This window comes from Lithobates pipiens, unplaced genomic scaffold, assembly GCF_037356315.1.
Source record: "Lithobates pipiens isolate NorthernLeopardFrog02 unplaced genomic scaffold, aLitPip1_a1.2 Scaffold_13, whole genome shotgun sequence".
In the NCBI taxonomy this organism is placed as follows: Eukaryota; Metazoa; Chordata; class Amphibia; order Anura; family Ranidae; genus Lithobates; species Lithobates pipiens.
Genome location: NW_027507718.1, coordinates 121,439,291 through 121,583,469, shown reverse-complemented (window position 1 = coordinate 121,583,469; position 144,179 = coordinate 121,439,291). Strand labels below are relative to the sequence as shown.

At 43.9% G+C, this 144,179-nt stretch overlaps 1 protein-coding gene across 1 annotated transcript; it reads right to left on the bottom strand.

The window, feature by feature from the left end:
* Positions 1–43,843: 43,843 nt before the first annotated feature.
* On the bottom strand, positions 43,844–143,965 carry CERS1 (ceramide synthase 1). The gene is made up of 7 exons (XM_077475478.1): positions 143,130–143,965; positions 89,341–89,500; positions 84,668–84,848; positions 69,000–69,161; positions 68,741–68,888; positions 47,048–47,193; positions 43,844–44,173 (listed from the first exon to the last, which is right to left on the bottom strand). The coding sequence occupies exons 1-7, from the start codon at positions 143,373–143,375 to the stop codon at positions 44,131–44,133; spliced, it is 1,086 nt and encodes a 361-aa protein (XP_077331604.1). The 5' UTR covers positions 143,376–143,965; the 3' UTR covers positions 43,844–44,130.
* Between the last annotated feature and the right edge of the window lie 214 nt (positions 143,966–144,179).

Genomic DNA, 144,179 nt, shown 5'->3' with positions numbered 1-144,179 from the left:
TTCTGAAATTGCATAACAAGGGGATCGTGAGCCCATTTAACCCCTGTCAGGGTGGATAGAGCTGACACCTGAACTTTCAGAGTACTAGAGCTAAGACCTTTGTCTAAGCCTGATTGCAGGAACTCTAGGATCAGAGGAGCCGAAAGGGAGGACAGATCCCGGCCAAGGTCCTGAGAGAAGGCAACAAATTTCTCCCAGACCCTGCGGTAGGTGCAGTTGGTGGTAGGTTTTCTGGCCTGGAGCAGGGTATCAGCTACCTTCTGGGAGCAGCCCTGACATAGATACCTTGCCCTCTCAGCCCCCAAGCCATCAAGTGCAGCTTCCCCGAATCTGGATGTAGTAGCTGGCCCTGGGAGAGCAAGTCGGCTGACAGGGAAAGAGCAAGAGGGTCTGAACCATGGCCTCCTGGGCCAAAAAGGAATCACCACTATCACCAATGCCATTGATCTCTTGAGCCTTAAGAGAAATCTCGCTATCAGGGGAGTCGGAGGGAAGATATACCCGAGATGGAAGTTCCAGGGATGCTGGAGGCAATCTGTCCCCTCTGGTAAGTGAAAGGGAAACCTCGACATGAACCTTAGGCATTTGGAGTTTGCCGGAGTCGCAGCAAGGTCTATGTCTGGTTGACCCCAGGTCTGGCAGATGAGGGAGAAGCGTCGGCTAAGATGTTCTCGACCCCCTGGATGTAAGTCGCCCTCAGGTCTGACAGGTTCAACTGTGCCCATTCAATCACAGGGAGAACTTCCCGCATCATGGAGGGACTCCTGGTCCCCCCCTGTCTGTTTATGTAGGTGACAGCAACCATGTTGTCCATCCTTAAGAGGACCCACTTCCCCCTTAAAAGGGAGCTGAAGGCCAGGAGAGCCTGGAGGGCCGCCCTCATCTCCAGCACGTTCGATACCGAGTCCCATACTTCGAAAGGCCAACGGCCCTACGCTGCATGGGACTGGTAGTGGGCTCCCAAACCTTCTAGACTGGCGTCCATGGTCACTACCTCCTGAGGAGGGATGACTATGTGTTTGCAATTGTTTAAGTTGTGGGGACGAGTCCACCAACGCAATGAGCGCCTGACTGTCTCAGAGATCCGGATCGTCTGGGTCATGGATGAACCATCCCACTGGTGTAGGAAGGAGTTCTGCAGAGGTCTGGTGTGCCACTGAGCCCAACGGACCATAGGAATGGTTGCTGATAGGGAGCCTAGAAGGCTGAGGCATACTCTGGCCAACAGGGATCTTGCTAGAATGGCCTTCTTCACCTTCCGGACCAACAGGGAAGACTTCTCCGGAGGCAGCTGCACTGTATTCAACTGGGCTCCTAAGAAGATCATTCTCTGGGTGGGCCGAGTCTGGCTCTTTCCCCAGTTTATGAGCCATCCCAGATTCTGCAGAGTGGAGACGAGGATCTTTCGATGCTGTAACAGCGACTCCCAGCTGTCTGAGAGGAGGAGAATATCGTCCAGATAATGGTGGACTCGCAGCCCCCTCTCCCTCAGATGCGCGATAACGGGAAGAAGGACCTTTGTAAAGGTCCTGGGAGCCGTAGAAATTCCAAACGGAATACTTCAGAACTGAAAGTGTCTGTGGTTTAGCGAAAAACTGAGGAACTTTTGGAGTTCTGAATGGATAGGGATATGGAGGTAGGCGTCCTGTAGATCTATGAAGAGCATCCAGTCCCCCAGATTTATGGCCTGGAGGATAGATAGGAGGCTCTCCATTTTGAATGCTTCTACCTGGATAGAGCGGTTTAAGTTTAGATCCAGGACCGGACGTAGGTCCCCTGATTTATTTTTTACTAGAAATAGAGGGGAATAGAACCCCGACCTCTTTGGGATAGGGGCAACTCGGTAATTGCTTCCTTTTGGAGCAGATGCTGAACGTATCGGGTCAAGGCTAACCTCTTTTGCCGGGATGACGGGAGGTTTGTTGGGCAAAAATGGTCCCCCGGGGGAAGTCACCTGAATGACCATCTGTGCCCGACGCGAACGGTGGTTAACATCCAGGGGTCGCTTATTGTTTCCGCCCAGACCAGCGTGAACTTTGAGAGTCTGGCCCCCACCACTGCTGGCTGGGCGGACGCACCTTCAAAAGGACTTCTGGTCAGTAGATGCCAGGGTCCTGGGCTTCTGGAACTTAAGGAAGGACATTTGAGGGGCCTTCCAGTTCCTTCTGTACTCCCTACCAGGCCTGTAGGACTTGGCATCCCTGTACCTGTCTGGGAGGTTACGCTTAAAGGGAGGAGGCCTCTGAAGCTTTGGCTTTCTATCCGAGGGGATAAGCCCTGATTTTCCGCCAGTGACCTTAGAAATAGCAGAGTCCAATTTTGCGCCGAAAAGGTTCTCGCCATCATACGGGATGCGGCACCAATTGGACTTGGAAGCAGGATCTTCCACCCAGGGTTTGAGCCAGAGAGCCCGTCTGGCCATTACCGAGGACAATATAGCCCTGGATGCAGACTTAATAGCATCCACAGATGCCTCTGCCACAAAATCCCCTGCAAGGCTTAGTTCTTGCAGAGCCCTAACTATCTGGTCCTGATCAGCGCCTTGGATACAAGCTTTTCTGTGCTTGCTGACCAACTGGCAATAGCCTTACCCACAGCTGCAAGAACCACTGCTGGCCTGCATACGCCTCCTGATGCTAGGTAAGCTCTTTTGAGATCAGTATCGATCTTCCTATCCAGGACGTCCTTGAATGACACAGCGTCCTCGATAGGGAGCGTAACGTGTCTGGCCAGGCGCATGAGGGATGCATCCACCACTGGCGGGGACACGAGAGATTTAATTTTAGCCTCCTTTAGAGGATATAGTTTGGCAAGCCGATTGTTGAGACTTGCTTTCTTCTGGGGTCTCTGCCACTCGTCTCTGATAAGTTCCTCCAACTCATCAATGAAGGGGAAGGCTTTTGGGTTCTCTCTTCAGGTTCGGGAAATATTTTCTCCTTTTGGGTTGGGCCTCCTGGGGTTCCTCCCAGCTAATGGCCCCCTTCACTGACCTCACAAAAGGCTCTATTAGGGAGAAGTCAAAGCCCGCTGAAGCCTATAGTTCTTCCTCATCTGAAGGAGAATCATGCTCTCTGGAAGTACTTGGGGGAGCCGGCGAAGCACCCCATGGAGATAACTCCGTGTCGGGAGCGACACATGGGGCAGAAGACTCTGTGAGCTCTCTGTGTTCTTCCCCTTTCTCTCTGGTGGGTTCTTCAAAGCACCTGCGGCATGCCAACATATCTGGAAGGGCTATGGCCCCGCATTCCAAGCAGGTATTTTCAGAAGGATGGGAGTGGCGTGCTGGTGAATGGTGCCTCCGGTCAGGGGATCTTCTTCGGCGGGAATGGCTGCGCCTTGAACGAGACCTGGAGCGACTCCTTCTGCGACTCCCTTTCCCTGAGCGACTTCCTCCACCCGAATGGCTCCGCCTATGGCCAGAGCGGCTTCTTCTATGCGAGGAATCTCTGCGAGATGATCTTGCGGACCTGATGGGGCTAACCATTTAGGTAGCGCTAGTGCGTCCTGCTCTCTTTTTCGATCTTCTCTACTTACCAAACTCCTCCCCTCTTACCTATTATGCTGGTGGTGATCTGCTGTAGCAGTGGTCTCCATGGATAGGGAACAGAGGAAGCCTGAAGACACAGGAAACACAAAAAGGGTAAGGAAGATAAAGCCATAACAGAAACAAGAGGGGAATAGAGAGAAGAAAAATAGGGGAGATACTTACCAAACAGAGAGGCAACACTGGGGCAGAAAAAACAGAAATGCAGCAGTCATGAAATTCAGCTGAGCACAAAAAACAGGCAAAAAAGACATCTGCGTTAAAAAAAGGCATCTTCCCCTTTTAAAATTGAAGCCGGGGTCATGTCCCGCCCGCACATGCTCAGTAGCGCCGTGCGGCCGCCGGCACCATCTTGGAAAAGGGAAAAGACATAGATAGACATACACAGGCTGCCCAAAGTGCACAGTGAGCATGTGCAAAGCGGCAGAGTGAACAGGAAGAGTGCTGAAGCTGCTGTGGGACACAGAGCTCAGCAAAAGGAAGTAAAATATGGCAGAGAGGCAACACTGGGGGAAAGGCACCAGACAACCTAAGGTGACAAGAGATACTGAAGGTAGAGAGTATGCTGTCAAACTGTCGACAGAGTGGCACCAGGGAGGAAGAGGAAAGCAGAGACCACCGCAAGTACTAAGCCTGTTTAAGGCTTAAAGACCGATCTTTTTATTATATGCCTTCAGCCTGTTTAAGGCTTACTTCCAACGGCTATAGAGGCAATGCTCTGTTTGCAGAGAAAAAGTATTCACACCCCTGAGATCACCAGAGTGGGGTTCCTTCCATTTAGCTTCCTTTAGAGGCTGTACCGGTAAGGACTTCCATCCAGGAGAGGCTAGAACCTGGCTGGGGCGAAGCGGTAAGAGGGTGATGATCCGTGCGATCCCAACAGGTGAGGAAAAAATAAGAGAATACCGGGGCGAGGGCGTATCTTCATCTTATAGCTATGTGGTCCTATCAGGTTGTGGGGGCGGAGTCACAACCCAGAGTGTATGCTGCCATGATGCGACAGCAAATACTTGTGTAATGTATTTTTCAAAAATACAAAGTGAAATGAATAACAAGGGGTACCAACACTAAACAACCTCCTGTAGATTAAAAAGAAAAACCAAAGATAAAAAATAAAATAATGTTGTTGTGGTAAGTTTACACACAAAAAACACCCCAAAAAAAAGAGAAATTAGCAAACTGTCTTTAAAGGAGATTTTTAGGATTTAAAAATAAAAAAACATCCAAAAAAGAATAAACCAAATCTAAAATTGTGTAGATGTGACGCAAACTAAAATTGTATTGCTGAAATGGTTAAAAAAGATTAATGAAATACGTTCGGGAGAAGTGTGTGTGACTATGAGCATCAAAAGAAGTTCGTTCTTGCAGCATTGTAAAGAACAAGAGAATGCGCTTGATGAAATAATTTTTAACATTGCAGCGTGATGGATGTGCTATATCGCTTACGAGCAGTAGTTTTACCTGAACGAGCGCTTCCGTGTCGGAATTTGAATGTGAGCATGTGTGGCACCTTGTCCGTCGGAGTAGGCTACACATGATCGGAGTATGTCCGATCGGACCAGTTGGTCGGAAAATATTTCCAACATGTTGGAAAACTTGGTCTGACGGATATTCCGACGGAATCAGTCTGATGCATACCACACACAGTCGGATTATCTGACAACGCGGTCTGATAGGACACATTCCGACGGATTCTCCGACCGTGTGTACAAGGACTAATAGCCCTAGTGGAGTGTGCCTTGATCTGAAAAGGTGGACTCTTTTGCTTCAAACCATAAGCTTGAATAATTACTTGTCAAATCCATTTAGCAATGGTAGATTTCGATGCTGCCTGTCCTCTCTTAGGACCCTCTGGCAATATGAACAAAACATTAGTTTTGCGAACCTGAGCAGTCGCTTCCAGATAGACTTTGACTGCTCTCACTACATCCAAAGAATGTAGTGACTTTTCTTCCGTAGAACAGGGATTTGGAAAAAAGGAAGGCAGAACAATATCTTGGTTTAGATGGAAACCTGAGACCACCTTCGGTAGAAAACTAGGATGAGGGCATAACACCACTCTATCCTTGTGCATTATCAGATACTTTACAAGAGAGGGCCGCTAATTCTGATACTCTTCTGGCAGAAGAAATGGCCACCAGAAAAATTAATTTCCTTGTCAACAGAACTATAGGAATTTGATGTATCGGTTCAAAAGGCTGCTTCTGTAAAGCTGACAGAACCAAATTCAAATCCCAGGGGTTCAGAGGCACCCTAACTGGAGGATTAAGGCACGTTACCTCTTGTATAAAGCTTCAGACCAAAAAATGCGAAGGAAGTGGACGTTGAAACAGAACCGATAAGGCCGAGACATGGCCCTTGATGGTACTCAAGGCCAGTTTCAACTCTAACCCATTTCGCAGAAATTCGAGGATTCTGCTTATGACATATTTTCTGGGGTGCCAACCCCTGGATTCACACCAGGAGACATATGCTTTCCAGACTCTATGATAAATCATTCTGGAAGCTGGCTTTCTTGCATTAATCAAGGGAGATATCACAGGGCCCAAAAGCCCACGATTCTTCAGAATGTGGGTTTCAATAGCCAAACTGTTAAATTTAGCGTTTGTAAGGTAGGATGGAATACCGGTCCCTGGGATAGCAGGTCTGGATGGGACAGTAGGGTCCAAGGAGAGCCTACCGCCATCTTCACTATTTCTGCATACCAAGCTCTTCCTGGCCACGCTGGGGCCACCAGAAGCACCTATTTCTTTTCCTGCCTGATCCTGCAAAGAAGACTTGGCAGTAGCAGAATAGGAAGGAACGCATAAATCAGAGAGAACTGATGCCATGGAGTTACCAACGCATCTGTCCCGCATGCAAGAGGATCCCTCATTCTTGATACAAAGTTGTGGACCTTGTTGTTGAACCTGGATGCAAAGAGATCTACATCCGGAACCCCCCATCTTTGGCATATGGCTAAGAAGACGTCGGGGTGAAGAGACCATTCCCCTGGGACTAACTGCAAGTAGTCCGCCTGCTAGTTCTCTACCCCCGGAATGAAGACTGCCGATATGCATGGCACATGTCTTTCTGCTCAGATTAAGATCTGGTTTATTTCTTCCTGAGCTGCACGACTCTTGGTACCCCCTTGGTGATTGATATAAGCCACTGCTGTGGCATTGTCGGACTGGATCCTGACAGGGCAACACTGCAACTTGATTGTCCAGGCTTTTAGGGCTAGATACGCCGCACAGATCTCCAGAATGTTGATGGGTAAGGCCCTCTCGGTCTTGGACCATCTACCTTGGACAGTCGACTGTTCCAGGACTGCCCCCAACCTGAAAGACTGGCATCTGTTATTACCACTGTCCAGGTAACTGGTAAAAAGGATTTTCCTTTCCGCAGATTTTCGGGTATCAACCACTTGCTGAGGCTCCAATGCATTGTAGGGGACAGAAGCATCAGAAAATCTAACGCCTGAACCTTCTTGTTCCAGGCCGATAGGATATTGTTTTGCAGTAGCCTTGAATGAGACTGAGCGTAGGGAACTGCTTCGAATGAAGCCACCATCTTCAACCTCATACAAAGATGAATAGAAGGACCCTTCTTTGCCCTGACTACCTGAATCAGTTCTCTTATAGCACTGATCTTTGCTTGGGGAAGGAATACCCTCTGCTGGGCTGTATCTATGAGCAGACCCAAATACTGGTTTTAAAGAAGACTTCTCTAAGTTGAGGACCCAACCTAGGCATTCCAGGTAGTTGATTGTGGTGACCAAATTTTGGTCCAGACGGGCTACCGACTGGTCTATCAAGAGCAAGTCGTCTAGGTATGCTATTATCGTTATACCTTGGGCCCTTAATCTGGCCAGAGAACGGGCCAAGATCTTTGTAAACACCCGAGGTGCAGTAGCTAGCCCGAAAGGCACAGCTACGAACTGAAAGTGGTGTTTTTCTACTTCGAAACACAGGAACTTTTGATGAGCAGGGAAAATAGGTACATGCAGGTATGCATCCTTGATGTCTTTTGATGCCAGAAGTTCTCCTCCTTGTAGGATGGAGACTACCAATCGGATCAATTCAATGCGAAAGGACTGTATCTCTAGAAATCGGTTTAGATCATTGAGATCTAGAATGGGGCTTTGGTACCGTGAAAAGGTTTGAATAAAACCGCATTCCCCGCTCTTGCATGGGAACTACTATGATAACTTTTTGCGACAATAGTCGCTCCAACGCTAGAAGGAGAGACTTCTTTTTCTCTGGGTCTCTGGGTACATTTGATCTGAGGAAACTAGAAGGGAATTCTCGGAAATTCTAGTTTGTAACCTAGAGTTATTGTGGAGACCCCCCATTTGTCCTGAAATTCCTCCTGCCGGAGCCCTGAGAACTTTAGTAGTCTTCCCCCCACTCGAGTGAGTGGGGGCGCCCCTTCATAAGGAGGTCTTAGCGTTTTGTCTTTAAGATCTTCTCCCCAGGACTTCTTTTGTCCCTGGGGTTGACTCTGAGTTTTAACCTTAGAGCCTGACGGAGGAGGCCATCATGACTGCCTGGAGGCTGATGACCCTGGCACTGGAGAAAGCAATCGTTTAAAGGAGGGACGTTTACTCCTTTTCTTGACTGGTAAAAGGGTGCTTTTCCCACTAGAGATCCTTTGGATATAATTGTCCAAATCCTCCCCAAACAGTTTTGCACCACGAAAGGGAAATCCCGCCAGGAGTTTCTTACATGGTGATTCGGCTGACCAATTTTTCAGCCACAAGATTCTACGCATATGTACTAATCCAAGCGTAAGGCAAGAGGTCTGAAGGACAGAATCTCTGATAGCATCAACAGCAAAACATAAAGCCGCCGGTAGGTTAGCTAACCCCCGGGCTTGCTGTTCAGGTAAAGCTTTAATCACCTGTTTAACATGGTCTCTCAAATATTTTTTATTTAATTCTTTCCTTTCTTAAAAAAAAAACAAAAAAAACAGTTAAACTCCGCTGTGTGCAGGGAATCTCAAATATTGACAGACTCCAATTGCTGCCACTGCAGGTTGAGCTACTGAACCTGCCAAGGAGAAAACATTTTTTAATAGGAATTCCATTTTCTTATCAGTTGGATCCCTAAGCATCTGAGCGTTGTCAACAGGACAAGTCAGGCTTTTGTTTACGGAGGAAATGGCGGTGTCAACTGCCAGTATACCCCACATCTTAGTAAATTTTTCCTCCATAGGATAAAGTGTAGAAAACGTTTTAGGAGGAAAAAAATGTTTATCTGGGTGATCCCACTCAGAATAGATAAGCCTTTCCAGCAAACCATGAACAGGAAAGGCATGTGCAGTTTGAGGAGGTTTCAGTGAACCCAGAGAAGAAGTGGGTTCTTTAACTGACTCAGGTACGGGTAACTTAAACGTGGAATGAACCAATCCAGCAAGAATTTGCACCAACGTCCTCTCATCCTGAGAGGCTGAAGAGGGCCCTTTTTCACTAGATTCCTCAGAAGTGGAATCATCAGTCTCCTCCCGATCTTTGTTAGGGCCTTCAGGTAGTGAGTCTGACTTGGTGGAAGGGGACCTCTCTTACGGCTCTGGTTCTAGTCTCTCTGGAATGGAAACAGGGAGACCGGAGCGCAGCGGGGTAGGAGGATCCAGCCAGGTGCAGCAGCAGATGCTAGGTAGATGAGGATCCTCTGGTGCAGGAGCTCTCTGTAGCAAGAAGGCAGCTGGTGGAGAAGGCCACGGACCGTGGGACCAGGATGGGTGGATCTCTGGATGAGGAGGTAGCAGACACAGAAGCAAGCAGGAGCCAGCAGAAGAATCAGGTAACAAGCAGGAGGTTCGGCAACAGGAATCAGTCCAAGAAGGGTCAAACAAGCCGGGGTCGGGAGCAGGAGAGATCAGCAGAGTCAGACGGAGCCGGGTCAGGTATCAGATAGGGTTCAGGCAGAATAGCAGGTCACTTCGGGTACAAGCTGCAGACGAAACAGCACAGAACCCCTGCAGCTGTGCCTTTAAAAAGGGCCACTGGCGCCAATCGTACTAACGCTCGCCCGTGCGTGCGTGTACCGCGCGCACATACGAACGACGTGCACCCGCACGCGTCTGAAGACGCTCATCCCCATGACGATCCGCGGCACGAACGCGCGTGCGCGTACAGAGAGCCGATCGCACGGAACGGGCGGATTCCTGACATTGCCCTACCACAAGGGGCAACCTCCGGGTGCCCCTAGTGGCTCTTTTCTCCGGGTGTGCAGCAAAAAAGGCCTAGATTAGTCTATTAGCATGTAAGTTAGTAGCAGGTTCCCATGAATTATTCTCCAGGCCATAGCCCTTCCATTTAATCAGAAACTGACCTTGTTCCCGTCGTCTTCTGAAATCCAGGATGGCCTCCACTTCAAATTCCTCGCTGCCATCAATCAGCACAGGGTCAGGTGGCCTTGTTCCTCTACCAGGGAAGGGATCAGGTACAGCAGGCTTAAGCAGAGCTACATGAAAGACTGGGTGTATTCTCATGGAATCAGGTAAGGACAATTCATATGACACCTCGTTAATCCTCCTCTTAACAGGAAACGGGCCCAGAAACTTGGGTGCCAACTTCCTGGAGGGGCAGGCTAATTTTAAATTAGAAGAAGACAGCCATACCTGGTCCCCGACTTGAAGGATCAATTCTCCCCTTCTCCCTCGATCGAAGCTCCTCTAGCTGTCAGCCTGAGCCTTGGTTATGGCCTCCTGCAGGGTCCGGTTATTCCGCTGAAGAAAGGATACTGTGTCCTGTACTGCTGGAACATGGGATTCTGTAAGGATATCGGGAAGAAAAGACAGGTTAAAACCGTAATTGGCAAAGAACGGGGACTGCCCTGTGGTAGCATGGCTGGCATTGTTGTAGGCGAATTCCGCCAGAGGTAACAGGGAAACCCAATCGTCCTGAACAAAGGAAGAGAAACATCTGATGTATTGCTCGAGGGTTTGGTTGGTGCGTTCCGTTTGCCCATTGGTCTGTGGGTGGTAGGCGGAGGACAGGGCCAACTCTATTTTCAAAGCCTCACATAGGGCTCTCCAGAAACGGGAGGTGAACTTAACCCCTCTATCAGATACGATGTTGGTGGGTACCCCGTGAAGCCTGATTATCTCCTTGATGAAAATGTGGGCAGTCTCGGTCGCGGAGGGAGTTCCCTTTAAGGGTAGGAAGTGGGCCATCTTAGACAAACGGTCACAAACTACAAAGATGGCAGTACAGTTCTCAGAAGGGGGAAGTTCCACAATGAAATCCATAGTAATCATCCGCCAGGGGCGGTCGGGTGCGGGAAGAGGTTTAAGCAGCCCCCAGGCCCGATTTCTGGGGACCTTATTCCGGCTACATACGGGGCAAGAATTCACGTACTGCTTGCAGAACTCCCTCATGCCTGGCCACCAGAAGGAGCGTTGTACAAGCTCCAAAGTCTTGCGGACACCAAAGTGCCCAGCGAGCGGATGGTCATGGAGGAGACCCAAGACCTTTACTCTCACGTCTTCAGGGACGAAGATCAGGTTGTCCTTCCAAAGCAGGCCCTCCCTGGATGCTAATGAAATTCCTGGGGGACAGGAGGATGTGGAGGAAGCACTTCTTAGCAGAGACACTAGGTCTGATTGGATGAGTAGAAAGGTGTTAGCAGGGAGGATGGTATCCGGGGGTGCGGTATCCTTGGAGCTGTCAAACATGCGGGAGAGTGCATCCGGCTTCACATTTCTTGATCCAGGGCGATAGGTTATGTGAAAGCAGAACCGAGAGAAAAAAAGGGCCCAGCGGGCCTGCCGAGGTTTTAGACGTTTAGCGGTACGGAGGTACTCGAGATTTTTGTGATCCGTGTAGATGAGCACGGGGTGTACCGCCCCCTCAAGTAAGTATCTCCACTCCTCCAAAGCAGACTTAATGGCAAGTAATTCCCGGTCACCCACATCATAATTTCTCTCCGCCGGAGAGAGTTTTTGGGAAAAGAACCCCACGGGGTGCATCAGGTCGTCTTTACCTAAGCGCTGGGAGACCACCGCCCCTACTGCTATCTCAGAGGCATCTACCTCCAAAATATAGGGTCTAGACGGATCCGGGTGACTGAGGATGGGAGCAGAGGTAAACAAGTCCTTGAGTTTCTTGAAGGCGGCCTGGGCTTCAGGACCCCAATGAAAACGCATATTTTGCTTAGTGAGCTGGGTGATGGGGGAGATAATGGCTGAGAACCCCTTAATAAATTTCCTATAGAAATTGGCGAAGCCCACAAAGCGTTGGATGCCCCTCTTGTCGGTGGGGGCTGGCCATTCGAGGACAGCAGCAACTTTTTGCGGGTCCATCCTGATGCCTGCTGGGGAGATTTCAAGGCCGAGGAATTGGATATCCTGTTGCTCGAATTTAAATTTTTCGGCTTTAGCGTAAAGTCCATGTTGCCGGAGCCGAAGCAGTACTCTGCCGACGTGTCCCCGGTGCTGTTCCAGGGACCTGGAGAAGATCAGGATGTCATCAAGATATACGATAACGAAAATATCCAAAAAGTCACGGAAAACATCGTTAATCAAGTGCTGGAAGGTGGCTGGGGCGTTACACAACCCGAAAGGCATCACTAGGTACTCGTAGTGCCCAAAGCGAGTTCGGAACGCAGTCTTCCACTCGTCACCTGCTCGTATACGGACCAAGTTATAGGCTCCCCTCAAATCCAATTTGGTGAAGATAGTAGCCGACCTCAGTTTTTGAAAGAGTTCTGGAATCAGGGGTAGGGGATAGCGGTTTTTAATCGTGATTCTGTTCAGCTCTCGATAGTCCACACAAGGTCGAAGGGTCTGGTCTTTTTTAGTAACGAAAAATATCCCAGCACCGGCAGGAGACGTGGAGTGACGGATGAACCCCTTCTTGAGGTTCTCGGAGATGTAGGCCTTCAGAGCCTCTTGCTCCTTCTCGGACAAAGGGTAGACACGTCCAAACGGGATCTCTGCCCCAGGAAGGAGCTCAATGGGACAATCGTAGGGGCGATGCGGGGGAAGGGAATCAGCCCCCCGTTTACTGAAGACATCCAGAAACTCGTGGTAAGGCTCTGGGACTGATTGACATAAGTCCAGATCTGGGTCTAGGCAGAGGAGCGTTCCGGACTGTACAGAAGCCCCAGGAAGACAGTGGTCCTGGCAGTAAGGGGAGAGGAACCTCACCTCCCCAGAAGACCAGTCAATGGAGGGATTGTGTGCCTGCAGCCATGGTATGCCCAGGATCACAGGAAAAAGTGGGGACGAAATTACATCAAGAGTTAACAGTTCCGTATGTCGGCAGGAGGTGGAGGTGGGTAGTGGAAGGGTCTCCTGGGTGACTTGGCCAGATTTAATCTGGGAACCATCGGCCAGGAAGATAGAGAGTCCACGAGGTTTTTTCTGGAGTGGAATGGAGTGTAGGTTGGTGAAGGCAGCGTCAATGAAGCAACCGCAGGCCCCGGAGTCAAGGATGGCGTTGACGTGGATCGTTCTTCCCTGTAGCTGAAATGAGAGCAGAAGGGCAACATGGAAAGAGTTGGAAGGCAGGTTAAAGGAACTGTGAGACACTGAAGAGAGGCACTTACGTGACTTAACGGGACAGTTGGCCACATAATGTCCGGAGCCGCCACAGTATAGGCACAAGTTCATCTGTCGGCGGCGGGCTCGCTCTTCAGGAGACAGGGTAGGTCGGAGTAATCCAAGCTGCATAGGTTCCTCAGGAGCGGGAGAAACCCTGGGAGGCCCCCTTTGGGGGGGAGGAGAGAAGAAAGGTGTGGAAGACGGGGTTCTGGCGGTCATCCAGGCAGGTCTCAAAGGTTGGGAGGAGCGTTCGGCCCTACGCTCGCGAAGCCTTCGATCGATCTGAATGGCCAGAGCAATTAAGTCCTCTAAGGCGTCAGGGGTACCAACACGGGCTAATTCGTCCTTGAGGCCCTCAGACAGGCCCATGCGAAATTGGTGTCTTAGGGCCGACTCGTTCCACTGGGTATCTGCGCTCCAGCGTCTAAAGTCCGAGACATAGTCCTCAGCCGTCCTACGGCCCTGCTGGAGCGCAGTTAATGTGGATTCTGCGGTGGCAGCCCGCTGGGGGTCGTCGTAAAGTTGAGCCATCCCTTCGAAGAAGGTAGAGAGAGTCTGAGTAAGGGGACTGTCATTCTCCAGAAGGTGGTGGGCCCAGGACTGAGGTTCTCCTTGCAGAAGAGAGATAACAAACCCCACCTTAGTTGCCTCCAGGGAGAAGGTCCTGGGCTGGAGGGCAAAGTATAGCTGGCAGGCGTTGCGAAAAGCCCGGAATTTGGAGCGGTCCCCTGCAAACCTCTCCGGAATGGGAACCCTAGGCTCAGGTGGAAGCATCATGATTGCCGAATGGGCGGCTGGCTGAACCGGAGGAGGCTGAGGTGTGATGTCTGATGAACCCGGGGTAGAGAGATGCTGAACACGCTCCTCCAACCTGGTGTAGCCATCCTGAAGAGACTTCACGGCCTGAGTGAGAGCCGCAAGGTGGGAGCAGATCTCCTTCATGGCGGAGGCCCCTTCCGCAGACTCAGACATGGCTGTTTCGTACTGTTAGGGCCTTCAGGTAGTGAGTCTGACTTGATGGAAGGGGACCTCTCTTACGGCTCTGGTTCTAGTCTCTCTAGAATGGAAACAGGGAGACCGGAGCGCAGCGGGGTAGGAGGATCCAGCCAGGTGCAGCAGCAGATGCTAGGTAGATGAGGATCCTCTGGTGCAGGAGCTCTCTGTAGCAAGAAGGCAGCTGGTGGAGAAGGCCACGGACCGTGGGACCAGGATGGGTGGATCTCTGGATGAGGAGGTAGCAGACACAGAAGCAAGCAGGAGCCAGCAGAAGAATCAGGTAACAAGCAGAGGTTCGGCAACAGGAATCAGTCCAAGAAGGGTCAAACAAGCCGGGGTCGGAGCAGGAGAGATCAGCAGAGTCAGACGGAGCCGGGTCAGGTATCAGATAGGGTTCAGGCAGAATAGCAGGTCACTTCGGGTACAAGCTGCAGACGAAACAGCACAGAACCCCCGCAGCTGTGCCTTTAAAAAGGGCCACTGGCGCCAATCGTACTAACGCTCACCCGTGCGTGCGTGTACCGCACGCACATACGAACGACGTGCACCCGCGCGCGTCTGAAGACGCTCGTGCCCACGACGACCCGCGGCACGAACGCGCGTGCGCGTACTAGAGCCGATCGCACGGAACGGGCGGATTCCTGACATCTTTATCCCAGAGTTCCTCACTCTGAGGGTCCTGGGTGACAGAGGGGGGCCTAGTGCGTTTTCTTCCACCGAGTGAAGATGTGATTAAGGCCACTAATCTTTCCTGTAAACCGTTTATGGTTAAGGAAAAAACCTCCTGTGTAATGTACACAGGGGCTGAAGTGCCAGACGGCTCTCCTTGGCCAGCCTCCCCAGATCCTGTAGGGGGGAAGGTGCTGCAGAGGGGGGTCCTCAGAGCCTGAAGTGGACCCCTTAGAGCCCCTATTCTTCGGGGTACTTATACCTCTTCTACCCATAGTGCAAAGCAACAAAAGGTAGAGGTACCACAATAAAATTCACTGACTGCTGAGCACTGTAGTTCAGCAACTGCTGCTGCTACTAAGACTCAGTCTGGTGCCTAAGTAAATGCTGCCTGGGAATGCCTGCATCTTCCACACTCACATGTGCCTGTCAGCTCTGTGTCCCTCCATAGGCTGTGTGCATCTGAAAAAGAGTGCACTTTAAAGCCTGTGTAGCCTCCGCCCCCCTCCTCCGACCACTTCCTCCCCCTGCTCGTTTTTAAAAACGAGCGTTTCCCGCATGAGCAGAGGCTCTAACCCTGATGGCAAGCATGGAGGGGAGGCTGGGGCAGAGGAGAGGTCAGGGCCGGCAGATGTGAAGCCGCTGTAATGGCGGCAGTGGACGGCAGCAGGTGGTGCGGCATATTACTGCTCTCTGCCCAAGCCTGTCTCAGTCCCCTAATCCGTGGAGGGAGAATCCCAGAAGGAAAAAAACCCTTACCTTCATCCTTCCTGGAGCATGGCTGGAGGAGCATAGAGCGTGGACACCAAGCAGACAGATCAGGCATGAAAGGTATGTGCTCTTGGCAGCCCAGTTAGCCCAATGGCTCAGTTAGGCAGGAAATGTATCAAAACAAGCTCAAAATGCCCTAAAATGGATGCCAGCATGATTTAAAGGCCAAAATGTCAAGGAGAAAGGTGTTTAAGGGCCACTTCCGGTTTGGAGGAGGTCACTTCCGGTTTCAGGAAATGGCAGTTAGCTATGCAGTTTCTTGGCTTTTTAAACATGAAATCCAGTCACTTTTCATCCCTCTGGTCCTTTCTTGGTAAAAGGAAGCCCAAACAGGTAAAATGGCTGAAAAACTAATTTGGCCCATTTTTGCGGCCCTGGCTTGCTGGCCTGACCCCATGAAATTTTCAAATTTTGGCCAATGGCTCAGTTAGGCAGGAAATGTATCAAAACAAGCTCAAAATGCCCTAAAATGGATGCCAGCATGATTTAACCACTTGCAGACCGGACCATTTTGCTGGTCAAAGACCAGACCACTTTTTGCGATTCGGCACTGCGTCGCTTTAACTGACAATTGCGCGGTCGTACGACGTGGCTCCCAAACAAAATTGATGTCCTTTTTTTCCCACAAATAGAGCTTTCTTTTGGTGGTATTTGATCACCCCTGCGGTTTTTATTTTTTGCGCTATAAACAAAAATAGAGCGACAATTTTGAAAAAAACGCATTATTTTTTACTTTTTGTTATAATAAATATCCCCCAAAAATATATATAAAAAATTTTTTTTTCCCTCAGTTTAGGCCGATACGTATTCTTCTACATATTTTTGGTAAAAAAAATCGCAATAAGCGATTATTGATTGGTTTGCGCAAAAGTTATAGCGTTTACAAAATAGGGATAGTTTTATAGCATTTTTATTAATAATTTTTTATTATTTTTTTTTACTAGTAATGGCGGCGATCTGCGATTTTTATTGTGACTGCGACATTGTGGGGGACCCATCGGACATTTTTGACACATTTTTGGGACCATTGTCATTTATACACTAATCACTGCTATATAAATGCAGTGATTCCTGTGTAAATGACACTGGCAGTGAAAGGGTTAACCAGTGGGTGGCAGTGTAGGGGTTAAGTGTTCCTAGGGGTGTGTTACTAACTGTGGGGGGGTTGGGCTTTCATTTAGTGTACACTGATCTCTGCTCCAATCACATGGAGCAGAGATCAGCGTCACTAGTTGCTAGGCAGAATGGAGAAATGTTGTTTATACAGCATTTCCTCCATTCGGCCGCTCCGTGATACGATCGCGGGGATGCCCGCGGCGATCGAGTCCGCGGGTCCCGCGACCGGACTCACGGGGGTCCCGACCAGCGCAGGAGCACGCCGCCGGCGGCGCGCTCCCGATGGCAGGGCGGCATCGAATATTGGACGTACCTGTACGCCAATATGCCTGCCCGTGCCATTCTGTCGACGTACATCGTCGTGCGCTGGTCGGGAAGTGGTTAAAGGCCAAAATGTCAGGGGGAAAGGTGTTTAAGGACCACTTCCGGTTTGGAGGAGGTCACGTCCGGTTTCAGGAAATGGCAGTTAGCTATGCAGTTTCTTGGCTTTTTAAACATGAAATCCAGTCACTTTTCATCCCTCTGGTCCTTTCTTGGTAAAAGGAAGCCCAAACAGGTAAAATGGCTCAAAAACAAATTTAGCCCATTTTTGCGGCCCTGGCTTGCTGGCCTGGCCCCATGAAAATTTTCACATTTTGCCCAATGGCTCAGTTAGGCAGGAAATTTATCAAAACGAGCTCAAAATGCCCTAAAATGGATGCCAGCGTGATTTAAAGGCCAAAATGTCAAGGGGAAAGGTGTTTAAGGGCCACTTCCGATTTAGAGGAGGGGAGGAGCTCAAATATTTTGGGGGGATTTTAAGCATTTGGGTGTAACTGATTTGTATACTTTTTTCTTCATCACAAAGGGGAAAAGGGAGGAAAAATTCCATTATGTGATGTATTTTTGGTGGCAGGCTCTCTCTAATGAGACATCAGGGGTCTAAAAAACCCTTGATGTCTCACTTGTCTTCCAATGTAACTAATGAAATGCATATCGCACTACATTTTTTTATTTCCTAGTCGGGGAGGAGGACCCGGATGTGACATTTTATTTTTCGCTTCCAGGTCAGTAATAGGAAAGGGAGATCAGTGGGCGGGCATTCGCTGATCTCTTTCCCCTCTATCCAGTGTCACCTGTCATGTTGGTCCCAATGCAGGGATGAGCGTGTGAAGCCCAGAAAACATGGGTGGGCAGGCAGGCAGGCAGCGACTCCCTGGGTGTGTGGAAGCTTCCATCTGACAGCTGACCGTCAGATTGTCAGATTTGCACACACATATGAAATATGTCAGTGGCATTAAAAGGGTTAAGTAACATATTTGGGGGATGTTTGTTACCCCAGCACGTCATATTCCATCCTGATATGTGCCTGCTGCACCTTGTACTTGTATGAGAAAGTATCCTGTTCTTTGTATTGCTTGCCTTATGTGAAACCCCTGGTGCTCCTGGTAGTCCCTTTGCTTTCCTATTCCAAACTGACCTCACTAAGCAGGAGAGCACAGCGTGGCCAGTTCTCTAGCTATTCTGGGAACTCAGTGTACTTTTCATCCAATGATCAGACTTGTCCTGACATGCCCCGCTGCACAGTCATTCACTGGGAAGTTCAGTGTGCTTCTGCTTCTCCTGACCAGCTCATATGCATCTGAGAACAGAGGGAATGTGATCACTTCTTTTTTTTTATATCTATACTAAAATGTTTTTCCTTTAATTTCTGTTTTAAAATGAATGGGTTATTTTACAACCTGATCGTTTACAATCACCTTAAAGCTCAATGTGATATTACATAACAGTACAGTTTTCACAGGCAGTCTCAGTGACAGTTAACTTAGCTTGCATGCAGCAACAGCACTCCAAAGCTTTTTCATCAGACAGTAATAGGTTTGTTTTGACTGGCAGATAGAAACTGGCCAGTAGTTTGCTGTAGCTGGAATAACAAAAAACATGCACATCATTTCACCAGGACCGCAAATCTTGACCTGCAGGATTCACCTCAAACCGATAGTAGTGGGCAACCTGAATCTCGTTTTCCATATAAGTTTTGTATCCATTACATATCATTGTTCGTTGATATGTTCAAATCATTTAACTGAACGCTTCTTGTCAGTAACTCACATTTCTTCAGAGTACAGTGTTACAAACAGATGCATGCATAATTAACAAAGTTACAATTAATCCTTAATGCACTGCAAGGCAGCCTTTTGTTTTCACTGTTAAATGCTAATGTTCACTTGTTCTCTGGAAAGTGTGAAATATTTCACATACAAATTAACTATTGTTTCATTTATTTATGAGACACCAGATACACTCTCTAACACTATGAAACTGGCAGACTGGTGCTATTAATCTTCTGTTGTTGGGAATGAGCAACTCCACAGTAAGGATATATTGACCATCTGTTGCAGACACAATATTGCTAATAGCAACAGGCCCAAATGCCATGCCAGGGATACCTATTTAGGGGACTTTGTAAAGTGTGTCTTTGACACCGTTTAGAATTCCATTGTGCCATTGCACAACAAATTTCATTCATGTGCCTGTTGTAGACAGGTATATAAATCATGGACCACATGTGGAAGTGCCCTGCATCCTAAGTGTTCATATGAGATTAACAGATTTGGGGGATGTGATGCATGTGGAGGTGCACTTAAACCAGAAGTGTCTATATGGCCATTCCATCCTCAGTGCAGTTGAGCTAACTCCCCGTGGCTGTACCTGTCACGCGGCTGATCACAGATCGGAGTAAGGGGAAAATTCAGGCCCTTTACCATATGATCAGCAGTCAGCCAATTTTTTTAGAAAGTGAAAAAATAAGCCAATTATTGGCTTTTGTAAACGGGACATCGGTCCCATACACAAAGAGCTATTGCTGCTAAGCAGTTCCCACCAGTGGCACTTACCAGTGCATATCAGTACTGCTAACAGTGCTGCCAATCAGTGCTACCTATCAGTGTCACCTACCAGTGCCCATCAGTGCCACCTATAAGTGCTACCTCTCAGTGTCGCCTATCGGTGCCCTTCAGTGCTGCTTATTAGTGCCCATCAGTACCACCTCATTAGTGCCTACTGATTAGTGCACACTAGTCCAGCCACATCAGTGCACATCAATGCCACCTATCAATGCCCATTAGTGCTGCCTTATCAGTGCCCATCAGTGCAGCCTCATCAGCGCACATCAATGAGACCTGTTTGCAAAATGTTATAACAAACTATGAAAACAGTTTTTTGGGGGCTTTTTTATTTGTTTAGCAAAAAATTAAAAACCCTACTCTATTTGTGTGAAAAAAAATGATACAAATTTTATATGGGTACAGTGTAGCATGACCGCACAATTGTCATTCAAAGAGTGACAGCTCTGAAAGCTGAAAATTGGTCTGGGCAGGAAGGGGTGTTAAGTGTCCAGTAAGCAAGTGGTTAAATTGGTCTTAATTTTAACTCTGATTTTATCTACAAACTGGAGGTAGTTATTTTTTAATTTGGTGCATTAATAATTGGTGGATACCAAAACTGGTGCAGGCATTTTTGAATCTAGTGTAGGCCATTTTAATGTGCCATAACCCCAGAAAATGTCATTAGGGATTCATTGAATTATTCTAATTATGTCCCTGTAAGCAAGCACATGCAAAATGTCAGTGGTCTGTTAAAAAAGCCTTAAAGCTAAACTTAACTAGACTACTTAAAGCAAAATAGTTTAAGTACCTGAATGTGTCTAGATCAGCATCTTTTAATACCATGTACTCATTCTACTAGAGGAAGAGTAACAATTAGAAGTAATTTCAGTGTGGAAGGGTGTAGAGTGGTGCGGCGGCAGTAACTCACACACAGTCCAGTTGCAGTAGTAAGAACTTGTATTGAAGTCAAAATATAACAGTTCACTACAAGCCTGGCAGAAGACAGCTCGACTGTGAACACTCATGGATGAACAGCAGATTGTAGCAGAGCAACCTGACAGTGTCTGTCTTGAAGGTCAGAATGCAGCCTGGCTGGTCCATGCCAAAGTGTGTAAGTTTACAGGAGTAGTGGTGAATCCTTAGACTTTCCCTACACATCTGTAATGTTTCCCTGATATACAGAAAACGAACAAAACTCTGGATAGCCGCACTCCGGATTGAGTAAAAAGTAAAAATGCCTTTAATTCTTCAAGTAAAAACACTCCATATTACACGTAACATCACAGCAAAGGGAAAAAGAAATTAGAACAAGAAATACTGACGCGTTTCACGCTAAGACCAGCGCTTACTCATAGCTAACTTTGGTTCTAAATAAAAAGCAAATATATACCATACAAGTGTGGACACATGATAGTGAAATCAAGAACAAAACTGTGACAGCTGGTGGGCCATCATCATGAAGTCTCCACACATGCATTCCACACCCAATTGTTAAATAACTAAAAGTGAGTGAAAAATAATGTGTAGTGAGAAAATAATTAAATGAAGCAAAATGTGAATATATGAATGTATAAATAATGATAATAGTGCTTAAAATAAACGTGTGAATGTATAAATATAGATACGTTAATGAAAGTGTTATTTAATACAATGGTGTTATAACATATGTGAAAAATGAACCGGAGATGGAGATTTATGGAGAACCGGCTATCCAGAGTTTTGTTTGTTTTCTGTATACTTGGCTTGTGCAATCAGCCTGCACCTGGAACCCCCACCCATCTGGAGAGTCAGTAGCCTGTTGGTGGATTAACCTGGAGCGGTGAATTTCTGTCTTCAATGTTTCCCTGATGCTGTTACTGTTTCTGATAGACAGAGGACCTGTCCCTACCCTACCCACATGCTAAACACGAGCCAAACTCAGGAGCTATTGTCGAGTTCTAAGTACTGTATTTCACTGTAAACCCACTTTACTGTTATAAATACCTGTAAAATACAAAACTCCGGTGGGTGTAACAACATGTGCGCTTTCCCCCTTCTATCCTTAGTATGGACGAGTGTGGGGTGTAGCAAGATGGGGGCGACGGAACGTCACTTCCGTAGTAAACTGCGATGGGTGGCCGAATATGTCGTTACACCGTTACACTGTTGCTTGGTTGAAAATCCCGCCCATCTAGCCAGTGCCCATCTAGCCAGTGGCAATGCCAGCCATCAGTCAGTGCCAGCCATCATTGTGTGCCAGCCATCAGTGTGTGTGTCCTATCAGTGCCCATCAGTGCATGCCACCTATCAGTGCCCATCAGTGTGTGCCACCAATCAGTGCATGTAAAAAAAATATATCGGTAATCGGTATCGGCAAGTACTTGAAAAAAAGTATCGGTACTTGTACTCGGTCTTAAAAAAGCGGTATTGGGAAAACCTTACCCCGTACTACGGCCTGCTCAATATAACTTTGTAGATTCATATTAAAAATGTCTAACCCTATGTCATTTAGGGGTATTCCATTATCTCTGTATAAACTCCTGAACTGTACCAGGCCACATGCCCTCAACATTGGGAGGGTGCTTTGAGGGGGAGAAGGGGAGAAGGGCCTCATCCCCACAACCTTGCCCGGTGATTGTGGGGGTCTGCGGGCAGCGGGCTTATCGGAATCTGAAAGCCCCCTTTAACAAGGGGACCCCCAGATCCTGGCCCCCTCTGTGTGAATTGATAATGGGGTACCCCTACCATTTCACAAAAAAACTGACAAAAAAAAGGACAAGAGAGTTTTTGACAAGTTCTTTATTAAATTCTTGTTCTTTCATCTTCTTTCTTCTGGTCTTCCTTCCTTGTTCTTCTTGTTTCTCCAACTTCTTCTTCTCCATCTTCTTCTTCATCTTCTTCCTCCGCTCTTCTCGTCCCGCATCTTGCTCCCAGCCGTCCACATGATCCTGAAGGGTCTGGTATGGATTTTGAGGGGGACCCTCACGCCATTTTTTCTTTAAATTTAGGCGCGGGGTTTCCCTTAATATCCATATCAGACCTGAAAGGCCTGGTATGGAATTTAGGGGGACCTCCACGCATTATTTTTTTAAATGTTGGTTCTGGGTTCCCCTGTGGGGAAATCCCCGTGCCGTTTTTATCAATGAACTTTTATGTGTATTGCGAACCGACAATTTATTGTAGCCGCGAGTAGTTTTAAATTACTTTTTTTCCTTTAGAAATTAAATTTTGCTCTTAGACTGTTCTAAACATGGGAAACATGCGCCCCTTTACAGGCATACTATAGACACCCCCCAGGTACGAAATTTAGAGGAATATTAAACTTTTATTGTTTCACTTTAAGCATTATTAAAATCACTTCTCCCGAAAAAAACGGCCATTTTTAAAACTTTTTTTTTCATTGATACATGTCTCCTGGGGCAGGACCCAGATCCCCAAACACTTTTTATGACAATACCATGCATATAAGCCTTTAAAATTGGCACTTTTGATTATTCTTGTTCGTGTCCCATAGACTTTAACGTGTGTTCGAACAAATTTTTTGCCTGTTCGCATGTTCTGGTGTGAAACGAACGGGAGGGTGTTTGGCTCATCCCTAGGTCTAACATATAACTTATAACTGTTAGCCCTTGTACACGCGGTCAGACATTCCGATGGACAATGTCCAATAGGACCGTGTCGTCAGATAATCCGACAGTGTGTGGGCTCCATCGAACTGTTTCCGTCTGAGTATCCGACGGACCAAATTTTCCAGCTGGGCTATAAAATTTTCTGACAACATGATCCGATCGGACTTTGTCCGATCATGTGTAGAGAATTACAATCAGACAAAGTGCCACGCATGCTCAGATCAAATTCCTAGACCAAAGCTATTGGCTACTAGCCTGAACGTAGTCCCGTCCTAACGAAATAACGTCATCACGTTTAGTACGATCGGATTTTCTGACAACTTTGTCCGACTGTGTGTATGCAACAGTTTCGGACAAAATCCGACGGATTTGGTTGTCGGAATGTCCGACTGTGTGTACAAGGGCTTAGACTGCCATCTCCCTACCGACTTTATTATGTTTTAGTCTAGCCCAATTCTAGATGCCTCAGTGGCTGCCCCAATTAGAAAGGAATGGGGTGTAAAATGTCCTTGTAGATTCAATAAAAGTCATTTTTTTAAAACGCTAATAAATTGAAACCGGTGAACCATCTAAATGTATAAACAAAAAAGGCCCCAAATGAGGCCTTATTTGTAAATAGCTTAATAGCAATTTAACAGAACATATACAGAATCCACTAAAAGCATGCAGACTAGCCCACCTTCCTTTACCCTACTGATCTGTTTTAGAATGTCAAGTAAACATTTTTACAATCTCATTTGTAATACTTACATCTGTAAATCGCAAACCACACTTACCAGTTTTACTATGTGGGACTATATCAGAAACCCTGAGTACCGCAAATAAAATTAATTACAAAGACTGTCTTAAACATTACTGCTTCAAAATTAGAAAAACACTCGTGCTGTGGAGTCACACAGCATTTCTAGAATATAGGGAGTAATAGGCCTCCACCTATCCACACTAATATTACCTTTCTTATAGCCCTTCAGGGCTTGCTTAACCGAGCAAAAAACTTGAACAAGAAGACAAATTCTGGAATTTGAAAAAGAACGAGATTCCGGACATGACTTTACTTACGTGAGACCACAAATAATTTTGCAGAAAAAGATGATTTCAAAATAAAAGGATTAATTCTCAGAAAAAACACAATGTTTTTCGCTTAATGAGTCTAGAAAGATTAGTCAGAGAAACCAGGCTGACCGATATCCTGCCATGGTAGCCGGTGCCACTGAATTTATGATATTATCCTCAATTGTAGTTAGCCCAAGTCCTAAAGATGTGATGGGCACTCCACTCCCACTGCATCCGCTGTTGGTAATAAGCTGAAAGAATGGTCCATCTCCAATCGAGATAATGTATCCGCCACATCATTACGTTTCCCTGCCACATGTTTAGCCTTGATCCAAATGTTCAAACTTAAACATTTAAAGATTAAGTAGCAAAGAAAAATGAGGACAGGCGGAGATTTGGATGATAAGCAGTTACCTTGTCAAACTACCCCTTTATTATCCGTACTGACCAAAAGTCTCCTGTTTTTAAACTCAGGACCCCAGACCTCAATTGCAACCACTATAGGAAAGAGCACTAATAAGACTATATTTTTTACGTAACCTCTTACCTGCCAATAAGAATTCCAACTTCCTGCACACCAGTGATTTTGCCAAATAGTTGCAAAACCAATGGAGCCTGCAGAATCCGTAAAGTGGTTAAAATTGGAGTCAAGCACAAAATCAGGTTGCCATACTGCTTTACCATTAAAGTTCTCAAGAAATTGTAGCCAAACTAAAAAATCTTCCCTCATATCATGTGTGACTCTAACATGTGCAAACAGTGATTTTTAAACCAGAGATAGCCATGTTTAATCTTCTGGAAAAAATTACCCACTGACATTATGCGTGTAGCAAAAGCTAATAATCCTAAAAGGGATTGCATGTCTTTTAAACAAACCTTTTTTCTTATGATTAAATATAATAATATTTTAATTCTTTCTATTTTCAACTCCACTCCATTACTTCTGTATCTATCGTTATACCTAAAAAATCCAGGCAAGTAGAAGGCCAAGCAGTTTTTTCGACTGCTAATGGAACTCCAAATTGTTGACAAACCTCAAAAATGATTGTAATAGAAAAAGACAATCTGAAGTACCAGGTGGGCCTCAAAATAAAAAAGCATTAATGAAGAACCAGTGGCTGAAGAAACTACCCATTCTAAAAAGGTGGAAAAACTTTCAAAATAAAAACATGACAAAAAACAGCCCATTGGTAAACATTTATCGAAATAGAACTTCTTATCGAAGAAAAAAACCTAGAGAACAAAAACAGTTTGGATGAATTGGGAGAAGCCGAAATGCAGATTTTTTATCTGCTTTCGCTAACATAGCTCCTGGGCCCAAAAGCCTAAGTTTACTAAAAGCATCTTCAAAAGATGCATAAGTAACCATACACATTGTTTCTGAAATTTGATCAATCAAAGAATCACCTACTGGATATGAAAGATGATGAATTAATCTAAACGAATTTTGCTCTTTTTTAAGAACAAAGGAGAAATTCTGAAATCAACAAAAGTCAGAACAGAAAAAAGGCCCTCGAACCATCCCTCTATTAATTCCTTACAAATTTTTTCCCTAACTACTTCTCTCAAATCATCTACAGACTGTAAATTATTTACCAGTGTACATCCTTGTCCCAGAAATTTTGGTAAACTAAAACCATTCCTAAAACCATTAATCAGCATGGTGGCCATCTGCCTGTCTGGATAAACTAGAAGCCACAGAAGAATTTTTTGCAACTTCACTGGGGTTACTGCCTTTGTGAAATGCCTCTCTTTTATACTGAGTGTTGGATGAAGACATTTTTTGAAACATTTGCTAACTGGGTGGCCTCCTGCACAAAAGGCACATTCTTGATGAAATTTGCAGGAATTCAGCCATTCACAGTGTCCTTCGTTGAAATTAAAGCATATACCTTTTTCTATAACTTGTTGTCGACGGGGGTACCATGTTAGTTGACTGTTTGTTGAAGAAAACTCTTTGGGGGAGAAAAAGGTTCAGCCAAAGGCCGACGTCCTTAGTTTCCCATTTCAAAATAGGATGTACAGCGAGATTTTGATGGAAAGATTCGTCATATAAAAACCGCTCCATCCCTCCAAAGTTTTTATATGCTTCCAATATTATTTCAATGTGCTGAAAAAGACCTGAGCTCTTTACTGGGCATTTTTCACACAACACACTACTAAAAATGCAAAATGCCTGTAACCAATTAATAAAAGATCTAGTGTTTTCTGCCATCCTCTGCTCTATGATCTCTTTTCGCAGCCTGCCAATCATGGTCGAATTTCAAACTCATTTTCTTTTCAAAATCAGAAAGTTCGTTTTTGTGATCCGATGATGCCACCATTGATTTTCGAAATTCAGCCGACCAAGCCTTCAATTTCACCTCATGTTGCTACAGAAAAGAATTTTGGTGGCCAGGAATCTTCTTTTCTCTCCATAAATTTTCTTTTCTTATTACATTTCTCGCAGATTCTCCCATCATTGATTCGAAAATCATTTGTTTTTCAAAAAATTTCCAACATGTCCGATTCCTCAAATTTGATTTCCGCGTGAAAATCGTCTGTGGCTGCAGCCCAATAATGGTGTAAAATTTGTATGAAAATTCTTAGATATGATTTTTGAAAGAAAATTCTTTCGAAATTCAAACCATGTATGGCCGGCATTAGACAAAAATTCCTTGAAAGACGGTAAAAGAGTTAAAATATCAATGAACTTGCCTCTCCAAATTTTCTCTTTAATGCTGAATGTAAGGTAATAACCCAGCGGAGATTCTTCACAAGGTAAAGACTCCTAAAGACAAGTTTCTGGTAAATTCTGTAACCTAGCATTGTCTATAGTAGTATTTAAAGAACGAACTGTATCAGAATTTAACAAAGATGTTTGGAGGCAATTAACTATAGGGACATTAGGTGGCGTCCAAACAGAAGTAACAGGATTATCATTTAAATTAAACCTTGACTCACTTACTTTGTGTCTATTGTCTAAATCATTAACAAACTTGGATACTAAACTAGTCAGGTTAGTCAATAATTGCACAGAAGATAACTCACCATCTCCTATATCCAGAGGCACGTTTGCAGCCTGTTGCTGTGCTTCTTGCGCTGTGGGTGCCGCAGTAAGCAGGGGCCTGGATGGACCAGCAACCACTCTGCTGTAAATGTCGGCATCTTCAGGCATCGTTGGTTGCCTAGGAAATGGCTCTTCTGGTCTTCGGCAATATGGCTGCTGTTATGCGGCTCTTCCTCTGGCTCCTCCTTCCATGGTCTGACCGCTGCTAGGCTTCGAACGCCCAGCTCTTCTCTCCCCTGACCTGCGAGGCGGGGACGGGGAGTGTCTTCTGCGCGGGATGCGCCTCCTTTTCGCTGGCCCTTCGGATAAGAGATGACGCTGAATTGCTCCTTGCTCTCTGGATCTGCTTGCCGAGGGTCTTCTTCCTCTTCCTCTTGAAAGGCCTAAACTACCACTTTAAAGTGGAAGTAAACCCATCGATTTAAACAGTTAAAAAAAAGGCATGCCGGGAATGCTAACTGCACATTGGCTGTGCTCTCAGCCAAACTATCATACCATCCAATGGCTGGTGTCATAACGAATCACATGTGCAGCACCATAGCAGTTGAAGATTAAACAGAGGCAAAGTTCATACACTTTATTAGTACTTCGTCTCCTTGCACTTAAGAGGGTGGAAATGGCCTCCTTAGGACACCTTAGTGCTTCCAGCCTTCCCCTCTCAAGAACCAGGCCCTCAACTGAAGGTGAGCCGGACATGGATGGAGAATCGAGCCTTGGGAGAGCAGGTCCCGTCTGGATGGGAGAGGAACTGGGTCCCGAAAACTGAGGGATAGGAGAGGAAACCAAGGCCTGTTGGGCCAATGTGGAATTATTGCCAACACCTCCACTTCCTCCCATCTGAGTCTCTTCAGAAACTGAAAAATAATTGGAATTGGAGGGAAGGCGTATGCCTTGTGGAACCACCACTGCTCTGTTAGGGCATCTATCCCGTAGGCCTGCGGATCCTTGAACCTCGAATAGAACCTCGTTAGCTTCCTGTTGAAACGGGAGGCGAAGAGATCTACTTCTGGAGAAATTCTCAGGGATAGAACCCACTGAAACACATCTTTGTGAAGGGCCCACTCGTTGTTGTCCAAGTGGACTCGTGAGAGAAAGTCCGCTTGGACGTTGAGAACTCCAGGCACATAGGCTGCTGTTAGGTTGGCCAGATTCTTCTGGGCCCAACGCCTTATTGGATCCACTTCCCGCAGCAGAGACCGACTTCTGGTGCCCCCTTGCTTCCTTACGTAGGCAACCGCAGTCGTATTGTCCAGCCTGAGGACTACGGATGCTCCCACTACCAGATGCGGAAATGCCAACAACGCTAGGAAGGCTGCTCGTAGTTCTATCACATTTGACACTATTCCCCGAGAGATAAAGTCCCAAATGCCCTGAGCCACTTCCGATAGACAATGCGCCCCCCAGCCCCTGTTGCTGGCATCTGACGTCACTGTGATCCATTTGATTGGAAGAAGGGAGTGGCATTTCAATAGGTTCTCCCGACTAAGCCACCAGAGGAGTAATCTTGATGGACTGGACCTTTTCTCCCGACCATTGGCAAAGGAAACCGGAAAGGGGCGCATCCTCCACTGTGCCCACTTCACCATCGTTATGGTGGACACCATGGTGCCTATGATCTTTAGGTAATGAAGAGCACTGAGACGAGACGAAGAGAGGGCCAGGCGGATCCTGTTCAGTACTACTGCAACCTTCTCCTCGGGCAGAGAGATGGTACCTTTTGCCGTATTGAAAAGAGCACCGAGGAACACAAGAGACTGTGTAGGAACTAACTGGCTTTTCTCCAAATTGAGGAGCCACCCGAATTCCTTGAGGGTTGCGATAACTTGATCCCTGTGTTTCAAGAGACAATCCCTGTCCTGAGCCAGAAGAAGCAAATCATCCAGATAATGATGAATCCGGATTTTCCTGATTCTCAACAATGCTACAACTGCTAGTAGGACCTTCGAGAATGTGCGAGGGGAGGTTGACAGACCGAAAGGAAGGCAGGTAAACTGTAAATGAAGCTGGCCAATGGAGAAACAAAGAAACTGTTGGAACTCTGTGGCCACCGCGACGTGAAAATAGGCGTCTTTGAGATCTATTGAGACAAGCCAGTCCCCTGGCTGCACTGACTGTTGAATCGTGGACAGAGTTTCCATTTTGAATTTCTCCTTTCTTATGAAGCGATTTAGACGCGTCAAATCTGTTACGGGTCTCCACGTACCGTTCTTTTTCTGGACCAGGAAAAGAGGGGAATACATTCCCATGCCGCGTTGGTTGTCTGGAACAGGAATAGCGGCGCCTTGATCCAACAAAGATTTTATGTAGGCTAAAAGAATTTGTCTTTTTTCTTCTGAACTTGGAATGGATGTGGGAACACACTTGAGTTTGGGGACACTGCTGAACGACCAAGGGTGCCTGAAGGAGACCGTCTCCAAAAATCCTGGATCGAGGCCGCCCAGATGTGCCGAAAGTGGAACAAACGAGCTCCCACCTGGACCACCTGGACAGGCCCGATCTCAAAAGGACTTAGTGGGCTCTATTTCCCCCATCGAATTGCCCTTTTCAGACTTTTTGAGAGATGTCTGTCTGGACCTCCAAGATCTGGAGAATTCCCGTCCAGGCCTGTAACTGCGTGCCTCCCTGGAACGATCTTGACCCTGCTTTCTTGGGAACGATCTCCTTTGACTCTGCAGGCGCCTATCATGGGGGAGAAACCCTGACTTACCCCCGGTGGCTCGAGTTATAGCACTATCCAGCTTATTGCCGAAAAGGGAAGAACCATCAAAGGGAATACGGCACCAAACCTGCTTAGAAGCGGGATCGGCTAGCCAAGGACGGAACCACAGGGCACGCTTGGCAGTTACAGAAGAGAGCATAACTTGAGCCATCAGTCGGATAATATCGATCGAGGCCTCCCCCAAGAAAGCCGAAGCCAGCCTTAGTTCTTGAATGGGAGAAGCCTTGGCAAGATCTTCTGAGACGTTTCTGAGTGTTTCATCAACACTATCAGACCAAACTTCCATCGCTCTAGACAGAGCCGCTAAGGCCAGGGCTGGTTTACAGGCCATGCCAGTCGTAAGATAGATCCTCTTCAGGTCAGAATCAATTCTCCTGTCCAGAGCATCCTTAAAAGAGACTGTGTCCTCCAAGAGGAAGGGTCACATGTCTGACCAGTCTCATTACTGCCGCATCCACCAGAGGGGAAGACTCCAAATATTTAACTTCTTCCTCCTTGAAAAGGTAAAGCCTCTGGATCTTAGATAGAAGAGAATTCTTTTTCTCTACCTTGCTCCACTCATCCGAGATCACTTCTCCCAACTCTGAGAGGAAAGGGAAGCTAATACGCTCCTTCTTTAATTGTTTAAAAAACTTTCTTTGCTTCGCCGGAGCCACTACCGGCTCTTCCCAGTTCAGCGTTTCCTTAATGGCTTTGACCAAAGGAGGAAGCAAGGAAAAGTCAAAACCCGAACCAGACTCTTCTTCCTCAGATTCACTATCTGAGAGGACAGCAGATGGATGGCTAGGCAAAGAGGAATCCCATGTATCCTGGGCCTGAGCATCCCTCCCCGGAGACCTTGGAGACTCTATGGGAGACAAATGGGGGGCTTCAAATTTCTTTAGACTGTCCTTGACCAATTTTTCCACCATAGACTTCAGCTGTTGGTCAGAGTCACTCCTTTCGCCTGTCGCTTTGACATAACAGGCCTCACAAAGGGACTTGTCAGCAGGAACCTGCGTCCTGCACCCCCAGCATAAACCTTCAGCTGCGTGACTTGAGCAAGCTGTAGAAGGGCGGGAAGGTTCCCGGCTATGGAGACTAGTTCTCGCAGGAGAATCATGACGTCTGAATCTGGAAGAGGAATGCCGGCGGTGGGACTTAGACGAATCACTTCCTCGGTGAGAACTCCGGCGTTGAGTAGACCTAGAAGGGCTGAAAAAGGGAGAAACCAGCAGTGTTAGCGGAACATCCCCTAATGTTCCACTGTCCCCCCCCCCCCCGGCAGGTAACCCAAAAAAAAGTACCTGCTACGAGAGGGCTGTCCACTAGCAGGTGGCGAGGCATACAAGGGATCCATCAGGGCTGGAAATAAAACAGCCCCAATTAAACACAGAAAACAGCTAGGATAAGCAAAGATAAACTGACCTTTCCCCATAGACACATACCTAATGCTGAAAAAATCAGGGCTCAGGAATGGCACTGCAGGCTTTACAAGCATGCCAGAGGCTCTGCAAGCTGTTCTCTGTTTTGTAAAACTGCCGCCTTAATGACGTTACGAATTACGCCATAAAAACGCTAGTGCGCATGCGCGAAGCCCGCAACGCGCATGCACGAACCAAACCTTGTCCTCGCGCCGGTCTCACGCATGCGCAGAACAACCGAGCGGCGAACGAGGAAGTAGCTGGGTGGCTGGAACGCAAGGAAACCAGCCGCGCAGCTTGCCAGATACACCGCAGAACGATGTATGGGGGACAAAAGAGACACAGAGCAAGAAAACAAAAACATACAGAAAACAACATAGAATGGCTGCCATGGACAAACATAAAGCTCACCACTCCTGTACACGGACACCAGCCGAGGTAGGTCCCCAAACACATGCCGGACTTCTGGGGGGGGGCGATAGTCACCTGCTAGTAGCTAGGCTCACGACTAACACGCGGTTTCACCTGTCAGTGACCAGGCATACACCTCTTCAGCGCTTCTTCCATATGCCCCTTTTCCATACTCCGCTAGTAGCTAGAGCTTATTGGAAATATGCGACTCCAAGTCGCTCAGCCGGTCCGTATCACAGAAAAAAAATGCAAGTCTTCAGGGTAAAAAGACACATGCTAGGTCCTATGGAGGAGGACAAAAAAAAACACGGCCTCTGGCAGGGAGCAAAGATTTATGGGAGTATCGTCCTATAGGGTAATGGAGGCGGGACTAAACCCACAGGTTGGCTGCCATGGAGTCTGTCAGGAAATAAGTATTAGAGGGACAAAACATTTCTGGTATCTCTGAGCAACTTAGGTTTTAAGAATTTTAAGGTGACAGAGAAAAGCATGTTTTGGTTTTAGTTGCTTTTATTTGGCTTTATACTTTATCCTGTGACATCAGCATTCAGGTAACAGGGCAGGAAAATGATGTAAAAAAAAAAAAAAGATTTTTGTACTCACGTAAGATCCTTTTCTCCAGAATCTAACAGGGGGACACAGCATCTGATCTCTTCCACTGATCATGGACATGGCCTAGCTCCTTTTTACTCTCTCAGGATGGCACAGTAATATTTAAAGCAGAAAAAATAGCTGCTGAGGAGAGGATTGTTAGTATCCTGTCCACAGACAGAGAGAATACAGAGACCTTACAGAGTTGCAGTGTAACAAAGGCCAGATGCTGCATCTTCCAGTGAATGCTGAGAAAAAATGGATTGGAAATTAGAAAAGACTGGTGAAAGGTTGGAAGTAGAAAAGACTAGTAGGCGAGCACAACACTGTAACTGTTGACACAGGGGAACTGGCGCTTAAAATAAATGTCATGTTATGTTTTTTTTTTGAGTCGCCACCCTGAAACCATAAAGTGTATGCAGACCCTAACAATGAAATTCTCCTATACTGCTGAATATTTTTTGAAGAGGTTTGCCCTTACCCAGAACACGCTGTAGAAATTGAAAGAAATAGCCGCCAGGCCACTGCACACCTCGCAATACCTAAGTAGTTAGCAGGTGAAAGCAGCCTCAGCTTAATTCATCCAGACCACACCCTCAACAGGTTTCAACCTCCATAATTAAGCCCTGATGGCGGGGTGACATTTGTTGGGTGCGTGGCCTGGATAAATCGAGCTGAGGCTGCTTTTACTTGCTAACTACTCAGCCTGGCGAGGTATCCAGGGGCCTGGCTATTTCTTTCAATTTCTATAGCGTGTTCTGAGATTTACATTTTTTTTGTTATAACTGTTACAAAAATCCAAATAAATACCTTTTTATCCTGATAGAATTCTTGTGAGCTGATAACTTCCTGCGCATAAGGAAGATATTATTATATCATAGATCATAGCAGATGTTCGGAGCAGAAGAACATCTCTCAGTGCTGCCTGAAAATCAGAGTACACTCTGGGAGGCCTCGACAGGGAGTACTCCACCTCAAGTGCAGTCACTCTTTCTTCAGCCCTAAATAGATCCTCCCGCATGTCCATGCAGACCCTGTGGATGTGTGACTGCAGGCTGCCCCTGGAGAACGCTTTAAACGCATCCCACAAGCTTGATAGAGATATGAAGCGATCCTGGTCCTGTCAGTAGTGCCTCACTTCAGATCTTTATGGCTCAGGTACTCTTGAATCAGACAACCAGAACCTGGATAAGTGCCACAAACTGTCCCTTGGTGCGGTGGACACATTTAGTTTAAAGGCAGGAGGAGCATGATCCAAAATGCCACTAGGTAGGATGGATATGTTCCAAATTCTAGGAAGGACAGACCCCCCAGCATAGGCCAAGTCTATACGAGAGAAGGTTTTGTGCAAGGCAGAATGACAGGCATAAGCGCATTGATGAGGATAGTGCCATCTCCACACATCCCTGAGATTAGAGGCGGACAGCTCTGAAGTTGTACCCACCCCAGGCGGAAAGTCTATCCATCCCAGGAACCTGGGACCATATTGAAATCTCCAAGAATCACCACATTATCTGTAAAGTAGGCAGAAATTTTGACAACCAATTGGTTAAACAGTCTCATGGAGGTGGGGGGGGGGGGGGTAAATACAGCCCCAGCACCATCAGTTCAGAAGTATCCACCATAACACGTAATATAACATTGCGGCCGTCCGGGTCCAGCTCCAGTGCCACAGTCTAAATGTGAGAGGCTTGTGAATTAAAATGCTGACCCCTCGGGAATAATTGGTATATGAGGAGTGATAATGGTGTCCTACCCAGGGTCTCTTAAGACTCAAGAGTTTACTGCCCACCAAGTGGGTCTCTTGTACAATGCAAATCTGGGGATGATATGAATTTAGAAATTGAAAAACCAGTGACCTCTACACGGAGGAGTTCAGTTCCCTGGAGTTCCAAGACACTATGCTACAGTCAGCCATGGGCATTATGGATTATAGAACTAGGCAGGATGATAAGTCCCAAACAACCCCCCTACCCCCACCCCGCCAACCCCAGGTCCAACCTTGAGGAGGCTTAATAACCCAACCCAAATCAGAGGCAAACACGCCTTCAAAGTCGGGAAACGTGCAGACCGGTATCCACAGTCCGGCAGTCAGTACACATTTAGTACTCAATACTTGACCGGATCATAAATGTAGGTGCAGTCTTCCAGCAGCCGCTAGGGGGTACAAACTTGATCAGCGTAGCTGCATAGGGCAACAATTGTGAGAACAGAGGCCATAGGATGGGGGGGGGGGAGTGGACAGTTTGACATCCAAACAGGAGTATCAAAGGGTGTGCAAAGGGATGACAAAGCAACATCTCTATGGAGAACCATGGGACCTGTTGTGTTCCAACAACGGGAAGCAGATAAACTTAGGGAGTTGATCAGTGGCCAGTGTAGAGGAGGTGCAGGCCTATAAGGCACTAGATATCTGTGGCCCATGTAAGCAATCAACTACCAGTAATGCTCATCCGCGAGGCAGGGTGTCAATCCAGGCTGAGGCTTCCTCAGGGTATGTAAAAAACCAGACAGATTCACCATCTTCCACCCGCAGTCCTTTAGTTGCACTTTAGTTGTAGTTGTATTAAATGTTACTTATCTAATATTTAATTGCAGTTATGTAAATGGATACCCTGCACATAGTACTTAAAAGTTATTAAAACATACCCAAATGTAAAATTTTTAATCTGATAGGGCAAATCCTTGATCACTACAGTGACTTTTCACATGAACATTGCTGCCTGGGTTATGAAGTAATAAATTATTTGGTCTATTAAAGAAAACTGTTACACCTTGAAGGTCTTTCATTTTCATCTACAAACTGCAAGAACTGTGTATATTTGTGTAAATTTTATTTAGTATTAGATCCAGTTTAAAATGCCGACACTAATGAATTTAAAGGAATAGTCCGCTTTTTGCAAAACATTTAACCACTTGCTGCCCGTCATATAACAAAATGATGTCGACAAAGTGGCTGCGATATCCTGACCGGACGTCATATGACGTTGCCAGGATATCAAGCCGCTGTGCGTCCCTGGAGGCGCGCATCGTGGCAATCATTGTTGCGGTGTGTCAGTCTGACACACCGCAACTCTCATCTAGATAAAGAGTCTCTGACGGAGACTCTTTACCATGTGATCAGTCGTGTCCAATCACAGCTGATCACGATGTAAACAGGAAGATCCCTTGATCGGCTACTCCTCACTTGCGTCTGACAGACGCGAGTAGAGGAGAGCCGATTGGCTGCTCACGTGACCGGGGGGGGGGGGGGGTCTGTGCTGATTGTTTATCACAGCAGCCCCCGTTCAGATGTCCGCACAGGACCACCAGGGATGGCCACCACACTGGACCACCAGGTATGCTACCCTAGACCACCAGGGAAATGCCAATAAGTGCCCAGGCAGCTGCCAATCAGTGCCATATAAAAATGCCTGCCAGTGCCAATGATGCCTATCAGTGAAATCCAGTGCCAGCCATCAGTTCCCATCAATGCCTTTCAGTGCCCATCAGTGCTGCCTATCAGTGCCCATCAGTGCCACCTATGAGTGCCCATCAGTGCCACCTATCAATGCCCATCAGTGCCACCTATCAGTGCTGCCTATCTGTGTCCATCAGTGCCGCCTATCAGTGCCGCCTTATTGGTGCCATCTCATTGGTGCCACCTCATCGGTGCTGCCTTATCAGTGCCCATCAGTGCAGCTTATCAGTGCCCATCAGGGAAGGAGGAAACTTATTTACAAAATCTTATAACAAAAACAAAAAAACTTTTTTTTTTCAAAATTTTCTGAATTTTTTTATTCGTTTACCAAAAAATAAAAACCGCGGAGTTGATCAAATACCACCAAAAGAAAGCTCTATTTGTAGGAACAAAATGATAAAAATTTAGTTTGGATACAGGGTAGCCTGGCCGCGCAATTGTCATTTAAAAATTGACAGCGAAAGTGCCCTGTATTGAAGTGGTTATTAAATGTTTCCACATTAATAAATGCAAAATATACCTTTTATTTTTGCATTTTTGCCCTGGAGATTTTTCCACCAGTTCTAGGTCCATACAGACAGACCATTTGGGCTGGAAAAAATAAAGAGTGGACTACAAGTACAATGTAGTAATTAAAAGAAAAGTCACTGAACTTGCGCTCCATTGGGATCTACAAGTCCCTCTGACAAGGTGGCAGATGGGGACTTGTATTTTTCCATTCATAGATCCCACGCACAGCTGGGCAGAATTTAAAGCATCTCAGATGTGTACAGAAAGAAGAAGTCCACAATTCAGGTAAGTAGGGAGCAGTCTGGGGTGGAGGAATGTAACTGTGTAACATAAAACATGGTCATAAAGGTGAATGCTCCATGTAATCAGCTTGTCCTTGAAAATGTATCCCATGTACTTAGCATGCATTTTCCCAATGTGGTCAAGATGTTCCTGGCAGAGTGTCCCCAGTGCTCTGTATGCTTAGCACAGGGCTTCAGGTGCTGACTATGTCCCTGGCAAAGAATACCATGTGCTCAGAATGTGCCAGGTAGTGTGTTCCATGACTTTAGCATGTTCTTGGTAGCATGACCTATGAACTTGTTGGGTGTGATTTTCTAAAACTGGAGCGTGCAAAATCTGGTGCAGCTCTACATAGAAGGCAGTCAGCTTCCAGGATTTTTTGTCAAAGCTTTATTGAACAAGCTGAAGTTAGAAGCTAATTGGCTACCATACACAGCTGCGCCAGATTTTGCACTTTCCAGTTTTAGTAAATAAACTCCATTACATCCGTAGCTAATTTACTCAGAATGTCCCTGGCAGAGAACCCCATATGATTGATGTGTCCCTGGCAGAGTGCTCATAGTGATAAATGTTAGAATGTTTCATATATTGGGCAGCACCGTGGCTAAGTAGTTGGCACCTCTGCCTAGCAGCACTAGGGTCATCGGCCTGAATCCCAGCCACAACATTACATGCCTGGAGTTTGCATGTTTTCCTTGTGCCTGTGTGGGTTTCCTCCAGGTACTCTGGTTTCTTACCACACTCCAAAGACATACTGGTAGGTATGGGAAAGATATGAACACTTAATTTCAAGAGAGCTAATTTTCCAAGGATGAGGGCTGCTCTCCAGGACCTAGACTGGGAGAGAATATTGGCATCAATGGGCACAGAACAGAAATGGGAATTCTTCAAAAAGACTGTTGGTGATCTCACTGCAAAGAATATTCCCATGGGCAGTAAGTTTAAAAGGCTAAAAATAAAACCTATCTGGCTCATGGCCAAACTTAAAAAAGCTATAAACTATAAGAAAAGAGATTTTAAAAAATATAAAAATGAAGGAACACTAGTCTCATTTAAATGTTACAAAGAATATAACAGAATATGTAAAAAGGAAATCAAGGATGCAAAAATTCAAAATGAAAGACAGATTGCAAAAGATAGTAGGACAAACCCCAAAATATTCTTCAAATATATTAATAGTAAAAAGGTCAAGTCTGAGCATGTAGGCTCTTTACAAAATAATCTGGAGTGGGTGACTGGGGACAAAGAGAAGGCTAATTTATTAAATACTTTCTTCAGCTCTGTGTATACAAAGGAGCCTGGGGGAACTCGTGTCCATAATGGGGGTGGTAGTGACGCAGCCCCAAATCCACAATGGCTCAAAAGTGATATGGTCCAGAAATATTTGGACAGAATAAAGGTGGATAAAGCACCTGGACCTGATGGCATCCACCCACGGATCCTAAAAGAATTGAGCTCTGTAATTTCAAAGCCATTGTATGTAATTTTTAGTGACTCATTAATGACAGGAATAGTACCACTGGATTGGCGCAGGGCCCATGTGGTGCCTAAATTTAAAAAGGGAACAAAGTCTTTACCAAGTAACTATAGACCTGTTAGTTTAACTTCTATAGTTGGGAAGATACTGGAGAGATTAATAAAAGACCACATAGACGAGTTCTTGCAGGAAAAAAATATTTTAAGCAACAAACAGCATGGATTCATGAAAGACAGAAGTTGTCAGACAAACATGATTTCTTTTTGTGAGGAGGTAATTAATACCTTGGACAGAGGGGTGGCGGTGGACGTGGTATACTTGGATTTTGCAAAAGCGTTCGATACAGTTCCGCACACACGGCTCATGTGTAAGGTAAAGTCTACAGATTTGGAAATATCAGTTTGTAAATGGATAGAAAACTGGCTAAAAGACAGAATTCAGAGAGTAGTGGTTAATGATTCTTACTCTGAATGGTCTAAGGTTATCAGTGGTGTACCCCAAGGTTCAGTGTTGGGACCCTTACTTTTTAATATCTTTATAAATGATATTGGGTCTGGGATCAAAAGTAACATTTCCGTCTTTGCAGATGACACCAGCTATGCAGTGCAATAACGTCCTTACAGGATGTCTCCAATTTACAAGCCGACCTCAATGCTCTGTCTAATTGGGCGACTATGTGGCAGATGAGGTTTAATGTTGAGAAATGTAAAGTTATGCACTTGGGGGCTAAGAAGTAGGCATGCATCATACATTTTAGGGGGAGTACAACTGAGGGAATCCATAGTGGAGAAGGATCTGGGGGTTTTGGTAGATCATAAGCTCAATAATAGCATGCAATGCCAAGCTGCGGTTTCCAAAGCGAGCAAAGTCCTTTCCTGTATTAAGAGAGGTATGGACTCCAGAGAGAGAGATATATCATTTTGCCCCTGTTCAAATCATTAGTAAGACCTCATCTGGAATATGCAGTTCAGTTTTGGGCACCAATTCTCAAAAAGGATATCAGGGAACTGGAGAAAGTGCAGAGAAGGGCAACCAAACTGATAAGAGGCATGTAGGAACTCAGCTATGAGGAAAGATTAGAGGAACTGAATTTATTCACTCTTTATAAGAGATTAAGGGGGGATAGGATCAACATGTACAAATATATAAGGGGTCCATATAGTGAACTTGGTGTCGAGTTATTCACTTTACAGTCAACAAAGAGGACAAGGGGGCACTCTTTATGTCTAGAGGAAAAGAGATTTCATCTCCAAATATGGAAAGGATTCTTCACAGTAAGAGCTGTTAAAATGTGGAATAGACTCCCTGCAGAGGTGGTTCTGGCCAGTTTAGTAGATTGCTTTAAGAAAGGCCTGGATTATTTCCTATGTGTACATAATATAACTGGGTACTAACATTTATAGGTAAAGTTGATCCAGGGAAAATCCGATTGCCTTTCGGGGGATCAGGAATTAATTTTTTTCCCCCTGCTTTAGCAAATTGGATCATGCTCTGCTGGGGTTTTTTGACTTCCTCTGGATCAACTGTGGGTATAGAATTGGGCATATGGGATTGTATGATATTACTATTTATTTTTATTTTTTTGTGGTTGAACTAGATGGACTTTTGTCTTTTTTCAACCTAACTATGTAGGTAAATGGGCCCTAGTATGTGTATGTATGAATGTGAGTTAGAGACCTTAGATTGTAAGCTCATCGAGGGCAGGGACTGGGACTGATATGAATGTACAATATATACTGTATGTATAAAGCACTGTGTAAATTGATGGCACTATATAAGTACCTGTAATAAATAAAATATAGTCATCACGCCCTACACCTAGACAAAGTGAAGGACAAAGTATTTGTCCCTGTCTCAGTGATCCTTGTGACAGCATGTCCCTGGCAGAAAATCCTTTATGGTTCTAGTATTCTTTTATGCTCACTCTATCTCTGGCAGAGCACTGAGTGTAATCAGCATTTCCCTAACAATGTCCATAGTGTTGTGCATGTCCATGGCAAAGAATTCAACATAGTGGAGTATTAGTGTAATCAGCATAGTCCTTGCAGAAGATCCCTTTGTGCTTAGCGTGACAAAAAATCCCACATCGTCAAAACGTCTCTGGCAGAGTGTGCAGTGTGGTTAGCATTGTCCTTGCAGAGTGTTCATTGTTCCTTGTGTGGTGCCCAATTTATACAGACTTTCCCTGACAGAGTGTACAAGCATGTATAGCATGACCTTGCAGGGAGTCAGCTTTTCCACAGTGGAGACCCAATTAGACAAAATGTCCCTGGAAGCATACTCATTGTTTCTAATTAGGAATTTACCTATTTGTCTGAAGCTGCTCGTTTAAATATTGCTAAGTTTAGGCCTTATTCACACTTCACATGACAGGAACATGCAGTCCTGCATTTTTTGGTGAGAGCTGCAGGGCTGCAGAGCTGGAGGCGTGCCTCTGGGTGTCTGTATAAATCCAGGAAGTGAACAGGCAGCAGCTTCAGCTGCCCACAGTTAAAATGGATGCAGCCAGACTCAGTGGAGGGAGATTTCAGCAGCATATTTGGCAAGTACAGAATCACAGTATATATAAAATAATATGCAGAGTGGTTGGAGGGAAGCTTCAGAATGGCAAAGATGTTTTTATTACAACTTATGTGCACAGATTGCAGTTCTTCTTTAAGAACCTGACTTCAGAGCCCTTGTTGTGATTTTGAGAATACATTACCTTCCATTACAAGCAGCTAAAGAGGTTACTGGTGTGTGGTTTTAAAGCTTTTTAAGCCTGCATTCACACCTGAGCAAAATTTATTCCTGGTGATTTTGAAGCATTTTCAAGTGTTTTACAAGCATCCTTTGCACATGTATCAAAGTTCAGGAATTTGTTTCCTGGACTGGGAAAGGGGAGAAGAGGAGTTCAAGAGGAGGAGAGTAGTTCTAGAGGAGTTCTTCAGGTGAAAAAAAACAGGCACACCCATTTAAATTTATGTAGCCAAAGACACTTGATTAGGCTATAAAATTGTATTTCTTTGAGTGCAGGGTATAGAGCCTACTAGTGACTAAAGCTTGGTACACACTACTAGCTTTTTTCATTAATCTGAGCAGGGCTGAATGAAAAGAAAACTGACAGCTTAGGAGGAGCTGCTGTACTAAATATGCAATGTGAGTACATCTATCTCCTGTGCTGTGCTGTGCTATTGTGTTCTGACAGTGGAACACAATAGCACCCGACCAGAACACTCTGGTCAGACCTTTTTCCGTCATGCCTCTTTGACAGACGTTGGCCATCTTCTTTTGGACTGGTTGCAGTACACAAGAGCCGAATGTCAGACAGTTTGTATTGAACCAGCCGATGCCGCCCATGTGTATTGTATTGTATTGAACCGGCCAGATTCATGTGTGTACTAGGCTTAAGTGTGAACAGGCACAATTACAAACCTTGAGATTCGGGATGTTGAGGGTAGTCGGGCATAAACACAATACAAAAAACTCTCAGGTGTGAATGGGCGCTTACTGTTTGTTATGAATATGTAAATAGTTTCATTTACAGGTGCGCACTTTAACAATAGACTAAAGTTAACAAAATTTACTTTATGATCACTGCTTCCATAAAGTAACAGTTACAGCCTGAAGTAACCTCCTTCTTGGTACCGCCAACTTCTGCTTCACTGACACTTGGCACTAACTGGCCTTAGTTTATGCCTCTTATACAGAACCCACAAAAGAAACAGCAATGTTAAAAAATTGTGGAAAATTAAACCTGAATTGAGATCCCTCTAGGATTTGAGGACTATAATTGGTAATTTATGTTATGAGAAAAGAACACCTAAAGTAATTTTTTAATAGCTACTTCAGTAGGCTGGATTAGAAGTTTTAGTATGCTTAACACTGCTGTTTCTTCTAATGTTATTAATTTTAATTTCTAATTCTGACTAAATATATATATATATATATATACACATACATATATATATACAGTGCCTTGCACAAGTATTTGCCTCCTTGGCATTTTTCGTGTTTTGTTGCCTCATAACCTGGAAATAACATGGATTGTTTGAGAATCTGCATCATTTAATTTACAGAACATGCCCACAACTTTGAAGATGTTTTTTTTATTATTATGAAGAAAACAAAAAATAGGAGAAAATAACAGAAAAAGTCAATGTGCATAACTATCCACCCCCCTAAAGTCAATACTTTGTAGAGCCACCTTTTGCGGCTATCACAGCTCCAAGTCGCTTTGGATAAGTCTCTATGAGCTTGCCACATCTTACCACTGGGATTTTTGCCCATTGCTCATTGCAAAACTGCTCCAGCTCCTTCAAGTTGGATGGTTTACATTTGTAAACAGCAATCTTTAAGTCCACAGATTTTCTATTGGATTGAGGTCTGGGCTTTGAATAGGCCATTCCAATACATTTACATGTTTCCCCTTAAACCACTTAAGTGTTGCTTTAGCAGTGTGTTAGGGGTCATTGTCCTGCTGGAAGGTGAACCTCCGTCCTAGCCTCAAATCGCACACAGAGTGGTACAGGTTTTGCTCAAGAATATTCCTGTATTTAGAACCATCCATCTTTCCCTCAATTCTGTCCAGTTTCCCAGTCTCAACTGCTAACAAACTTCCCCATAGCATAATGCTGCCACCACCATGTTTCACTGGTGTTCTTTGGGTGATGTGATGTGTTAGATTTGCGCCAGGCATAGCGTTTTCTTTGGCTAAAAAGTTCAATTTTCTCATCAGACCAGAGCACCTTCCTCCATACATTTTGGGAGTCTCCCACGTGCCTTTTCGCAAACTCAAAACCTGCCATTTTGTTTTTTGCTGAAAGTAATGGCTTTCATCTGGCCACTCTGACATAAAGCCTAACACTATGGATCGTACGGCTTATTATTGTCCTATGTACAGATACTCTAGTCTTTGCAGTGGAACTCTGCAGCTCCTCCAGGGTTACCTTAGGTCTCTGTGCTGCCAGATTAATGCCCTCCTTGCCCGGTCCGTGAGTTTTGATGTGCGGCCGTCTCTTGGCAGGTTTGCTGTTGTGCCATGTTCTTTCCATTTGGTTATGATAGATTTGATGGTGCTCCTAGGGATCATCAAAGATTTGGATATTTTTTTTATAACCTAACTCTGACTTGTACTTCTCAACAACATTGTCCCTTACTTGTTTTGGAGAGTTCCTTGGTCTTCATGGCAGTGTTTGGTTAGTGGTGCCTCTTGCTTAGGTGTTGCAGTCTCTGGTTCCTTTCAAAAAGGTGTGTGTGTGTAATGATAGGTCATGTGACGCCTAGATTGCACACAAGTGGACATCATTTCACTAATTATGTGACTTCTGAAGGTAACTGGTTGCACCAGGACTTTTTATGGGCTTCATAACAAAGGGGGTGAATACATACGCACGTGCCAATTATCAGTTTTTTATTTCTGAAAAATAGTTTTAAGTATAGAATTTTCTAATTTTACTTCACCAACTTAGACTATTGTGTTCTGATCCATCACATATACCGTATTTATCGGCGTATAACACACACTTTTTCCCCCTTAAAATCGGGGGAAAGTCGTGGGTGCGTGTTATACGCTGATCGCCACTGTCTGCGAGTATATATGTGTGTGTGTGTGTGTGTGTGTGTGTGTGTGTCTATATATATATATATATATATATATATATATATATATATATATATATATATATATAAAAATTTATTTAATTTTTATTTTTTGAGAAATTACAGCTGAAACATCAAAATGATGGTTAACCATGCAATAATAATTAAATCCCAGCAATGCATTGAGAAAAAAAACAAAACAAACGCTATTATTTTTAGTTTGTTATATTTAAGAAATACTGTAACATTTCATTAAATTCTGCAGCAAATGCACCTTAAAAAAAAAAAAAAAAGAGGTAATAATGGTCAATAAAAGTTAATACTCTAGTTTCAAGATTGGGAGAATTATGTAGCAGATCTGACAATACAGTAGCTAAATTTAATTAAATATCAGTTATTTGTAACGCCTTGTTGACAGTAAACATGAAAATGTCTTTTCACTGGATGGAGAGAAGGGCGCGGGACCTCTGCTTCAGAGAAGACCAATCTGCGGTTGCTACACTCTCTTTTTCTTTACAAAACCATTTACCATGGGCTGCCTGTGTTAAAGAAATATAGCAATATATTACTGTACTATAATGACTTACATTAAAATGCATTACATATATGAAAAGGTTTTTTTTTTTTACATTTTTCAATTACAATAATTATGTAATGTAATATACCCGAAGTCTGTCAAAGTTTTATAGTGAATTGCATTCCCTATCTTCACTGCATACCTTTCCTACTATTCTGCTGACCATGTAAAGTATTGCTTGCATAAGGTCACCCACATGTTTAAACAATAGAGGTGATGGCTTACATCTTCTAGTAGATGACTTACAAGATTAAATTCCCAGAAAGCTTAACCCTGGCTTTTAAGAAAGTATTTTAACTGGTGTTTTTAATGTGGTTTTATATAATCTTGCACTGGTGGCCCGGACTGGAGATAGTTCATCATTCAGATCTTTACTAGGGGTACCTGCAGTCAGTGATATATGGTGGGTTTTATATAGTTACCTGCCCCTGGTTCAGACATTCCAGTCTTCCAGCATTTACTTCCTTTGTCCCCAAGCTGCAAAGGAAGCTGATACTGGAAGTTGTAAAAGATATGTCATAATAAACTATGTCCCCCCCCAATCGCTGAAGCCCATAGAAGTCTGCCCTATTATTAAAAGTCTAGGTAGTTGTGTTATTGCTCCCCAGGCCAAAGCTTTTCAAACCTCCTTTTTCAAACCTCCAATACTTGGCTCTGCTCTTCCTTCTAAAGCAGGCCAAAAATTATATGATTTTCTTTCCACCACAGGTGGAAGGAAAGGAAATTGCTCGATTCCACCATCAATAATGATTGTGCCTCCCAGAGCGCTATTGTATTCTGCCAACGGGGTGCATGGGAATATTTCCCAGCTATGCAGGATACAATGGTTACTGCTAGTGGCTATAGCCACTGGGAGTAATCTTATGTAGAAAGATTAGACAGGCTGGTTGTACCCAAGTCGATCGATTGTATCAACTTGGATGCAATCAGCCTGCCCATACATGGATCTAAATTTGGTCCCTGCTGAACCAGACAAATTTTGATCTTTGTATGGCAGGCTTAAATGTTTTTAGACTTCTTGTGTAGAAAAGGAGTCTTTTCTTTTGGTGAGTAAAGATCTTATTCAAGGAAAGTGCATTAACCCCTTGCCATTCACACATTGCAGAAAAAGCATGGGTCCATGGGTGTCCAAGGCATCTTCAGTCATGATCAGGTGCCAATGTAATGGGCTACGGATCATGTGACTACTGTGACAGCCATTACAGTGGTTAGGTAATGGGGCCCCTGTCCTGCTGCTGAGGCATAAAGACCCATTTAAAGGGATGTCAGGCCTGGTCAGGAGGAAATTAACACATGCCTTTTTGGATCTTTGGAGCACTATTACACACAAGCTGGGGTTTGACTCTGGAAGCATTACAAAAATATAATTCTATATCTATAGAATCCTCTCTTATAGGTTGTACTCTTTACTGACGAGTAACAATCTGTTTATTATTTTATTTATTCATTTTTATTGAATTTTATTTTATTTATACAAAGATACATAAGACACATCACAAACAACAACAAGAAAAAAAAATGACAAGTTTCAAAAACATCTGACAAAACATATTCATAGCAAAAACAACAACAATAAGCAAAGGGCTGCAATGTACAGTATTCAAAGAAAATAAAGAGGTGAAAAACCACCAATCCATCCAAACGAACTCTGGTAGTTATTCTCCTGTACGGCAGTGCAAGCCTTAGATATAAGTTTGGGCATAGATATACCTTACTCAAAATAACATAGGAAGTAGATATATGAATGTATAACCACAGTAATCTATCTTGGATACATTCCAGTAGGGTCACCTGAGACACTTTTAGCCATGCAAACAATATTTTTTCCAAATGTATTATGGCATCCTCTTTTTTGATACGTTCCCCCCAACCCCCCTAAAGATAGAGACATTAACCTTAATTCAATCATCAACTGTTGGAAGGGCAGGGCAAAGCCACTTCATGGCGATTAATTTCCTTGCCAAAACAGGAGATGATTAATAGCCAGCATTGAGGAGTTATTTAACCCCAAAAAACTCAGCTCCCCAAAACACAACTGAGCGTGACACAGGGAATTTGAATATCGTATATAATGCTTATTATATCCACTATTTCTTGTCAAAATCTAAATTGTTTGGAACGCCACCATAAGAAGTGGATCAGAACACTTGGGTCTCATCTAGGACAAAGACGGGAATCTCTAAGTCCAATTTTATGTAACCACAATCTGTTTACAGGAGCTGCATAGACAGCAGCATAATCAGAAGCATCCGAGAGTAGCCACTGCTGTATGGAATTATATAAAATGTGGTGACTAATACTCATCTGGAATCAGGCCCTGGAAGTCTGTAACTGACCTGCCAAAGTTTTAATTTGTATTATTGCATGAGTAAGTTTAAAAATGATTTCTCTATAATGCCCCATACACACGATCAGAAAATTGTATGGAAAATACCGGTTTCAAAGCGATCGTACGATAATCGGATCATTAGTACAGAGCTTTCAAGAGTTGATCATGACAGTTGATCTGATATTATTCTATTGGACGTGCACGAAAAATGCCAGATCATACGATTTTTGTTCATTACAGAACAGCTATCATTTGAAAATACAATACAAATGCATTACAACACATGACATTACTTCCAAAATTTTTTTCTGTTGTAGGAGAATTTTCGTGACTTTAGTAAACTCATCAGATTCAATCTGAAATTAGCATGCAAAAAAAAAGGAAGATCACTCGTCCGATAATCTCATCGTGTGTACGAACGGGCTTAAGCTTTCAAAGTTGTATCCACAACATGGTCATTTCTGAATTGCCCATTCATTCAGTATTACAGACAGCCATTGAACTTACTTGTTGTCCGAAGTGTTTTTGAGTGAAAATGTTTTAGAATCATTTGAAACTTTTGCTTTCTGGTTTTCAGAAATATCATACTCCCGGACATCATTGACTTCTTTAACTTGACCTGTTAGCACTTTCATGACAAACATCACTATGTACTGAGGAGGTAAATAGAGACACACATTGAGTGGAAAACAGAATACTAAAATACACATTTTTGTTAGTTATTTTTTGACTTGTGCATACTGTTAGAAAATGATCTTGTCACATGCTGAAATGCTGAGGATATATGCAATACTCCACTTTACATTAAACAAGAACTTAGATTGTAAGCTCTAACGAGCAGGGCTCTCTGATTCCCCCTGTATTGAATTGTTTTGTAATTGTACTGTCTGCCCTTGTGTTGTAAAGCAATACGTAAACTGTTTGCACTATATAAATCCTGTATAATAATAATAATAATAATAATAATAATAAACTATAGCCAATTTAAAGAATTGCATGTACTATATGATGCTGTTTTTTAGTCCCCCCTCCAGGACAGTTTTATTCACTGTTGATCAGTAAAAGATTGCATGGTAGCATTGTCAGGTAAGTGACAAACAACTTAAAGCGGAGGTCCACCCTAAAGTGGACCTTCCGCTCATTGGAACCCTCCCCCCCTCCGGCGCCACAATTGGCACCTTTCAGGCGGGAGGGGGTACAGGTACCTGTACAGTACAGGTATCTGCACCCACTTCTGGCGTAGATTCTGCAGAAGGTACGCCCCTTTCCGCAGAATCTACGCCCCTTTCCGAAGGTCCCCCGCTGCCTGCTGGGAAACACACAGATCCCAGAGACAGCGGGGACCATCCTTATTGCGCAGCGCGACTCGCGCATGCGCAGTAGGGAACCGGGACATGAAGCTGAAAGGCTCCACTTCCTGATTCCCATACCCAAGATGGCGGCGGCAGCACCCGAGAGACGATCGAGAGATCGGCTTCGGGTGCCGATATCGCGGGTGCGCTGGGCGGGTAAGTGTCATTATTTTAAAAGTCAGCAGCTGCAGTATTTGTAGCTGCTGGCTTTTTTAAAAAAAAACGGCGGACTCCCGCTTTAAATCTAACCTTAGCTATTTAAGTTGTTACAGCAAGATATATTTTTTTCTTTTAAAAACTGGATTTATTGATTAAAAGTGAATCTTAATGCAGGCCATACATGGTCGAATTTTCTAACATATTTTTTTTTCAAAATCAGAACGTTTTTTTTTTTGTGATCCGATGGTCCCACCATTGATTTTCGAAATTCGGCCAACCAAGCCTTCAATTTCACCTCATGTTGCTACAGAAAAGAATTTTCGTGACCAGGAATCTTCTTTTCTCTCCGTAAATTTTCGTTTCTTATTACATTTCTCGCATGATTCTCCCATCATTGATTAGAATATCGTTAGTTTTTCAAAAAATTTCCAACATGTCCGATTCCTCAAATTTGATTTCCGCACAAAAATCGACTGTTGCTGCAGCCCACTAATGGTGCGAAATTCATATGAAAATTCTTAGATACGATTTTCAAAAGAAAATTCTTTCGAAATTTGAACCGTGTATGGCCGCCAAGTTTTTAGAAAATGTAAAAAAATACTATGCCTGGAGTTGGGCTTTAAACCATAGGAATAAAAGCTGACTGGTCAAAGCAGCCCTGTTTGTGTTATATGGTTTATCATAAACCCTCTGCCATTTCTAGTGGACAGCTTGACCTGTTAAAGAAAGTGGTATAATAATGGATATATTTGCAGGATCAACAGGTAATAGAACAATGGAGAAAAACAAAAACTTCTGTGTTAATGCTAGTAACAGACTGCATCCTGCATGCCATTTTTGTATTTGCCCATAATTCTACTAAGAATATAAAATATTGGCAACATACCAAAGGCTTTATGTATCTATAGACATTAGATACATGATTTCTTATACTTGGGATTTGGACAGCATGATGTGATATCTATAGGATACCTTTGATTAAAACAGTTTACATATACTTTTAAAGATATCCAAATACTGTCCCATGCACTCCATAATGTAACAGGCCTGGTCTGATACACATTCTTTCTTTCTCTGACAACTGAACTCTATGAGACATGTGTGATAAGGGCTATTGCCACGAGAGTAGGAAAGCATTTTATAGCAAAAATTTGTAAAAATCATAACATGGTGATACTAGGCTATAAAGAAAAAGCGGCACCAGCTATAGCTGGTGTTCTATCGAATAGTGCCCTCCGTCGAAAAATGCCTCCACCGGGCTGCGAATGCACAGGATGGAAGGGCACTCCAGCTGATTTCCCATTCAGCTGTTGTGAAGACGCATGCGTAGATCATAGGAGGCAGTATTAGACGATCTGGTTAAGTGCTGAGGGAGACTGTAATTGTCACATTCTTCCTTGCTATTGCGGGGCGGGTTGTGGGTGTCTTGAAGGGTGGGTTTTGTATGTGTTTTAACCCACCCTTAGACAGAGCAAAAACACGCCGTTTATTACACTGAACCCACCTTGCAACAGACAGAAAACACAGCGTTCAATACAGCCAAAACCCTCCCGCAACACTAAGCCTTTGTACACACGGTCGGAGATTCCGTCAGAATGTGTCCGATAGGAGCGTTTTGTCGGATATTCCGACTGTGTGTGGTCTGCATCGGACTGTTTCCGTTGGAATATCCATCGGACCAACTTTTCCAACTTGCCGGAAATATTTTCTGCCAAAATGCTCCGATCGGACATACTCCGATCATGTGTAGAGAATTCCGATCGGACAAAGTGCCACGCATGCTCAGATCAAATTCCTACACCAAAGCTATTGGCTACTAGTGTGAACATAGTCCCGTCGTAACGAAATAACGTCATCACGTCGGATTTTCCGACAACTTTGTCCGACCGTGTGTATACAACAGTTTCGGACATAATCCGTCGTACAAAATCCAACGGATTTGGTTGTCGGAATCTCCGACCGTGTGTACAAGGGCTAAGGCAGAATCTGCCAAGTACTTTCTCTCTCTGCTGTTTGCATAGCGTTGGATAATGCCTCCAACGATGTGCGCATGAGCTGTGTTGACGTCACGCCAGCTGATCAACATATCAGAGTGACGTTTGTTACTACGCATGTGCGGACCCATCGGAGGCATTTTTTTTAGACGGGGGGCATTTCTCGATAGAACACCGACAGCAATGATAAGTGTATTCTGACGGTAGGGACGTCTCCCTGGTGTCAGAATACAAAGGTATAGTGCGAGGATCCCCCATCCACACATTTGAGGTGGATCAAGTCATTTTTTATTTATTTTTTGTTAAACCTGCTGGTTGAACAAAAACAAATGAATTATCTATGAGATGCTTTACACAGAAAGTGAGTGGAAATCAAATATTTTACAGTTGTCACAAAACAAAAGGGTGATAGGAAATCTTCCAATGAGGACACCTATTTTGGTGGCAACTATCTAAGAAGAGAATTGCCCTCACTTAGCACCAGTAGCAGGAAGTGTCATACCTCCCAAATGTCCCAGATTTCGAGGGACTGTCCCTGATTTGGAAGTCCCTCTATCCCTCTTCATTTGTCCCTCATTTTGGTCTGATCTATAGAGTTATATATATAAAATGCACATTTATCTTTCAAAAAGTGTTTCTCAGCACTAAACCTTTCATACAATTTCTAAATTGCTGCATTTGTAAATTTCAAAAGCCAATATAAAAGAATAGTAGTCATAAAAAAAGCACTTGTGGGTTCAACTAATATTTTTTTTGTATAATTATCCTTTAAGGGGCGTGGCATGGTGTGTGTCCTGTGTATACATACTTTTGCTAATAGTTGTCCCTCGTTCCCATCTAAAAAAGTTGGGGGGGGGTGAAGTGTGAGATCAGTGATGACCAGTAACAATACACTGCATGACTGCTCTCACTTGTCACTGCTAGTGGCACAATCTCATTTCCTTTTTCTCTGATTGAAGATTTGCTGAAGTTGTGCACAATTCTCCCTAAAATTAATAACACTTTTTTCTGTCTGATCAAAAGATATAGCAGTAGATTGGAATAAGATCAAGGCACATGTGGCTTGTGAATAGGATAGATTAACATACCTAATTTTCAGTGTCAGGCATTCGGTAACTGCAAAATTGTTGTCAGCCAGGCACATGTCACAAAAATTATTCAGCAAATGCATTCATCAGTTTAGGCCAATATGTATTCTTCTACATATTTTTCGTAAAAAAATCGCAATAAGCATATATAGATTGGTTTTCACAAGCGTTATAGCGTGTACAAACTTTGGGATAGATTTATGGACTTTTTTAAATGTATTTTTTATTGTTTTTCCAGATAATGACAGCAATATGCAAATATTAGCAGGACTGCGACATTGCAGCGGACAAATCTGACCCCAAGTGACTCTTTTTGGGGATCAGTGACGTTATTACAGTAATCAGTGATAAAAAAATGCACTGAACAATTTATAAATGACACTGGCTGGGAAGGGGTTAACACTAGGGGCGATCAAGGGGTTAACTGTGTTCCCTGGGTGTGTTCTAAACTGTATGGGGGGTGGGCTTACTTGGACAACACAGAGATTGCTGTTCCTGATCAATAGCAACAGCAGATCTCAGTATTGTCCCGTGTCAGAATGGGGATTCGCCTTGTTTATATAGGCAGATCCCCATTCTGCCTCTCTGTACATCAAGTTCGCCGGACCCGTGGCCATGCGCTCTCACGGTGCATCTCATGCACAGACTGATGTACAGGTACGTCAGGTCATGCACAGGTCTGTAAGTGGTTAAAAAGATATACATTAAAATTAGGTAAGTGAACATGGGCATGCTTGCCTCGTTATAAATCAACACCAAATTACATAAGTACCGTATTTATCGGTGAATAACACGCACTTTTTTCCCCTTAAAATCGGGGGTGGGGGGGATCGTGAGTGTGTGTTATACGCCAATCCCCATTGTCTGTGAACGGAAAAAGAGCAAGCTGCGCTGAAAAATACAGAGCACCGACGAAAAAGAACGAGCCGTGTGCTTGGCTCTGCTCACAGTCCCGCCGTCCCGCCTCCCTGCTGTCTCTGGAGCGAGCGATGCTGAAAAAGGCCGAGCCAAGTGTACTATGTACTCGGCTAGGCTCAGTCTCGGCTCGGCCCAGTCTGGGCGGGACTGCGAGACGAGCCGAGACGAGTACAGCCGAATACACAGGCTCTGTCTATCTCAGCGCCAGGAAATTTAGAAGTGCTCCAAATGACATTGGGCAAGGCCGCAAACTGCACTAGTCAAGGCTATTTACATGCCGCAAATGACACTGGGCAAGGCTGCAAATGGCACTGAGCATTCTGTAATGATGGACAAGGCTGCAGATGGACACTGATAAGGCTGCATTGATGAGCATTTAAATGTAAGTTTTTTTCCTAAAACTTCCCTCCTAAAAGTTTTTTTCCTTAAAATGCCCTCCTAAACTTGGGGTGCGTGTTATATGCCGATAAATACGGTACCTTCCGGGTTGATTTACTAAAACTGGAGAGTGCAAACTCGAATGCAGCTCTGCATGGTAGCCAATCTGCTTCTACCTTCAGCTTGCTCAGTTAAGCTTTCACAAAACCTGGAAGCTGATTTGTTTCTATGGTAACTGCGCCACACTACAGATCCTCTCTTTTGATGTGATTTGACCTAGACAGCTCTAACAGGTTCCCCACCCCCAAAGCCCCTCTTCCCCACTCCCATTTGTTCTCTTCCTTCTTTCTTTCCCACTTTTCCTTCTTTACAAGTCACATACCCCCAGCGCTATACGAGTCCATTTGCCTCACATAGTATAGTACATATCTCAACAGGTGGCCTGTAGAATACTTGGTGAAAACCTTCGTTTATTGGTGCCTACAGCCTGAACCCATGCTTCTCACCACCAGTTATACTTTCCCCTCAATTCCCCCCATGCTTTTTGTTTTGGACTCGCTACTGAATTATATTATGTATAGTGATATAGGGGGATCTAAATTAGTGGTAGTAGAGTCAGGCCTATGTCTTATGGCTTGTCAACCCAATTCTATTTTAGAAAAAAAATAAAGTTCATTACATCATGATTCATACACAGCATACACATTCATACAACATTCAAAGCAAAACCAGGAAAAGACAAAATAATACTATGCCTTCTGGCTCCTTTTCTTTACAGCAGCACCGCTCAGGCCTTTTGCCTTGGTCCTCCAGAGTCCAGACCATATAACAGCACATCTATGCACATGTACAACAGTTGCAGCTGTCTCAGCTGTCTTTAGTTGCAGTTCCCTGTTGCATAAACCCGCACCCTGGCACCTATATGAAACCCTCTTGTTTCCTAGCTTGAGACCATCTGGCTTTTGGGAGGAGCACACCTGTCCCATCAATGGAGCAAGACCTGGATGCTGTAGGCATTTTCCCACCCAAAGCTCTTTAAAGTCTCTGAACTCTGCAGTCCAATCTGGGAATTACAAAACCTAGAGAAAGCTGAAAAACCACAATTTTCTGCTTCATTCTGGAGCCCTTCACTCTCAATTCACAAGAACCCCATGCTCTCTCTACCTACATTTACACAGTGGCAGGATCTAGCACTGTCACAGTATGTTTCATCTGAATGGAGGCTTTTCTTCTATGTCTCTGAATTTGTAAAGTGTACCACGGTTTTTATCTCATATTTGAAAATGTTTAATAAAAATTATAAAAAAAAAAGGTTAAGTAAGTGTGTTAAGTAATACTTATTCTCAACTTTGCAAATAGCATGTGCTATAGATATATTAAAACAAATCTGTACAAATTAAACACTTTTTTTTTTACACAACTTTCACCCTAGATTCACAGAATTAAAAATAATGTGTGACTATAGGGTGAAAGCTAAGTGAAAATATTTAATAATACCCCCTAAAAATCTCAGTTTATGAAAGTTAGCTTGTATAATAGCAATAACTACATCATTTCTTGAGAAAGTGCTTCCTGTCTGCATATCAATTTCCTACTTTCTTACCCTTCCCGAAAGATCGATTTGGGCAGACTGGGAACCATGGAAAGGTATCCGCTTTGGGGCCCCTATCTCTTTGATTGACATTGAAACAGATTGCAGTAGGCACAGAGAATCTGTCCTATTTGCATTGCCTGTAAGACTGTATTGGACAGGCAGATGCAGAGCTTTGACCAACTGCACTACCCCCATGGTTTACTGTGGCAGTATGAAAGTTGTATTTGGACTTCTAGACATTATTCAGGCACGGGGTCTTTCCGAGGTTGCCTTGTGGATGATCTGGCTCTGTACCTTCCTTTGTGTCAGCTGTTAGTTTACAGTACAAGTGAAAAATTTGTTCTTTCACGGGAATAACTTAATGGGTTTGATTTACTAAAGGCAAATAGGCTGTTCAGGTTGTCACCTTAGCTAAAGAAAAATTCCCTTGCAAAGTGAACAGTCTATTTGCCTTTAGTAAATCAAATCCATTACGTTTCATTAACCCCCCTAGCGGTAATCCCGAGTCTGGCTCGGGGTAGGAATATACTGACAGGAGCGGCAACCCCGAGCCAGACTCGGGATGGCTTCACTCGATGCAGGGGAGGACACAGGGAGCATTACTCACCTTGTCCCCTGGATCCAGCGATGTCCTCCGCGCTGTGCGATCGAGCCGTCCTCCGCTCGATTCACAGTGCTGAATGCCGCCGAGCTCCATTCCCTGCGACGTTACGGCGCACGGGAGCGGAGAACGGCGGCAAATTCAAAAAAGTAAAAACACACTAAACACACACAGCACTGTGATCTTACAGATTACAGTGCTGTATTAAAAAATACACCCCCCTTTGTCCCTAGTGGTCTGTGCAGTGCCCTGCATGCACTTTTATATTATAAATACTGTTTTTTACTGCCTGGAATTTGGAGATTGTCCATAGCAACCAAAAAGTGTAAATTTTTCAGTGTTTTAGGATTTCATTACATTATTGAATAATTTTTATTATTCTTTATTATATTATAAACTTTATCATACCCGGGATGTCTGCTAGACTCTGGTTTGAACAGATTTAAGAGCGTTATTTCTAAGAATTACAGGACTACAAAATAAAAGCCAGATTTCCGTGCAAAATAATTGTACCGCTTTCAGCACCTAATTCCAGACTGAATCATACCGCCAGGGAGGTTAAGTACGTTCATTATGCAATCATGTGCAGGGAAAAATAAATTTTTCAAAAATTTTCCTTGCATGCGATTGGGTATTCTTCGCAAAGTGAATGTTTACTACCCTTCAGTAAGCAAAGGAGAGGAAAAAAAAACTTTGCAAAATGAACAGCCAATTTGCCTTTAGTAAATCAACTCCAATGTGTATGTCCCTAACGACACAGACCTTCTCTCTGCAGCATCTCATAAATGCCACAAATGCAATTCACTGGGCTCATTTCCTGTAGAAAGTGACCAGAAACCTGTCAATATTAACCTCCCTGCTGGTTTTCCCGAGTGTGGCTCTGGGTTAAATTTCACTACCATTAGCGGTAACCCTGGTGCAGTGTACTTGCCTTGTCCCCAGGATCCTGTGATCTCCCCCCAATGTGACCGTGGGCTCTGTCCTCTGCCCGATGCCTCTGTGTGCCGGGCTCCATTCCCTGCGAGCGCCACGATGTACGGGGGAGGAGCCTGGTGGCAAATTCAAAAATTTCAATTCATAATACATACAGTACAGTGTAATCTTACAGATTACATTACTGTATGAAATCATTTCACCTCCTTTTTGTCCGAAGTGCTTTGTCCAGTGCCCTGCATGCAGTTTTATATTATATATACACTTCTTTCTGCCTGAAAACTTGAGATTGACCATAGCAACCAAAAAGCGTCAAAGTGGTTTTAGACCAGCTAAAAAACAGCGATAGTAAATTAGAACACTTGCAGAATTGAGCAATAGTGACTCGTGGGGAAATTCATTTTATTATTATATATTTTTTTTTATAATTATTTATAGTTATTTATTATATTATAATTTATGATTTTGTGTTTCAAACTTGATCATACCCGGGATATCTACCAGACTCTTGTTTGGACAGAATTAAAGAGGAAGTAAACCCTGATGAGTTTACTTCCTCTTTCATTCCCTGCAAAGGCAAAGCATAATGGACTACTATGCATCGCATAGTAGCCCATTATGTGTCACTTACCTGACACAGGAGCCAGCGAAGTCGCCGCAGTCCCCTGTAGTCCGCCGCATCCATCTTCTTGGTGGGGTCTCGCAGCTGCGCCGCTGTCATTCGGCGAAGCCGCGATGACGTCACTCCCACGCATGGGCACGGGAGCCGGCACGCACGGCAGCTCCGTCGTTGAGAATGCCGCGCTCAGTGCGCCTGCGCGCCGCTGTCTACGGCGCATGCGCCATAGACAGCAGTGCCTGTTTTCGGGCAAATATCTCCTAAACCTATAAACCTATAAACCGATATTTCTTGGACCTACAGGTAAGCCTTAATCTAGGCTTACTTGTAGGTCAAAGTGGTTTGTAAGGGTTTACAACCACTTTAAGTGAGTTATTGCTAAGAATTACAGGCCTACAATATAAAACGCTAAATTTCTATGCAAAACAATTGTGCCGCTTTGAGATGCAAAAATCTGACATAATCATACCACCAGGGAGGCTACAATATAGTAAATACCAGGAAGTGAAGCAAGATTGTGCCACTCCTGATGATGTCGTTGTGATGAAACGTGTATTTTGAAGATTACAGCATCATTGCATCACTTCCAGTTTTGGGTTCATGGACTGCATCACGTCCCAGACTTTCTGGTTTTCATGCTTGTTATCAATTTTTACCCATGTAAGTGCATTGCTCTTTATCTTTTAATATAGTTGCTCAATGGAATTATGATATGGAGCTTGATTTTACTATCTCTGTATATATTTGACAATTATGGGGCAGTGGCAGTAAGGAGAAAGGTGAAAGTCAATTCACTGGGTCTGGAATCCATAGACAGCCAAGTGGTGCTGTGAATGCTGGTGGGGAGAGATTTCTGGTAAGTGCAGCAAAAGAAGGGGAGCATATGTGAAGACATGGCACACCGCATGGTTTTCTGTGATCCTTTTGCAGCACCATATTAACAACTTATATTTTCAACACATCACTTTGCTGAACCACTAATGGACTCATAAATTATAGCACTTATCACTTTAATGTTTTTTTTTTTTTTTAAAACTAGCGTATGAATTTAATTCTTATTATTTATCCATTAGGATTTGGCACATTGGTTTACTGAATTATGAATGTTTACTGAATTTACAGCTGGCACTGAGTTTAGGTTTTCCACAATTATTTTTAAAATTCCAAAAGCACATACTGTATATGTACTGTAGGTACCACTTTGAACAAGGGTAAAACTGGTCATTTGTTTACACTTTTTTTTTCTGAGATACTTACTGTAGCACATGCTAGCACATTTTTTTGCCATACCCACTATAACCACTTGCCAACTGCCTAACTGTAAATGTATGTCATCATTTTGATGTAAAATACTGGGGTTATGGCAGCAGGTAGCTGCCAAAACCCTGGTATCTTTTTTTTTAAATCAAGCAGTCAGCTTTTATATAAAAGTAGTCCCAGTGGCGGATTCAACAGAAGATCACTTTTATAGGCAGCAGGAGAGGTGTCGCGCCCCCCCCCCCCCAGCCGATTCCCAGTCGTCTCCGAGCTTACCGGAGCCGTCAGTAAGCCCGAAGCCAATCTGATCCCTCAGATGCCTAGGCAGGGAGCCGAATGAGGGCAAGATAGCCCCCACTCAGCTCTATGCCCTTGGAGGACCAGAGCGACATCTGATGTCACTTCTGCCTCTTGGGCTTAAAGGGATTTTTTCTTCTTCTTCTTAAAGTCAAAATTACATTTTTTTTTTGCTTTTCAAGGTAAATGAGAGATCTGGGGTCTTTTTGACCCCAGATCTCTCAATTATTAGGACCTGTCATGCTTTTTTCTATTACAAGGACTGTTTACAATAAGAGTAAAAGTGATAAAAAAAAATAAAATTTTTTAAATAAAAAGTAAAATGAGAAAAAATTGAAAGCGCCCACCTCTCTGAGTTTGCGCACAGAAGCTAACGTATATGTACTTGGTGTTCAAACCACACATGTGAGGTATCGCCACAAATCGTTTGTGCGAAAACAAGAATTCTAGCGCACTGTAACTCAAGGAACCTGTAAAATGTTTAAATGTTGCCCATGGAGATTTTTAAGTATTGCAGTTTGTCGCCATTCCACGAGCGTGCCAAATTTTAAAGCATGACATGTTAGGTATCTATTTACTCTGTGTAACATCATCTTTCACATTATACAAAAAAGTGTACTAACTTTACGTTTTTTTAATAAAATTCATTAAAATTTATTTTTTCAAAAAAATTGCATTTGAAAGACCACTGAGCAAATACAGTGTGGCATAAAATATTGCAACAACCACCATTTTATTTTTTAGGGTCTCTGCTACAAAAAAAAATGTTGGGGGTTCTAAGTAATTTTCTAGCAAAAAATACAGATTTACACTCTATAATTCCCTATTAAATGCTGTAACTGATAACTATAACTGTTTCATAGTTTGTTAGGTTGAATAAAGACACCAGTCCATCCAGAGTGAGTGTCTACAATTGTCCCTTTCCCTGTACATTGCTACACCCACATCGGTCCCTATCCTCAAGGAGCCCACAATCCAAGGTCCCCATTCACATACTAGGGCCAATTTTGGACAGAAGCCAGAAGTCAATTAACCTACCTGCATGTCTTTGTATTGTGGGAGGAAACCGGAGTACCCAGAGGAAACCCACGCAGGCACAGGGAGAACATGCAAACTCCAGGCAGGTAGTGTCATGGTTGGGATTTGAACCAGTGACCTTCTTACTGCTAGGTGAGAGTGCTAACCACTACACAACTGTTCCTTGTGCCTTCAACCAAACTGTCAAACCATCAAATGGCTGGTGTCATAACTGATTACATGTGCACCACTATTGCAACTGCAGATCAAACAGAGGCTAAGATGGCAGGTTCCTTGGCTGGAAAGAAGAGGAGGGTTTAGTTCCAACTTAAAGTGGTTATAAACCCCATTCATGAAACCTGACCTTGGCACTTATATCTGTAGTGCTTTTCTCTCTACAAAGATCTAAGTGCTGTGTCTTTCTGCTGCTCTGTTCTTCTGTTATCAGCAGAGTCACTTCTGACAAGTTCTCCGATACATCAGATAACAGCAGCTGTAAATTTGTGTCGGGGGGAGGGTGCTTAGAGAAAGATTAGCAGAGAGCTTATCTATTCAGAGTACTGCTCTGCATGTTCCTTCCTTCCTCTGCCTATGTGGAGGGGGGGGGGGGGGGGGGGTGTGCCTTTCCTCCAATCAGACCCAGACTCCACACCCACTGATGAATGAGGAAACAAGATTTCTAACACGATCTGCACGTTCTAAACAGTATATAAAGCTGAAGACAGCAGATATACATGTAAAACGTATGTAGGGAGATTTGTTTCATCCCTGTGTATCATCTGTGTCTGTTCTCTTCACTGGGTATATGTGAGGGTTTACAACCACTTGAGCTCTATCTGATCACATGTATCATAGGCAGGCTATACAGATGAGCACCTGCAAACTGATAGCTACCCATGATCCCCATCTGCTCAAATAAAGGCATACCCCATTTTTAAGTACACAATGGGGTTTATTTTCTAAAGTTGTAAAGTGCAAAATCAAGCTCACTTCTGCATGGAAACCTATGAGCTTCTAACCCCAGCTTGTTCAATTAAGCTTTGGTAATAAAACCTGGAAGCTCATTGGTTTCTATGCAGAAGCGAGCCTAATTTTGCACTTTCCAGCTTTAGTAAATAAACCCCCATTGTGTACTTAAAAGTGGGGTATGCCTGTAATAATCATAAAAATCTAGACCGAAGAACATCCATAACCTACTCCCTTCCCCCAAACTAATAACCACTGGAACGTGAAATATTCAAAAACAGTAGATTAAAGAATACTCACTGATTCTTTTCTTCAGCCAGCACACACACTGTGCATTGATATATGGTTGTTTCCCACATGCTGAAATCAACATTCAGCCAAACACATGACAAAACATTCATTGTTAAATGAGGGAGTATACAATGAAAGAAGACCTTCAATGTAAAACAAAGTGCATACAATGAAGATTATTAGCTGTTTCACCCAAATTCAGATTTACGAGCCCCCAAGCTGTCTACACAAGTAACACTACATATAACCTCACTTTAATATTTAAACATCCATAATTACCTCATTCTATTGTTTATTAAAATTCCACTTTGTGACCTTTCCCTTCAGCCTCCTAAAGCTCCATAGCACAAGTACTTTGGAGTACTGTGGAATCTACTGCTGCATGAACTTCACTGACAGTTGTGGACAACTAGGCAGGAAATCACAGGGAAACGAGAGGAAGTATGGGATAAGCAATTATATGCTAAAGCACTGCTACAACAGTCAACTCTGTTATTATTATCCTAGAAGTCTGGCTCACATTGTTTAACCACTTGACCTCCGAAAGACTTATCTCCCCTTCCTGACCAGGTCATTTTTTGCCATACGCCACCGCGTTACTTTAACTGACAATTATGCAATCATGCAATGCTGTACCCAAATAAAATTGATGTCCTTTTCCCACATATAGAGCCAGAGGAAATTGGGTAAGATACACCAGCTGATTGGCTTACGCTGTGTAATCACAGCGGAAGCGAGCTGCCAAGGAGCGCATTCGCACCCCCTACCTGGAAGGGTCGAATCACATGCTGTATACTGTATAAGACCAAAGTCTTTCAAATTCATTTCTTTTGACAATGCAACAAAATCCTATTTTTGTGCTGCCACTTTACCTTTACCTTTGCAGTCAGGGGGAATGAAGAGCTGAGCCGTTGATTCTCCTACCGACGAACCGGAAGTGTGTTCTGAGACACCACTGACCAGGGAGCCCTAAGACTCCCTGGCCAGTCGGGTCACAGGAATTGCTTCTTGATTGGCTGGGGGAAGAATCAGGAAGATAATAGCGAAAATTAATTTGCTATTGTCACACACAACATTTTTTGAAGCCAATTAGAGCCTCAGGCTCTAATCATGTGCTTCAGAAAAAAAAAACATTGGAAACCATGCGTCTGATGCCTGCATTTAGATTAGGGGCTGGACGCATGTATTAGCCCTTGTACACACGGTCAGAGAGTCCGACGGAATGTGTCCGATCGGACCATTTTGTCGGATATTCCGACTGTGTGTGGTCTCCATCGGACTGTTTCGGTCGGAGTATCCGACGGACCAAGTTTTCCAACTTGTTGATAAAATTTTCCAACAAAATGCTCCGATCGGACATACTCCGATCATGTGTAGAGAATTCCGATCGGACAAAGTGCCACACATGCTCAGATCAAATTCCTACATCAAAGCTATTGGCTACTAGCCTGAACGTAGTCCCGTCGTAATGAAATAACGTCATCACGTTCTGAACGATTGGATTTTCCGACATCTTTGTCCGACCGTGTGTATGCAACAGTTTCGGACAAAATCCGACGGATTTGGTTGTCAGAATGTCCGACCGTGTGTACAAGGGCTTAGAGGGACGGCACCCCTGGGCTCCATATGGACGTGCTGGCACTGGCAAAAAGCCTTCACCACTGTGTTGCAACAGATCTCCATTTACTTGAATGGGTCGTGCTCGGCAGACAGTATCTCTTGTTGAATGAGACAGGGGATATCTTACCTTCTGTACTGCACTGTGAAGCAAAGCATCGCAAACGTTGTAGTATACAACCCTGTCCGCTTGCCTTTGCAGCTTGCGGGGGGGTTTATAAAATGAGGCTCAACCGTCAGTTTTTACTTTTGCATCTGCAAGTGTAAACTTAGCCTACATGATGTATTAACAAATACAGAGCTTCATTAATTTGTGTCTTTTAAATCTTCCTGGATTTCAATTTTCAACTATATCTAGAATATAATCACCATAGTCAATTGCATATGGTATTATCCAGTTATATCTTATTTTTTTATATTTATGTCTTAGATTCTAGTTTATATAGCCACTGGAAAGTGGTATAGGACACAGAGCTGGCAGATAAAAATATTAAAGAAGTTTTCCACTTTGAGCAAGAATTACTGGGGGAATTTGTGTCAGGTGGTAATCCCCCTTGAATAATTAATCTGCTAAATTCTAGTCTATTCAAAACATCTGCAGCAATACCACTCTAGTCTGTAAAAGCCATAGAATTAATTGTCATCAAAAGAAATGGAATCGTAATAAATAAATAAAAAAATGTTGAGCCCCCCAGGGCTGTGTTTTTGCTAAGTAACATAGATTTTGTCCCACCTCTCTAAATGATTGTCCAACAACGCTGATCAAAGCGACGGAGTTCTGCTGAAACGGACATGCCTACACACAATCACACCAAAGTCTGTTTGTTTAGAATGCGATGATGTACGATGGGACTAGAAAAAGGAAGTTCAATAGCCAGTAGCCAATAGCTGCCCTTGCGTCATTTTTGGTCCGTCCGAATAGCATACAGACGAACAGTTTTCCCAATAGGAATTGATTCCGTCGGAAAGATTTAAAACATGTTTTATTTCTAGGTGTCAGAATAAAAAAAATAAAAAAAGTCCGCTGGAATATCCGATGAAATGATTCCGTCTGACCTTTTCTGCTGGAAAGTTCCGGTTGTGTGTACACGGCATTACAGCATTTCTCTGGCAGCAGAATGAAAGACAGGAGATATAGATCAGAGGAGAGGTGAGTCTGCACACTGGCAGAGAGAGCAGACCCCAATCTTTTTTTTGTACAAGAACAAAATCGATGTCTGTACAGAACATAAGTGTACAGTAACCACGTACAGTGCACTAATTGGCACTGTGCTTCTTGTCTACTGTACTTCTTGTATTTGGATTACCTGATGACGGGTACTGAGTAATGTGCCAGTAATAAAGTAATCCATGGGCACATTACTCTGCGCTGGAAACACACGGCAAAAAGAAGAAGAGGTGAGGGTTGGCTATACCTCCTACCCACATTTTGCGCTTAAGTCAGGGTGGAGCTACAGCCAGCATTCACAGTGATAATAAAATGTTATAAATAATAATAACTATTTAGTAATAGTTTCAAAAACAACAGAGCAGATCCAAAAAGGACTAGGTGCTAGATGCACTGGGTTCCCTGGGGTAGTCACAAAGTATTTTTAAGTTGTAGTGATAGTTCTTCTTTAACCAACTTTTCTACTGGAGCATTTTTTTCTTTTTTTGTACACATGTTAAAATCTGCATTTGTTTTTGACTTTAAATCTGCAAACAATTATATACAGGCCATGTAGAACAAAACTGTGGCAGTTGCAATTTCTTTATGGTGGACAATGTTTGTGTAACTGTTCATCAAAACTATATTTTCAGGGAAAAAAATGACACTAAAATGAATTTTAGTAAATACAGACACAATATAATACCAACATTTTGATAAAATATTAAGGCTTGGTTCACATATATGCAAATTGGTTGTGGGTTTCCCCACATTCAATTCACATGACAGACAGGAAAGTGTGCTTTGCTCTCAATGGAGCTGGTTCACACAGCTCCAGGGCAGCCGCAGTCCACATTTGAAAAGCTCCTGTGCGTCTTTGTTTCGGAATTAGGTGCAAATTCCGGCAAAAATTCAGACCTGATTCACACGTGAATCAGTGAAAATGGACATAGCAGACCCTCTGCTGTGAGCCGTGGCCGCAGCATGTGTGAACCCAGCCTACAGATGGAGTTGCATCAAATAAACAGTTATCAAACAGGTTAGGCATTAAAATTATTCACATCCACGAAATGGTGAAATACGATGGCATCCAAAATTGTCCATAAACTGCACTTCAAAAGTCTTTACAGGATATCATTTTAGAGTTACCTGTGAATGATGGCCCTAAAACTATTGCTCTTGCAGTGATATTTAACATGTTTAGGTAAATGTACACACTATGCATGCATTTGCATTAGGTTGTGAGCACGAGGACAAAAAAAAATAGTTTTATTTATTATATTATAATTTTTCATTTTTTACCTTGTGCAACTGTGAGATGGTACAAAATTACAGTACCCAACATTGTCTATAAGCAATGCTTCAAAAACCTTTACAGCTCATCATTTAAGAGTCAACTGAGAATGTTAGCCCTAGAATTATTGCTCTCGTGATGGTACCTAACATGAGCACATACATGTACATGCACATTTGCATTCAGATGTTTGCGTAGAGCAACAAAGTTGCTTTTAAAAAATGTTTTTGTCGTTTTATTAAAATTACAATTATTTTTTTTCAATAGTTTATTGAAAGTTTAAGATAACACACGGGTAAGTACAGATACCTCAGCACAGGCATGTCTAAAATGAAACCTGCACATAGAAAGGTCAACACAGCAAAAATCCATTGCAAGCATAGAATGCAGATAATATACCTATGAAATGGTGACCCAGATTACCAGGTGCTAGGGAGTCTCTGTACCCCACAAGACATTTTACACGGTAGACTCCGATAATATATAAGAAGAGGCAGAGAAAGAGAGAGACCGAGGGTTGCAAAAATGTACATTTTCTAACACTTTTTCTCTTTCAATCCTTTTTATTGAAGATTTTGACAATAGCAAAAGTAAAGGATAAGGCCTCTTTCACACGGGGCGGATCAGTAATGATCCGCCCCGTGATGATCCGCTCGCTCAGCGGGGATCGCTCCGTTGTCCCCGCTGAGCCGGCTGCGGACAGGGCGGTCTCCGCACACTGTGCGGGGACCGCCCTGTCTGCTCTCCGCTCTCCTCTATGGGGATCGGATGAGCACGGACCGTGTGTCCGTGTTCATCCAATCCGCTCTGCAGACGGATAGGAAAATAGGATTTTCCTCCGTCTGCAGAATCGGACTGTTGCGGAGGCGGAGGAAATCGGGTGTCTGCGGATGTTCATCCGCAGACACCCGCTATCCCATAGGGATGAATGTATGTCCGTATTTCATCCGCAAACGGATGGATTAAATACGGACATATCGTCCGCATGTGTGAAAGGGGCCTTAATCAATCACAAATAGTAGTCCGAAAGCTTGACACTTAAGAAGATTTTTCCATTGCTATAAGGAAATATAAGGGATAACCTAAACATAAACAATAGAGGAGAGTACCTAGGTATTGTTAATTATAAAAGCGAGAGAAGTGTACCATTAATCAGATTAGATTTAAGGATTTATATGCTCAATACCATTGGTCTCACTCCAGTTGTACATTTCCATATTTGTGGTAACATTTTGTGGCCACTTCCAGATTGAAGGCATTCAGCCACCAAAATTCTACGCCAAAGCATGTTATCTGTACCTTACCTAATTGTAATAAATATGTTCTCTGGGTCAAACCCAGAGTTTACTTGTCATACATTCCATGGCTTTTGACCTCCCTCATGGGGAGACGATCACATCAAATGAACTACTAGAACAAACCTGATCCCTGAATTATCATAAGGAAGCAGCGTAGTTACTAATGGAAAAAGGAAGCCATAAGGCCAAGGAAGGAGAAGGAGGAGGCGAGAGAGAGAGAAAAAAAAGAGGGAACAAAGGAGAGGGAGAAAAGGGGAGAAGGGGGGTAGGGAGCTCCGTGCTCCAACCTTCACTGTCTAAATAACAATGTAAGTGGGCAAGGTCCTGGGATTGGAAGTCAGATGTTTGTTCCACGGATCCCATACCTTCTCAAACAGCTTAATTTTGTCATTAAGGATTGCCGTTAGATCCAGGAGAGTTTTTGTTTAAGCTGATCAAAAGGTATGATTTCCAAGACCTCGCAATGATGATTTTAGCCGACACAAATATATGTGATGAGTCTCCTCTGATGTCTCGGGGCCTCTTCCACTATGCTGCCTAGTAATGCATGTTTCAGGGATTTGATCAGATTAACTTAGGTGAGCGAAAAAATGTAATGATATACAGTGGTGTGAAAAAGTGTTTGCCCCCTTCCTCATTTCCTGTTCCTTTGCATGTTTGTCACACTTAAGTGTTTCGGAACATCAAACCAATTTAAACAATAGTCAAGGACAACACAAGTAAACACAAAATGCAATTTGTAAATGAAGGTGTTTATTATTAAAGGTGAAAAAAAATCCAAACCATCATGGTCCTGTGTGAAAAAGTGATTGCCCCCTAAACCTAATAACTGGTTGGGCCACCCTTAGCAGCAACAACTGCAACCAAGCGTTTGCGATAACGTGCAATGAGGCTTTTACAGCGTCCTGGAGGAATTTTGGCCCACAGAATTGCAGAATTGTCCTAATTCAGTTACATTAGAGGGTTTTCGAGCATGAACGGCCTTTTTAAGGTCATACCACAACATCTCAATAGGATTCAGGTCAGGACTTTGGCTAGGCCACTCCAAAGTCTTCATTTTGTTTTTCTTCAGCCATTCGGTAGTGGACTTGCTGGTGTGTTTAGGATCATTGTCCTGCTGCAGAACCCAAGTTCGTTTCAGCTTGAGTACACGAACAGATGGTCGGACATTCTCCTTCAGGATCTCTTGGTAGACAGCAGAATTCATAGTTCCTTTTATCACGGCAAGTCTTCCAGGTCCTGAAGCAGCAAAACAGCCCCAGACCATCACACTACCACCACCATATTTTACTGTTGGTATAATGTTCTTTTTATGAAATGCAGTGTTCCTTCTACGCCAGATATACTTGGACACACACCTTCCAAAGAGTTCCACTTTTGTCTCATCGGTCCACAGAATGTTGTCCCAAAAGTCTTGGAGATCATCAAGATGTGTTGTGGAGAAATTGAGACGAGCTTTGATGTTCTTTTTGCTCAGCAGTGGTTTTCTCCTTGGAACTCTGCCATGCAGGCCATTTTTGCCCAGTCTTTTCCTGATGGTGGAGGCATGAACGCTGACCTTAACTGAGGCAAGTGAGGCCTGCAGTTCCTTGGACGTTGTTGTGGGGTCTTTTGTGACCTCTTGGATGAGTCGTCGCTGCGCTCTTGGGGTAATTTTGGGCCACTCCTGGGAAGGTTCACCACTGTTCCATGTCTTCGCCATTTGTGGATAATGGCTCTCACTGTGGTTCGCTGGATTCCCAAAGCTTTGGAAATGGCTTTATAACCCTTTCCAGACTGATAGATCTCAATTACTTTCTTTCTCAATTGTTCCTGAATTTCTTTGGGTCTCGGCATGATGTGTAGCTTTTAAGGATCTTCTGGTGGACCTTACTGTGTCAAGCAGCTCCTATTTAAGTGATGCCTTGATTGTGAACAGGTGTGGCAATAATCAGGCCTGGGTGTGGCTATAGAAATTGAACTCAGGTGTGGACAACCACAGTTATAGTATGTTTTAACAAGGGGGGCAATCACTTTTTCACACAGGGCCATGATGGTTTGGATTTTTTTTCACCTTTAATAATAAACACCTTCATTTACAAATTGCATTTTGTGTTTACTTGTGTTGTCCTTGACTATTGTTTAAATTGGTTTGATGTTCCGAAACACTTAAGTGTGACAAACATGCAAAGGAACAGGAAATGAGGAAGGGGGCAAACACTTTTTCACACCACTGTACTCTGATCCAAAAATGCCCCACTGTGGGGCACTCTCACCATATGTGAAGCATTGTCCCCTCCTGACCACAACCAGTCTAACCAGTACTATCATAATAGCACTTTATAGTTCGCCTCAATAATGGAGGTGTTAATGATAGATCTCGATGTTGCTTTTTAACACTTTTTAATTTTTTTTTTCATTTCACTTTATTGCTAATAATTCCCCCTATATGATAGCACGGGCAGGTGACATGTTCTCTTAGTGACTGGTATAGGAGAGCTTTAACCCCCGCCTACCTGTACAGGGAGGAGTTCAGTGGCACCAAACATATCCGAAAGGCATGGGCAAATTCATTCCTCCAAGGTCCACCCCATAAATGGATAAGGGGGACCCCAGGTGTGCCTATACAGCCCTCGAAACAGAACATAAAAAGGAGATGTGCACAAAAGGGTAACAGTACAAGTCTAATAAATAAAAAGAAAATTAACAAAATAAAACCCATAAACCCTATTGGTATAACCCAGATAACATTATCACAGATCTGCAGAATTCAGGTCTCTAGACTTATCTTGACCTGGATTTCCAAGGTGTGGGAACAAGTTAACATGCTCCTATGATAGGTTCCATAGTCCCCCAAACATGGATATGATTTGATGGGACCCACCTAATGGGCATGTTCCAAGAATAGACAGAGGCATTGTGTGTGAGAGAGTTGTAGTGAGAATAAATATACAAGCTGCAGAATAAACCACCTCTTCTCTCCCTTTTACTACCTTTGACCCATTACCCTTTTCCTATCCCTTGTAATTCAAATTTACTGTATGTATATGTCTATTTGTACATAAACCCTTATTTTAACATCTGACTGTCCTTGAATAAAATCAATTAAAGCCCAAATAGAGCACATTGTTCAATGTTGCCATCAGCAGGAGCTGACTTTTTATTTTGTACCTATTCCTACAGATGACAGTATAACCCAATCTTAAAGAACAGAGGAATCTATGTCCAACAATAACCTCAAACAAAAGGATTTTATGGCAAGTACAAAAAAAATCTAAAAAATTTTTTGTTCAGATTTACTTAAATACAATCGAACAGAAACATGCAATATTAATGTCATGTTTTGAGAAATTAAGTCATTGCAGTTTGTGTAAGAAACTGTCACAAAGTTGCGTACTTACCAGAAACCAATAAATATTCATAAGTGTCAGTGCAAATAGGAGAACATTGAAGAAGAAATAAAAAGGGATGTCTGGATTAGACTCAAGGCTGGAACAACAAGTGACATAAAGCACTTTCATAGGAAACCAGTAGAGTCGGAACCAGAACCTGTAGGGACAGGAATGTGACACTATGTAGAACTATATAAACAATTCGATATTTAGCAGCTGATGTGAGAGGTCACATATATACGACAGGTTTAAAAATGTATCACCTTACCAGCTCACGCTAAATAGGACAGATCCAATATCTGTAATGATGCTGTTCACTCTGTGGTAGGTTCCACCTCTTGTTTTGAAGTAGACGTTTAGTTTGGAAAATTCTAAAACTATGTCATTAACATCATGATGAAAAAGTACCAGAATCCCAATGTTGTGGTACCTAGAAAAACACGTGATAAATAAGCTTGTCATTAATTCTGCAGGTTACAAATTGACTTTTAATTAAACAGTGGGGTTGATTTACTAAAGGTAAATAGACTGTGCACTTTGCAAATGCAGTTGCATTCATTTTCCCCAGATCAGCGACACCTGATGAAATTTCAATTTGTAAAGAATACCCAATCAGGGCAAGGAAAGTTGAAAAAAAACTCATTTGCTGAACATCAGTGGCGGCTGGTGCTAAACTTTTTTTGGGGGGCAGCAAACAAACCCCCTCCCCCAGGTCCGCTCTCACCCCTCCAGGGTCACAGCACCATGGATTCCCCAGCTTCTTTTCCCGGCTAAACCAGTCTTCTTTAGATCCACCTCCTGTCCTGATTGGGGAGTGGAGAAGAAGCCGGAAACCATTAGCAAATATTAATTCTCTAGTGTCACAAGTAGAGAACTGCACCCGAGCCCAACCTTTCTCAAGCAAATTAGAGCCTCAGGCTCTAATCGTGTGCTTAAAAAAAAAAAAACTCAGAGAAAGCTATGAGTCTGGAGCCCTGCGTGCAAACTAGGGAGGGGGTTCCCCTGCGCCCACTATGGACTGGCCGCCACTGCTGTACATAATTGAATGATGGAAATCAGCAGAGCTTCACTGCATTCACTAATCTCTGGGGAAAATTCGTGCAAATGCACTTGCAAAGTGCACAGTCTATTTGCATTTAGTAAATCAACCCCAGTGACTTTCAAATTGGAGTATCAATATTAGTACCATTTTAGTTAAAATGGAATGAAAATAAAGGGAAGATTACTTAATAACGGTAAGGCAAACAGGGAAGAGGGCTTCCCAGCTCATCATATGCTTATGGGTCTGGTGATACAGGTCAAGAATCTGGGCCCCATTCACACTTTGCGATTTGGAATCAAAGGCAGAATCGCCACGATTTTACCTGCAATTCCAAATCACATGGCAATCGCTGCAAAACACGCATTCTTTCTAAATGACAACCCAAATGTGGTGTGATTTTGCAGAGACAGAATCAGGTGGCAAACCCAGAAAAATACGCCTTTAAAAATCACGTGAAGCTTGTTGCCCATAAAAGAAGCAAGAGCTGCTTTTGGGTGAGAAACAGCCCTAGGGTAGCCTATTCAAGTGAATCGGCTGCCCTATGCAGGACACATAGAACCACATGAGAATCGCACTTTGAAAATCACAAGCAGGAACGCTTATTCCAGCTACATGTAGTGTAAATGGAGTGCAAATTACAGTGCAGACAGAATGCAACTGAAATAAATGCATACATGCATGGATAACACCAGATAGATATCCAAGCGGATATTGCTTCCTTTCAGTACATGGAATAGAGATCTATAGGTTAGATCTAAGTTAAATCTAACTCTAATGTTTATACATAACTATCCTGCATTATGCTGATTACTCACTTCACCTCCGGAAGGTTTTACCCCCCTTCATGACCAGGCTATTTTTTTGCTATTCAAAACTGTACCAGTTTAACTGACAATTGCACAGTCATGCAACGCTGTACCCAAACAAAATGTAAAACTTTTTTTTTTTGCACACAAATAGAGCTTTATTTTGGTGGTATTTGATCAATTTTTTATTATTATATAAACAACAAAAAATGACATTTAAAAAAAAAAATTATTATTTTCTGCTATAAAAAATATCCCATAAAAAAAATCTAAGCTCTTTTTGTCCAAAATGTATTCTGCTACATGTCTTTGGTTAAAAAAAAAAAAATCCCAATAAGTGTATATTGCGTGAAAGGTATAGCATCTACAAACTATGTATGGAATATATACTGGAATATTTATTTATTATTTGAATACTATTAATGACTGCGATCAGCGACTTATAAATAACGTAAAATTAGTGCATTACCAAACAACGCTTTATTCAAATTCTAAACAACCAAAAGATCTTCACAAAAATGCTCCTATAATAGCGTTGTCAAACAAATCACACCAAAAAAGGTCCAACTGTGGGGCAATGTCACCAAGTCCAAGCCCTCACTTCAATAGGCAAGCCTAGGCATTTTAGGAGATGCACTCACTCCCTCAGAGCTAAACCCACCAAACTGTGGGGTAAAGTCCACCAAAGAAGGTCCAACTGTGGCCGGATGTTTCAGGCTCCTACACTTAGGCATCCCCTATAATTAACGTCACTCCAGCCAGAAGCAACGTCCACACTTTTTAATGAATGTTTGATACAGTTTTTATGATGCAGCCTTAAAATCCACAAGCAAACATACCAATAAAAATTGTAACAATCTTTACCCATCTTCAGTGGCATGATTTAAGCCCCTTGTTCCATGGTCGGAGGTGCACTTAGTAAATGAGCCTAGCACTCCAGGGGAAGCCAAGAACACAGTCCCCTTTCCTATACTCCAACCACAGTAAATTAGACTCACTACTTATATAGGCTCCTGCCAGAGAGGGCATGAATTATATATCATATCATAGTGAGGAGCAAGTTACTGCAGCCAAACAGCAGCTTTTACTAACAGGGCTCCCTCTGAAAGAGGACTGAGAAGGGAAAAATCGAGTCCATACCTTGGACTGCTCTGTTAGGTCTGATACATTTAGGTCTATGTATTTTATAGAACTATGAGTTCTAGCATGGAACTACATGTCCCAGCATTTATACTGGAACTAGTACTGTATGTCCACAATGGAGAGGAAGCAGCAGGACTAAAATATGGAATATGCATTTCATATTCTTGCTACTGTCGCTGTGATTGTCATTGTTGGATAGGGGGAGATTTACTAAAACTGGAGGACTAAGAATCTGGTGCAGCAGTGCATAGTAACCAATCAACCTCTAACCTCTGCTTGTTCAATTACGCTTTGACAATAAAACCTGAAAACGCTGATTGGTTTCTATGCAGAATTGCACCAGACGTTGCACTCTTCAGTTTTAGTAAATAACCCCCATATTGTCATGATTGTCCATTTGCTGCCCATATAGTGTCACAATTGCTCACTTGTAGCTGTCATATTGTCCGCCAATTTGTTGCTTCAGGAATTTAAAGAGTAACAATTCCCTCTGGGCGATCAATATATGCTGCAAGAATTTAAATCTAAATTGTATTACATTTTAGGGGGAGTTCTGTACACCAATGATGTAAATAACTAATTCAGGTTCCCATATTTTACAGAAAATTCCAGCATTGCAGTTTGGAGAGGAAAGGTAATTTTTAATAACATTAAATTAAAACACGGCTTGTGTAGCAGTTATATATGATATACAATTTTCTTTTTATTCTTTTTTTTTTTTATTCAGGAAAGTGGAGTTACCCTTTAGGTAAGCTCAGGACCACCCTTTCACTATAGCCAGTATATACTGCTCTACTTCTCTTCATATTTTCCCTGCACTGACAGACTGGCAGTAGAGTTTCCTGTCCTCCGCTGAACTAGTATTGATCACCAGAGTTTAATGAAAACAAATAGAGCTGCTGTCACCCTTCAATACAAAAGTGCCAACACCTGGTAACCAGGGGCATAACCGATATGCCTTTGGTGGAAAGTTACTATGCGGCATATTGACTTTCCAGACTTTACCCCAAAGATATATCTAAATAGACCATACTGCATAACATTACGCCAACACACTTTTGGAAAACAACTTGGATCCCCATACCTCTTACAATTATACACAAGTAAAAACTAATATATAAAGTGTGTGGCCCCTTTTTTTCAGCATCTCATAGCTGAGCAAGTCTATAACAAAAATATAACCTGGTTTAGGCGTTTCTCTTTCAGCATCAGAATCTTGCACAAAATTCTTAATAGGTTATATTTTAAACATTTAAAGTCCAACGCCAGGCAAAAATTGAATTTAAATAGTACATTGTGCACCAGTTACCTCCCCGATGCCGATTTCAAACATGGAAGTTTTTGCAGTATAATGGATCAAAGTCACAGTTTCCTCTTATGAGCATAGCTAATATCCTGCCCCGAGGACCAGATATTTTTCCCCGTTTGTTATCTTCTTGGGCACTATTCCCCTTACCACCCCCATGAGTTCTCCTGCCTTGGAAGCCTATGGGAGAGGAATTGGCATGTGTCACATCTACCAATAGGAGCTGTCCACATCATGCAGACAGTGATGTGGGCACCTGAAGAAGGAACTAAACAGATAAAGAGAGAAAGGTCGGGCTGAAAGCAACACATGGCCACCAATTCGGGTATGTAAAATGGGCATTTGGATAGTTTGTTTTCATACCAGAGTTAGAGGAGGGTTGTTGTTAATATCTTGAGGTTGGGTTTTAAACATTTCGGTCATCATATATTCTAGAAAATGTTTTGTTTTAGACCAGGGATCTTCAAACCTTTCAAACAAAAGGGCCAGTTTATAGTCCTTCAGACTTTAGGGGGCTGGATTGTGGCCAGTGGGGACAGAAAATACCCCGGGCCCAGCATCAGTGAGAATAAACATAGCATCAGTGTTGGTGGTCAGTAGAAGCGGGGAGTAGTGCCCCATCATTGCTATTGAAATGAGAAATGAGATTGGGGCTTTAAATGAGGCTCTCGACATTATGGGGGTATGTAGTTGAAAAAAAATGTTTTTTCAACTACATACCCCCATAATGTCGAGAGGCTCATTTAAAGTCCCAATCTCCTTTCTCATTTTATTGAATCAGGGATGGAGGCACACTACATATGTGCCTCATTCAAAGTCCCAAACGCCCCCCTTTCTCGCACATCATTGGTATTAGTGCAAGAAATAGTGCCTCATTGTTGTTGTCAGTGGGAGGAATAGTGCCTCATATCACTGGGCTCAATAGTGCTCCCAGGGCCGGGTGAAGGCTAGCAAAGGGGAGCATCTGGCCCTCAGACTGAAGTTTGGAGACCCCTGTTTTAGACTACAGTCCTTGAAGGCATACAATAAGTAACACTCCATTATTCTATTTCTTTTGAAAACAAAAGACTCCCAAACTATATACTGTACTGTACACATTTATTTTAGACAAAGTAATTAGCCAAATGCTATTCCTGCCTTCATAAATAATGTAATTGGGCGGGGTTGAAACTTGCTATTCCTGGCTCACAAATCACAGAAACCCGAGCATCAGCATTTACATTTAGTTTAATGATCACCTTAGCTATTACAATATAATGTGACATGGTTTATCTTTGTCTCTAGTTAAAGCAACCCTGTTATTATGTACTGAAATTCAAAATAGTCATACCCAGAACAGAAACAAGTGAATAATTACTTACCATTCCCACTCCTCACACCGTCTGACTGACACTTTGGGAGGGGGATTTACTAAACCTGGTGCGCACAAAATGTGGTGCAGCTGTGCATAGTAACCAATCAGCTTCTTGGTTTAAGCCCCGGTTGAGAGTTCAAAGCCGCATTACAAGTCGCACCCCATTAATGGCAATGAACTCTTCTAATTGGAGCTACTCAAGTTGCTTGGGCTTAAAAAATGTACCTGCAATATTTTGGTGCAATTTCAACAAGACTTGCATTGACTTCTATTGAATAAGTCATATGCAAGCCACGATGAAGTCACGCAGGGATGTCGGATTTAAAGTCGTGCGACTTTGAAGCTGTGACAATGTGAACGGTTCTTTGAAGCCAGTTGGTTACTATGCACAGCTGCCCCCGATTCTGTGTGCACCTTTTTTAGTAAATATCTCCATTTGCTTGTAAGAAATCCCCAGCTGAAGTGAAAAGTAAAGCAGTTTTGAACTTCAGGGCTCCCCGCAGTGCTCAGCGGACCAGGTCCTATAATGATGTGGAGGTCAGAGGGAGAAACAAGAGAACACTGCAAGGGACCCAGTAGATTGATATTCCCGGAAGTGTCAGTTTTCCTTCAGACTTCAGCCAGGGATTTCTCTCAATCCGAGCAGCGTCCCTTCAGTGCAGGATATGTATAAATGCAATGGCTTCTTTTTCAGGAAATACAAAAAAGATAGGTAGGGCTGACTCGTATCACTTCTCCCAAAGACCCCCACCTTCCGCTTCCTTTATGGATGTTGTGCCCAGCTGCTGAGCTCCTTCTCCCATCCCTGCACTGCACAAAGCCTGGGCACAGGCAGCAGAACTCCTGATCCCCACACAGCACACAGCTGAGATCAGATTCCTTTACACAAAGCCACAGTCTGCACAGTGTGTATCTGGCTACTGTAGTTGCGCTGCCATTCTGCTCAATGACTGCAATAGTGCGGCAGGCAATCTGACTAGTGAAAAAACAACGAGATCCCCTGTCAATGAGCACATCTCTGTACTGTTTACACGCAAAGAACTGTGTTCGGGTGAAGATCAGAGTCGATCACTGGGTGCCGTCAGTCAATCATGGGCCCGGGACAGGGTGATCGGTAAGTGCTGTGACGAATCCCAGCCCAGCCGGGCCAGTGACTGGCATGTGCTGGGACAAAATACAGCACAGTGTAAAAGGGCACTGCAATCATTACAGTGCAGTCAGTCCCCTTCCCATCACAGTCCCCCCTTTACAGTGCAGTCCCCTTTACATCACTGTCTCCCCTTTACCTTGCAGTCCCCTCCCCATTACAGTCCCCCTTTTACAGTGCAGTCCCCTTTACAGCACAGGCCCCCCCCCCCCCCCTTTAAAGTACAGTCCCCTGCACTTTAGCTTTACTGCAAGCAATAAGGTTTTTTAAGGTCTTGCTTATATGCAGATCCTGACTCCATAGCAATTATGGTGCTAATTGACCCCGCACATCTATTCCCTATCCCACAGTACTGTCCTCTCTAATACAATAGGAGATGGCTGATTACTCATCTGGCTAGGATAGGTAATTATATCCTGTTTAAGAGTTTCCTACTGGCTGAAGCAATTTTAAAGTTCCATAAATTGAACATCTGCCTTCAGTGTCAGACCATTGCACGTGTTCCTACAGGTCACATGGTATGCAATATATAAGTGCTGCAGTTCACAGATTAATTATAACTCAGATTTATGTCCTTAATTATCAGGTAGTGATCCCATTTCCAGTTATAGATAAACAGTAATTGGGAAACGCAGGGACAGACAAATTTCTCCCTGATAAAAAAGGTCATGTATGTTAGTATGGCTGACTGCAGATTAGCACACTCATGTCGCAAAGTCTGCATTTACATACCGATCTGTCTCATAATGTGCAGTTACAGCAACCACATTTCTTTTTTACAGGCTTTTCTATTTCTAAGTGGCTGCCTACAAATGTAATCAGGGTTTTGTTTGGTATACATTAAAGCCCAAGTTCTGACACAGCAAGTTCTATGTATTTTTTAAATCTTTAATTAAAAGAGTATGTAAACCCAACATTTCATATTCCTGATATGTGGCTGCTGTACCATGTACTTGTATGAAAAAGTATCCTGTTCTCTTTGTACTGCTTCCTTTGTGTGAAATCTCTTCTGGTGTTCCTGTCAGCCCCTCTGCTTTCCTATTAAAAACTGGCCACACTAAGCAGAATTCACTGTGGTTATTTCTCTATCTGTGCTGGGAACTCAGCCTGCTCTTTGCCAATGATCAGACCTCTCCTGACACCCCCTCTCTCCCCTACACAGCCATTTACTCAGCTCAGTGTGCTGCTATTTCCCCTCCCCTAGCTCTTATGCAGCTGAGAACAGCAGGAATGTGATCACTTATAATATTTTTTTTATATCTTCTGTATACACAAATGTGCCTTTCATCTTAAAAAGTATGGGCTGTTTTACAAGGTGAGGTTATACAATCATTTTAACATATAAATAATGTGATTAATTTACTACTCAAGGAGTCCAAATATGAGACTGTGATATGTACAGCAGGGAGTCTCTCTTTTCCAGCTTCTCACTGTGTAAGCAGGGCCCTAGGGTCCAACAAGGTCACTTCACCACTGAGGGGCCTGCAGAAGTACAGGGCTCTCTGCTTTCTAGCACTGTACCTGCCTGAGCCCATGCCGAACTACTGTTCTGCCCAACATCTGTATAGATGGCCGGCCATAACCCCAAGACACCAACCCCTTGGTCCAGAGTAGTCGGAGTCACGCTTTCACCAAGCCTTGCATTCTGACTCCTATGTTGTGTGTTCTGGTTGAGGGATCTTGTGGTATATTCCTCTTGCAAGCTTGTTTGAAAGTGCAAAGTTCTTTTTTCTTTTATGATCACATAGAAAAGCTATGTTGAGGTTGAAGGGTCTACTCCCAGGACAGTAGAGTACACTTCTTTGGATTAACCTTTACCAACTCCTGGCCGACCAGGTTTACACTTGTATTCAGAATCCTGTATATCCCACCAGTGCATCCTATTATGGATTGCACCAATCCAGCTGCCTGTAGCCTTACTGTGTACTGGCCCATTTCAGGTGCTTCCACTTAAGCACTGCTTGTGAATAACGTAAAATTAGACAGGACAACATAATGGCCTAGTGCATTACCAAACAACACTTTATTAAAATTCTAAACAACCAAAAGATCTTCACAAAAATGCTCCTATAATAGCGTTGTCAAACAAATCACACCAAAAAAGGTCCAACTGCGGGGCGATGTCACCAAGTCCAAACCCTCACTTCAATAGGCAAGCCTAGGCATTTCGGGAAACACACTCCCTCACTCAGAGCTAAACCCACCAAAGAAGGTCCAACTGTGGGGTGAAGTCCACCAAAGAAGGTCCAACTCTGGCCCGATGTTTCAGGCTCTTACACTTAGGCATCCCCTGTAATTAACGTCACTCCAGCCAGAAGCAACGTCCACACCTTTTTAATGAATGTTTGTTTGAGAGATACAGTTTTATGATGCAGCCTCAAATCCACAAGCAAACATACCAATAAAAATTGTAACAATCTTTACCCATCTTCAGTGGCTTGAATTAAGCCCCTTGTTCCATGGTCAGGGGTGCACTTAGTAAATGAGCCCAGCACTCCAGGGGAAGCCAAGAACACAGTCCTACACTCCACCTGCACTAAGTTCCACTCACTACTTAAAGTGCCTTGCGAAAGTATTCGGCCCCCTTGAACTTTTCAACCTTTTGCCACATTTCAGGCTTCAAACATAAAGATATAAAAATTTTATTTTTTGTGAAGAATCACCAACAAGTGGGACACAATTGTGAAGTGGAACGAAATCTATTGGATTTTTGAAACTTTTTTAACTAATAAAAAAAATGAAAAGTGGGGCGTGCAAAATTATTCGGCCCCCTTGCGTTAATACTTTGTAGAGCCACCTTTTGCTGCGATTACAGCTGCAAGTCGCTTGGGGTATGTCTCTATCAGTTTTGCACATTGAGAGACTGAAATTCTTGCCCATTCTTCCTTGCAAAACAGCTCGAGCTCAGTGAGGTTGGATGGAGAGCGTTTGTGAACAGCAGTTTTCAGCTCTTTCCACAGATTCTCGATTGGATTTAGGTCTGGACTTTGACTTGGCCATTCTAACACCTGGATACGTTTATTTGTGAACCATTCCTTTGTAGATTTTGCTGTATGTTTGGGATCATTGTCTTGTTGGAAGATAAATCTCCATCCCAGTTTCAGGTCTTTTGCAGACTCCAACAGGTTTTCATCCAGAATGGTCCTGTATTTGGCTGCATCCATCTTCCCTGTCCCTGCTGAAGAAAAGCAGGCCCAAACCATGATGCTGCCACCACCATGTTTGACAGTGGGGATGGTGTGTTGAGGGTGATGAGCTGTGGGACAGACTCTCCCACCTCAGCTGTAGTTCTCTGCAGTTCATCCAGAGTGATCATGGGCCTCTGATCAGTCTTCTCCTTGTCTGAGCTGAAAGTTTAGAGGGACGGCCAGGTCTTGGTAGATTTGCAGTGGTCTGATACTCCTTCCATTTCAAAATGATCGCTTGCACATTGCACCTTGGGATGTTTAAAGCTTGGGAAATCTTTTTGTATCCAAATCCGGCTTTAAACTTCTCCACAACAGTATTACGGACCTGCCTGGTGTGTTCCTTGGTCTTCATGATGCTCTCTGCGCTTTCAACAGAACCCTGAGACTATCAGAGAGCAGGTGCATTTATACAGAGACTTGATTACACACAGGTGGATTCTATTTATCACCATCAGTCATTTAGGATCATTCAGAGATCCTCGCTGAACTTCTGGAGTGAGTTTGCGGCACTGAAAGTAAAGGGGCCGAATAATTTTGCACGCACCACTTTTCAGTTTTTTTATTTGCTAAAAAAGTTTAAATTATCCAATAGATTTCGTTCCACTTCACAATTGTGTCCCACTTGTTGGTGATTCTTCACAAAAAATAAATTTTTTATATCTTGATGTTTGAAGCCTGAAATGTGGCAAAAGGTTGAAAAGTTCAAGGGAGCCGAATACTTTCGCAAGGCACTGTATATGGGATCCTCAGGGCCGTCTTTAATATTGATTGGACCTTGGGCAAAAATTTTCTTGGGGCCCCCATGCAATTTCACTCTCCACCTGCTCTGAAACATACAATGTATAGCAGCTAGACTTAAAATCAGTTTACTGAATCAGATCAGGCAGAAATTGCAATTGGTTGCCAGCAGTTACAGCATATCATTACTGCTTACTGTCTGGTTGTTAGAGGTTACAGCACACGCAACATTACGGCTCACTAATTAGTTGCTAGAGGTTACAGGACATCATCTCCTCAATGCAGGGAGGCATGAGATACATATGAATACCGCCTTTATTTACATATCAATGGCGCAGACTGCAGCTATTTACTTAGTAATGCTTTTATATTTATATTTACATATATATATATATATATATATATATTTATATTTACATATGAATGCTGGTTATTTACATGTAAACACAGGGTCTGCAGGTGAGTCACCTGTACACAACAATAAGGCAGAGCTGGGCAGCATTAGTAGCAGCACTTCAGACTGAGATATCGGGACACAGCACGGGACTAAAACTTCAAGAGACAAGGGAATTTAAACTGGGATAGTTGGCAAGTATGAGGCAGCTGCTTTGGGCCCCACAACGATGACAGGGCCCAGGGCAGCTTCCCCTTTTGCCCTGCCTTGGGGATCCTGCCAGAGAGGGCATGAATTCAATAGTCAAAGATCTGCTCTATCATATCTATCTATCTATCTATCTATCTATCTATCTATCTACCTATCTATCTATCTACCTATCTATCTATCTATCTATCAGGGAGGGAGGTTACTGTCAAAATAGCGAAAACTGTCGTCACGCAATTGGGTGGGATCAGAGCACACTCTCTGTGCCCCGAGCCCACCCTATTTTGAAGATTATCAGAGCCTCTGGCTCTAATCAGGTGCTTCAAAACGTACCAACCCTCCCGCCCCCACCATAGCAATCCATGCGTCTGGCATCCTGAAAGGGGCCGGGCGCCCACAATGCATGGGCCGCCACTGCCAGGTGTTGGCATTTGGATCTCCTGTCAGTCTTTTGTATTGAAGGGTGACAGCAGCTCTATTTGTTTTCATTAATGTATGGGGATCAATACTAGTTCAGCGGAGGACAGGAAACTCTACTGTCAGTCTGTCAGTGCAGGGAAAACATGAAGAGAAGTAGAGCCCCTGACAGGGGGGAACGTGCGGGCGGGCAACTGACAGCAGAGAACGCGTGGGCGGGCCAGTGGGCCCCCCACAGTGACGGAACTCCAGGGCCCAGTCGCAAGTGCGTCTGCTGCGACCCTGGTAGTTGCGCCACTGCTGATGTCGTGTTTATTCTCACTGTTGCTGGGCCCAGGGCATTTTCTGCGCCCACTGGCCACCATCCAGCCCCCTAAAGTCTAAAGGACTATAAACTGGCCCTTTGTTTGAAAAGTTTGGAGATCCCTGGAGATATAACTGGTGTACAATGTATTGTTTACATTACATTGGCTGTATTGGGATAGGGATGAGATCTGTGGTGATGGTGGGGGGATGGGATCAGTAAGAGGCATAGGTGGTGGTGGGGGAGGATGGCACTGCCACTGCTCCCACCCCCCCTCACCACCACCACTCCTCTCACCCCCCCTCATCACCATCACCGCCACTGATCCCACCAATCCCCCGCCACTGATCCCACCCCCCCCCGCCACCACTGCCGATGCCACTGACCCCATCCCCCACCAATCCCTCCACCCTCGCCACTGATCTCATCCACCTCACAGCCACCACTGATCCCATCCCCCCACCACTGCTGCCACTCATCCCATCCCATCCAGCCCATCACCACTGCCGCCACTGATCCCATCCCATTCCCTCATCACTGCCACCACCACTTGCTGCCTCTCATCCCAGCCCCATGCTTCCAGGGGCCCATGTGTCACCCCTGTACACCTGGATAGGAGGGGCAGCGGGCGGCATATAGAGGAACCAATACCCTCCATTTTCCTCCTGAAGTCATGGCTGTAGAAAGACAATGGAGGGGATTGGGTCCTCTATATGCCTCCCCCGCAGCTCTTCCTATCCAGGTGTACAGGGGTGACACATGGGCCCCCTGATGCATGGGGCTGGGTCACCCTGGGGGTCAGGGGAGCCCTTCATGGTGTCTTGCACCGGGGCCCTCAATATTCTAGTTACGCCTCTGGGCATCAGTGTTTGTGGTCAGTAGGTTGGGGGGAGTAGTGTCCCATCATCGGTATTAGTGCACAAAATAGTGCCTCATTGTTGTTGTCACTGGGAGGAATAGTGCCTCATATCATTGGGAACAATAGTGCCCCAAAGGCCGCAGTTTGGAGACCCCTGTTTTAGACTACAGTCCTTTAAGGCATACAATAAGTAACACGCCATTATTCTATTTCTTTTGAAAACAAAATACACCCAAACAATATCTTGAGGTTGGGTTCTAAACATTTTGGTCATCATATATTCTAGAAAATGTTTTGTTTTAGACCAAGGATCTCCAAACCTTTCAAACAAAAGGGCCAGTTTATAGTCCTTCAGACTTTAGGGGGCTGGATTGTGGCCAGTGGGGGCAGAAAATACCCCGGGCCCAGCATCAGTGAGAATAAACATGGCATCAGTGTTGGTGGTCAGTAGAAGGGAGGAGTAGTGCCCCATCATTGCTATTGAAATTAGAAATGAGATTGGGACTTTAAATTAGGCTCTCGACATTATGGGGGTATGTAGTTGAAAAAAAATGTTTTTTCAACTACATACCCCCATAATGTCGAGAGACTCATTTAAAGTCCCAATCTCCTTTCTCATTTTATTGAATCAGGGATGGAGGCACACTACATATGTGCCTCATTCAAAGTCCCAAACGCCCCCCTTTCTCGCACATCATTGGTATTAGTGCAAGAAATAGTGCCTCATTGTTGTTGTCAGTGGGAGGAATAGTGCCTCATATCACTGGGCTCAATAGTGCTCCCAGGGCCGGGTGAAGGCTAGCAAAGGGGAGCATCTGGCCCTCAGACTGAAGTTTGGAGACCCCTGTTTTAGACTACAGTCCTTGAAGGCATACAATAAGTAACACTCCATTATTCTATTTCTTTTGAAAACAAAAGACTCCCAAACTATATACTGTACTGTACACATTTATTTTAGACAAAGTAATTAGCCAAATGCTATTCCTGCCTTCATAAATAATGTAATTGGGCGGGGTTGAAACTTGCTATTCCTGGCTCACAAATCACAGAAACCCGAGTATCAGCATTTACATTTAGTTTAATGATCACCTTAGCTATTACAATATAATGTGACATGGTTTATCTTTGTCTCTAGTTAAAGCAACCCTGTTATTATGTACTGAAATTCAAAATAGTCGTACCCAGAACAGAAACAAGTGAATAATTACTTACCATTGCCACTCCTCACACCGTCTGACTGACACTTTGTGGGGAGGGGGATTTACTAAAACTGGTGCGCACAAAATGTGGTGCAGCTGTGCTTAGTAACCAATCAGCTTCTAGGTTTAAGTCCCGGTTGAGAGTTCAAAGTCACATTACAAGTCGCACCCCATTAATGGCAATGAACTGTTCTAATTGGAGCTACTCAAGTTGCTTGGGCTTAAAAAAAAGGTTCCTGCAATTCTTTGGTGCAACTTCAACAAAACTTGCATTGATTTCTATTAAAGAAGTTGTATGCAAGCCAGGATGAAGTCACACAGGGACGTCGCATTTAAAGTCGTGCGACTTTGAAGCTGTGACAGTTTGAACGGTTGTTAGAAGCCAGTTGGTTACTATGCACAGCTGCCCCCAATTCTGTGTGCACCTGTTTTAGTAAATATCTCCATTTGCTTGTAAGAAATCCCCAGCTGAAGTCAAAAGTAAAGCAGTTTTGAACTTCAGCCCCCCCCCCGCAGTGCTCAGCGGACCAGGTCCTATAATGATGTGGAGGTCAGAGGGAGAAACAAGAGAACACTGTGAGGGACCCAGTAGATTGATGTTCCCGGAAGTGTCAGTTTTCTTTCAGACTTCAGCCAGGGATTTCTCTCAATCCGAGCAGCGTCCCAGCAGTGCAGGATAGGTATAAATGCAATGGCTTCTTTTTCAGGAATAGCTACATTATTATGAAATGTGATACTTAATGCCAGGGTTACTTTAACGAGTCAGTCCATCTAAAGCTGATATTTCAATTTTTGGTAGACAACGGAGTGCTAAGCCACTCTAATATTATTTGGGAACTTTGTTGGTGAGGTATCTGTGCTTGAGTTTCTGGGTCCAAACATCTGCTGTGGCCATTATGAGGTGTTCCCACACTGTTAAATGCTATTTATTTTATATCAAGAAGAATGCAACAGGAGAAGCTGTTACACACAAAAGATAGGTAGGAACACCCAAATCTCTCTTGGAATATCTGACTCGTATCACTTATCGGTGGACTAAGCCCAGTCACAGCCCCCTAAAGACCCCCACCCCCGATTCCTTTATGGATTTTGTGCCCAGCTGCTGAGCTCCTTCTCCCATCCCTGCACTGCACAAAGCCTGGGCATAGGCAGCAGAACTCCTGATCCCCACACAGCACACAGCTGAGATCAGATTCCTTTACACAAAGCCAGTCTGCACAGTGTGTATCTGGCTACTGTAGTTGCACTGCCATTCTGACCAAGGAATTTCACAGGTCAAAACTGCAACATAACAGCCATCTATACACTGTGCAGATCATGACAGTGTGAAAGAGAATCTGATCTCAGCTATGTGCTGTATGGGAAGGAGGAGCTCTGCTGAGTGCACTGCCAGCAGTGACCCCTGTCCTCTGTCTGGCCAGCAATGAACCTGTCCTCTGCCCTGCCAGCATTGATCCCTGTTTTCTGCCTTGCCAGCAGTGACCCCTGTCCTCCTCCCTATTGACCCCTTGTCATCTGCCTTATTGACCTCCTGTAAACTCCTGTACACTCCCCTGCTGATCTCCCATCTTCTACCCTGTTGACACCCTGTACACTGCCCTGCTGACCCTTTTACATTGCACTACAAAAAATGGCCTCTGTACAATGCCCTACAAGCTGCCGAACCTGTCCTCTGCCCTACTGAGCCCCTTGTACACTGCCCTGCTGAACTTCCATCCTCTGCCCCCTGACATTTTGTACTGCACCCCCACATCAGACAGGCTAGATCCAGCCCTGAAGCCAGTACTCTAAAGGATATTTTCAGATTGCTACAGATCCAATCTTTAACTTACCGGAAAGCATAGGAGAAAAGTATAAGAGTAAAGGTGACTAAATGGTGCAGAATCATGACAACAGAGTCCTTTCTCCATGCATCCATGTACAGGGTTGCGTATGTTGAATGTGCGTAGAAACTGCCTTGAACCAAATACAGAAGGGCTATTTCCTTGGGAACGTCTGCTCCTGATGTCCAACCTAGGATCCAGCAAAAGGCCGCAAAAAAGAAAAGTTTAATGTTAATCATATTCAGCAACAGGTTTTTTTTAATGCAGAACACCACAGATTTACCTTTCTTTCTCTCCCCCTGCTTCTCTGTTGAACTGTAGGCTACACATGGAAAACCAAGTGTAGGCTATGAGCCCCCCAGTAACATAGCTAATTTAGGGCTAAGGGGTCCATGTTTGACAACACTTATTAGCCCAGTACTGACACATGGATTTATGCCACGTACACACGACCGGAATTTTCAACGGACTAGGTCCGGCAGACAATCCGACGGACTTTTGCAGCTGAGGACCGCCGGACTTTCAAACAGATGGACTTGGCAACACATGATCACTCGAAAAGTCATACGGATTCTAATGTAATGACGTAGAATAAGGAAGTTCATAGCCAGTAGCCAATAGCTGCCCTAGAGCTGGTTTTAGTCCGTCGGACTAGCAAACAGACGACCGGATTTTTCAACTGGACTCGAGTCCGTCAGAAAGATTTGAAGCAAGTTTTATTTCTTGGTCTTACTGTACTTTCGGGAAGAAAAAGTTTACTGGAGCCCACACACGATCGAATTGTCCTATGGATTCCAGTCCGGTCCAAGTCCGTTGAAAAGTCCGGTCGTATGTAAGCGGCATTAGTCACATGCCCCTGCATATCCAAAAGTATTGGATGTCTCCCAGTGCTGAAAAGAGGAGCAAGGGAACTAAGGAAACGTAAGTATATGCTGGGGGGGAGGATTAAACCTGAATGGGAAAAATATTGGTTTGCTGTAAAGGAGAACTCCCCAAAATGCTTTTTTTTCTTTTTTTTCAACTAAAAAGGACGCATTATATATATATATAAATCTTCAACCGTTTCAAGGGAGAAAATAAAACTTGTTGTAACTATTATATCCATATGATTTAAAACATATCCTGTACATGTCCACTTCTGATAGGCACATGTCAATGCTAAATAAGTCTGATAAAGGGAATGGCAACTACTTCTTTCTTGTATTTCATGCTTTCCCAAAACATAAAGGTAAATAAGTTTTTCTCCAGATGCCTGTGCTGCAGTATGCAGGTGTGACTACAAGTTCCATAGAGATGAATAGGAGAGAAGAGCTGGAACTGGATATTGTTCCTGCACCATGTAGCACAGGCATTGGGAGTGATTGTGAATGTAAACATTGCCCAGTGCAGCAGAAAACCTGGCAGAGTTAAGGGTAACCATTACGAATTTTTGGTATACTAGTTTAGGGTGGGTAGGAAAACCTATACTGTTTATTTTTTAAAGTTACACCTGTACTTTAGGCCAGTTTCTATAAAGTTTAAAAAATAGGGAGCCTGAACTCTATATGTATGCTAGCTTAGAAGTCCAGGTAATGATCGCTTGTCCAATTTATAGCTTTTAATGATTTTACCAATTTGTAAACAACTATTTTACCTTTACTTTAGCTGTAGTTACCATATGTAATGTTTTCTAAAGCTGAATATACTGTGTTTATGCTGCAGGTAACTTTCAATTACTAATATATAAATGAAAATGTACAGTGTGTAGCAACTGTCATGTGTTGGGAGGCTTCATCCTTGCTATCTATACTATTCTGTAAAAATGTGTTTGAATATATCAATGACTTTAGGGACTTAAAGTGTATTTCCACTTATGCAGCCAAATTGAGCTAACACCTACTTCGGGGGTCAGCAACCCGTCGATCAGAGGTAGCTCACATCCCTTGACTGCCGACCCACAGAACCTGGACAAGAACAGCGGTAGCATTTACTGGAACTGATCTCCTTTCCTCCTGCAGCCACTGAAAGCTGTCTCTCCTTATCTCCCTCATGCACCTTTCAGCTGCTGTAGGAGGAAAAGGGATAGGTTCCAGTAAATGGCACACCCACTGCTCCTCCTGTCCAGGTTCCCTATCTCTCTGCAACCCAGCCTCACTGTGTGCTCCCTTGTCCCGCCCCCCCCCCCCCTGCAGTGCTGCTGGCTTCCCTCCTCTCCCATCAGCTGCTGCAGGGGATTGTTTCAGAATAGGGAGTGGGGGAAGGGGCCAGTAAATATGTAATTTACTGGCCCCTTCCTTTTCTGAATGAACACTGTGAGCGATTGGTGTTGATCACTCATTATGTTCATTCATAATTTACTTCAGTTTGTGAATGAACAGGAAGCTCTCCAGGAGCTATTCCTGTTCATTCATTCTGTGTAGTTGAGGCTGCAAGATATAGAATGAGGAGTATGCCCTCAATCTACTTTCTCTCTCTAAAAGACAGTGAGACATTAGGGGTCTGTTTAGACTCCTGATATTTCACTAAAGCCTCCCAACAGGGCTGCTTAAAAAAATGAAAAACTACGGACACGAACCACTGCTGTACTGACATCGTCCTCTGCCCTACTGACAAAGTCCACTGGATGACACCATTCACTGTCCTACTAACACATCCACTGCTTTACTGACATGGTCCACTGTTTGGGCTGTACTGACTGACATTGTCCATCTTTAAGGTAGGCTACATTTATATTTTTATAGTGACATTTGTTTTATTATATTTTTCAAAGTTTTTCTTACTATTTAGTTAGGCCTTGCTAGGTAATTTATTTAAAATAGGGGGGCACCATACCAATTTAATCTTTGAATACTTTCATGTTGTTCAGGTTGCCTACCCCTGACCTACTTTATATTTGTGACATGCTCCCATTCACATAGCATAAATAAAAAATAAAAAGATTGCTGCTTATCTTTTTTTGATACTCTATTCTACAACCTCCAGCAATGAAAAATCCTAAATAGTTCTCTTTGTTTATAAGGGGGCTGGGCAGCTCTATTTACCATCATTAACCCTGTTTGTTTTGTGCAGGAAAATATTCAATATCAATTGTAACTAGATGTAAACACTGTCTGCCCTAACAAAGGGTTAAACATTTAGAGGCTAAACTTCATTGTGTGTTAAACAGGACAGACATTGTTTAAAAAACCCAGCAGTCAGCCATGACACCTTCTCCTAAGAAACATCTAAAAGTTAAGAAATCTAAAAAAATAAAAATAAATTAGGCATGTTGTGTGAATGGGAACACATACCAAATATATAATGGGGATTTCCCAAATTTGACTTAAAGTGGAAGTAAACCCTCCTATCTTTTTCAGACAAGGAAGCTGCCATCTTGGCCTCTAATGATTCTTCAACTGCCATAATGCTGCACATGTGATCAGTTATGACACCAGCCATTGGATAGTTTGAAAGTTTGGTTGAGAGCACAACCAATGTGAAAGTTAGCATTTCCGGCATGCTGGGAATGTAAGTGTTTTTTGAAACTGGGTTTACTCCCACTTTAAAGAGTAGAAATACACTTTAAACTAGCACAGGCTGCTCCATGTCTGGCATTAATCAGTACAAGTACGTTCCTGAAAGAAAACAAACAGAAATGAGGTGTGGACAGGAGTCAACATCTAAGGGTCCTTTCACACGGGGTGGATCAGTGCTGATCCGCCCCGTGGATATCCGCTTGCTCAGCGGGGATCGCCGGAGCGATCTCCGCTGAGCAGGAAGATGACAGGTCTGTCTCTGCACACTGCGCAGGTACGGACCTGTCACAGCGCTGCTCTCCCCTATGGGAGATCGGGTGATGACGGACGCAGTGTCCATCGTCACCCGATCCGATGACGGATGGAAAAATAGCTTTTTTTTTTTTTTCCGTGTGAAAGGGGCCTTAGAGATCAGACTGCTCAATGCAAGCCCTAAAGCCCTTTTCAAACAGGCTTTCCAATCAGGTCCACCTGTCAATTTCTCATGTGGTCCTGATCGGAAGCTCCATGTAGGTCTATGGGCAGGTGGATGTAAATGGACTTGTGTCTATTTATGTCTACCCACCTTGAAGTCTGTCCAGGTATGGAAAAAAATGGAAAAGGATTGTATTTCTTGACCTAAATGTGATGGATTGGAGGTAGCCTGATGTAAATGGTCACAGGCTCCTTTACACTGGTGGTCAGTAGAAAGTGACCCCTATATTGATCAGTGAAGAAGGGTCCAATTAAGCTGGCCATAGATGGTTCAAATCTCGGCTGGTTTAGCAGGGAGCGACCAAGATTCAAACCATTTATGGGCAGGCTGATAGCCGCTAGCAATAATTACTGTGTTCTCTTGGCAGGGACGGTTTGCGGTGCCTACCCCTCTGGGAGAACACAATAGCTCAGCGCGAGCGATTTCTCCATCATCACTGGCTGTGTTTATAGTGTAATCGAGTGATTTCCGTGGCTGCAGAAAAGAAAATCACATCATCTATGACCTCCCATACAATGGCAGTCAGCAGAATAGAGCCCCATACATTTATGTTAGAGGGACAAGGGCCCTCACACTGGTGGACAGCTAGAGGAAAAACATCCTTTACATTAGTGGTTTCATTAGAGTTTAGTCAAGCAACCCCTAGAAACCTCTGAAGGAATCCTAGAGTTCCCTGAAAATTCCATGAAAATCTTCCATATCTTTAAACATACCGCGGAAGGCAGAGAGTGGATCGTGAAAGAAGTTGTGCTTGGTGAAGAAGAGAAGGTACGAGCAATAGGACCATGATGCACAGTAGAAAAGGAACTTCCAGGCACTCTCAGGAACTTTCTCTGCTTCTTTTGGCCGCAATCGGCACCATTTACCAAATGGCTGTAAAGAGATGCAGAAACACATACTATGGGTTCAGAGCCAAAACACATATAAGATACATTTGCGGCAACAAAAAGAAAATCTGCTGAAGAAAATGTTGTGCATTAAGAGAGCTTTTGAGCTAAATCACAATGCACATGAGGCTTCAGAAAGCTTTAAGTGCCTAAGGAATTGCTCTGCAGTGATTAATTAGGACACATCATGCTTAAAGCAGTGAATCAGAGACTTCACAATGATTGAAGTCATCTGTGCCAAGAAATATGACAGTATCTACACACAGCTGTTCTGCAATGGAATGAAACAGACTCACTCTATTGACTGTATAGTGTCATCGATAACCCTACTAAGAGAACCAGAGCTATATAAATACCCCCCCCCCCCCCCCCTTAATCAAGATGTAGCGTGAATGAAAGTTTACAGTTTGTGAGCCTGGAAATACGTGGAGTCTCTAGGTTCTTTTCTGCTGTCGGTTTGCTATGTTTAGGATGGGAGGTAATTGTACCTCTTGTAACCCTCAGCAGTTTTCCTGTGCTATCCCCAGAGGTCTAAATTTAGTCACTAGCTATCAGGAGATATAAACAAGGGACAGTACTTTTCACACAGCACATATACAGTGGGTATAGAAAATAATCACCACCCTTTTTAAATTAATTACATTTTGTTGCTTTGCAGCCTGAAATGAAGATGGACACAGTTTTTGTTTTATCCAGCTGTATTTACTCAGTGCAACTTAGAACATCCAAGTGAAAGATATAACACCAACATGTCAGAAAAATAAAATCAAAAAAAGATCACCCTTCACCAAAAATTGACTTGTAAACTCAATCAGGTGTAGCTAATCACCTTATCAATGGCCCACAGAACCATTCGACTTTCAACTGTGATCAGCTCTGGTCATTTTGATTAGCTCAGCATGAAGGCTGCTTTCACACTGCAGCGGGAGCGGCGTCGGCGGTAAAGTGCCGCTATTTTTAGCGGCGCTTTACCGTCGTTTTAGCGGCGGTGTGCAGGCGCTAGCGGGGTGGTTTTAACCCCCGCTAGCGGCCGAAAAGGGGTTAAACCCGCCCGCAAAGCGCCGCTGTAGCGGCGCTTTGCCGGCGGTATTGCCGCGGTGTCCCATTGATTTCAATGGGTAGGAGCGGTATAGGAGCGGTGAATACACCGCTCCTTCACCGCTCCAAAGATGCGGCTAGCAGGACTTTTTTCACCGTCCTGCCAGCGCATCGCTCCAGTGTAAAAGCCCTCCGGCTTTCACACTGGAGTTAAAGGGGCCGGTTTTTTTCAGGCGTTAAACAGGCGCTATTTTTAGCGCTGTAACGCCTGAATACCGCCCCAGTGTGAAAGCAGCCGAAAAGAGCTTTAACAGGCTTTGTATTTGGTGAAATAATGTATACTACGAGGCTGTCTTTAAACACACATCATTTTCTACTTCCCTACCTTTGATTACATCTTACTGGGTTAATGGCTCTAAGTATTTAGCTGGATTAGCCATAATCAACTTTATGTTGTGCCCCATCAACACCATTTTGTCTGTTATATGAAAAGAGCTTTCCAGGAGTATTTCAGTCCCTAACAGTGCAACTGATGCAAACAATCAACTATAGGTGGCAAGGCACTGTCAAAATCTCCGGGATAAAATTGTGGACAGGCACAAGTCAGAAGATGGATAAGATTTGAAGGGCTTTATCAATGCTTATGTAGTGGTACCCCTGTAGGGGCTGCTAAGAATTGTGGTTTGTCTGTCGCCCTGCCCAACCCTGCATTCACTCTCAGACACACTGATACATAAAGCAGTCAGTAAACTTTGTTTTTTTTTGTTTTATTGAGGGGCATAACTTGAATGGGGATGGGAGATATGGAATGCCCAGCATAGATCAATGATAACAGCACTTGATTTGGGGACAACTGTGTACACTCCCTGTACATACTCCTTTAGCTTCCTCCTGCACATCACTTGCTTGAAGCTCATCACTCCTTACTCCACCAGCACATTACTTGCTGCAGACTATTACGGTTAGTCACCTCCAGAACATCACTTGGTACCCCAGGAACAGCTAGCACTATTTGTTGGTTAGGCCTGACACTGACTCAGCCAGGCCTCAGCAAATGCCCTTTGCAGGCTGGGACCATGGTCCCCAATGGTGTAGCAAAAAATTCCTTGTGCTAGCTGCCCTAATTTTGGCTACTTATCCCAGTTCGCCCTCTTCAGACCCTGTTATCCCTACTGGCTTCAGCTGCCTTTTTCAACTGCCCCTTCCACCACAGTCCACTCTTCTGCACCCATATCAGACTGCAAACTCCCAGTCCTCTCAGGCGTGCTTCCCCAGTCCTCCTGACTGTGCCTCACTCACCAGCCCTTCTGGCTGCGATCAGTTGTCCTCCCTGAAGCCTCTTAGCAGTGCTTTCTCTTGCTGTCCTCTCCTTGCTCTCTTTTGTGCCTCTGGTCCAGGATCTCCTCATGTGTTCCTGAATGTAGTCCCGACTGCACCCAAGCCCAGGCCCAAGGTCACCCCCCCAGAATCGGGAGCTCCCTCAAGGGCCCCGTCAGTCTCCGCATGCTCTCACTCCAGCTCTTCCACCTCACAACTCCTCCCCAGCCGGCCTGACCCTGGGTATTTGAGGAGGCCTGCCCCCTGCCAATCTAAGTTGGGGATTGGTCAGGGCATCTCAGAACACCCCAGGTCGCCTCCCCTCCCCACCCAGCCTCTCTTTCTGAAAGCACTAGCAGCTTCTAGAAAGAAGTAGGAGGTCCTAGTGATGCCACCTGTGGGTCACTGAGCACTAACCTGAGCCACTCTCAGCCCAGAATGAAAACAAACAGGCCTCGCAACCAGCCTGGCCTACTTAAATGTACCTTTCCTCTCTAGCACACTACTAGAGTGTGCTACAATTAGAAGCACAGTGAAGTCTATTATTAAGAATATTCAAGTATTGACCAAGTCAAAAAATTAAGGGACTTTGTGGGCACATACCGTAATGAGAGAGAGAGAGAATCAGTAAAAAAATATGAATTGTATCACAACATAGTTAATAAACATATAAACAACATACAAACAACACCCTGTATGAAAATAGTTACCAGTTACCCAATAATACAGTCCACAGGGGTTTAGCACCAAAAGTTAAACAGTATCTTTGTTCAACCATTCCAGCAATCACTATGCGACTATGTCCTAAAGTGGATATTTATTCCATTCAATTTCTTCTATTGCAGGGGCACATTTTCCCCTATGTATGTGGCAATACCAACTTGAGCCCTGACAAAATGTCTCCCCCTATGTGATAAGCGCAGCTTTTACAAAATCAGGTGGGTCCACGCGTTATTTGTTTTTTTTTCTCATATGCTAAATACTTAATAGTTTTTATATTTCTCTTAGATATTCCACCCCGCCTCTATACTTAAGGAGACTGTATTCTTACCCATTTAATAACCATGGACCATCTCTTACTTACTGTTGGTAAGTACCATTCCTATATACTCTCTGGTTATCTTCTTTTGTAATATTTTTCATTATATATACCCTATCTAAAGGGTCAATATCTGATTATTGATTATTGATTATTGACTTGGTTTAGTTTTAGATATTGTATTGAACATGCTTATAGTGGGAATTTGTGACTTACTGATGTGTGTGATTTATACTCGAATACCTATACGTGGCTAATATATACCAGGTGAGAGCTAAGTCTAGTATAAATCGGTCTTTGGATTGGGGGACTTTTATAGCAGCACCTTAATAATCTATAACGCATATGCTTGTTTTTCTTGTTTTATATAGTGGTATCTACTATAGACCACATGATATATGTGTGTTCCACTACTTTAGACACACATATGCAATCTCGTTTTTTCGGCTGTTTTTCAGTTTGGTCAAGTTCTCCCACACCTTGAGCCACAAGTTTACCGAGCAACCATACACATTGTTATTTTTATATGTAATTAGTATCTGTGTATATTTACTCCTCCTGGAAGAATGTTGTAACAATCATAATTCATACCTATATAGATATATACTACATTTAATACTTACACATGTACTTTCTTGTTTTTAAATACACCAGCACCTACCCAGTATCTGTCCTGAGGAAGCTAATATTTTAGTGAAACGCGTCGACGAGCAACTTTTTGGAGACATTACTGGATCAGAAATTTTTATTTTACCGCAATACAGTATTAAATGAATCTTTGTACTGTAAGTCCAGTCCTCTATAACTGTATTATTGGCTAACTGGTAACTGTGTCCATACAGGGTGTTGATGGTATGTTGTTTATATGTTTTTTAACTATGTTGTAATAAAATGTATACTTTTTTAATGATTCTCCCTCTCATTATGTGCCCACAAAGTCCATAAACTTTTTGACTTGGTCAATGCTTGGATATATATTTTGGATGTTGGCATGGTGAGGGTCTTCCCTACTTCTATTATTAAGAAGGGTCAGGTATTTCGTACAACACAGTCCACACTCCCTGGATCAGGACATTGCTCCAAACTGGATGAAAGAAACTGATCAGAGAGGCTACCAACAGGCCTGAGGCAGTTGCAGGAATTTATGACAGAGTGGTCATTGTGTGCTTGTGACAACTAAATCTCAAATTCTCAACAAATATGGCCACATGGAAAAAGGTGTTATGGTCAGATGAGACTAAATTTGAATTATTTGGCCTCAACGCTAAACGATATGTCTTGCACAAATCCAATACTGCTCACCATCCAAATAACACAACCCCTAGAGTAAAGCATGGAAAAAGTTTGAGAGCAGGATCTAAAATTTTCCGACAACAAAATCCGATCAGACTTTTTTCCGATAGTTTGTAGAGAATTCCGATGGACAAAGTGCCACGCATGCTCAGAATAAATTACGAGACCAAAGCTACTGGCTACTAGCCTCTACATAGTCCCGTCGTACGCAACGAACGTCACCTCATTCCGAACGATCTGATTTTCCGACAACTTTGTCCGACCATGTGTATACAACACAAGTTTCGGGCCAAAGTCCACCGGAAAAAAATCAGACAGATTTTGTGGTTGGAATGTCCGACCGTGTGCACAGTGCATTACTCTGGTTGAAAAATGACACAAGTTTATCTAGTTCAATCAAATTCTTGAGTAAAATCTGCTGCCCTCTGCCAGAAAGTTGTCAATGGGAAGACAGTTTACCTTCCAACAAGCAAATGACCAAAAGCACATAGCAAAAATGACCACACATTGGTGAATGTCCTTGCATGGCCTAGTCAGAGACCAAACTTAAACCCCATTGAAAATCTGGAATGACTTGAAGACTGCAGTCCACAAACGGTCATCAAATTTAACTGAACTTAGGCTGTAATTAAAGCAAAAGGCAGTTCAACAAAAATACTGACACAAGGGGCGGATCCCTTTTCCAAATCAGCGATTCTGTTTTTGATTTTTTTTTTTTTCTGACATGTTGAAGGTATAGCTTTCATTTGGATGTTATATGTTACACTTCATAAATACAGCTGGATAAAACAAAAAACGTGGCTGTCTTCATTTCAGGGTGCAAAGCAACAAAATGTTATTATTTTAAAGGGGGGGGGTGACTCTTTTTCCACTGTAGGACCTACATTTTACAACATGCTCTATATAAGCTATTTACAATCGAACTAGTCCCGGCATACCTCAATATCATTTAATTTACAAGTGTGCTCTGGTCTGCATACGTTTATTGTGAAGGTACAGATATGCATATTATACAAATTTTGGAAGGGGCTTCCAACTCACCACAATGCACAAAAAAATAAAAATAAACAGACATGCACCACTTTTTAAAGCAGCACACCACAACAAATGACAATTCATTGCACTGTTGCATGCATTTTGATAGCATGCATTAAAGTTTTACCATACATTACCATCATGCACTAGCATAAAACGGGGTCCATAAATTGAATATGTAGCTTGGTATCAAACCCAAAATCAAAAATGTAATATACTGCAGCTTACCAATCATTAGATGTGGTGGCTGTGTTAGTTTTCTTTTTTGGGCTTTTTTCCCCCCTCTGTTGTCACCTGGTGATCTGGCCGTTAACACACCTCCTGTATTAAAGTGCCCCCACTCTGGATAAATACTCACGGGGGGGGGGGGGGCCTTTGGACAGCAGCATTGTCAGTCTGGGAGGAGAGGAGTGTAAAGCCCCATACACTATCAGATTTTCTGCAATTTTTTTCCTTCAGGTCTACCAAAACCATGTAGTGCAAGGGCCTGCCTGATTGTATACACTCCTAAGGTTTAACTTCATATTATATGGCTTCGGTAAATCTGATGGAAAAAATCTGCAGAATATCTGATAGTGTGTATGGGGCTTAACATTTACTAGCAATTTTTAATGCACAAACTGAAGCCAAACTCAAGTTCACCCTTTGAAAGCAGGTACAACTACTTGTCCCTCATGACAATCTACTTGTCCTGATCATTTTTTTTTTTTTTTTTAACGTATTGTGAGAGGGTTGATGTTTTTATTAGGCAGAGGTGCTTTTAAAAGTGAAAGGGGCTCCATGGCAACTTCAACTTTTAGGTCTCTTTCACACGAACGATCCGTTCAGGTCTGCCTGTCAGTTTTTTAGGCGGACCTGAACGGATGCTCCATAGAGGTCTATGGAGTGTCAGATGTCAGCGGTGACATGTCCGCTGACATCTGACCCGCTCCGATCCCAAAAAGTGTGACGGAGGAAAAACCTACTTTTCCATTTGTCATCGGATCGGATGATGGACTCTGTGATCCGTCGTCACCCGATCTCCCATAGGGGAGAGCGGCGCTCTGACAGGTCCATCCGTGCGCAGTGTGCAGAGACGGACCTGTCATCTTCCTCCTCAGCAGAGATCGAAGGAGCAATCCCCGCTGAGAAAGCGGATGTCCACGGGGCGGATCATCACTGATACGCCCCGTGTGAAAGAGGCCTTAGGCTGGGTTCACATATAAGTGAACTGGATGCATTTTTAACCTCATCCAGTTCTCATAACATGTGAATGCGAAACGGATTTCAAATGGAGCCGGGTTCACACATGTGTGTAGCGGCTGCGGCGCAGTTTTGAAAAGGGCCCTGTGCATTTTTTGGGTTTGGTTCAGGTGCAAATTCAAGGAAATATTTGCACCTGATCCAGTGAACAGAAACGCACTGGAGTCCGGACTTCAAACCGCAGCTGCATATACAGTATGTGAACCCAGCCTTAATGTTTTTAACATTGCGCTGTTTATCTCCTACTCGCCTCACTGCCTGTCTCCAGCACCACACCTGGGGACTAGCAGGGAGGGGAGAGACCTTGCAGTGTGACAAGCACCGACTGGGTGCTCATCAGGAACGAGGAGTGTCAGGCTCATCTGCTGAGCGAGCAAATGAGGTGCCGGCCCCAATGAGGAAAAAAACCAAAAACGTTATTCCTTCACGTTACCCTCGCACATGGAAGCACTTGGGTGCTCAAGGACACCTTGAGCAGCCAAGTCAAGGGGCAAAAAAATGCATCTGCACTTACTGGCTGGATTTCCAGATGAAAAAAGAAGAAAAAAGGCCTAAAAAGAAAACAAACACAGCCCTCACAGCTAAGAAATGGTAAGCTGCAATATAATAATAGTTTTCTTTTGGTTTTAATACTGCTTTAATTGTATGACTGAAATAAAGTGACCCTGTCAACACATTTGTACAGTTATACCTGCTAAAAGAAGACACACTATACTTACCTTTCCAGCAGCCTGTTTGTGGAAAGGTTGCCTCTTCGATCTTCCCTGGCTGCTGTTTCTCCCTCTTCACACTGTGGTTCCTCCCACCAGCTTGTATGTCCTGTAGTGAATGAACCAGAGGAAGAAACCACATCATGCGGCAGGAGAAGCAGGTATTCCACTTACCCGGAAGTGTGGAATACACACATACAGTGGCCTGGCCACATTTCAACAAAGGGGACACAAGAAAGGTATGTAAAAAGTCTCTTCTTTTAGCAGGTATGTCATTTGATATTAGTGACCCTATACTGATTGTAGGTGTAGCCATAAAGAGAAATGGAAATACTTACCTCTACTGCCACCAAACGCCACTATGATCTAGAGAAATTGCTAGTGAGGAAACCTATCAACCTCCTGAGTCCCCCAACTGGATTCCTTGGTTCCTCCTGCTGACCCTTACATTACTACTGTTACCCAAGAGATTGCTTTGCAGCTCAGTGTGTCGCAATAAAACATAGTACTTGGCCCTTTGAAAGCTAATCAGTCAGTGCTCTAATGAAATTTAGTAATGGAAACAATGGTATAGCAGTGGCTGGCAGCCACTTACGTGGTGCTACTTCCACCACCTCACTCCTGTTTTTTTTGTTTTTCAATTTTTTTTTTTAATTGATGAACGGCAACTTTACATTGCAGGACTGTGCTGCAACTGGTTGGCAAGCGTTTGGGTTGCGATGCAGCCCTATTGATATCAATTGGCACGTTTGGCATGCAGTATCATCTGTCAAACTATGTAAGCCTGAGTTAAAATGACCGCAGTCATGAACAAAAGCATTGTGGCTGCAGCATGCGTAAAGCCCTGTCTAACATTCTAATGTTAGAATTCCTATGGGAGGCCAAGGTGGGCAGTAAAACTATGGCGCAGCGATCAGTTTTTCCTGCCCCCCAGCAACCAGTGTGAAAATGCTGCAATGATAACAAAATATTAGACACCGAACTTTCCCTTTAACCACTTGTCTAGAGGGCACTTACACCCCCATCCTGCCCAAGCCATTTTTCAACTTTCAGCGCTGTCTGACTTTGAATGACAATTGCGCGGTCGTGCTACACTGTACCCAAACAAATTTTTTATCATTTTCTTCACACAAATAGAGCTTTCTTTTGGTGGTATTTAATCACTGCTGGGTTTTTTATTTTTTACAAAAAAAAGACCAAAAATATTGAAAAAATAAATGTTTTTTACTTTTTTTCTGTCATTGCATTTTGTAACTAAGTAATTTCTCGCCTTCACTGATGTGCGCTGATGAGGCCGCACTGATAGGCTGAATTGGTAGGCGTTGATGAGGTGGCACTTATGGGCACTGATGAGGCGGGCACTTATGGGCACTGATGAAGAGGCAATAATATGCTGCACTTATGTGCATTGATGGGCAATAATAGGCGGCACTGGTAGACACTGATAGGCAGCACTGGTGGGCACTGATGAGCATTGATGGGTGGCACTGATGGGCAACACTGATGGGTATTGATTGACAGCAGTGATGAGCATTGATGGGCAGCACTGATAACGGGCACTGATTGCCAGCACTGACTGGCATCGCTAATGGGCACTGATTTGTGGCACTTGCGGGCCCTGATTGCTGTCACTGGTGGGCACTGATAGCTGTAATCAGGGCGATGCATTGAAACGCAGCCTGCAAAAACTCCTCCTCCCTCCCAGCTTACACCAAATAAAACACTGAGAACAAACATATGGCTTGAATAATGGCCGAGCCACCTTTATTGGTGATAATATACAAACATTTTAATCATTTAATCAATTATCTTAACCACACATTGAATAATGAGTACATTTTTCTCTACCACTGCACTGTTAATGCTCCTGCTCATCTTGGGCGCTTCCATCTTCTGCTGGTCATCCTTTTCAGGTTTTCATTGTTGAGCCACTTGATTGGCCAGACTGCGATGACCTCACTCCCAAGCATGCGAACAGGAGTCACATCATCACAGCAACAGAGTGGTGGCGTAATATATGCTGAGCTCCGCATGCGCGGCTCAGTGTACATTAATGTTGATATGCAGTTATAACATTCCTATTTTTTAATAGATATACAGTCAATAATATTTCTGTCAGATAATGCACCACTTCGCCCAGAAAATTGTTGCAATTCCAAACGTTTAGGCATTCTCATGTTTCTTTCTTTTGTTTGTATTGGTATGACACAAAAAAGTGGAGAAACAAAAAGCCAAATCTGACACATTTCACGTACTGGACAAAATTTTTGGCACCCTCAATTTAACCAATTCAGCCCCGGAAGGATTTACTCCCTTAATGACCAGGCCATTTTTTGTGATATCGAACTACGTAGTTTTAACTGACAACTGGGTGGTCGTGCAACGTTGTACCCAAACAAAACTGATGTTCTTTTTTTTTACTTTTTTTTGCGCTATAAACAAAAAAACACAGACAATTAAAAAAAAAAACAATATTTTTTACTGTCTGCTATAATGGTTATCCAAAAAAATATATATAGAGGCCAATATTTATTCTAGCAAAATAGTCTTGGTAAAAAAAAATAAAAAAATAAATGGCAATAAGCATATATTGATGTGTGGTCATTGTCCTGCTGTAAAACCCATCACATCTAACGGAGACCCAACTTTCTCACATTGGGCCCTACATTGGACACCAGAATTCTTTGGTAGTCTTCAGTTTTTATAATGCCATGCACACAGTCAAGACATCCTGGAGCAGCAAAACAACCCAAAAACATCAGTGAACCTTGACTGTAGGTACTGTATTTTTTCTTTAAAGTGGTTGTAAACCCTTACAAACCACTTTGACCTACAGGTAAGCCTAGATTAAGGCTTACCTGTAGGTCCAAGAAATATCTCCCAAACCTATACGGTTTAGGAGATATTTGCCCGAAGATGGCACGCAGGCGCACTGAGCGTGGCATCGTCGATGACGAAGATGTCGCGCAATGCCGCGCATCTCGGCTCTCGTGTGCATGCGCGGGAGTGACGTCATCGCGGCTTCGCCGAATGACAGCGGCGGAGCTGCGAGACCCCACCGAATGCGCCGGACTACAGGGGACAGCGGTGACTTCGCTGGCTCCTGTGTCAGGTACGTGCCATATAATGGGCTACTATGCGAGGCATAGTAGTCCATTATGCTTTGCCTTTGCAGGGAATGAAAGAGGAAGTAAACTCATCAGGGTTTACTTCCTCTTTAACCCTTTCACTGCCAGAAGTGCCCGCAGGTGGCCAAGTCATTACAGCATACGGACCTCCTTTCTTCCTCTCCTATAAGCTTATGGTCACTTCAAGCTTATATGAGAATCTGACCATAAGCTTATATTAAACTCTGCTGAATAACTCTGATCAACGAATTACAACCCGCTGATCAGCATTCTTAACCCCTTATGTGACCGCCCCTCCCAATCCATGCCACCGCTTCCCTGTCCCCTTCCTCTCCACCCCCCTAACTGCCCCTGCACCCCCGATCCATGGCTGCTCTCAGCAGCATCTCTCCTTCCCTCCCTCCGCCTGCAGCTTCTCCGTGCACTGATCTCCATGATCTGCCAGATGGGGATCGTGACGTGTTTACTAAGCTCCCCCCTGTAGAAGAGAGGGTGCATGCAGCGATCACTACTGATTGCTGCTATATGCCCACTGACACTGACAGCTGATATATTGTAACAGCGAGTGTTACAATGTATCAGACTGTCATTACTATGAATGAATAGAATCTTTATACAGATTCCCATTCATTCAAATAAAGTGCTGCAGAGAAAATGTTCAGTCCCTTTCTCTGTCTCAAAAAAAGAGATATGGGGGGTGGGTTCCCCCCCCCCCCCCAAAAAATGACTGTAAAAAAAACAAAAAAAAAAACAAACATATTAAGACCCCCAAGGTCCGCCCCGCACTCACCCCTCCACGGTAACGCCCCCCCCCCCCCCCATATAAATGTACTATTATATACAATGCTCTGCGCCCCAAGCCCAACCTTTTTCAAGCCAATCGTGTGGTTTGAAAAAAAGTCGAGTGTCCTGCACGCCGCACCCCTAATGGACCGGCTGCACTTGGTAAGATCCTTTCATATGGAGTGGACTCTACCAAGCAGATCTGCCTGCTCAGCGGGGGATCTTTCTGCTGATCCCCGCTGAGCAGGTGGATGACAGGTCCGTGTCCGCTCCACTGATGCAGAGCGGGCACGGAGACAGCCCGCTGTTCTCTATAGGGTGGTCAGATGGAAACGGACCGCCTGTCTATTTCAATCGGATGCCATCCGATCCGATCTGCTAGATGGATGGGGAACGGAATCCCCATCTGTCTGTTTTTAGTGGACTAGATTAGATGCAGATGGGTGTAAACGGACACATGTCCATTTACATCAGTCTCTCCATAGAGAACAATGGGTGGTCCAATTGTGCCCATCTGAAAAACGTACAGGCAGATCCAATCGGTGTGCTTGTGTGAAAGGGGACCTAAGGCCTTGTTCACACAGGGCAAACACAGCGCACCTTTACAGGGATGCACAGGTGTTCCGTTCATCTCTGTGCAGACAGTCCAACTGATGTCATTTGGGATGTAGCACCAGCATGAACAGAGCCTTTGCTTCCAGTTTTACATCCATGTAGGTCCGCATGCATGTCCCTGAGCTCACACTGTCTGCGTTCGGGATCATGTACCCACATCCACACGGATGTCAGATGGGGAACAGGAGCTATGCCTGTGCACCCATTGCATCCAAATTGACATAAATGGCACTGCCTGTACGGGGATGCACAGAAAACACCCGTGGCATTCCTGTGTAGGTAAACATGGCCCTCCATGGGTGTACACTTTAACCGGTTCCCGACCAGCGCACGCCGATGTACGTCGGCAGAATGGCACGGGCAGGCATATTGGCGTACAGGTACGTCCAATCTTCAATGCCGCCCTGCCATCATGAGCGCGCCACTGGCAGCACGCTTGCGTCCCGGTCGGGACCCCCGTGAGTCCGGTCGCAATGTCGCAGTCACAATAAAAATCGCTGATCGCCGCCATTACTAGTAAAAAAAATAATAAAAAATTATTAATAAAAATGCCATAAAACTATCCCTATTTTGTAAACGCTATAACTTTTGCACAAACCAATCAATAATCGCTAATTGCGATTTTTGTAACCAAAAATATGTAGAATACGTATCGGCCTAAACTGAGGGAAAAAAATGTTTTTTTTATATATTTTTGGGGGATATTTATTATAACAAAAAGTAAAAAATAATGCGTTTTTTTTCAAAATTGTCGCTCTATTTTTGTTTATAGCGCAAAAAATAAAAACCGCAGAGGTGATCAAATACCACCAAAAGAAAGCTCTATTTGTGTGGAAAAAAGGACGTCAATTTTGTTTGGGAGCCACGTCGCACAACCGCGCAATTGTCAGTTAAAGCGACGCAGTGTCGAATCGCAAAAAGTGGTCTGGTCTTTGACCAGCAAAATGGTCCGGTCTGTAAGTGGTTAATATGCCACATGTGAATGATGCTTTAGTAATAATTTAGCAGGAATTTTATAAGTTACATTGTGTTTATGTGCAATATTAATGATTTTAGTGTATTTTTTGTGAAAATAGCAATATGATGAACATTTTGGCCAATTATTGCAGGGCCCAAAAAATCGGTAGCACTTTTTTTTATTCTACAGGTCGTGTGCTTTTCGAAAATGTCTAGTTTGAGGGTTTTAATCAAATTTTGAAAGCTGTATGTGAAAAATAAAAACCTCCAGATTTTTTGAAAATTTTTTGTGTACGTTCGATTTTCACCATTTTGCAAAAAGGCGCAATTTAAAATTTACAAATATTTACTATTTATTAACTCCATACAGGTTAAGCTTGTATATTTAGTAGGAATTTACCAGGAATTTTGTCAAATTGGCTGTGTTTTTATATACTAATAATGGTTTTAGTGTGACTATATTGGTTTGATAAACAGTCACACGAATACCGCGGGGTCTAAAAAATCAGTAACACCTTCTTTTTATTCTACTGATCATGCACTTTCAGAAAATATATGGTTGGGGGGGGGGGGGATCTTTCACTAATTCTGAAAGCTATAAAAAAGAGAAAAATAAAAAAGCAAAGGAAAAAATTGTAAAAACGGTCTGGCCACCTGAGTGTACAAAATGGAGCACAGGGCCTGGCAGCGAAAGGGTTAAAGACCTCATTTCTTTTTCCGAAAACAGCAGGATGATGGGCTTTAGCAAAAAGCTGTAATTTTGCTTCATCTGTCCACAGCACATTCTCCCGAAAGGATTTTGTCTTCCTCAGGTAAGTTTTGCCAAAGCTTTTTTTATGTTTCTGTGTTAGCAATGGGGTCCTCCTGGGTCTCCTACCATAGCGTCCCTATTCATTGAGATAGCGACATATAGCGCGAGCTAACAGTTGTGCCTTAAGGTCAGCTTAAATTTGTCTGGAAGTTATTCCAACAGTCGTTCTTTGCAATCTTTGATCAATTCTTCTCTTTTGTCCACGTCCAGAGAGATTAGCTACAGTGCCATGGGCTGTAAACTTCTTGACAATGTTGCGCACAGTGGACACAGGAACATTAAGATCTCTGGAGATGGACTTGTAACCTTGATATTGTTCATGCTTTTCCACAATTTTTGTTCTCAATCTTTGCTGCTCTTTCTCTTCTCCATGCTCCGTGTGGCACACAGAGACACACAACAGAAAGGTTGAGTCAACTTTTCACCATTTTAACTGATTGCAAGGGATTTATATATTGTCAGTGCCTGTTCATTGATACAGGTGAATTTAATTACAAATTACACAAACATTACAAATTGGGAATGCAAATATTTCTTACAATTTTGAGAAAGTGCCAATAATTTTGTCCGCTCCATTTTTTGGAGTTTTGCGTGGAATGTGTCAGATGTGGCTTTTTGTTTCTACATTTTTTTTTGTGTCATACCAATACAAAAAAAAAAAAAAAAACATGAGATTGCCTAAACATTTCTAATTGCAACAATTTTCTGGGTGAAGTGGTGCATTACGTGACGAAATACAGGGGTGCCAATACTTGACCATGTGTTCTTTCACAGCTATTCCCTTTGTTTACATATGCAAATATAGTTCTACATTTGTTTCTTTAAAAAAAAATGAATGGAAAGAAGGAAAAAATAAAATGTAGGTTTATATACAAAACCCTCATTGTTAGAAATGGAAAATACAATTTGTCAAAGGATGTAGGGGAAATTCTCATGAATTGTTTCTGTGCTTTACACACTTGAATGTGACGGCCTACGCTAACACTGCACACATCCTGCTATAACCACTGTGGTATGACTACCTCCGCTTTAAGCTGATTCAAGCCTGCTTAGCATGTACAACTTGTAAAGCCTGTGCTGAGTGTGTCAGGACAATGGAGTTACAGTTTCTCACAAAACCACAAAGAAACAACTTCTCTGTATTTAAAGTGGAACTTTTTCATCTTTCCATCTATTAAATCTTAACTTTGGATAGTAAAACATTTTTTTTCTGCCAGTAAATACCATATATAGCCCACTTCCTGTTCCTTGTCTGGTCATTAGCCTAGGATTATGACCTCATGCACAGCTCTCTCCTCACTCTTGTAAAAGTTTGCCAGGAAGAGAGGGGGGTGAGTCCTAAGAGGGCCAATGAGAGCTGCAGAGCTGGAGATTTACCTCTGTGTCTGTGTAAACCCAGGAAGTGAACAAGCAGCAGCTTCAGCTGCTCACAGTTAAAGTGGATGCAGCCAGACTCAGTGGAGGGAGATTTCTGCAGCATATTTGGCAAGTACAGAATCACAGTATACATAAAATAATAAGCAAAGTGGTTGGAGGGAAGCTTCAGAATGGCAAAAATGTTTTTATTACAAATTATGTGAGCAGACTGCAGTTCCTCTTTAAAGGGGTGTTTCCGGACGTTTTTTTGTTTTTTTAAAGTCAGCAGCTACAGCACTGTAGCTGCTGACCTTTAATAAGGACGCTTACCTGTCCAGCAAACCAGCAATGTCCATTGGATCGGCTGCCGGCACTGCCATCCAACCTAAGGGAAACAGGCAGTGGAGCCTTGTGGCTTCACTGCCCGTTTCCTACTGCGCATGCGCGAGCCGAGCGGCGCTTTGTGAATGGCCCCATTGTTTTCTGGGTCACACACATGTCCCAGAAGACAATGGGGCAGCTCGCCGAGGAGGAGGAATTGAAGAAACAGCGCCGCAGAATAGGAAAAGGCAGATTAGGAAGACTGCCTAGCAACAAGGGTTTCTGATGAGCTAAAAAAAAAATGTTTTCTATATTTTTTTTTAAGAATGTTAATGTACTTTTTTTTTAGGGTGGCCCTCCACTTTAAGAAATGGGCACATACAGGATTCTAATTCTCTTTATTATCGCCGCACACGCCTAGACCTTACTTTTCACAAGTAACAGGAACATAGCGGTGGAAATAATACTATTAGAAAAAAAAAATTTTTTATTCGTAGGCAGGATGACCATGCACGTGTGTTGCTTTTTATAAAGCTAAAGTCACACGGTTACATATCTGTGGATCGTTTGCTTTGTTCAGAGGTAGGTAACACGCTAATTGCTGTGATCACATACAAGCTTGCCAATTAGCTGCAGCCATTTGTGTACAGCCAGAACTGCCGACCCTGTGCACACACTGTATGCATCCAGAGGCTCTACAGAGTGGTAACATGTGAACAGCTGTGGCCCCAGCCATTGATTTATAACAGGGATATGCAATTAGCGGACTTCAAGCTGTTGCAAAACTACAAGTCCCATCATGCCTCTGCCTCTGGGTGTCATGCTTGTGGCTGTCAGAGTCTTGCTAAGCCTCATGGGACTTGTAGTTTTGCAACAGCTGGATTTCCGCTAATTGCATATCCCTGATTTATAGAGTATTAATCTAACAGCTGCTGCTGAGCAAACATAATGTGTGCAGGCAGCATTTACAACAGAATTATTTTGCAATGTAAAATGGCCTAATCATATGAGATTACAGAGGAACTCAGAAGTTGAATCTGCATCCAAAGTTGATAAGAGTGAAAAATGTCCTCATGGTCAGTGGCAAGCAGAATAGTACTCCAACATTAGTGTTACAGGACCCATTGTTGGTGTCAACAGCAGATACACTATATTACCAAAATTATTGGGAGGCCTGTCTTTACACGCACATGAACATTAAAGGCATCCCAGTCTTTATCCATAGGGTTCAATATCGAGTTGGCCCACCCTTTGCAGCTATAACAGCTTCAACTCTTCTGGGAAGACTGTCCACAAGGTTTAGGAGTATCTATGGGAATGTTTGACCATTCTTCCAGAAGCGCATTTGTGAGGTCAGACACTGATGTGGACGAGAAAGCCTGGCACGCAGTCTCCACTTTAATTCATCCCAAAAGTGTTGTGTTGGGTTGAGTTCAGGACTCTGTTCAGGCCAGTCAAGTTCCTCCACCTCAAACTCTCTCATCCATGTCTTTATGGTTTGTGCACTGGTCCAAATCATTAGGTGGAGGGGGGGGATTATGGTGTGGGGGTTGTTTTTCAGGGGTTGGGCTTGGTCCCTTAGTTCCAGTGAAGGGAACTCTGATGCCCCGTACACATGATCGGAAATTTCGCCAGCAAAAGTCCAATGAGAGCTTTTGGTTGGAAAATGTGATCGGATGTATGCTCCATCGCACTTTTGCTGCTGGAATTTCGGCTAACAAAGGATTGAGAGCAGGTTCTCAATTTTTTGGTCTGAAAAAGTTCAGATCGGAAATTGCGAACTGCGCCCCCATAGCAACTCCCTCTTGTTGGATATAATACTTGTCATCAAACCAGAAGTAATTCTGTTTAGTGGCAAACTGTAATAGTTCCATTATGAATTGTTGTTGTAATAAGGGAAGGGTACCATCCTCTTCCAAATAGTAGTTAACTACCTCCAAACCCAAATGATGGGGAATGCAGGAGTACTGTACTGCCACATCTGCTGTGTCCATTAAGTAATCCCCCTGGAGGTCAATCCTCTCAAGGAGATTTATGCCCTTTTCACACCAAGGCGGTTTTCAGGCGCTACAGCGCTAAAAATAGCGCCTGTGTAGCGCTTGAAAAAAAAGGCCCCTTTCACTCCAGTGTGAAAGCCGGAGGGCTTTCACACTGGAGCGGTGCACTGGCAGGATGGTGAAAAAAGTCCTGCTAGCTGCATCTTTGGAGCAGTGAAGGAGAGGTGTATTCACCTCTCCTAAACCGCTCCTACCCATTGAAATCAATGGGGCAGCGCGGCAATACCGCCGGCAAAGCGCCACTTTGCCGTGATTTGCGGGTGGTTTTAACCCTTTTTCGGCCTTTAGCGGGGGTTAAAACCGCCCCACTAGCGGGCGCATACCACTTCTAAAACAACGGTAAAGCGGTGCTAAAAATAGCGCCGCTTTACCGCCGACGCCTGCACCGCCCCAGTGTGAAAGGGGCCTAACAGTTTCCTTAGTATCTTTCAGATATGAGGGTATTTTTTTGACTAATGGCTGTAAATTAGGGGTGCAACGGATCAAAAAACTCACGGATCAGATCATTCCACGGATCAGAATCACAGATCGGATAATTTTTCGGATCAGCAAATAATAATTGAATTTGCAAAAACCTGTGAAAATTCCACCACCATATAATCCCCACTGTAATATCCACAATCTCCCCCACTGTAATATTGGCTGAGCATGGCTGGTTATCGCAGAGTATGGCTGGGTATCGCAGAGTATGGCTGGGTATCGCAGAGTATTACAGAGTATGGCTGGGTATCGCAGAGTATGGCTCGGTATTGCAGAGTATTACAGAGTATGACTGGGTATCGCAGAGTATTACAGAGTATGGCTGGGTATGACAGAGTTTTACAGAGTATGGCTGGGTATCGCAGAGTATGGCTGGGTATCGCAGAGTATTACAAAGTACGGCTGGGTATCGCAGAGTATTACAGAGTACGGCTGGGTATCGCAGAGTATTACAGAGTATGGCTGGGTATGGCAGAGTTTTACAGAGTATGGCTGGGTATGGCAGAGTTTTACAGAGTATGGCTGGGTATGGCAGAATATTGGCTGGGTATGGCAGAGTATTGGCTGGGTATGGCATAGTATTAGCGGGTTATGGCAGAATATTGGCCGGGTTTGGCTGGGTACTGCAGAGTATTGGCAGGGTATTGCAGAGTATTTGCAGAGTATTGGCAGGGTATTGAAGAGTATTTGCAGAGTATTGGCAGGTATTGCAGAGTATTGGCAGGGTTTTGCAGGGTATTGGCAGAGTATTGGCAGGGTACTGCAGAGTATTGGCAGGGTACTGCAGAGTACAGGCAGGGTATTGACAGAGTATTGGCAGGGTATTTCAGACTGAGTATTAGCAGGGTACTGCAGAGTATTGGTAGGGTATTGCAGAGTATTGGCAGGGTATTGGCAGAGTATTGGCAGGGTACTGCAGAGTATTGGCAGGGTATTGGCAGAGTATTGGCAGAGTATAGGCAGGGTATTGCACAGTATTGGCAATATACTGCAGAGTATTGGCAGGGTATTGAGGGATGGCTGCGACTGCAATTGTCACAGAGCAGTGCTGTGGGCACTAAAGATGCAGCCCACAGTGCTGCTTCCATCCGATCTCTCCCCTCCACTGTACAGATCTGTACACGGAGGGGAGAGAGGAACCGGCGTCATAACGACGCCGGTTTGTTTACAAGTGATCGTTCTGTCATTTGACCGAGCGATCACATTGGGTGTAGAAAGATGGCCGCCACCTCGGAGCTAGGCCAAAACTGCAGCCTTTCCTAAGGCCGAGACCACGGATCCAAGCGGGGTGACCCGTTCGGATCACGGATCAGTGATGATCTGTTGCACCCCTACTGTAAATATAAATCAATATAATGTCCAATGCGAGAAAAGGGGAAAACAAATCATAGTGTACCTAAACATTACTTATACCACAATAGGAATCCTAGCGGCACTCAATTTAAAATTATTAACAAATATTTGCCACTATGGAGTAGAGGATCAAATATGATCTAAATTAGAAACTTTTTGGATTTATGGGTTGAGGTCCTATTACCCACATGGAATGAATGTGGAGTAGGACATCAACTGATGGGCATTGATAGGTGGCACTGAAGAGCTCTAATAGGTGGCACTGATGCGCAGTGATAGGTGGCAGTGATGGGCACTAATGGGTGGCAGTGATGGACAGTGATGGGCACTGGTAGGTGAGACTGATAGGCAGCACTGATGAGGCATTGATTGGCACCACTGGTGGGCATTGATAGGTGACACTCCTGGGCATTGATAGTTGGCACTGATTGGTGGCATTGATTTACACTGGTGGGCACTGATATGCACTGTGTGGGCACTGGCAGGCGATACTGGTTGGCACAGATGTGGCGGCTGTGCCTCTTCCTCTTCGGGACTTTCAGCGTGAGGAGAATAAAAAAGATTACCAATCTTCTGTTTACATCATGTGATCAGCTGTCATTGGCTGATCGGCCAATGACAGCCCCTTACTCCACTCTGTGATCACCCGAGTCCCATTGACCTGGGGATCACAGCTTTTGCTGCGCGCTCTGCAAGGGGTGCGCGGGGAGCGCGAAAAGGGGAAAACATCTATTGACAGCCTCCCGGTAATGTAGGTCCGCACTGTAGCCGTCATTCAGCTATAGCGCAGATGGGAACTGGTTAAATACTGTCTTACATGCTATAATAAAATAGCAGTTAGTAACATATTAATGGAATTGAGTGGATATGAGTCCATCCACTTTTTTTTTGTAGGTCAACAAAAATATCTCTATAAATTAATACATTTTAGCAAATGAATTACACTTAACTTTGATAATTTGATAAGCAGGTGTCCCCGCAACATAACAATTTTTACAGTTGTGCTCATAAGTTTACATACCCTGGCAGAATTTATGATTTTTTAACCAATTTTCAGAGAATATTAATGATAACACAAAAACTTTTCTTTCACTCACGGTTAGTGTTTGGCTGAAGCCATTTATTATAAAATGTGTTTACTCTTTTTAAATCATAATGACAACAGAAACTACCCAAATGACCCTGATCAAAAGTTTACATACCCCGGTGATTTTGGCCTGATAACATGCACACAAAGGGGTTTGAATGGCTATTAAAGGTTGAAGTTGAAAATGATATAATATATATATATATATATATATATATATATATATATATATATATATATATATATATATATATATATATATATATAAAAGTTGTCAGCAAAAAAGTGAATTTATATATATATATATATATATATATATATATATATATATATACACTACAGGTCTTTGGTATAAAAAATAAATCCCAAGTGTACATTAACCACTTCCCATATGCCCACAGCCCCAATATATGGTGGAAGGGAAACAATGCCAAATGTGGGTTAACGTGCGTCAGCCCACACTGGAGCAGTGGTGGCTGATGCTCACAATTTTTAGGGTGGCGCAAACTGAAAAAAACTAAAAAAAATCATCAATTGCAGCCACTGTGCCCATCAAATGCAGCTACTGTGCCCATCAATTGCCACCACTATGCCCATCAAAGGCAGCCACTGTGCCCATCAAACACAGCCACTGTACCATCAATTGCTGCCACTATGCCATCAAATGCCACCACTGTGCCATTAAATGCAGCCACTGTGCCCAACAAACACAGCCACTGTACCCATAAATTACCACCACTGTGCCATCAAATGCAGCTACTGTACCCATCAATTGCTGCTAATGTGCTAATGTGCCCATCAATTGCCGCCACTGTGCCCATCAATTGCCGCTACTGTGCCCATCATTTGCTGCCAGTGTGCCCATCAATTGCTGTCAGTGTGCCCATCAATTGCCACTACTGTGCCCATCAATTGCTGCCAGTGTGCCCATTAATTGCTGACACTGTGCCCATCAATTGTTGCCAGTGTGCCCATCAATAAAAAAAATGTGCATTTATTATTTTTTGTTGCCGTAGCCTGGAAAGCATTGCACCACCGATCAGCAGATCACTGATGCCATGTAGGTCTCATGTACACTGCCGGTGTATCGGCTTAACTGTAAGGGTAAGCTGATACTCCCTGACAGCCTACCATTAAAGTTCATGTGCATCTAAAGGCAGGCATCCCAATAATTTTAGTAATATAGTGTAAATATAAATATATATAATAATATATATAATAATAATATATATATATATATATATATATATATATATATATACACGCGTGTGTGTTTGAGCTTTGGCGTGCAAGCCCTAATGCATAAAGCTGGGCGCGCCTATGGCCGGCAATGTTTACCAACGTTGCTCAGCCCTGAAACACTAAAGCCCCGTACACACGAGAGGACTTATGTCCGACAGACTTCCGAAGGAGTTCTGCCGGAGTTCCGACAGAGTTCTGACGGACTTTTCGACTGAGCGGACTTGGCCACACACAATCACACCAAACTCCGACGGATTCGAACGTGATGACGTACGACTGGACTCGAATAAGGAAGTTCATAGCCAGTAGCCAATAGCTGCCCTAGCGTCGGTTTTAGTCCGTCGGAATAGCATACACATGAGCGAATTTTTCGAAGGGACCGGGTCCGGCGGAGTTCCATCGGAAAAATTTGAAGCATGTTCCATTTCTAAAGTCCGTCAGACTTTTGCGAATCAAAAGTCCGTTGCAGCCCACACACGATCGAATAGTCTGACGGAATCAGTCCGTCGGACTTTGGATGTTGAAAAGTCCGCTCGTGTGTACGCGGCATAAGACCCCTTTCACACTGGGTCATTTTGCAGGTGTTATTGCGCTAAAAATTGCACCTGCAAACCGACCTGAAACAGTTGCTGCTGTCTCTCCAGTGTGAAAAGCCCAGAGGACTTTCACACTGGAGTGGTGCGCTGGCAGGACAGTAAAAAAAAAAAAAGTCCTGCTAGCAGCATCTTTGGAGCGGCGAAGGAGCGATGTATACACCGCTCCTGCCCATTGAAATCAATGGGACAGCGCGGCTATACAGATGTGCTTTGCAGTGTTTTTTAACTCTTTCTCAGCTGCTAGCGGGGGTAAAACCACCCCGCTAGTGGCCGAATATCGGCGCAAATCTGACCGTAAAGCGCCACTAAAAATAGTGGCGCTTTACCGCCGACGCATCTCCCAATCCCAGTGTGAAAGGAGCCTAAAATAAAAAGAAACATTGTTTCTTTTTGTATATTTCTGTTTCTTCATCTGCAGATCAAAGGGATGAACAAATGTTCCTCTATTTAACCCCTTAATAACCCCTAATTTACTCTACTCAGCCTTAATTAACTCCCTATTCTCTTACTCCCTATTATTTTATTATTATTATTATTCCTATATTCCTGCTTTTTTCTTTTTGTTCATGTCTATTTTATAAACGATAAACAATTAACTTTTTTTTTTTTTTTGCTTAGTTAGTGAATATTTTTACACACGTGTATTAACATATATTTACACATTTACACATCTCACAATTAAAAAAAAATCTATTTAATTTGTAAATAACTTTTCAGTGCTTTGTACCATTGCTGACAGCTGAAGTCAAAACAAAACAGTTGCAGTAGGTATCGGTAATTGGTATCGGCGAGTACTAAAAAAAAAGTATCGGTACTTGTATTCATTTAAAAAAAAAAAAATGGTATCAGTGCATCCCTAGTTGAAACCAAACCACCGTCAAGTAGACCAACTAAAATGTCAGCCATAACTGCCAGGAAAATTGTTTGGATGCAAAGAAAAACCCATAAATACCTTCAGGTGAAATACAGGACTCTCTGAAAATGTGGTGTGGCTGTTTCAAGATGAACAATAAGGAGGCACTTGGAGAAAGATGGTCTGCATGGTCGAGTCACCAGAAGAAAGCCATTTCTATGAAAATGCCTCAAATTGTCCCGCTAATAATACGTCAAACAGCACAGAGTCAAGCCTCAATCCTTCTAGCACAAAGTAATTTGGAATGGTGAGACCAAAATTGAGCTTTCTGGCCACAACCATAAACACTTCATTTGGAGAGGAGTCAACAAGGCCTATGATGAAAGGTACAGCATTCCTACTGTGAAACATGGATCACTGATGTTTGGGGATGTGTGAGCTACACAGGAAATTTAGTCAAAATTCATGGCAAGATGAATGCAGTATGTTATCTAAAAATACTGGAGGAACATTTGCATTCATCAGCCAGGAAGCTGAGCATGGGATGTACTTGGACATTCCAACATGACAATAAACCAAAACACAAGGCCAAGTTGACCTTTTATTGGCTACAGCAGAATAAAGTGAAGGTTCTGGAGTGGCCATCTCAGTCTCCTGACCTCAATATCATTGAGCCACTCTGGGAAGATCTCAAATGTGCAGTTCATGCAAGACAGCCCAAGAATCTACAGGAACCGGAGGCTTTTTGCCAAGAAAAATTGGCAGCTTTACTATCTGAGAAGAAAAAGAACCTCATCCGCAAATACCACAAAAGACTTCAGGTTGTCATTGATGTTAAAGGTGACAATACACGGTATTAAGAACTGGGGTATATAAACTTTTGATCAGGGTCATTTGGGTAGTTTCTGTTGTGATTATGATTTAAAAAGAGTAAACACAGTTGATTGATAATAAATGGATTCAGCCAAACACTAACCATGAGTGAAAGAAAAGTTTGTGTTATCATTCATACTCTCTGAAAAATGGGCAAGAAATCATAAATTCTGCCAGGGTATGTAAAATTATGAGCACAATTGTAGCATTGCTAGACACATATACGCTCTCAAAAGGAGGCTAGGAACGTATGTGGAACCTTTCTGGTTCTTATGCAATATACCAAGTCTTTCTGATGTACGTGCTGTTTATAAATGGTTATATGCATGGTTTTAACCAATCGTGTCTGTTCATAAGACCGAGGCATAGTATCAGGCATGTGCAGTCTTTCAAATCAAATTGAGGCTTGACATGCACACCAGAACGCCATCTTGGAAGTGGCTTCTGGAATACGGAGTGTAACCGGATTTGAGTTCCAGGTTTTACAATGATTTTAGAAGGCTATCTCTATATAAACGCACTGTAAGTTGGGGCGTTCAAACCGCAGATGATGTCTATTGAGACAAAACATGTCGGGTTGATGCTCATCCAACTACTGCGTTCCAATACCGAGTTCTACTGGATTTTATGATACGCTTTCTTAATTCCTGCTGGTGAGTGCAATATTCTTTTTAAATAAATACTATTTGAATGGTTTTACACTATGTGAAGATTTTTTTTACTTTCATGATGACTGACCATTAAATAAGAGAGAAGTTTCACCGTGATTGATGTATAATTGGATGTTGGACCTGCCATACAGCAATTAGTGTGGGAGAGCTTATTCTCCTGATGCCTATCTGACTCAATGTTAACAGCATTTGAGTTCACGCAATCTGGTAAGCACATTTAATCTTCTATATCGGTGACGGTGTCAGGAAAGGCTGGCTGGGGACAGTGGTCCATCGCCTGTCTGTGCACGCCTGCGGGCACCTAGGCGCATGCAGCAACGCATGCGCGCGGTTACCAGCACCAGGCAGGCTATTTAAACCCAGTTCTCCCTTCAAATCTTGCTGCTTGATCTGCAGCGTTCCTGAGCTTACTGTCGGAATCCGATCTGATCTTGTGTTAACCCGGCCTGACCTGTGACCTTCCCTGCCTTCTGCCTGCCTCTGATCTCCAGCTTGTCTACCACTCTGCATCTGCCTTATCCTCTGATCCCTCCGTTCTCATCTGTTCTCGATCCGCCCTGTTCCACGATCCTGCCTCTGCCTGCTGCATCTGTTCCTGTATTGACCATCTGGTTTGACCCGGCTTGCCCGACTCTTCTGTGTGCCTGCTCCTGAGGGACATACCTGTTCCTGTGGTTTCTCTGCTGTCTACTGGTTCCTGGCCGCTGCTGCTGAGGTCTGCTTATCCAGCTACAGTTCTTGAAGACTGCCTGATCCATCCTTCGGCTGTTGATCCTGCCAGGTACTCGTGCTACCTTTGACTTCCGTGCCTCCTGTCTCCACCATCAGGGGCCGCGAGTCGGGGACGCAAGAGAGGTCTCCTTCTGCATTGCTCACCATTAGGTACATGACAGACGGCTTACACACCAGGGTGATTTCTTGGTTGGATCAATAAGGCATATCTTCTATCAATATTAAAATATTATCCACTTTTTCACTTTTTTATAGACATTTCTTTATTGATGTCACATATTTTCACTTTGTCAATTTATATACTGTACAGGTGGTGATACTTTATTTAATTGATTTGTTTGATATGATATAACATTTGTTTGATACATATTTTTCAATATTGCAATCTGATACAATGTCACTTTATATTACTGTTTATATATACAGTGGCTATAAAAAAAGTCTACACACCTCTGTTAAAATGTCAGGTTTCTGTGATGTAAACAAATGGGACAAAGATAAATCATTTCAGAACTTTTTCCACCTTTAATGCGACCTATAAACTGTACAACTCAATTGAATAACAAACTGAAATAAAATGGTTGCATAAGTGTGCACACTCCTAAACTAATACTTTGTTAAAGCAACATTTGATTTTATTGCAACACTAAGTCTTTTTGGGTATGAGTCTATCAGCATGGCACATTTTGACTTGGCAATATCTGCCCACTCTTCTTTGCAAAACCTGTCTTTCCTGACATTTTCATAATCACATCCTACAGCAAAAGCCATAATCTGCAGGAAGCTTCCAAAGCATCAGCGGGATCTTATTGTTAAAAGGTATCAGGGTACAAAAGGATTTGCAAGGCATTAGATATACCATGGAACACAGTAAAGACAGTCATCATCAAGTGGGGAAAATATGGCACAACAGTGACATTACCAAGAACTGGACGTCCCCCCAAAATTGATGAAAAGACGAGAATTAAACTGGTCAGGGAGGCTGCCAAGAGGCCTACAGCAACATTAAAGGAGCTGCAGGAATATCTGGCAAGTACTGGCTGTGTGGTACATGTGACAACAATCTCCCGTATTCTTCATATGTCTGGGCTATGGGATAGTGTGGGAAAACGGAAGCATTTTCTTATGACGAAAGACAACCAAGTCCAGCTAAATTTTGTAAAAACACATCTGAAGTCTCCCAAAAGCATGTGGGAAAATGTGTTATGGTCTGATGAAACCAAGGTTGAACTTTTTGGCCATAATTTGAAAATATATGTTTGATGCCAAAAACAACACTGCACATCAACAAAACAACACCATACCCACAGTGAAGCATGGTGGTGGCAACATCATGCTTTGGGGTTGTTTTTCTTCAGCTGGAACAGAGGCCTTAGTCAAGGTTGAGGGAGTTATGAACAGTGCCAAATAGCAGTCAATATTGGCACAAAACCTTCAGACTTCAAGAAAGCCAAACATTAGGAGGAACTTCATCTTTCAGCATGACAATGACCCATATATCCAAATCAACAAAGGAATGGCTTCAGCAGAAGAAGATTAAACTTTTTGAATGGCCCAGCCAGAGCCCGGACCTGAATCCAATTAAAAATCTGTGGAGTGATCTGGAGAGGGCTGTGCACAGGAGATGCCTTCACACTCTGACAGATTGGGAGCAGTTTTGCAAAGAAGAGTGGGCAGATATTGCCAAGTCAAAATGTGCCATGCTGATAGACTCATACCCAAAAAGACTTAGTGTTGTAATAAAATCAAATGGTGCTTTAACAAAGTATTAGTTTAGGAGTGTGCACACTTATGCAACCATTTTATTTCAGTTTGTTTTTCAACTGAGTTGTACAGTTTATAGGTCACATTAAAAGTGGAAAAAGTTCTGAAATGGTTTATCTTTGTCTCATTTTTTTTACATCACAGAAACCTGACATTTTAACAGGGATGTGTAGACTTTTTATATCCACTGTAGCGCAGCACTTGTTAATCTTTCTTTGCTATTGCACAATGATATTTCAAGTTATGGTGCTTGTAGCTGCACAATTCAGAGGTTAATGGTGCAGTATACTTCTAGAGATTATTACATGCTCCGTTTGGAGTGTATTGCCAAAACATTTTTTTTTTTTTTTGGTGGTACATGTGATCAGCACAGGGCCAATCAGAACTGTCCAGACAGAGAGTCAGGGGTCATGAAGCCTCATAGGACAGTCAGAGGAGAATGAAAACTCCTTCTACAAGCTTTAACAAGTGTTCGACCAGACACTGACTCTTATATACTGCTGATGAGAAGGTATTTAGCAGTTTATATTTACTAAAATAATTGCATTTCGATGTTCTGTGGAAGACCAGATATAGTGAATGCAGGGTCCTGTAACAATTTACTTTTCCTAACACAAAAGCAAGCTGCAACCCATGTCTGCCACTGCTAAAGTTGAATTGAATTGGGAAGAGGAACTGCAGATGTACAATACACCATTTCATGCATGTTTTTTATTTTATTTTATTTTTAAATCTTTGCACCAAAATTTAAACACTGCTTATATAAGTATATGAGCTCTGACTTGATGTTAGCTTCCTGCATATCAGAATGAGACTAAGGCCGGCTTCACAATGGTACGACAAGACAGTCATAAGACTATGAATCCGACTTTGCCCTGCAAGTCCGGTATGCATCCGACTTCAATGAACAGGGATCTGACTTTGATCCCCGACAATACCAGGCACTGTGTCTGGTATGAATCTTTAGGGGGAACTCCATGCAAAATGTTAAAAAACAGCATAGGTTCCCCTCCAAGAGCATACCAGGCCCTTCGGTCTGGATTTTAAAGGGAACTCCAACGCCGAAAAAACTGAGTGGAGGTCCCCCCCAAAATGCATACCAGACCATTATCTGAGCACACAGCCCAATAGGTCAGGAAAGGGGGTGGAGACAAGTGAGCCCCCCCCTCCTGAACTGTACCAGGCCGCATGCCCTCAACATGTCAAGGACCTCTTCCTGACTACCCTGCTGTTGGTTGTTGGGGGTCTGCGGGCAGGGAGCTTATCGGAATCTGGAAGCCTCCTTTAACAAGGGGGCCCCCATATTCTGGCCCCCACCCTATGTGAATGAGTATGAGGTACATTGTACCCATTCACCTGAAAAAAGTGTCAAAAATAAAACACATTATACAGGTCTTTAAAGTAATTTATTAAGGCAACTCTGGCGTCTCTTCCAATCTCTTCTCCCCTCTCTGGCTCTTCTGCCTCCTCTGCTGATGTCTTCTGCCTCTGTCGGTTCTTCTCCCCTCTGCGGGTCTTCTAGCTATCTCTGGTTCTTCCCCCTCTGTCCACTGTCTTCTGCCTCTGCTGGGTCTTCTCGGATATCTTCTCGCTCTGTCTTCTCCCTCTGTTCTTCTTCCGATGTTGACTCAATGCTCTCTCCCGCTCTAATGCTGGGTGCGAAGTGTGACACTACTTATATTGGCATGGGGCAGGGTCACCCGGGTGAAGTCATTCAGAGGTCCCGCCCATTATGACGTCATCGCTCCATCATGCCCCGTGCAGGGCATCGAGTCAACATCGGAAGAAGAACAGAGGGAGAAGACAGCGGAGAAGACCCGGCAAAAGAAGAAGGAGAAGAGGGCTAGAAGACCCGGAGAGGGGAGAAGAACTGACAGATGCAGTAGACATCAGCGGAGGAGGCAGAAGAGATTGGAAGAGATGCCAGAGCTGCCTTAATAAAATACTTTAAAAACATGTGTAATGTGTTTTATTTTTTACACTTTTTTTTTTTTTAGGTGAATGGGTAGGGGTACAATGTAGGGGGGCTGGAATCTGTGGACCCCCTTGTTAAAGAAGGCTTCCAGATTCCGATAAGCTCCCGTCCACAGACCCCGACAACCAGCGGCCAGGGTTATCGGGAAGAGGCCCTTGTCCTCATCAACATGGCGACAAGGTGCTTTGGGGTGGGGGGGGCGCAGGCCCCCCCTGCCCCAAAGCACTCACCCCCCATATTGAGGGTATGCAGCCTAGTATGGTTCAGGAGGGGGGGGCGCGCTCACTCGTCCCCACCCCCTTTCCTGACCTGCCGGGCTGTGTGCTCAAATAAGGGCCTGGTATGGATCAGTTTTTTTCGGCATGGGGTTCCCATTAAAATCCATACCAGACTGAAGGGCCTGTTATGTTCTTGGAGGGGGAACCCATGCCGTTTTTTTTTTTTAATTTGGCATGGAGTTCCCCTTCAAGATCGTCAGAGCACAAGTCGCATGCCAAAGTCGGATGAGTTAAGATGGCGAGCCAACTTTGATCTAACTTCGGTGATATTCAATGGGCTGAAGTAGGAACAAAATTGGACCAAAGTAGTGCAGGGAGCATTTTCAAAGTCGGACCGACTTGTGTCAGACCAGCTCTCAGAGGGAAACATTGTTTTTCACACATCATGTGACATGAGCTCCCAATGTCAGAGCGTTTGTCGTACAAGTGTGAACCCGGCCTAACAGAGTGAGGTCAATTCTTTTTTAAATTATTTTTATTAAAGGTTTTTCACATAGAGAAAAAAGAATACAAACTTGTAACAAAGTAAACATGCAGCACTACAATTTAGCAGCACCAGTGTACAATGCAGCTCCCAAGCCAAATAAAAGAAAACGTCAGAAATTCTTCCAGAGAAAAATCATAACAAGGAAAGAAATTGTATGCAATTCATTATATGCAGTACAATATCCCCCCTGGTGTACTAGGGGAAATTATAGGTGTCTATCCTGGCTTATCTATGAATAATTCCTTGTGGATAGTAGACAAGGCCTTAGGTAGACCTTTATCCATGAGCAGTGATTCCAGGTCGCCAGCCCACACATCCAGAGTGGAGGGCACAAATTGGGCAGAAAAAGCATGGCTGAACGACACAGGTGCGAACTGGGGAGCTGGTACTTACTTTTCAGCACATCAAATGTCAACAACACCCCATTTCTAACCAACTGTTTTTATCCCATATCTAGTCCAGATGATTGGACCTGGATATGCAAAAAAGTGAGATAAGCTTGGATTATACCACAGAGGAGTATAAGGGTTCACACAGGGGTAACACGACTTTTAACACGACTTTTGGAGGCAACTTGGACACGACATGAACACAACTTGGGGCGACTTACAACAGGATTTTAAGTCGCCCCAGGCCAGGCGACTTTTGCCGTGGCCAATCAGAGAATGAGCTCTCAAGGGGGAACTCCACGCCAAATTAAAAAAACGGCATGGGTTCCCCCTCCGAGACCATACCAGGCCCTTCGGTCTGGTATGGATTTTAAGGGGAACCCCCTACGCCAAAAAAATGGCATGGGGGTCCCCCCAGATCCATACCAGACCCTTATCCGAGCACGCTGCCCGGCCGGCCAGGAAACGGGGTGGGGACGAGCGAGCGCCCCCCCCCCTCCTGAGCCGTATCGGAATCCCGGCCCCCCACCCTATGTGAATGAGTATGGGGTACAATGTACCCCTACCCATTCACCTGTGGAAAAAAATGTAAAAAACACAACTCACAAGGGTTATTGCACAGCTCCAGGGGTCTTCGGGGGTCTTCTCGCCGAACTCCTCCGCTATCTTCTGCTAGCTCTTTTACTAGCGGAGGAGCCCGGCTTTCTTCTTCGCCGCCGCCCTCTTCTTCCGACTTCGGGGGTCTTGTCACCCCTCTTAAGTTCTTCTTGCCGGGCCACCGCGCCTTCTTCTAGCTCTTTTACAAGCGGTGGCCCAGTCTTCTGTCGCCGCTGCCGCCGTCTTCTGTTCTTCTCTTCTTCTCTTCAGGAGATGTTGCCTCGTCGCTGTCTGCTCACAATGACAGGGACGCGGCGTGCAGCGACTTATATAGGGACATCCCGGATGATGTCCCCGCCCATTATGATGTCACAGTCCCAGAGGATGCTGGGAATGTGACATCATAATGGGCGGGGATATCATCCGGTGATGTCCCTATATAAGTCGCCGCATGACACGTGTCCTGTCATTGGGACCGGAGACAGCGACGAGGCAACATCTCCAGAAGAGAAGAACAGAAGACAGCGGCGATAGAAGACCGGCCACCGCTTGTAAAAGAGCTAGAAGAAGGCACGGTGGCCCAGCAAGAAGAACTGAAGAGGGGGACAAGACCCCCGAAGTCGGAAGAAGAGGGTGGCGAAGAAGAAAGCCGGGCTCCTCTGCTAGTGAAAGAGCTAGCAGAAGATAGCGGAGGAGTCCGACGAGAAGACCCCCGAAGACCCCTGGAGCTGTGCAATAAACTATTTTAACCCTTGTGTGTTGTGTTTTTCTGTTGTACATTTTTTTCACAGGTGAATGGGTAGGGGTACATTGTACTCCATACTCATTCACATAGGGTGGGGGCCGGGATCTGGGGGCCCCCTTATTAAAGGGGGCTCCCGGATTACGATAAACCCCCCCGCCCGCAGACCCCGACAACCAACGGCCAGGGTTCTCGGGAAGAGGCCCTTGTCCTCATCAACATGGGGACAAGGTGCTTTGGGGTGGGGGGGGCGCACGGCCAAGGCACCCCCCATGTTGAGGGCACGCGGCCTGGTACGGCTCAGGAGGGGGGGCGCTCACTCGTCCCCACCCCTTTCCTGGCCGGCCGGGTAGCGTGCTCGGATAAAGGTCTGGTATGGATCTGGGGGGGACCCCCACGCCGTTTTTTCGGCGTAGGGGATTCCCCTTAAAATCCATACCAGACCTATGGGCCTGGTATGCTCTCGGAGGGGGAACCCACGCCATTTTTTTAAAATAAATTTGGCGTGGAGTTCGCCCTTGAGAGCTGATAATTCTGTGAGAGTCACCTCCGTATAGACGGAGATCCGACTTCGAGGCGACCTCCATTGAAATCAATGGGTACCAGTCACCTACAAGTCGGATAGAAGTAGTACAGGAACCTTTTCTGAAGTCGGAGCGACTTCAGTAGTGTGCATTAAGACGGCTCTCATTCACTTACATTGATTTTTACATGTTGTGCGACCTGAGGCAACTAGGGGCAACCTGAAGTCGGATCTGAGTCGCCCCTGTGTGAACCGGCTCTAAGGTGACACCACTCCACCCTGAAGTTCAAACCTTCTAGTCCCACACTCTGATGACTAAGCGCATAGACCCGGTAAGGCCCCTTTCACACATGCGGACGATATGTCCGTATTTCATCCATCAGTTTGCGGATGAAATACGGGGCATACATTCATCCCTATGGGATAGCGGGTGTCTGTGGATGAACATCCGCAGACACCCGATTTCGTCCGCCTCCGCTACTGTCCGATTCTGCAGATGGAGGAAAATCCTATTTTTCTATCCGTCTGTAGAGCGGATCGGATGAACACGGACAGACGGTCCGTGCGCATCCGATCCCCATAGAGGAGAGCGGAGAGCTGACAGGACGGTCCCTGCACAGTGTGCGGAGTCCGCCCTGTCCGCCGCCGGCTCAGCGGGGACAACGGAGCTATCCCCGCTGAGCAAGCGGATCATCACGGGGCGGATCATTACTGATCCGTCCCGTGTGAAAGGGGCCTAATAGGATAAGGGGCCCCTCTTCCCCTGTATAACAGGCCAGACTGTGCCTCATAGGAGTGAGGTCAAGTCTTTTATGTGTACTTGAGGAGTGCTTGGTACAAAAGTTCTTCTCACATGAAGGACTTTTTGAGAATTAAAGGTTAGGAGCATCAAATACAGCCATCTCAATTTGGGGGGTAAAAGCCTCCCAATACTTCAGGGCTTGAGCAGTCAATGTTAATATAAACCCCTAGAATTTACTAGGCTTGAGGAAGAGTAATGTCGCCTAACGGCACTAAAGGCAACCTTTAGTGCTGTTAGGAGATGTAAAGCTGCGTACACACGGGCGGACTGTCTGGCCAACTTAGTCCGTCAGACAATCCGACGGACAGTCCGTCATACTTTCGAATGAACGGACTTGACCACACACACCACTTTTTGAGCGGACTAATACGGCGTACTAAGTCCGCCATACTATCCGCCCTACTTTTGAAATGAACGGACTCGCCCACACACGCGGAGGAAAGTCCGCTCATTTCAAGCGCGTCTCCAGGTAGGCGGGGCCCGCGAAGGAGACGTCGCTGGCCCCGCCGCCTGGTATGGACTTAAAGGGTCCCCCCCAAGTCCACAACAGACCCTTGTCCGAGCACGCTACCCGGCCGGCCAGGAAAGGGGGGCGAGCGAGCGCCCCCCCCCCCTCCTGAGCCGTACCAGGCCGCATGCCCTCAACATGGGGGGTGCCTTGGGGAAGGGGGGGCCGCCCCCCTTTCCTGGCCGGCCGGGTAGCGTGCTCGGACAAGTGTCTGTTGTGGACTTGGGGGGGACCCCCACGCCGATTTTTTTCGGCGTTGGGGTTCCCCTTTAAGTCCATACCAGGCGGCGGGGCCAGCGACGTCTCCTTCGCGGGCCCCGCCTACCTGGATACCCGCTCGAAATGAGCGGACTTTTCTCCGGGCGGGAAAAGTCCGCTCATTTCAAAAGTACGGCGGACTGGCACACACACGGGCGGATTGTCCGCCGAAATGCGAGTCCGACGGACAGTATTACGGAAATTCCGAAATACTTAGTCCGCCAGACTGCACGCTGAAAAAGTCCGCTGAAGCCCACACACGAGCGGACTGTCCGCTGAAATGTGTTTCGGCGGACTAAGTAGGCCAGACAGTCCGCCCGTGTGTACGCGGCTTTAGTCTTCAAAGGCCACACTTAGGCCGCGTACACACGCGGGGACTGTTCGGCCAACTTTGTCCGCTGAACAGTGTTTCGGCGGACAGTCCGCCCGTGTGTGGGCGTTCAGCGGACAGTTTCAGCGAACAGTCCGCTGAACAAGGTTTTTCGGAATTTCCAAAAAACTGTCCGCTGAAACCTTGTTTCAGCGAACAGTTCCCTCGTGTGTAGGCTTGTTCGACAAACTAAGTTCCGCGCATGCTCAGAAAGGATTTACACGCCGAAAGTTATAATGCAGTGTATTAGACGTCGTATTTTTCGTCCCGTCGTACGTGCCGTTCACGTCATCGCGCACGGTTTCAGCAAACTGTTCGTACGTCGTGTGTGGCCATGTCCGTCCATGCTAATTTTGAGCGGACTGTTTGCCGAAACTGTTTGACGGACAAAGTTGGCCGAACAGTCCCCGCGTGTGTACGCGGCCTTACCCTCCCTCAGTTCAACACCTCACTCTCTCTCCATTATTGGTTACTTTGTGTACTCTAGACCATTTTGCTGAAATACCCTCTTGTGACTGGAGTCTTAGGCTTCATTCAGAAGGACATGGCACCTGTCCTTGCACACTGCCTATGTTTTGGTCCCTTCATCTGCCCTGAGCTGTGTGAAGGCAGCTTATAGCCGCTGCACACACAAAATTTGACAGTGATACAGGAGCAGCCATGCAGAGCGGCCACGACCCTGAAGGCAGACAGTGTGCGTTCAGGACTGCAGCTGCTTCTGTGTGGCTGTCAAACTTTGATATCCATGAACAGATCCTCTGCTGAATCAGAGTATGACCAGGCAGATGTATCCATTTACATCCTCTGATGTAATCTGATGTAAAGAGATGCATGTCTGTCTACATGCACCTGCCCATAGACTAACATGGAGCTTCTAATTAGGTCCCCCATTGTTAAAGGACCCATGGCAGCTACATTTCTAAGTAAATCTACATTTCTTCCTTCAAAGTCTAATTTGGCTCCACCTCTCCCACCACCTTTTACAGGAAAAGTTGGGATTTTTGTTGCTCTTGTTCTTCCAATACCTCTTGACCTACTAATTGCTTTGGCATGAATTTTTTTCACTGCAGGTATTCCTAACCGCTTGCCAATCGCCTCACGCCAATATACGTCGGCAGAAGGGCTCGTACAGGCAGAATCACGTACCTGTGATTCTTCATCTTTAAGAGATGGCCCACGCCAAGCTCTGTGAGTCAGGTTGCGATCGCCTCACGGGAAAGAAGAATGGGGAGATGCTAATGTAAACAAGCATCTCCCTATTCTGCCTAGTGACAGTGTCACTGATCTCTGCTCCCTGTCATCTGGAGCAGAGATCAGTGACGTGTCAAGTGTAGCCACGCCCCAGGACACATTTAACCCCTACACTGCCCCCTAGTGGTTAACCCCATTCACTGCCAGTGTCATTTACACAGGAATCAGTGCATTTCTATAGCAGTGATTGCTGTATAAATGACAATGGTCCCAAAAATATGTCAAAAATGTCCAACGTGTCCGCCATAATGTCACAGTCCAGATAAAAATCGACGATCGCCGCCATTACTAGTAAAACAAAAAAAAATAAAATAAAATGAATAAAAATGCCATAAAACTATCCCCCATTTTGTAAATGCTATAACTTTTGTGCAAACCAATCAATCGCTTATTGCGATTTTTTTTACCCAAAATATGTAGAAGAATACGTATCAGCCTAAACTGAGGGCAATTTTTTTATATATATTTTTGGGGGATATTTATTATAGCAAATTGTAAAAAATAATGTGTTTTTTTCAAAATTGTCGCAGTTTTTTTGTTCATAGTGCAAAAAATAAAATTCGTAGGGGTGATCGAAGACCACCAAAAGAAAGCTCTATTTGTGGGAAATAAATCAATTTTGTTTGGGAGCCAGGTTGCACGACCGCGCAATTGTCAGTTAAATCGCAAAAAGTGCTCTGGTCAGGAAGGGAGTAAATTGTTCCGGGGCTGAAGTGGTTAAACTATAAATTTTACCCATATGTTGAAATAAATTGCTTTTATTTGTGACAGATTTTCAAGATTAGAGTGAGGGGGCAGCACTGGGAGCCATCCTGCATTCACACATACCTCCCAACATTTTCAGATGGGAATGAGGGACACCTACAAACAAATGGACACACCCCCTGCCAAACACCTTTAAAGGAGAATTAATCAAAAAAATAAAAAATAAAAGGTTAATTAAATCCACAAGGGCTTTTTTTTTTACCATTACTGTTCCTTTATATTGACTTTAAAAATGTACAAATGCAAAAATGGAGAAATTAGATGAAAGATTAGCACTGGGGAAACACTTTTTCAAAGATAAAAAATGCATTTTATATACAATGATATAAATCAGACTAACTTTAGGGACAAATGGGGGTGAGGGGGTAGGGACATTACTCCAAATCAGGGACATCCCTCAAAATCAGGGACAGTTGGGAGCTATGATTCTGACAGAAAACACGCTAAGCCCTTGTACACACAGTCGGACAAAGTTGTCAAAAAATCCGATTGTACTTAACGTGATGACGTTATTTCGTTAGGACGGGACTACGTTCGAGCTAGTAGCCAATAGCTTTGGTCTAGGAATTTGATCTGAGCATGCGTGGCACTTTGTCCAATCAGAATTCTCTACACATGATCGGACAAAGTCCGATCGGATCATGTTGTCGAAAAATGTTATAGCCCAGCTGGAAAACTTGGTCCGTCGGATACTCAGACGGAAACAGTCCGATGGAGCCCACACACTGTCGGATTATCCGACAACACGGTCCTATCGGACATTGTCCATCGGAATGTCCGACCGTGTGTACAAGGGCTAACAGGATATAAGAGGGTGGGAATGGAGAAGACCTGATGAGTATGCAGTACTGTTTAGTCACAGGCTGAGGGCAGGTAAGTGAGAAAAGAAAAATGTGCATTTATTATTTATTTAAATTTTTTTTACATTCAGGCCTGCATAGAATTGAAACAATGCACCGGCTCATGAATTGTTTACATCCCAGCCCCAGGTCAAGTACAGTGGTATGAACCAACCATTATGGGAATGGAGGAAGTAAACAATGGGCTACAAGGGTGCTGATATCACTGCACTGCTGCTCCGCTGAGATCTTTGAGTCTCTCTGCTGCATTGGCAGATGGGACTTGTAGTTCTTTATTTTTACAGATAACTGTGAATGGATGATGCAGCTTTGTGGATGGAGCCACACACAGCCTTGCCAAATTCAAAACACAGAAACAGAAAGGGAGAAACAACCCATGATTCAGGTTGTGGGTATGGGGGGGGGGGGGGAGGGTTCGGTAATGTGACCATGTTTTATGTTACATCCTAAATATGGGTTTAATATAAAGTATGATCCCAAAGGTGGACTAAGCCTTTAACTGTAGTAGAGAAAAGTGAGGACCACAACCTGGCAGGACCAGAAGGACAGAAATACAAAACATTGGGCAGGTAAACCAGTACTCATATTTGTATTTCAACATTTATTTAGTTGATTTGCAGAGCTTACCTTTAAAGCACAACTCCACCCAAATTCTCCCTACCATCCCTCTCTTCCTACCCCCATTAACCCATTCTACCAGCGGTTAAGGTTTTCTTACCTGGTGAAGCAAATTATACTCACCTGATTCCCCCCATCCAGGTCGCTCGCTGAAGCAGTTCCCGCCTGTAGGGATCACTAATCCAAAGTCACAAATGGATCCTCACTATCTGGTCCCCCTCACTCGACTTGTGGGCGACGTCAGTAGTCTTCTGGATCCCGAGAGAACTTCTCCAGGTGACAGCCCATGGGTATTTTCACCATTATGAAGACTATGGCTTGGACACCAGCATGAAAAGTGGGCATCTGGCACTGGATAATCACATGACCACGGCTTATGGTAAGTGAAAAAGGGGATTTAGGGCTTAATCAGATATGCAATCAGGGGGTAGTAAAAGCAGACAGTTGAGCTGTAGTTTTACTGTTCCCCCAAATGCCCAACTAAACAAGGACAAACAAGGCTGCTACTCACAGCTGTACGCACGCTCTGGCTATGCCAAAAATGAAACACTTTGTTGTGTGCAGAGGGCAGGACTGGCGCTGGAAGTTACCCATTCAAGTAAAAGTGGTCTGCAATACAAAAACGTGCACGCAGTGAGAACATACATACTCCATGCAGGTAGTGACCCTGGTGGAAATGGAACCAAGGGCTCCAACATTACTAAGCGGCTGTGCTGCCAATTTCAGCACTAAACTAAAAATGAACTGCTCAGCCCTTCTGGCATCCTCCCTTTCCCCAAGAAGTCCTCAGTATAGTAGATTTCTGAATACAGTAACCTGTCCTCCCAACCGTCCATCGTAAAGGCTTTATTTTTTACATTTTTTTATATGCTGCTATTTAATTATAAGTCCTCATAAATGGTCTTTTTTATAAGTGTACCTTTTATTGGAAAATAAGAAGCTCTAAAAAAACAAAAAAAAAAACATGTTCTAGTCTAACCTTTCTACAAATCAGGTTGGTACCGCTGAGTAAACCGGGTTGCTATGGAGACACAGAAGGATGACAGTGCTTCTGCGGGGAACTTTTCTGCAGCTGCAGACCTCCAGCTATACTCACATCCCTAGTTTCTTAGTTGAACTGCATTTGGATCATGTTTATATTGCCTTTGTGCTACAGCACATTTATCCTGGATCAGTTTACAGTCAAGTCAAATACAGATCATTTTAAAGGAAATTCACTTCAACACTACATCTTCTATCCAAGGGTGTTTAAAGCCAAAATACGAGAGAAAACAATATTTTGACAGTTGCTGTGTAAAAATAAAATACCTCTAATGATTTCTGTTCCATATCTGGCTGCTGCTTCATTTGGTAATGTTCTTAAGCCTCATACAGACGATCGTTTTTTTGGGCAACAAAATCATGGACTTTTGTCCGAAGGGCGTTGGTCCAAACTTGTCTTGCATACACACGGCACACAATTGTTGGCCAAAAATCACGAACGTAGTGACGTTCTACATGGGTTTTCATCTCTTTAGCGCCCCCTTTGGGCTCCTTCTGCTAATTTCGTGTTAGTAGAAGTTTGGTGAGTGTTCATTCGCGCTTTTCAGTTCGTTTTTGAACGGCCGTTCGTCAACCAGACATGTTGCGGAATCGAAGGAGATAACGTGTTATTTATTATTGGCCTTGGAGTTAATGCTTTGACATTTTTTTTGGTTGAATAATGAATTGATTTTTATATTTTCTATATTTATGGATGCATAGAATGCACTTTTGGGTTAAAGCGGAGTTCCACCCAAAAATGGAACTTACGCTTTAAGCACTCCTTGTCCCCTTACATGCCACATTTGGCATGTCATTTTTTGGGAGGGGGGGGAGTAGGGGCTTCGTTAGGAGTGGGACTTCCTGTCCCACTTCCCCCTTCTGCCCAGGGACCGGCAAGGCGAGTCCTCCTTTCGCCTTAGGCGGCCCCTCCCTCTAGTCAATCTCCTGGGACACACGACAGGTCCCGGGAGATTGCATATCCATTCAGGAAGCGCAGAGCGACTTGCGCATGCGCCGTGCGTGCCTGGCCGTGAAGAGTGGCAATGGAGGCGTCGGTGGAGAGGAGGGGGAGAGGAGCGACACCCCGTTCGGCCGCAACGCTGGACAGTGGAACAGGTAAGTGTCTGTTTATTAACCTCCCTAGCGGTAATCCCGAGTCTGGCTCGGGTTGGGATTTCAGCACCACGAGCGGTAACCCCGAGTCAGACTCAGGATTGCATTGCTGGATACAGGGAGGACACAGAGAAGTTACTTACCTTGTCCCCTGGATCCAGCGATGTCCTCCGCGCTGTCTGATCGAGCTGTCCTCCGCTCGATTCACACAGTGCCGAATGCCTCCGAGCTCCGTTCCCTGTGACGTTACGACGCACGGGAGCGGAGATCGGCGCCAAATTCAAAAAAGTAAAAAGACACAAAACATGCACAGTACTGTAATATTACAGATTACAGTACTGTATTAAAAAATTACACACCCCCTTTGTCCCTAGTGGTCTGTGCAGTGCCCTGCATGCACTTTTATATTATAAATACAGTTTTTTCTGCCTGGAATTTGGAGATTGTCCATAGCAACCAAAAAGTGTCCCTTTTTTAGTGTTTTAGGATTTGATTACATTATTGAATAATTTTTATTATTCTTTATTATATTATAAACTTTATCATACCCGGGATGTCTGCTAGACTCTGGTTTGAACAGATTTAAGAGAGTTATTCAGTGGCATTCAGCACTGTGAATCGAGAGGAGGACAGCTCGATCACACAGCGCGGAGGACATCGCTGGATCCAGGGGACAAGGTAAGTAAGTCTCACTGTGTCCTCCCCTGCATCCAGCGAAGCGATCCCGAGTCTGGCTCGGGGTTACCGCTCCTATCAGTAAGTTCCTAACCCGAGCCAGACTCGGGATTACCGCTAGAGGGGTTAAAAGTCAGCAACTACACTTTTTGTGGCTGCTGACTTTTAATAAGCTTGGAACTCCACTTTAAGTTCTATTGGCAGATATCATGTCTAATTTAATTTGTTTTCTTTTTTTAATGCACAAAAAAAAAAATGTGGAGAATAATACTTGGCTATGTGTTTTACTTCAAATGACAGTTTGGGAGTAGGCAGTTACATTATTTTTTTTAAAAAGTAAAATTAACAAGGGACACTAATATAGTTGTATCTTTGCTCTTAAAAACTACATGATAATGGTGTTGTGGTAACTTGCCCAAAAAAAATAAAAAAAATAAATAAAATAAAACATTATAATGTTATTCTTGATATCACTAGAAAAAAAAAGCTTTTGGAAATTAGTTTGCAATAACTCCATCAGTATCACCAGCAAAGCGGCTTCATCATTATCCCATTAAAGAAGAAGAGAATTGTGCGCTGAATTTCAAGATTTCATAATTTGCCACGTCATGACTATTAATTCTTCATTACAAACGCTAGTTTACAAGACTGACCACTTCTGGCTCATCCTTGCTTCCGAGCATGCATGTTTGTCCTTTGGACTTTTGTCCGACAGACTTGTGTACACATGCTCGGAAAATCCGACAACAGACATTTGTCCACGGAAAATTTTAAAACCTGCGATCCAACATTTGTCTGTGGAAAGTCTGACAACAATTGTCCAATGGAGCTTACAAACGGTCAGATTTTCCACCAACAGCCTCTCATCACATATTTCCTGTGGGAAAATCGTATCGTGTGTACGAGGCTTTAAGGGCTATTCACACCAGCCGCTGCGGGACAATGCAGCGCTATGCAGTGGGATGGCACTTTGCACTGTTTACTTTTTTTTTAATGAGCTTTATTGACATGTCACACAATTGCATTTAATTTCACGTGGTACAAGGTGCTGGGTTGCCTTGCTTTGTGCAGTAACAAATACAGCCTGCTGTTGTATTCACACCACCGTGTGAACCGGACCGGACAAGGACACTGGAATAGCCACCCAATGAGTCTGAATCACACCTGGTGAATAGACCCCTACAGCTCATTTACACTTGCAGTCATGGAGGCAGTAAAAAACAGGCAGTTGACCCATGTTTTCACCACCCCCTGAAACTGCAAAGGCAGCCGGACATGGTTGTACTCAAACAAAGCATCGCAGTCATGACAAAACTGATACCCCGTGCTGTCTTCAGTGGGCAGTACCCCCCTGCCAAACGTGACACATTCAAATGGATGTGGCCATGCCACAGTGGCGCTGCATTTACTAGTTTAAAGCATTGCCTGTCAAAGGCCTTAACCATTTGCCGCCCGCCCTATAACAGAAACACGGCGGAAAAGTGGTTTCAAAATCCTGACCGGACGTCATATGACGTGATCTGGATTTTGAGCCACTGCGCGCCCCAGGGGCCGCGCATCGCGGCGATCGTTGTTGCGGGGTGTCAGTCTGACACCCCGCAACTAGGATCTCGATAAAGAGTCTTCGACGGAGACTCTTTACCACGTGATCAGCCGTGCCCAATCACGGCTGATCACAGTGTAAATAGGAAGAGCCGGTGATCGGCTGCTCTTCTCACAGGGGGGTCTGTGCTGTTTGATTATCAGTGCAGCCCCCCCGAGGATTCCCACACTGGACCACCAGGGACGCCACCAGACCATCAGGGATGCCCAGCACAAGGTATGCCACCCTAGACCACCAGGGATTCCAGTCAGTGCCCACAATGGATGCCAATCAGTGCCCAAAATGGATGCCAATCAGTGCCCACAATGGGCATTACTGATTGGCATGCATTACTGTTTGGCACTGATTGGCATCCATCAGTACAGTATATTACAATACAATGCTGCCTATCAGTGCCCATCCGTGCCGCCTATCAGTGTCCATCCGTGACACCTATCAGTGCCCACCCATGCCCATCTGTGCCGCCTATCCATGCCCATCTGTGCCGCCTATCCATGCCAGCTATCAGTGCCAATTTGTGCCGCCTATCAGTGCCCATCAGTGCCGCCTATTAGTGCCACATATCAGTGTCCATCAATGCCACCTCTATCCATGCCACTTCATTGGTGCCACCTCATCAGTGCCCATCAGTGCCGCCTTGTCAGTGCCCGTCAGTGTAGCCCCATTAGTGCCCATCAGTGAAGGAGAAAGCGTACTTATTTACAAAGTTTTGAAACTGAAACAAAAAAAACATCTTTTTTTTTTATTTGTTTAGCAAAAAATTAAAACCGTAGAGGTGATCAAATACCACCAAAAGAAAGCTCTATTTGTGGGGGAAAATGATAAAAATTTAATTTGGGTACAGTGTAGCATGACCACGCAATTGTCATTCAACGTGTGACAGCGCTGAAAGCTCAAAATTGGTCTGGGCAGGAAGGTGTTTAAGTGCTCAGTATTGAAGTGGTTAAAAAGTGATCCATAACATAGGGCTGTTGCTCACCTGAACTTATGCCCCATACACACGATTCAAAAATCGGAAGCCAGGTCGTCTGTTTTTTGGTTTTTTTTGCATGCTAGTCGTATATATCGAACCTGAAGAGTTTACTAAAGTTACAAAAATGTGTCTGAATCAGTGTGATGCCAGCTGATTCCCAAAAGTAGTTCCTGCACTACTTTTGGTGACTTCGGGGGCGATTTCAATAGACATCTGTGCATGAACCCGCATAGATGTCTATCAAATTACCATAAGCCCCCCCCCCCCCCCGAAGTCGGTCTGAAATGCCAGTTTGAAATCTGAACTTGCACGATTTCAAACCCACATTCAGTGTCAACCTAGGCTTAGGCTCTGCAATCAAATGAAGCAAGCGGCACACCAGTGACATGTCCCATGTAGTGTATGTCAGCCGGCGCCAAAGTCCAGGAGTCCACTTAGGCCGGACATACACCGAGATTCGAATCATTAATGGGCAGGCTGAATGTACCAAGTTAATCGATCTATCAACTTGGGTACAACCAGCCTGCCGGATTTCCTTATGAATATCGCTAGCAGCTGCTATAGCCTCTAGCAATAATCAGTGTCTTCCCACAGACAACCCACAACTAACACTCACCAGAAGCCACTCCCCTAATGCTTTTCACCTATCACCAGGTTTAGTTGTTGGGATTCCTGTGGTCACAAACACATTAGCAATGTGGATTGCTTCATTTGATTGCAGTGCTTGACAAAGAGTAAGGCTGGATTCACAGCTATGCAGTTTTAGTGCTTTTTGCATTTTGCAGATTTGCACTGCAGAACGTATTCCATAGGAAAACATGTTAAATGGACTGTAGTGCAAATCTGAAAAAATGCAAACAGCACTAAAACTGCATAGATGTGAATCCAGCCTAAAAAGATTCCTGGGCTTAATCACCCAGCTGATATAGTCACATAGTTACATAGTTAGTAAGGTTGAATAAAGACACCAGTCCATCCAGTTCAACCTGAGTGAGTGTCTACAATTGTCCCTATCCCTGTATATAAAGTACATGGTGCAGAGGTGGGCACAGATTGTTTGTGAGCAGAGATACAGGCTGTGATCACTGAATAGTTAGCCTAGAGCCAACTATACGGGGACCAGCTGAATTTCAATAAATGTATGGGTAGGGTCTACCAATCAACTTCTGTACAACCAGCCTGTTGGATTTTCCCCACTCAATCAGCAATGCAGGCTATAGCAGGCAGCACTGATCGATGTATTCTGATATTTTGTCAAAATACAATATTATTATTATTATACAGGATTTATATAGTGCCAACAGTTTTCATAGTGCTTTGCATATAGCACAGTGAGGAATATTCTCCCATCACATCGAATGTAAGGATGGGGGAATTAAGAAATTTTTTTGGTCAACCTGCTGGTTGAAAGAGAAAAAAAAAAGACTAATGTATGGGCTGCTTTGGGGCTAATTTACACCACAATCCCCACATTCAGCGCTCAGTTTCACATGCACATTTACATGCATTTGTAATGTGTCTGCGGTCCATGGTATATTTACATCGCGTTTGTGGTGGAGGTTTTTTTTTTTTAAGCATTATTTATTTATTTTTTCTAAGTTGTATTTACTTGTTCTGTGTTCATGTGCATGGGAAGTCTGTTTACATGCCTAAAAATGCAGCATGCTGTATTTAAAATGCACTTGAAAGCACTGCAATAGTGTAAACTACTTGGTTCAATGAAATTCATTCATTTTCCTTGCTTATGTGTACCGTATGTACTGCTTTTAAAAACATCTAGTGCGTCTCGTATAAATCCTGTATAGCACTGTAATCATCAAACTTCCAGTGCTGAACCCTATGGGCACAGCTTTAGTATGGTTCAGATAGCCAGTCACTCAGATAGTATGGTTCTAATAGTCAGTCACTCAGTCATCCTCTCAGCCATTCATAAAATTCCTTGTATTATTTTCACAAGGCATTCTGTGACTGGATGAGGTAGAGATCATGACATTCATCCACTCCTCCCTTTGTCCATTCATAGAACATCTTGTATTCTAGGAAAATAATACAAAACGTTTTATGAATGGCTACGTTTCAGTTCCAGTAGTGGCACAGGATTCATGATGGTAAGAGTTTTACCTAATACAGCAACTGTTATGCCGTGTACACACGACCTGACTATTCGATCGTGTGTGGGCTCCATCGGACCTTTGCTGTCCAAAAATCTGACGAACTTTAGAAATAGAACATGTTTCAAATTTTTCCGCCGGACCCAGTTCCTATCGAGAATCCGCTCGTACGTATGCTAGTCTGAAGGACAAAAAACGACGCTAGGGCAGCTATTGGCTACTGGCTATGAACTTCCTTATTCTAGTCTGGTCGTACGTCATCACGTTCAAATCTGTCACTTTGGTGTGATCGTGTGTGGCCAAGTCCGTTCATTCGGAAAGTCCGTCGGAACTCCGCCGAAAGTCTGTCGGGAAGACCATCGGACCTAGTCCGTCGAAAAGTCGTACGCTGCATAAGATGTTTTTTATTATTACAAAGCATCCATCAAAATATTGTTGTCCCCCACAATTCAGCTTTAAATACAATTAAATGAAGCAGCATCTGCTGTGACTACATTTACAATGAAGGTTAACCTCTTGCTATCTACGTAATGCATATGTGCAGAACAAAGAGGGCGGGCTTTATCACCCACTCTTCACACATACGTGTCCATAGACAGATGAGGTTTCATGCACACAATGCAGTGACCGAGCTGTTATAGACAGCTCCCAGTCTCTAGTAAATGATCAGGAGCCAGTGGGAATGACTCCTTATCATGTGACCACTGTGACAGACAATCAAATTGGTCATGTGATTGGGCAGTTCTCTCTGCCCCCCTCGGGTGTAAAGACTCAGTTAAAGGGATGTCAGAGCTGAAGAGGTACATGGTGCAAACGCAGTCAAGCACTAGTGTGCACATATGAGTCAAGATCACTAATGGTAATTGCAACATTTGACGTTCTGCATGCGAGTTTTAATGCATTTTTGTTGCGTTTACGGGTTGCAGACCAGTTGCTTTTTTTTCCTGTTTTTTTCCCACTGTACTGGGGTCTGGTGCATTTTTTTACACTTTTTTTTTTATGTGATCCAGTCCATTTCAGTGTGTTTTTGGTGCGCTTTACTGCATTCCAATACAGTAAAATGCAGGAAAAATGCAAGATGTTCAGCCTTGGAACTGACCATACTGGTATGAACGATGTCATTGAAAACCATATAACCTTTTCATGTGCTTTTTATGCAGAAAAAAAAATGCACTGGACTGCATATGGTGTGAACTGGCCCTAAGTAAACTGAACACTACATAAAGTGGTGAGAAAGGAAGAAACTTTGCTATTGGGAAGTAAATAGTCTGTAACCACATACCTGTCTGCTGTATATACTGTAGGTCAGCCTTTCTCAACCTTTTTTTTTATCCCAGAGAAGCCTCATCAGGTCTCAGGGAACCCCTGCAATAACCAATTAATTGGGGGGAGTGGAAAAAATGCACCTTACGTTGGCGGTCAGAGGGAAGAATGTCCATTCAATGGTGTTGAGGATGACAGCCTTCCTTACAGACAGCTAAAAAGATCATTAGTGTCATCCAGTTGGCCAGTGTTAATTTAGTCGACTAAAATATTTTAGTCGACGAAATTAATACTATTTTAGTTGACTAAAATAAGACTAAAACTAAAACAATTCAGATGACTAAAATACAACTAAAACTAAAATGACATTTTAGTCAAAAATCTAAAATACGACTAAAACTAAGATGGCATTTTAGTCAAAAAGACTATAGGGGTTATTTACTAAAGGAAAATCCACTTTGCACTGCAAGTGCACTTGGAAGTAAAGTCACTGTAGATCCGAGGGGGATATGCAAGGAAAATAGAAAACAGCATTTTAGCTTGCACATGATTGGATGATAAAATCAGCAGAGCTTCCCCTCATTTCAAATCTACCCCTTAGATTTAGAGTGACTGCACTTCCAAGTGCACTTGCAAAGTGGATTTGCCTTTCATAAATAACCCCCTATGACTAAAACTAAATTGAATTTATACCACAACGGCTAAATCTGTGTTTATAGTGCATATTCAATCCTTAAAACTATAAATAATAAACATCTTATTCGATTTTTACTCCAGGAGTATATAATGTTTGGCAGTTTTAAAGAAATTATGCATTTAACTAAACCCATTCGATTTTAGTCAACTAAAATGTACTGGAGATTTTAGTAGACTAAAATACAACTAAAACGGCATTTTATTCAAAAGACAAATAACTAAAACTAAATGGAAATTTGATGTCAAAATTAACACTGGTGCTGGTACTACCAAAAAGCAATAACCCAACAGATAGGAGGTTAATTAGACACAACTCAAGGAACCCCTAGCAACCCCTGGAGGAACCCTAGTGGAGAACAGCTAATATAGTTTTTTTTATATTATTGTGTTTGAAGTTGATGGAGTTGCATCTTTTTTCATCCTGACTAGGAAACTAAAGATAACACAAGGAGAGACCATTTTACCCAGTGCATTTCGATTATTATTAAACCCACTAAACCCACCTACTTTTTATAATGAGTTAGCTTGCTCTAAATTTGTTCTCTCCAAATGTTTTTTTCCCCTTCCCTGGGTCCCACTTAGGCTGGATTCACACCTATGCATTTCTAGTGCTTTTTGCATTTTGCAGATTTGCACTACAGTCCATTTACCATGGTTTCCTATGGAACACGTTCTGTAGTGCAAATCTGCAAAATGCAAAAAGCACAAAAAATGCCTAGGTGAGAATCGAGCCTTAGGGTGGCTTTGTCCCCTATGAGGACCATGGAGCCACCTTTGCATGTGCGCTCCCATATTACAATGCAGAGGATTCTCTAGCATCCCTGCAAACAGATAGTCCCTCTTGACTCACATCTGCCAGAGTCTGTGCTTTGAAGGGCGCATTGTGTGTGCTGCCCTACCTGGAAGTTAGGGGAAGGGGCACTGTAGGACCTACCATGGCAGTGAGCAGGACAGTAAGGCTCCATTCACACCTGGGTGTACTGCAGCGACACCTTCTGCACATTTTTTTTTTGTGGCGCATTTATGAATGGGCCTCCCTCCACTCCAAAAACACGGCAAAGAAACTCATGTACCAAATTTTGGTTTGGCATTGTGGTTTTTGCATGATTTTAGTGCATTTTGTCACTCGACAATCACGGCAAAAACGCATCTGGGGTGCCATTAAGAAATAACGGCATCACAAACGTGTCCAGTGTTTTGCGTCCCGCAAATTCCAGTATGCTCGGGTGTGAATGGAGCGTAAGTGTTTCTGAATACATTTAAAAAAAAAAAAAGTTTATATATTTTTATAGAATGCATTTATTTTAAAAAGTGTATCATTTAGTACAACTGCTTACTGCCCAGCATCCGTATATAACCATCCTGGACAGTAAGCGGTTATACCAGGATTATGGCTCCAAAGCTTTCCTGTACAAGTGTTTTTTACTACCGCCCGATCACTTTTACAGAGCTGTGCAGCCCTCTCCCCTTCATCTGCTGCCCACAGAGGAGATGGAGGAACATCCTCTGTGGTAAATGAAGCTAGAAGTAACAATCATCACATCCGGGTTCAGTGCTATCTTTCCCTGGCCCTTACAGCCAGGGAAGCATCTGACCAAGCAGATCAGTGTTTGATAAGATGCTTTTAGAAGATATCAGAGGTGTAATATACCCCTGTTGTTTCCATAAAGAGTACCTGTGGGCAGAGGTGTTGTGGGAAAAAGACCAGCGGCTTCAGGGGCGGGGGGGCGAATAAGGTGAGGTGGGGTGGTCAGGCTCAGGGAGGGTGATATGCTCACTTGCTTACACTGACCTACCTGACACATACACTGACCTACCTGACATATAGACTGGCCTACCTGACATACAGAACTGACCTGACTGATATACATGACTGACCTACCTGACATACATGATGACATACATGACTGACCTACCTGACATACATGACATGCATGAGTGACCTATCTGACATACACAGATTATTGCTGCTCAGTCTTATGCCCTGTACACACGGCCAGAAATTCTGATGGAAACGGTCCGATCGGATTATGTTGTCAGAAAATCCGATCATGTGTGGGCTCCATCTGACTTTTTCCGTCGGAAATTCAGACGGAAAAAGTTTGAGAGCTGGATCTAAAATTTTCCGACAACAAAATCCGATCTGACTTTTTCCGATCGTTTGTAGAGAATTCCGATGGACAAAGTGCCACGCATGCTCAAAATAAATTACGAGACGAAAGCTATTGGCTACTAGCCTCTACGTAGTCCTGTCATACGCAATGAACGTCACCGCATTCAGAACGATCAGATTTTCCAACAACTTTGTCTGACCGTGTATATGCAACACAAGTTTCGGTTAAAATCCGTCGGAAAAAATCCAACGGATTTTGTGGTCGGAATGTTCGACCGTGTGTACAGGGCATTACCAGTGTCAGATTACACTCATCCCGGGCCCCGGCATTGACCAAACAGCCTTGCAGGCACCACGTAGCCAGAGCCAGGAATCAGGATAGAAGAGCCACCTACCCATTTACACAGAGCGAGCTGCTCAGCGGGGTTCTCCCAGTGCCCTTCGCGGCCGTGGTATCATTCCCACCTCCTTCTAGACCCTGCAACGCCTATGATGGACGTCACACATTCCACGGTCTCGGCATTGGACGAGTGTGACGTCCTTCATAGGAAACTGGACTTTTTGTATGTCACTCAGCCGCGCTGGCGAGAGATCATCCCCTGTTGCCATGGCTCGGGGCTATTAGCACATTTAAGTATTTTGAGACCTGGGACTTTTTGGGGGCACACTCAAGGCTACAACCCCCCCCCCCCCCCTCCCGACGCCACTGCCTGTGGGGGAAGGAATCATTATCACAGAGAGAGAAAGTAAAAGAAAATCCCAAGTTGAGAGTTGTGCCCAGAACATTAGGGGAAATCTTCCAATGGGGACACCAGGGATTCTCTTGCTTTGGATGGATTTCCTCTCACTTCCTGTTTTGGTTATGGGGCAGGAAGTAAAGGAAAATCTCTTCGAAGGGCCATGGATGGCAGAAAAAAAAAAAAACTTGATGGGTTTAAACCCTTCCTTGGGCCTTACTCACACATGCAGTGCCCTCTAAAGAGCTACCCACATTCAGATCGGAGTCTCTCTTCAAAGGGAGTTTGACAGGCAGTGAAAAGTCATGATATCTCTTTCTCACCACCTTAACCCAGCACCAGTTCACCTTACTGAGTCGTGTTCTGAGGGTGATATTGCTAAATGCGACAGTTTGGCTTAAAGGGGAGCTATTCTGTGATATGTGCAACAGCTCCGCTGCCTTTGCAGTTAAAGAGAAAGTAAACCCTGGTGGGTTTTACCTCCTCTTTATTTCTCTGCAAAGGTAAAGCATAATGGGCTACTATACATCGCATAGTAACCCATTATGTGTCGCATACCTCAAAATGAAGCCCACAATGTCACCATTGTCCCCACTAGCAGGGAGCTTTCATCTTCACCCCTCTTCCTTCAGGGGCCGCAAACTCCAGCTCTGTGACTTGCTGGAGTCGCGTGTGACATCACTCCCGTGCATGCATGTGAGAGCTGCCAGACACAGCATTACCCCTATTAGAAACGGCACGATGCGCCCTTTCTAAAGTGCGCATGCGCCAATGACATCGGCGCATACGCTGTAGTGATCGGCGCTCATCTTTTTCGTAAATGTCGCCTAAACCATGGAGGTTTAGGAGATATTTCCAGCACTTACAGGTAAGCCTTAATCTAGGCTTACCTGTAAGTAAAAGTGGTTGTACAGAGTGTGTAACCACTTTAAGGGGGAATGGTTGGAAGGGCAGGAAATCACGGCTCGACCACACGTTTCTTTTTACCGTCCCAACCATAAGTATATACGAAGCCTTACTGTATCCAAAAAAGATTAAAAAAAAATATTTGCCTTTAGTTCTACTTTCATTGTAAGCAGCTGTCATTGGTTATGGGCCTACTAAAGGAACATTGATGACAACCAGAAACACTCTTCTCATGATTCAATACAATATGAAAGTGAGAATGTGATGAGTCTTGCGTGTCCAGCTGTCTCCTCCATCATACCACAGTAAGGACATTAAAAGGAACTTCATTTTCTATTGTGACGGACAACCTTGTGCAAACTTCCACCTGTTACCATCCACCTACATTTCACTCTGCTTCAGGAACGTGGCCCAGTGTACACTTTTAAAGCAGTATTAAACTCGAAAACAATACTCAAATTGATTGCTGCTTACCAATTCATTCGGGTCACAGCAGGGGTCCGGTGCATCCCCGTTTATCGTTTCAGGTCCGATTTCAGCCTGAATTTTGGGCTGAACTCACACCTGAAATGGAGCAAAAGAGGCACATCGCTTTTGTGCAAAATGCACCGGACACGCTGTGGAGATATGTGAACCAGCTCCACAGAGAGACGGTTAAAATCTCCGGCTATGCGAATTGCTCTGCATCCAATTCGCAATGGTGTGAACCCAGCCTTTAAGTATAAAGTATAAATTTTTCTTTTAGTTATGGGTGGAGTGAAGAAGTATTAGAACCCCTGTCAGTTTTTATTGCCGTGTCCCCGTTAAGGAGATCCCCCCCCCCCTTTCTATTTGCTCTGTTTACCATTATTATTGAAAGTGAAAGTAAAAGAAAATCCTAAAATTTGGGTTGTCTCCAGAAAAGTAATAGAGGGGAGCTCTTCCAATAGGGACACTAGTTCTGGTGACTGGTGACATGGGGGTGCCCAAGGAATTCCCATAATTTGCAGAGATTTCCTCTCACTTCCTGTTCAGCTATGGGACAGGAAGTGAAGGGAAATGGGAAAGGGAGGATCGTCTGATAGCAAGGAGCTTCACCCAGTTGAAGACACCACAGGTGCCGACAATGCATATAGCAATGAATGAAAAGTGGTTCTGGACAGCCGCACTCCTAAAAAAAGCCTTTTATAAAAAAAAACACAAAATCCAAAATTGCATGCCTTAGCAGAACAGGAAGGCTAACGCGTTTCCCACTAGACACGGTGCTTAATCATAGCTGATTGATGATGATTAAGCACTGTGTCTAGTGTAAAACGCATTAGCTTTCCTGTTCTGCTGTCACATGCCATTTTGGATGTTCTGTTTTTTTTAATAAAAGGCTTTTTTTCGGAGTGCGGCTGTCCAGAACCACTTTTCATTCAAGTGAAGGGAAATCTCAGATGGCGATACACAGATGGCGAAAACAAATCAGACAGGGGTTATAACCTTCTTTTACTCTATCCAAAATAAAAATAAAAAGTTTAGCCTATAGTTCTACTTTAAATGCTGTGGCTGCATTCATTTTTTTTAGGCTTTTTCCCTTAATTTTTTCCTGGTGATCCAGTAAAACGGCAGTATTGTCAGTGTTATGCCGCATACACACGACTGGACTTTTCGACGGACTAGGTCCGACGGTCTTCCCGACGGACTTTCGGCAGAGTTCAGATGGACTTTCCGAACAGACTTGGCCACACACAAGCACACCATAGTCTGATGGATTTGAACGTGATGACGTATGACCGGACTGATGACGTACGACCGGACTGATGAAAATAAGACCTAGCATGATTGTCGGTGATGGCTGCAATATAAGTCCTACCCCCCAAATAAGCCCTACTCTGTTTCCCCGAAAATAAGCCCTACCCTGAAAATAAGACCTACAAGGACATTAACTAGGGCTTATTTGGGGGGGTAGGGCTTATATTGCAGCCATCACTGATAATCACACTGGGTCTTATTTTCGTGGGAAACAGGGTAGAATAAGGAAGTTCATAGCCAGTAGCCAATAGCTGCCCTAGCGTCGGTTTTCGTCTGACGGACTAGCATACAAACAAAAACGCATATGTGGACCGGACTCGAGTCCGTCGGAAAGATTTGAAACATGTTTTATTTCTAGGTCTGTCTTACTTTTGAGAAAAAAAGTCCGCTGGAGCCTACACACGATCGTAATATCTGACGGATTAATGCCGTCGGACCTAGTCCTTCGAAAAGTCCGGTCGTGTGTACACGGCACTAGATGCAATAGCAGATTTAGATGGACTTGAGAAACAAACTAATGTTGAACTCTAGCTAACACTTTTTAGGAAGTTACAGAAAAGTTTTTTTTTTTACCCTTTTAGGTGTAAAGGTTTTATATCAATAAATAAAAGCTGACCATTGCAATAATCTCAGTTGATTTTAAATGATTTGCATCAACCCTCTAACTGCCACTTTGTCTAGACAACTTGTTTAAAGGAAGTTGAAAAACAACTAATTTACTAGACAGATCGCCAGGTGAATATAAAGTGGGAGGAAAAAAATAAAAACTAATGCAGCCATCACATCTAAGAATGAATAGGCATTTTTGTTGTCTTTGGGTTTATTACTGGTTTAAGGTGGTGTTACTGACCTGGAAAATCCATTTGGTGGTCGCTCTTCGGAGACCTGTCCATGCCAGCGCACACACGACCACGTACAGCATCTCCATCCAGGTGAATTTGGCATGTGCTTGTAATGTATTCCAGGAAGATGTCAGGCCACAGTCTTTACATTCTTTCAGCTCTCCAAGGAACCGTTCCCCACTTTTGATGAGAAGGTCCATGTATCCCAAGGAGGAAGGGATCTGGATGCTTTGAATTTTATGCTCTTGCTCCATGACGGGCACAATTGATGACTTTGTTCTCCGATTGAATTCAGCACCCCCCGCCGACACTGCGTTTTTTTTTTTTTTTTTTTTTACCAAATCTGCTCTAGACCAGCTTGGCACATTAATAAATAGTAATAATGCCAGTGAAAGGACAAATCCATAAACAACCTAGCCATCCATGTAGGAGGGAGAATTTGCAGAAACATGAAAGCTCTCTGCTGATGACCCCCTTGTATAAAGGGTTGCTCTGTGGCCTGATCTTTGTAGATTTGATGATGCAGGATGTGCTCCTAGAAATAAAGGGGTGATGGATGGGGGGGAGGGAGAGGCTCAGTGCCCCCAGTCTTCTCTCTCTTGCTAGAGAATAAGGCGGGGGGGGGGGGGGGGGCAGCTGGTGCAATGAATCTCTTTCCCTCTGATTGGAAGAATCCAGTGTAGCAGGGCAGGTTCTAGCAGGGAGGAGAGGCTGCTGCCTGTTCTCTATGCAGATGGCAATCAGATCTAGAGAGGAAATCTGAGCAGGCAAGGCTAGGCTGGCATCGTGTGGGCATCTTGGTACTGGGTACTGAGAAAGAGCTGTCAGCCTGATATATTCAGAGCACGTTTGAGTGGAGGGGCGGGGCCACCAGGGAAGGAATGTCCGGCAGCCAATCACTGTCAGAGGAGAGTGAAAGTAGGGGGACAGAAAGTCATGTGATGTCAGATCTTTGTGTTGTCCAAGGCTCAGCACTGACCAGGAGACAACTGTCATTGGATCTGCTGAGAAGGGATGAAATGCTACTCTGTGACAGCTGTGGATCTGCGTACATTCCA

Excerpts from the sequence above, each read along its gene's own strand:
- CERS1 (XM_077475478.1), bottom strand. The coding sequence starts at position 143,375 with ATGGAGCAAGAGCATAAAATTCAAAGCATCCAGATCCCTTCCTCCTTG. Across the intron at positions 84,849-89,340 it reads TCCACTCTCTGCCTTCCGCG|GTTGGACATCAGGAGCAGAC; the intron begins GTATGTTTAAAG and ends GCTGGATCCTAG. Across the intron at positions 68,889-68,999 it reads GTCCTATTTAGCGTGAGCTG|GTTCTGGTTCCGACTCTACT; the intron begins GTAAGGTGATAC and ends CTGTCCCTACAG.